Below are 144,179 nucleotides of genomic sequence, written 5' to 3'. Positions count from 1 at the left end.
GTATAAGAAAGAAAATAACTTTTCAAACTAAGAATTGATCAATTCCTGAGGATGACTATCAAGTTCACATTTTTGTGGGTAAGAGCAAGAATGTTAAATGATTGTGTAGCCCCAACACCAACGTTTTAGCCAATGACAATGCATACAAAGGCATTGGCTTGGAAGCAATTTTCGACTTCACTAGAGGCTAGGCCTAAATGGTCTTTTTGCACACAAAAATAAATTGATTTTGTTTAGGCACAGGAACCACGCTAACCCCGCGACCAGTTAGAGTTTTTTCCTTAAAGCAATCATGAATAAAGATAAAAACACCACATATCGCCAATGAATAAAACATTCACATTGTTTTCTAAAGGTCAGCAAGATTAAATGCATAAAAAAAAGAAATACAAGTGTTTAACGTCCAGGCTTAAAAAGCCCATGAAAGCTTAAAAAAACCTGTAAAAGCTTTCGACTACATATAATCTACATGACCTTCCAATAAATACTCTTATTTCTTTAGATCATGAATATAAATAAATATATTATGTTTCATACAAGGGCTCCCTTAATTTGCAGGTGTTCTATCTTCGCAGTCATCCTCAGACGGGTCGCAATCTTGTGGTGGAGGATTGGCTTGAATGGGTGGCTGCTTCTTCGAAGGTCTATCCGCTCCAAGGGCAGGATACCCTATGTATTTATCAAGAGAATATCCATGATACTCAATGTTGGCTTCTTGTGGTGGAGGATTGGCTTCAATGGGTGGCTGCTTCTTCGAAGGTCTATCTGCTCCAAGGGCAGGATAACCTATGTATTTATCAAGAGAATATCCATGATCTTCAGTGTTGAAGGCATTAATGCGTGCACCATCAGAGACTTGCAACATCATTGCAAACACAAACCCAAGAGCGAGCCCAACTGTTAGGATTGAAAGTTTAAAAATTTTTGCCATTTTTTTTATAGAACAAAGTAAAAAATGGTGTGGCAAAAAGGAAGAATGTCTTACGCGGATTCACTGGAAAGAAAAAAAGAAAGAGAGCTTGCTGGGAGACTCGGTCACGCAAGGGATTTCTCGCAGTGAAAAATCCGCTTAAGACAATGAATGAGTAGTAGAATATCAAAACTATTTATATTGACATAAACTGTTCAATAACAAGGGGTTTACCCAAAATTTAGGATTTGCTCGGTTCAGTTATTAGTTGTTTCTGGATATGCCTTATCATTTTGTGAGCGGAGAATCTTCATGTACATGAGCGTACGTAAACAATTCACAGCCGTTCAAATGGAATCCAACCGAAAAGATAAAAAGAAGAGTAGTTTATGCCCGGGCTTTAAGGGGAAGTTTTAAAACGAATGTACATAAATAACCTTTTGGGTTGATTCTAATCGATTACTCACCAATTTGACCAATTCCCATCTAAATCCAGGACCGAACCAGGCTGACAACTTTATCTAAAGGTTAAAAGGTTGTTGAATCACACTTTTTGGTACCAGTGTTGGATTGACCGTATCAGGTGATTTGTATCGATATAGGTCAATAATGACCGATAGGGTGTCGATACATGGAAGGGTAAAATGGTTCTAAAATCGAAGATTATGAGGGGCAAAATGCACCTCCAACCCGGTATGATCGATCTATATCAGTATCGATGTTGTATTGACAGAGACCAATATGAATACCAATACCAATAGCTAAGACCAGTCTTACATGGAGTGGAACTAGCTCATTGAACCATGTCATTCACAAGGCAAGATAAGCAACCTATGTCATACACATAGGACAACATGCTTGAGAAGGGATGGGCATGAACACCTCTGCACCTTGGGCTGATCTAGGACTTGAGATTGGAGCCTTGTCTGTAAATTGTTTCAAAATCAATTCTTTTTGAGAAATTTGGATCAATGGTAGACGTATACATTGTGAGTCATGTGATTGCAACGGGAGCCAAATTTGATGTGCGGCCGGTGCAGGGCATATTCCAACTTGTTCAATAGTCAGCATGATCATCATATCATATTTCTGGCCCCCCCAGAATGTCAGTCTGCCCGTTCTCATTGGCTGCTGCATATGCGTGATCCCTACGTTCCCTCACAGAAAACGCTCTCCCTTCATGAATATGAGCTCCCGTAATTTGTGGAGGATTGACTTGCTTGGGTGGCCAACTCACAGATCTATCTCCTCCTAGGGCAGGATTCCCTATGGTTTTTATGTTGTAACAATGTGTATTATGCAGGCTATGAAATTATAAGACTGATCTGATCAAGAACTTGAATCTGACTTGACGCTTGAACCTGAGCCGATGCTTGTATCAATGACTGAACAGTAAAGGAGAGTCTCTTGATGATGTTCGAATAGAATCTGGTTGCACTTAGTATAGGTTGAGTTGTGCTAATAAATACTCTACTGAAGGCGTCTTGGCGTTTTACCTCCAAGATAAAACAGCCTCCGAAATCAAATTGTTATAGTACTCAACCTTTGATCACTAGAGTATGAAAACTATGCCCAATAATTAAAAACAAAATACAGAATACAAAAGTACAGTTCTTATATGGTGAGAATACAAGGCAAGAGTTGTGAGGAAAAAATTCATCATCTAGTAGAATCTCAAGTGAAGTATTCATAGTTTTATATGGGGTGTATCCGTACAGGTATGATTTTATGTGAAGGGGTATGTGTAGTATACGTGTAGGTATGACTATATGTGAACGTCTTTTCCTATACGTGTAGATGTATCAATATGGATGGACATGTCCCTAGCAAATCGGACATGTATTTGTACATATGGATGCATGTACAAAGCCTACTCTCTTAATTAAAAAATAAAAAATATAAAAAATATACGCAGCCACACACCACACACCTAGACCCAGGCCCGAACCGACCTTGCTTGGCGTGCGAGTGCGCATATGTGATCCAGACCCAACCCCAACATCCTAGAAGAGAGATTCCTCTTTCTAAGGAACCCTATACGGCCATACCCCAATGTACCCACTACCATATATGAGCAAGTCATTCCTGTTTTCCCAAGCAATGTAGGACTAAACAAAAGCCCCTCTGCTCATGATTTTGAATTTTCGTTGAATAATTTATCTCCAAAAGGATTTAGCTCAAACCTCAACAAATAAAGAAAATACAAACCAAAAGTGAAGGGAATCTAAATTTAAACTTAAAATAATATTTTAGTATACATATAATACAACATTGTATCAAAATGATATCTACAATACTCAGTGTCGAAGCCATTAATGCGTGCAGCATGAGAGACTTGCAAAATCATTGGAAATACCAAGCCAAGTTGAAAACTTAAAAAGTTTTTGTCATTTTTTATAGAACAAACAAAAAAATGGTGTGGCAAAGAGGAAGAATGAATGAGTAGTACTTTAAGTACTCTTTCATGGGTTAAAAAGAAAGATATCAAAACTATTTATATTGGTACAAACTGTTCCATAAGAAGGGTTTGCCCCAAATTTAGGATTTTCTTGGTTCAATGTGTTTCGTTTTTTTTTTTGGAAAATTAGTTATTAGTAGTAGCTGGATGTGCCTTATGATGATGAGTAGTATATGATCCAACTTTAAGGGGAAGTTTTAAAACGAATGACTAAAAATAGGAGTGTATAGTTACTAAGTATTGGCTAGTCGGAAGTGATGAAAGTAAACTAACAAAAAACATAACTACAGATTCTTTTAATTCGAAATGGAATTCTTACACCACTCCTCTATTATTTGTGCTCAAGGGGGTGAATATAATGTTTTCATCACTTATAGGCTAGCATCTAGTTATTGTATGGGTATAAATTAGTGGATGGGTGTTGATTGATGAGCTTGATTGGATGGAGCCCAATATAGGCAGTGGTCTTCTTATTGGGGAACGGGTTTTCTGGTTAACTTGCTCTAATGTGTAAAGTTTGTTTCTTACATGTGGGCCTATTAACAACTGAGGCTTCAGTCTAATAGGGTTGGTCCTTGCTCCCCATCTATATAATGTTAACAATGTCCATTAGTTGCTAACCCTAGCAATTGTGTGGACAAAAGAACAGACAAGATCAACAGAGATGGTCTAAATTGAAGAGAATCGTCTCCTTCAAACAATATGTTAAAAGCAAACATTGGAAAATGTTTCAACATGAAAAATTTACACCGAAGCAAACAGAGCCTTTATTATAATTAATATTATCTACGATAATATTATAAGAGAATCCAAATTTATGTTCTTGTACCATCATTGTCGCACTCCTCAAAGGCTGGAATCCATCTTTTGCATCAACCCAATAAAGACAAAAAGAAAAAATCAATTAGGGGTTCATTTGCTTCAATATAAAACTGGTGAAAGTTTCAGGAAAAGGTAATGCAAAATTTCAACCCCATCTAATTTGCCATGCAGTAGCGTAGGTGCTCATTTGACAAAAACCTCTTTAGATTAGGGCTGTCAAGCCAGTCATGAACCGATGAACCAAATTAGATTTAATTAGTGGTTTGGTTTTGATCCTACCAATTGAAAAACATTGGATAGGCTAGGTCTGAGTTAGTAAATATGCGTATAATATATGTTTTATACACGTATCCGAGCATATGAATTAAAAAAAAAACGTATTTTTACCTATTAAACCTTAGATATGGAAAAAAAATGCGGAGTTTTAAGGTATGAGTATTAAACATGTATTATATGTATTATACATCCTAATCCAAAATTGCAAAAATAAATAAAGGGAGAAAAAATGCTACCTAGTCGTGGGCCTTGTATGGCTCCCATGCCTAGACACACAAGGTGCCTTGACCGCCTAGGAAATGATCGCCTGTCCCATCCAAATTCTTAAATCCCAGGCTGTCAAGGCGTCTTGTATGTCTAGGCATGGGAGCCACACAAGGCGCACGATCGGATAGCGTTCTACTTCCCAAAAATAAAATAAGAAACAAAAGAAGTAAGAATGGAGAAAGTTTCTTTGAGAAACCCCTAACGTTCCCAATACTGAAAACTGCTCATCGAAGAGTTGCAGCGTCATCTTCCCCAAGCTCGATTATAGGCTCACAACCTATCAATGGCTTATTTTCTTTTCAAGCAAGGGTTCCCCTAAATCGCATGTTCTTCATCTTCTTCCCCAAGCTCGATTCACAGCCTTCATCTTCTTCCTCTCACTTCTGAATTTGGAGTGCTAAATCGTTAATTCTTCAAGCAAATAGCTTGAGTTGCAGCATCTTCGATCGATCAAGCTTTTGGCAAAGATTTGCAGAATCTTCCTCTTCTTGTCTGAACTCGAGTTGCAGCGGCCAACCCCCCTCCACACACCCCCCCTTTTTTTTTTTTTTTTGGTAGATTAAATTAGCAAATTGTTAATTTGGGATCCAAGAGAAACTTAGAAAAAGGGAAATTATGTCTCCGGAATTATGGAATTTGGATCTGTTCTTATTGAAAAAGGCAATTATGTCTCTTGAATGGATGCTATGTGATGAAGACATTGGATAGCAAAGAGAGTGTCAAACTACAATACCATTGTTGACCAAGGTTTGAGATAATCCATCTCTGAACACCATCTCAACCAAGATAACTCCAAACTGACTATGAATAATGATATATAAACGAAATAATATAGTTTTGGTAACATATACTACTTCTAGGTATTGAATTTGATTCTTCTGCTGAAAAGGATTTGCTATTTGTGGGATTTTCAAGGTTTATAACATGATATTGATGGGAAAATATCATTGATATTTTGATTTGTTGAATGATAATATTATGAATTGTAATTGGGAACAAGGAGAAAGAAGAAAGAATGGCACCCGATCGTGCTAGATACGCCCCTGTGCCTTGACACAGGGGTACATGAAATGACCATCATATCCTCTGGATCCCCAGAAATGACAAGGGGTGCTGCGGTCATTTCACATGCCCCTGGGAACATGTGCGGAAACTTCAAAACAACGGGCATTTCAATCTGCCTTTCATGGGGGGGGGGGGGTGGAGCAGCCATTTTACTACTCTGTATATGGGCGTAGGGGCTAGGCTTTTCCACATAATCCGTTTTCCCTGTAAAAAAGTACAAAATTTCTTTTCAGTGATAAACTTTCCACTTGACAAAAATAACCTCCATAAGAGAATTTATCTTCAATTCTCCACTTTCATCGTCAGTCCTAAACTCTCTCGTTCTCTTTACTTCCACTTTTATCCCTGCCCTGTCTCTCTATCTCACCCAAATTCTCTCTCTCTCAAAACCCTCTTCCTGCTCTATCTCCACTTCCCTTTATCTCTCCCACCTCATCCCTCTATGTTTCGAGTGTGGCCCAGGTCTTCATACGAGGACGGTCCACCCAGTGGATTCCATCTGGGTGGTGCTCAGGTCCAAAGGGCCGTCCTCATACAAAGTCCTGAGCAGTACTCCAGCTCTCTCTCTCTCTCCTATCACAGGTTACCTCCATAACCGAATTTATGTTCTTTATAAGTCTCCATTTCAGTTCTCTCAAACTTCCAAGCATTCTCTTTCTCTTTCCAGTCTCTTTCCTAAACTCTCTCCCTCTTTCCATGGTCTTCTCTGTCCTTCTTTCCACTATCTCTCCTCCTGCCGTACCCAATCTCTCTCTCTTTTGTGATAAGCTTTTCACTTGACAAAAATACATTTTATAATAGAATTTGGGGTAAAGTCTGGGCAAACTACGGGGCTGCCCTAGACTTGTGCAATTCTGTCTCTCTCCCACCCCATGGAAAAGACACCTATACCCATGTGTGTCTTACACGATCATTGGTTGGAGCTGATAGTTCCAAGAAAGTTGGTTATGGTAAAAAATCTAAGCAACTAAGGGCATCTTCGGTATAATTTTTATTTTTGATTTTTTCCTTAAAAAACGTTTTTGATTGCATTTGGTATTGTTTATGGAGCCTGTTTCTATTTAAAAAAGATTGAAAAAAATCAAAAACCAAAAAGAGATTGAAAGTCATTTATGATTTTTGGCTGAAAACTATTTTTAGCTATTTGTGCGGCACTTTTGGCACCGCTTGATAACCTTACCTGGTGTTTCTGTTCTGGAAGTGTGCTGCGCAACAAGAAAACATTTTTTTGTTGTGCAACACATTTTTTTTCATTTTCTTTGCTGAGAAACTGTTTTTTACCCACTTGGTAAACCTGTTCTGGAAACATTTCCAGAACACAAATGAACACCATCAGTGAGATACCTTGGGGTTTGTGGGATTAGTGAAATATCCTCTCCTTCGGGTTTAGGGTTTCTGCAAAATGTAAAATACAACATTAGATCAGAGGAAGGGGTAGAACTGAAGGTAGATCAGAGGAAGAAAACGAAGAAAACGATGAGCAGAGGAAGAAGAAGAAGACGAGCAGAGGAAGATGAGATGAGGAAGAAGAAGAAGAAAATGAGCAGAGGAAGAAGAAGAAGACGAGCAGAGGAAGAAAAAGAAGAAGAAGACGAGCAAACCTATGGGTTGCAGAGTACTTCTGTCGCAGGAAGAAGACCAGCCTCTTCAGATCCATCGTAGGAGAGCCCCCTCTGAGCGAAATACCAAGAGAAATTGACAGATCTGTAGGAGAACCCACACAGAACGAGACATCGACAGATCCAGAGAGCGAGAGATCGAGAGCGAGAGAAGAGTTCTTTCTTCGTTATGTTTTAGGTTTTGGGGTGGGATTGGGGTTAAAATTATCAAGCACAGTTTGTGCTTAATTTGTGCTGAGCAAGCAGAACATGTCTTACATGTTCTGTAAAATGTCTTCTAGAGAGTAGAAATTTTGATTTATGCTCCAGAAAACAATTTATAAAGAACAGTGGTGTTATCAAGCAGTTTTTGTGCTCTGGTGTGTTTCTCAGCATAAAAGAACACCAGAAACTGTTTCTGGGAATGTTATCAAGTGGGGCCAATGAACACGTGCTAATTAGTCCCAAAATGGAAGGGTAAAATAGTCATTTTCTTTGGGTTTTAGAAAATCAAGCCTCCACCCCTCCTTAATTTTACCTGCAACTCCAACCGCCCCCTCATCTTCTTCCTCTAGCCTCATCCACGAGCTCCTGATCGTGTTCCTGTGATTTTAAATAGTTCTCTCATGTGACTGCGCCAACTTCGAGCAACTCCAAATCTGCTAGTCTTCTACAACAATCAAAACCTCCTACCGCGCATCAGTTAACAAATGGCAGCCGCACCCTCAGCTTCTTCACTGGGATCCTCACCCTGTTTTCTTGGTCAAATGCTCCCTTCAACCAACACTACCTTTTCTACTCCTGCTCCGTCTAGTGTCAAATTTCGATCATCTCGCGTCGCAGCCACCTACACCTCGGTGGAGAAGACCAGGTCATCTCATCTTTATTCTTTTAACATGGCTTTACCGTCATCGCTTTATGAGGTGCTAGGTATACCCAAAGGCCCTGCTTGTCAAGAGATCAAGGCGGTGTATCAGTGGTTGGCACGTGTTTGTCATCCCGATGCGGTGGCGACAGACGGGAAAGATACATCCGCTAATGAATTCATTAAGATCCACTCCGCCTCTTCTACGCTCGCCGATCCTCAGAAGCGCGTCGATTAAGACCGAGACCTCTTCAGTAGGCAACGACTCTACAGATCCCCGTCTTCCGCCTCTGCCTACGCGGCATCTTCCATGTCTGGATTTTCTGGTTATACTCGCTGGAATTAGGAGACCGAACAGTCTTGGTTACTAAGGTTCTGAGTTTATGTTTTGGGAAGAAGATGGGTAAAGGTGGCATCTCTCCACCCACCTATTTTAAAAAACTATTATGCATATAGATATGCCAAACATATTTCTTTGTCTACAATCTATTCTGTGTAGTGGTTACCAAACGATTTTTATATTTTGATCAAAAATTATTTTCACAAATGATTTTTGTTAAATAGACAAAAATATAATATAAAAACTATACCAAAAAGAGCCTAAGTGGCCAGTCCATTCTATCCGAACATTCCACGTGAGATAACATTCCTTGAGAACCATAATCTGAGGAAAGAGAAAAGAACATAATTTTTTTCAAACTAAGAATTGAACAATTCATGAGGGTGAGTATCAAGTTCCCATTTTTGTTATAAAATAAAAAAAATTTTAATTTATAATATTCTTTATTTACTACATGCTCACGGAAACAATCATAAATAGTGATTAAAAAAACCACCACATATCACCAATCAATAAAACCATTCACATTATTTTAATTTTACAATAGAAAACCTTCATAATGTAGGAGGTGGGTCCTGCAACCCCATGGAGGGTTGATATCTGTTGCAAACTTTCAAATACATATAATCTCCTTGACCTTCATTAAGACAAAATTAAGCTTGGACAGTACAGGTAGAGGTGGGGCATTTCTGCAGCGAGTAGCCTTGTTGCAACCTCTTTGTGGAGGATTGGCTTGCTAGGGTGGCCCATTTACAGGACCACCCCCTCGGATGGCATGATACCCTATGCTTGTGTCATATCCACGATACTCAGGGTCAAAGCCATTAAAGCGTGCACCATCAGAAACTTGCAACATCACTCCAAATACCAACCCAAGAAAGAGCCCAATTGTTAGAATAGAAGGATTGCAAGTTTTTGCCATTTTTTCATAGGGCAAAGCAAAAGATAAATGGTGTGAAGAGGAAGAATAAGAATGAGTGAAAAATAAAGATATCAAAACTATATATATTGGTACAAACTGTTCAAAAACTAAGGTTTTGCCCCAAATTTAGGATTTTCTCGGTTCAATGTGTTTCTTTTTATCTTTTTTAGGAAAGTCAGTTATTAGTAGTAGTTGGATAGGCCGTATCCTTTCTTTATTTTTAACTGTTTAAGTTGATGATGAGTAGTATATGATTCAGCTTTAAGGGAAAGTTTTAAAACAAATGTTTAAAAATAGGAGTGTATACAGTGATGAAAGCAAACTAATTAACAAAAAAATGGATCGTGATCTTCTACGGTGCCCTGCTTGTAGCGGCCTGTGCGGCCCAGACAAAATGCATCGCACAATGTCCGCCTTATCCCTGCCCGAGCGTCTTGCCTGAGCAGGGGTAAGGTGGACATTGCGCTCGACGCTCTGTTTGGGCCACACAAGCCGCTATGGGTAGAGCGCCATAGAAGATCTGTATACAAAAAATATACAACTACAGTTTCTTTTAATTCAAAAAATGTCTTACACATCTGACTTATGACACCATGTTTGAGGAGGGATGGGCATAAACACCTATGCATATGGTTCGTGATCTTGGTATCTGTTGGATCGGATCATCGGATCAGGATCACCCAAACTCGGGCAAATATGATACTTTTGTCCCTGTTTTCTTATAATAAAAAAAAACTAATTTTTTTTATATTTTTACCCCTATCCGTATAGCTGGATTGGATCAATCTCGGCCGATCCAATCCGATACCTCAAACCATGCCTACGCACCTTGTTTGTCATGTAAAATAAATGACAAACAAATCGAAAATATTTACGATGATTATCATGTTTTACTTTTTAAAAGCAAACATTGAAAAATGTTTCAACATGAAAAATTTTACACCGAAGCAAACAGAACCTTTATTACAATTAATATTATCTACGATAAATATTATAAGAGAATCCAAATTTATGTTCTGGTACCATCATTGTGGCACTCCTCAAAAGCAGAAAGCCTTCTTTTGCATCAATCCAAAAAAGGGGGGAAAAAAAAAATCAATTAGGGGTTCATTTGCTTCAATGTAAAATTGGTGAAAGTTTCAGAAAAAGGAAATACAAAATTTTAAACCCATCTAACTTACCATGTAGTAGAGTAGGTGCTCATTTGAAAAAACCTCTCTAGATTAGGGTTGTCAACCCAGTCATGAACCAATGAACCAGATTAGATTTAATTAGTGGTTCGGTTTTGATCCTACCAATTGTAAAACATTGGATAGGCTAGGTCTGAATTAGTAAATATGCATATAATACATGTTTTATACACATATCCGAGCGTGTGAATGCAAAAAAAAAAAACGTATTTTTACGCATTAAACCTCAGATGTGGAAAACAAATGCAGAGTTACAAGGTATGAGTATTAAACACGTATTATATGTATACATCGTAACCAAAATTGCAAAAATAAATAAAGGGACACAAAATGCTACCTGGTCGTGGGCCTTGTATGGCTCCCATGCGTAGACACACAAGGTACCTTGACCGCCTGTCCCATGCAAATTCTTAAATCCCAGGCTGTCAAGGCGCTTTGTATGTCGAGGCATAGGAGCCACACAAGACACACGACCGTGTAGTGTTCTATTTCTCAAAAATAAAATAAGAAATGAAAGAAGTAAAACGGGAATTATGAATTTGGAGTGCTAAATCGTTAATTCTTCAAGCAAATAGCTTGAGTTCCGATCAAGCTTTTGGCAAAGAGTTGCAGAATCTTCCTCTTATTGTCTGAACTTGAGTTGCAGCGGCGAGCCCCCCTCCAACCCCCTTCCCCTTTTTTTTTGGTAGATTAAATTAGCAAATTGTTAGTTTGGGATCAAAGAGAAACTTAGAAAAAGGGAATTATGTCTCCGGAATTATGAAATTTGGATCTGTTTTTATAGAAAAAGGCAATTATGTCTCTTGAATGGATGATATGTGATGAAGACATTGGACAGCACAGAGAGTGTCAAACTACAATACCGTTGTTGAACAAGGTTTGAGATAATCCATCTCTGAACACCATCTCAACCAAGATAACTCCAAACTGACTATGAATAATGATATATAAACGAAATAGTATAGTTTTGGTAACATATACAACTTCTAGGTATTGAATTTGATTCTATTGCTGACAAGGATTTGCTATTTGTGGGATTTTCATGGTTTATAACATGATATTGATGAGAAAATATCATTGATGTCTTGATTTGTTAAATGAAAATATTATGAATTGTAATTGGGAACAAGGAGAAAGAATGCCACCCGATCGCGCTAGATACGCCACCCCTACGCCTTGACACAGGGGTACGTGAAATGACCGTCATTCCCTCTGGATCCCCGGAAATGACCAGGGGTGCTGCGGTCATTTCACGCTCCCCTGTGTCAGGGCGTGTCTGGTGCGACCAGGTGGTGTTATTCGGTAGTGTACATATCAGTGACATATTGAATATATTCCCATATTTTTGCTTACAAAATGACTGTATAAAATACGTACGAGTTTTATTACACAGAATTTTTAAAATATATTATTATCGTCTGATCCACTTCTGGCATTAATAGACCTAGGGGTGTCAACCCGTCAGGCTCGACCTATCTAGTTTGGGGTTAACCGGGCTTAACCAAGCTTGAAGCCTGCACCGTGACTGCCCGTTTACTTTAACTAATTGGGATTTAGGTCCGACCTAGACAGACTCGAGCTATGATTGAGTACTAGAATTGGGCCTTAACCATGATTTAATCGGGCTATGGGCCTGTTTCAATCCAAACGGGCTTTAAATAATGCATGCAGCCCTACAAAAATTATTGGAAAATCATAAAGAAAAAAAAATTTAACTAGGATTTGCATTTCCCTGTAAATCTTTGTAAGGATTATGATAATGTATAGCAAGTTTGCAACTCATAGCATTCATGAATTCGAGCTGTTATCTAAACACTGGAAAGCTCTGTTTCTTCCAAATCTAACTTGTACTTGGCGCTATGTGGAATACAGTAAGTGAAATGAAATTAGACTTGTCCACAGGATAGCTCTATTGGAGGCTTTAGCAGAAGAGTTACCCCCTGGGACCATCCGTTTCTCCTCAAAGCTCATCTCCATCCATACCCATAAAACACAAGGGAGAGAGAAGGGGGAGGGGAAGTTTACAAGTTAAAGGGTTGGGTCAAGTGGGACTGTAACTGGGTAGGTTGGGTTGGACCTAGAATCGAACGGTCCGGTCAAATGCCCGACAAGCTAGGACCCCACACTGGAACCACCCGATTATTAAACGTATCAGACATTTAATAATTGGGCTGGATCGAACAGGGCCGAGCTTTAACCAAGCGGGCTCGGTCAGACCTGCCGGGCCGTGCCTGGAATTAACATCCCTAAGCCATTCCTTTAAATGTCCACCACTGACACATGGACACATGAAAATCATGCAATATGTGAAAGGGTTAACCGTTGATGCCCATATCCCAAATTTTTCTAGTGTCGTCATTGACTGTCCACATAGACTCCCTACACAAGAGCAACTCCATACAGCCTGAAATTTTAATGGGATCCCTTGTTTTACACATTGTTTTCTCTTATTTCAGTGGTCTCTGCAGGGTTTGGGGATGGATATAATGTACGCAGTCTTATCCTTGCTTCGCAAAGAAGCTGTTTCTACAGACTCAAACCTGTAACCACCATGATTTGAGAAATTGGTATCGGATCAGTCAATCCAACCAATTTGTATCAGTATCGAGGCAAACAGAGTATAGATCCAAACCGATACGATTGATCCAGACCGATGCAACCAATCCGGATCAGTATAGATCTGTCAATCCGATTTTGGTGGTCACAATGGTGCAACTAACCGTTGATTTACAAAACAAAGCTGTTGCTATAGAATGTAAACAAATTACTTTACTTTTTCTATTAATATAAAGCTCCCTTTTATCCCAAAAAAAAAAAAAAAAACAAAACAAAGCTGTTGCTACAGAATTTGGAATTCATGGGCTTTGGCCCAATTACAATGATGGTTCATATCCATCCAATTGCGACCTGGATAGCTCCTTCGATCCATCTACGGTATCGTGGATTTAACTGTTATGATCAAGATGCCCTCATGATGCTTTTTGTTGGCCGATGAATGGGTCGATCAACCAAGTTCCCGGAACTGGTTCGTCCGTCTATGGGCTTTTTCCGATTATGGGCCCAATCTATACATATAAATACAATTCGGTAAACTTGAGAAAATCTTTTCTAGAGGATTTCATGGAAGAGCCCATAGTGGATTGCCAAAACTACACGGAATCTTTCTTAAGGATTTCCAAGTGCAAAATTTCTTTTCTGCGATAAATTTTCACTTGACAAAAATTTTCTTCATAATAGAATTTATCTTCTTCAAAGAATTTCAGGCAAGTGGTAAATAATATAAGTGGTCCATCCAAACATTCTACATGAGATGGCCTTCTTCCTAAAGAACCATAATCAAAGGTAGAAGAAAGAAAATAAATTTTCTTTTCAAACTAAGAATTGATCAATTCCTGAGGATGACTATCAAGTTCTCATTTTTGTGGGTAAGAGTGAGAATGTTAAACGATTGTGTAGCCCTAGCACCAACGTCTTAGCCAATGACAGTAAATACAGAGGCATTGGTTTGGAAGCAATTTTTGACTTCACTGGGGACTAAGCCTAAATGGTCTTTTTGCGCACATAAAAAAAAATAAAAATTGATGTCTAGGCACAGGAACCACACTAACCCAGCGACCAGTTAGAGTTTTTCCTTTTTTTTTTTTTTTTTTTGGTCCTTTAAGCAATCATGAATAAAGATAAAAACACCACATCTCGCCAATGAATAAAACGTTCACATTGTTTTCTAAAGGTCAGCAAGATTAAATATATAAAAAGAAGAAATACAAGTGTTTGACGTCCAGGCTTAAAAAGCCCATGAAAGCTTAAAAAAACCGGTAAAAGCTTTCGACTACATATAACCTACATGACCTTCCAATAAATACTCTTATTTCTTTAGATCATGAATATAAATAAATATTTAATGTTTCATACAAGGGCTCCCTTAATTTGCAGGTGTGCTATCTTCGCAATTATCAGACTGGTCGCAATCTTGCGGTGGAGGATTGGCTTGAATGGGTGGCTGCTTCTTCGAAGGTCTATCCGCTCCAAGGGCAGGATACCCTATGTATTTATCAAGAGAATATCCATGATACTCAGTGTTGGCTTCTTGTGGTGGAGGATTGGCTTGAATGGGTGGCTGTTTCTTCGAAGGTCTATCCGCTCCAAGGGCAGGATACCCTATGTATTTATCAAGAGAATATCCATGATACTCAGTGTTGGCGTCTTGAGGTGGAGGATTGGCTTGAATGGGTGGCTGCTTCTTCGAAGGTCTATCCGCTCCAAGGGCAGGATACCCTATGTATGTATCAAGAGAATATCCATGATACTCAGTGTTGAAGGCATTAATGCGTGCACCATGAGAGACTTGCAACATCATTGCAAACACAAACCCAAGTAAGAGCCCAACTGTTAGGATTGAAAGTTTACAAATTTTTGCCATTTTTTATAGAATAAAATAAAAAATGGTGTGACAAAAAGGAAGAATGTCTTACGCAGATTCACTGGGAAAGAGAAAAAAGAAAGAGAACTTGCTGGGAGACTCGGTCACGTGAGGGATTTCTCCCACTGATCGAAGAATCCGCGTAAGAGAATGAATGAGTAGTAATAGGTTTAGCACTGTTTCTTGGGTGGAAAAGAAGGATATCAAAACTATTTATATTGATATAAACTGTTCAATAACAAATGGTTTACCCGAAATTTAGGATTTACTCGGTTCAGTTATTAGTTGTTACTAGATATGCCTTATCATTTCTTTATTTTTCCAGTTTAAGTTGATAATGAGTAGTTTCTGCCCCTTCAACCAAAAAAAACATAGTTATGCCCCAGCTTTAAGGGGAAGTTTTAAAACGAATGTACATAAATAACCTTTTGTGCTGATTCTAACCGATTACTCACCAATTTTGACCAATTCCCATCTAAATCCAGGACCGAACCAAGCTGACAATTTTATCTAAAGATTAAAAAGTTGTTGCCTCACATTTTTTGGTATCGATGTCGGATTGATCATATTCGGGTGATTCGTATCGATATGGGTCGATCATGACCAATACTATAGTTGGAGTGTAGGTACATGGAAGGGTAAAATAGTCCAAAAACCAAAGTATCAATATTATGAGGGGATAAACGGTCCTCCGACCCAGTATGACCGAACACTTGTGCACCTTGGTCTGGTCTAGGACTTGAGATTGGAGCCTTGTCTGGAAATTGTTTCAAAAATCAGTTCTTTTTGAGAAATTTGGATCAATGAAAGAAAAAATTTGAAGACCTATACATTGTAGGCCATGTGATTGCAATGGGAGAAGAATTTGATGTGCAGCGGGTGTAGAGCATATTCCAACTTGTTCAATAGTCAGAATGATCATCATATCATATTTCTACCTCTCAAGAGTCAATCCGCACGCTCTCATTGCCTGCCACATACATGTGGCCCCTGCGCTCCCTCGCAGAGAACGTTCTCCCTTCATGAATATAGGCTTCCTTAATTTGCAGTTGGGCTACCTCTACAGCGTTTAGACTCGTTGAAACCTCTTTGTGGAGGATTGACTTGCTTGGGTAGCCAATTCACAGGTCTATCTCCTACCAAGGCAGGATTCGATCCCTATGATTTTTATGTTGTAACAATGTGTAATATGCAGGCTATGAAATTATAAAACTCTAATCTGACCAAGAACTTGAATCTGGCTTGACGCTTGAACCTGAGTCGATGCTTGTATCAATGACTGAACAGTAAAGGAGAGTCTCTTGATGATGTTCGAATAGAATTTGGTTGCAGTAAGTATAGGTTGAGTTGTACTAATAATAGATACTCTACTGAAGGGGTATGTGTAGTATACGTGTAGGTATGACTATATGTAAACGTGTTTTCCTATACGTGTAGATGTATCAATATGGATGGACATGTCCCTAGCAAATCAGACATGTATTTGTACATATGGATGCATGTACAAAGCCTACTCTCTTAATTAAAAAATAAAAAATATACAAAGCCACACACCTAGACCCGGGCCCAGCCCAACCCTGCTTGGCGTGTGAGTGCGTGTATGTGAACCAGACCCAACCCCAACATCCTAGAAGAGAGATACCTCTTTCTAAGGACCCCATACGGCCATACCCCAATGTACCCACTCCCATATATGAGTAAGTCATTCTTGTTTTCCTAAGCAATGTAGGACTAAAAAAACCCCTCTCCTCATGAATTTGAATTTTCTTCGAATAATTTGTCTCCAAAAGGATTTTAGCTCAAACCTCAACAAATAAAGAAAATACAAAACAAAAGTGAAGGGAATCCAAATTTAAACTTAAAATAATATTTTAGTATACATATCATACAACATTGTATCAAAATGATATGTACAATACTCAGTGTCGAAGCCACTAATGTGTGCAGCATGAGAGACTTGCAACATCATTAGAAATATCAAGCCAAGTTGAAAACTTAAAAGTTTTTGTCATTTTTTATAGAACAAAGCAAAAAATGGTGTTGCAAAGAGGAAGAATGAATGAATAGTACTTTTAGTACTCTTTCATAGGTTGAAAAGAAAAATATCAAAACTATTTATATTGGTACAAACTGTTCTATAACAAGGGTTTGCCCCAAATTTAGGATTTTCTCCGTTCAATGTGTTTCTTTTTTTCTTTTTTTCTTTTTTTGGAAAATCAGTTATTAGTAGTAGCTGGATGTGCCTTATGATGATGAGTAGTATATGATCCAACTTTAAGGGGAAGTTTTAAAACGAATGACTAAAAATAGGAGTGTATAGTTACTAAGTATTGGCCAGTCGGAAGTGATGAAAGCAAACTAACAAAAAACATAACTACATTTCTTTTAATTCGAAATGGAATTCTTACACCACTTCTCTATTATTTGTGCCCAAGGGGGAGAGTATAATGTTTTCATCATGTATAGGTTAGCATCTAGTCATTGTATGGGTATAAATTAGTGGATGGGTGTTGATTGATGAGCTTGATTGGATGGAGCCCAATATAGGAGGTGGTCTTCTTGTTGGGTAACGGGTTTTCTAGTTAACTTGCTCTAATGTGTAAAGTTTGTTTCTTATATGTGGGCCTATAAACAACCGAGGCTTCAGTCTGATAAGGTTGGTCCTTGCTCCCAATCTGTAGAATGTTAACAATGCCCATTAGTTGCTAACCCTAGCAATTGTGTGGACAAGAGAACACACAAGATCAACAGAGAAAGTCTAAATTGAAGAAGATCGTCTCCTTCAAACGATATGGATCCATGTATGAGTAGGGCTGTAAACGGATCGGATTCGGCTCGGATAGTGCTATATCCGCATCCGCATCCGATTAGCTATCGGACGGATTCGGATAGTGCTAAACGAATACGGACACGGATATGGATCGGATATTTTATCCGTTTACATGTAAATATAGCTTTTCGGATAGCTATAGCCTATCCATATCTGCATTCGTTTAGCTTTCGGACGGATTTGGATAGTACTAAACGGATACGGAAACAGATTTCAGCTATTCATTTACACCCCTAGATATGAGTTTCCTCTTGATCTCTTTATTGTCATTTCATGTATTGTATAAATAAATTCGTTCACTACTAACCCAACCAAGAATATGGGAGCTAACTTCGAATGGATAGTTTTCATCAACTTCCTTTTCCAAGTCTCATATTGATTAGTACAGACCTGATTGCTCCTAATTCATTTTAAAGAACTTAATACCTTCAGGGTACCAGTCTCTTCCTTAGTAGGTCAATCTTAAAAATGTCAACACTTGTGAGATGCTAGATGCTATAAGGGAGGAGGAATATTTAAGAAGCCTGTACTCATTATTATTGTTGGTGAACTGGAATCATTAACTTGGTGTATTCAAATTTACATATCCCATCCTATGGTGTTGGCAATCCTTAATTTTTGCAGAGTTGGTACCCCTTGGTTCTTTTCGCAAAGGGCAAACCGCTTGTGTAGGAATACAATAGGGGGAGTTTGGATCATCATGTGTAAATTCCCCAAACTTACAAGCATCTTTAAACAGATTAGTCAGCATCACTCATTCAGCAATTTGCATGTCTTATCCATTGGTAGATTCTTTTTCGCTTTCTTTGCATATTTAAGTCTCAATAAAGTAGTTTAATTATCAATTAAATACAAATTGTTGTTGTGGATTAAATCTCGAATTTAGTTATCAGGAGAGACAAATATAGTTCAAAAGATAAATTGGGGAAATTTAATGAAGGGCAAGAAATTGTTGTTGGATCATGTTGCCTCTGCACCAGTACAGTGGCATCAACATGGATAAAATTTTTATTTTAAAGAGGATGGGATGTTAATTTCACATGCTTTTATGTTTGGACACATGACCCTCGTGAACCGATAATGTTCTTTTTCCCTTTAATTAAATACCTTGAAGAAGCATATACTAGCTCATAGTATTAGATAAGAAGTGGAAATCACATACTAAAATTAGAGATAGAAATTACCAAAAAAATGGAGATTTTAATTAGGTATAATAAATAATCACAGCTATTTATTCAAAAAAAAATTTATAATATTGCTATACCAAATAGGCTAGATTAGCCCCCCAAAAAAAATTTATCAAACATTAAAATATAGAATTTAAAAAAAATAAAAAAAAATAAAAAAAAAACCCTGACTATCTTAGAATCCAAAATAATCCTATAACCTAAACTATAATCATCTAATTCATTCTTCGACAGCAGCCACAGTAAAATCAACTTGAAGAGGAAGTGAAGTTCCTTCATTGCCTATTAAGATGGTATGTGCACCAGAAGGCAACAATTTGTAACTATTTTTCTCCACCAAGAACAAGCTTTTGCATGCATTGAATGTGAATTTCAAATTCTTGCTCTCTCCTGCTGGCACAAACACCCTCTGGAACCCAATCACCTGCTTAGAATGAGTACCTACAATCCCAGCCGGAGGTACTGAGTACACAATGAGGACATCATCCCCATCCATGGTTCCAACATTTTGGACTTCAACCTCTAACTCAAAATCTTCAATTGTGGAACAATCCAAATCATCAACTAGAACAGATTCACACCAGGGTCTTCCTGCATCATCCAAATAATCGAGGCGACGGCAATGCTGGTATTTGTTCAATTTGACATTAACTGATCTATGAGCCCTCACAATCTTGTAGTTAAACTGGGTGTAGCTCAGCCCATAACCAAAAGGGTAAACAGTAGAGCCATTGAAGAACTTGTAAGTCCTTCCTGGATACCCCAACTCATCAACTGGTCTCAATGGCATAGATGTCATGGGAAGCTTGTTAATATAATCATTTGTGTACCATGTAATTGGTAACTTCCCTCCTGATAACACAAACAAACAAAGATAAAAATGTCATTTAATAAGAAACTTAAGGAGCAAGAGATAAGGAATGACTGTATATAGCTAGTGAGTTTAAGATGCCAACAGAGTTACTATTAAGGAATTATACTTACCAGGATTGTATTTTCCAAAGACAACATCAGCGATGGCGCGCCCACCTTCCTCTCCAGGATAGCCAGCCCAAATGATGGCTGGGATTTTGGAATCTCCCTTGGCAAAAGAAATATCAACACCACCGGCAGACATGACCATAAGAATGACTGGACCTTTGGCAACATCTCTAACTTGTTTGATCAACTGTTCTTGATAACCAGGAAGATTCAGATCAAGTCGATCCAAACCCTCTTGCTCGATCGATGTATCCAACCCGACAATAATAATAGTAGCATCTGCATTCTTTGCAGCTTCCATGGCAGGGAATATCAAGCTATCATTTTTGCATCCTACACCATCACATCCCTTTGCATATGTCAAAGTTGCAAATTTAGAGAGACCATCCAAGGGACTAGTAATCTTGCATGGAATACCTACATATGTTCCAATCATAGTGGTGGTAGCATTTGCATGTGGGCCAACTACTGCAATGTTCTTGAATTTGTTATGATCTAAAGGCAATGTATTATTGTCATTCTTAAGCAAAACAATTCCTTCCCTTGCAGCTTCAGCTGATAACTCAATGTGTTCATCTGAACAAACACTTTCTGCACCAATAGATCTCAAGGAAGGACTGCTACCATCAAAAAGGCCAAGCCTCATAAGCACAACATAAAGATTGTTCAAAGCTTTGTCTATGTCTGCTTCTTTCACTTTGCCACTTAATGTTGCATTCTCCATGTAATTGGTATAAGAATCTCCACAATTCAAATCCATTCCTGCTCTCATCGCTTGTGCAGAAGCATCTTCATAACCATAACCCAGAAATTTGTGATTTTCAACCATTGTTTGAATGGAATCACAATCGGAGACAATATACCTATGCATATAAGAAACCATCAATTAATACTATTAAGTAAATTAGGGCTGCATCAGGGTCGGGTTGGGCCTGGCTTTCTAAAACCCCAACCCAACCCTAAAGTCTCCCTGACTTAGGGCTAGAAAAATCCAACCATGACCCACCCTGAAGAAGAAGAAGAAGAAGAAGATCATGGAAGGAAGAAGAAAGAAAGAATTAAATTTGTTAGTTACCCATGAAGACCCCACTCATCTCTTATGGTCTCTTTGAGAAGCTTTGTATCAGCACATGTAGGGATGCCATTAACACTGTTATAAGAACACATAATACTACTAACATCTCCATCTCGAATACACATCTCAAAGGGACCATTGAATGTCTCCACTATATCTTGCTGTGAAACCTGTAATATAATTAAGCCAATTAATTAAAGACATAAATTACAATTACAAAAAAAATAATAATAATATAACAAATTAAATCAAGATTTTTTTTATATAAAATATAAAACAAAGTAAGTAATTAAGAAAGAAGTCGATTTAATTAATTACCTTAGCATCATAAGAATAACGTTCAACTCCATTCCAATTATCAACATCATAGGCAGTATAGTGCTTACAACAAGCAGAAACCTTGAGAGGCCTAGAGTTCAAGTCCTTATAATTATAATTAGGAGGTTTGTTGCTTTCCTCCTCTTCTTCTTCTATATCTTGCAAACCTCTAACATAGTTAACAGCATAAGTACCAACCAAGAATGGATCTTCACCGGGTGTCTCTGTGATTCTTCCCCATCTTGGATCCCTTACTACATTCATTGTTGGACTCCAATATGTTAATCCACCATGCCCTTGATTGTGTATTGCTCTTGCTTCTGTTGAAACAGCCTGCGATAATAATTTAATAATATATTATATCATATTAATAAAAAAAAGAGCATACTCAGTGCAACAAAGTGGTCACGGGTTCGAGTCTGAAAACAGACTCTTTGCGAAAGCAGGGTAAAGCTGTGTGCATTATGACCCTCCTTCATTTAATAATTTAAACAAAAAATAATAATTAAAAAAAAAAAAAACTGATTATATATAGGTAAATTAATGTATTTATTACCTGGCCTATAGTCTTCCAGAGTGATTGATTGAAGGAAGCTGCCGTTAGAATAACAGTTGGGAAATTAGTTGCAGAAGGAATCTCTTTGGTAAACTGAACTCCAGGACCTTGATTAGAGACACCATGGAGAGCTTCTGACCACCATTCATAGGAGGGTAACCCAACTCTGCTAACTCCATTAGCATGATTTCCAAGTTGCTTCACCTTCTCTCCTAATGTCATTCTATCAATCAAATCCTTAGCCCTAATATTATAAGGAAGAGACTTATCACAGAACCCATATTCTGAAATATCCAATCCTTGGGCCTCAAATCTAGAAGGATCACAGACATGATTATTATAAGCAAATTGAGAACTACTATTTTGAGGTTGAGGTGCAGAAGAAGAAGAACGGAGAGTTCTTGCTGCAGAACCCAATAGAGAAACAGATGAGAGAGCCAAGCAGCAAACAAAAGGAAAAACAAAAACAAAATTCCTCGCCATGACTGTGACCGGCCAGTGAATTCGATCAGTTGCAGATGCAGAGTGAATTGAAGAAGAAGCGTATATGGTATGGTGGATATTTATAATATGTAGGCTAGGCATGCAAAGTAGATTAATTAAAATTCTAATCAATATCAATCTCTATCTGTTTAATCTTTTATTATTATCCATAATAAGACTACTTCTCTATCTGTTTAATCCTTTAATATTTATCTACTGACGGGTCTTTACTACGTGCAGTAGAGATGGAATAGGAACAGGATTCCAATAACTGGAGGGATCACTCACGTTACCTTATTATCCTAACATTAGTTAAGGGACTAAGAAGGCTAAGTTGGTTACCCAGTCGTGTGGTTGTAGAATGATTCCTACGCCTAGATATAAACTAATGTCTTTGTATGTGAAAAGACCGTTCAGCCCCTAGTAAAATTGAAAATCCGATCCAAACTAACAATGCCTCTGTGCACTCTTCCATTGCCTAACGTGCTGGTGCAGGGGTTACATGACCGGTCTACGTTCTCTTCTCAATTAATAAACATCAAGATGTTAGAAATACCCATCAGGCACCCAAATCGTATTCATTCTTATATGTTACATAGGGATGTAAACGGATAAGATTTGGTTTGGATTACTGCTATCCGAATTTTAAAATCAAACATCATATCTGAATCCAGGAGTTTATCGGATATTAACAAATTTGGCTTATATCGATTTCCGAATCCAATTACCAATTATCCTTATAAAAGTGATTATAATAAGGGCAATATAGTAGTATATCATATGTTTTTATAAAATATTAAACTAATCGCATTTTACAATTAGAAAGTAAATTATCCAAATATTATCCTATCCGAAATGGAATTATTCGAATCCGAATCCGATTATCCTTTGGACGGATCCGGATATTTTTCGGAAACCCAAATTCCAGATTCCAAAACCCCTAAACGGATTCGAGCACAGACCCGACACGGATTCTCGACTATCCATTTACATCCCTACATATAGATATAAAAATAAATAATAAGAAAACTTAATCAATTTACTATATCATTTTGTAACCTTACTTTTATGCCCCTTGTTTTATTCTCAAAAATTATATAATGTAGTATTCAATCTAGGTATGAATTTGGATAAGGATGTCTTTTATTTTGTATAGTTTTTCTCTCTTCCTATCCAATAAATTTGATTTACCAATAAAAAAAAATTTGATGAGGATGAAGATTTCTATGTAAGCAAGAAGTTTAGGAATCTTAAATCATAAGAGTTGTGTTATCATGGCAAGCGTGAGAGGATGAAGATCGTTTAAAAGCTCCATGTGGCAAATACAAGATATGAAAGACAATTATGTTTTGGGAATCAGTTTTTTGTCCGGGAGTGTAGCCTGCACCAGCACTCTCATGAGTCTGTCTCTCTCCTCCTCAATTAAGGGGGTAGACGTGTCTTTTCATATGGAGAGGAGAGAGCTAGACTCCAAGAGTAGGCCACACTCCTGGATAGAGTTCTTTCCCCTTATATTTTTTTCTTTTTTAAATGTTTTTTAACCCTAAACTCATAAATTATAAATGTCACAATTTCATAGATGGGAGGGTTGGATTTTTATCCTTTATATTTTTGTTGGGTAAAAAAGCTCTACCTGATTGCATAGCCCGCGTGGCTCCTATGCTTAGACATAGAAGTGCACAAAAGTACAATGCCGCCCCCACTTCTTGAACCAATAAGTTTTGGGGCTGCAAATAAAATTCCACACTGGCGAGAAGCAATGGCAAAGAATTCAATGCGTTAATGCACAATGGAACTTGGATGCTTGTGCCACAATACACTGATATGAATGTGGTAGGGTGCAAATGGGTCTTTTGCACAAAGCGAAAAGCAGATGGAACACTTGACCGGTACAAGGCATGTCTAGTTGCCAATGGTTACAGTCAACAAGAAGAGATCGATTACAACGAAACCTTCAGCCCAGTTATCAAACCAACCACATGTTCGGTTGGTACTCGCCATTGCCATGACTAAGGGCTGACCAGTCCGCCAACTGGATGTGCAAAATGCATTCTTACATGGCGATCTAAAAGAGGATGTTTACATGAAGCAGCCACCGGGCTTTATTGATCCATTATTACCAACTCATGTTTGCAAGCTACGCAAGTCTTTGTATGGATTACAACAGGCACCACGAGCTTGGTTTGACAAGTTAAGTTCATTTCTCTAAGGTAGGGGTGCAAGTTTGGACCTGTCGACCCGAACCCGCCCTGAGCCCGAACAAGACTTGGGCTGCAATATTTGGCCCAGAGGGTGGGTAAGGGCTGGAAATTTCTGGCCCTGAGTCAGGGTCGGGTCGGGCCAAGGTTGAGGCCTCGGGTTAAGTCTGGCCCGGCCCAGCCCAACCCTGTTTTAAGTTATACTATAAATATATATTGATATAATATATATATTAAACGTCACCCACATTTTCTTATAAAATATATTATATATGAAGACAATAAGTGATGTAATACATTTTATTACGGTGTTAATTTACGTTAAATTGATAATTTTCTCCCCGACCCATTCTAGCCCATGCATTTCCTTCCCCTCCCAATGATCAGGGCCAATCAAGATCGGCCCGTCCAGACCTTGAGGGCGGGTCAGGGTTGGATTTTTCTGGTCCTGAGTCAGGGTCGGATCAAACCTGGGCCAAGCTAAGGGGACATAGGGTTGGGTTAGGATTCTATAAAGCCCGGCCCAACCCTACCCTGTTGCAGCCGTAATTTGAGGATAATCAATTCCAATGTGCACCTAAATCTGTATTTTAAAAATGGGGATCGGAATGGTTGAGATCAATCTCAATTCTGGCTGATCTTACTCGTTCAATTCTTGAATTCTTACACCACTCTACAATTTTTGGGCTGATTCTAATGATTACTCACCGATCTAGATCCAAGACCGATTCAAATCCCGATTCCAGGATTTTAAACCTTGACCTAAATACTAAAATGCTAGAGCACGTATCAGATATCACCCATGTCCAAGCCATCTGGGGACAAAATAAATAACAACTTGCACCATATATATACTAGTACATATGCACGTGTAAACATTTATTAAGAAGTGGAAAACAAATTATTTTGGTTTGGTTAAATTACACCTCATATGCCAAATTTTTATGAAAAGGTTGTTTTATATTTGGGTTGCTTGTTTCTCTAAAATGGTTTAAATTTTCAAACTTATCCCTCTCAAACCCGCCCCTTCAACTTCACCTCCTAATCACTGCTGCCATTATCATTCCCTCAACCCCTGCAACCTCGACCCCTCTGCGCCGTCCTGCCCTACCCCACCATACCATGCTCCCTGCCCCATCTCTTCCCGAAGTGAACTCTCCACCCCACCCCATCTTTCTCCCTCTCTCCATGATCTCTTCTCTCCCTCTTTTCACAATCTCTCCTCCGGTTGTCATGGTTTGAGGTATTGGTATCATATTGCCCAATAGAGGCAATACATATCGATTTTGCTAGTCTTCGATCCCAATATCATGCCAATACTGTATCGAAAAAAATGGTACGGACAAGGGGTAAAACAATTCAAAAACCTATTTTTTTAATAAAAACCAAGGGCAAATTTGTTTGCTAGCCGACCTATGTCGATACCGTATCAATATCATATCGGTTTTGCAAGTGACTGATACACAGTCCGATACTATGCATTAAACCATGCCGATCGTACCCTCTCGTTCTTTCTCTCTCTCTCTCGTAATCTTTTCACTTGACAAAATATTATCCATAATAGAATTTATCTTCTTCAAAGAATTTCAGGCAAGTGGTAAATAATCTATAGTACTAAGTGATCGGTCCATTCCATCTGAACATTCAACATGAGATGGCCTTCCTCAAGAACCATAATCTAAGGTAGAAGAAAGAAAGTATATATTTTTTTAACTAAGAATTGAATAATTCTTGATGATAACTATCAAGTTCGCATTTTTGTTACATAAATAAATCTTTCTTGCAAGGCAAGAGAATACTAATCGGTCGTGTAGGTCCAGAGTCTTTTCATGCACAAAAACATTGATTTGTATCTAGAAGTAGGAACCACGCAACCGATTAACGTTTTTTTTCTCCCTTGAACCAATCATGAATAAAGATAAAACCACCACATCTCACCAATCAATAAAACCATTCACATTGTTTTAACAACAAAAAATCTTCATAATGAGGTTTCTTATTCTTGAAAAAAAAAAAAAAAAAAAAAAAAAAAAAAAACACACGCATGAAATCTTTCAATTACATATAATCTCCATGACCTCCATAAAACTGGTGCAGAACTTCTTCACCCATTAATAGTTGATCCAATAAATACTCTTATTTCTTTAGTTCATGAATTTATATATCTAATGCTTCATACATATGGGCTCCCCTAATTTTCATGATACCATCTCAGTCAGTTCTGCAGCGATGAGCCCGGTTGCAACCTCTTCGTGGAGGATTGGAATGCCTGGCTGACCCATTCATAGGTCGACCCCCTCCAATGAGTGGAGACCCTATGACTGGAATATACTTAATAGTCACAGTGTCGAAGCCATTAATGCGTGCACCATCAGAGACTTGCAACATAATTGCAAATACCAAACCAAGTAAGACCCCAATTTTTAGGATTGAAAGCTTACAAGTTTTTGCCCAATTTTTATAGAGCAAATTCAGCAAAATATAAAATGGTGTGAAGAAGTAGTACGTTTAGTACTGTTTCATTGATGAAATAGAAGGATATCAAAACTATTTATATGGGTACAAACTCTTAAATAACAAGGGCTTGCCCTAAATTTAGGGGATTCGCTTGGTTCAATGTATTTCCTTATTTTTTGGGGTGGGGTGGGGTGGGGGGGGGGGGTGTGGTGGGGGGGGGGGGAGCACATCAGTTATTAGTAGTAGCTGGAATTCTTACACCAGTATTAATTCTAGCTAATTAAGGTTAGGACATTTTTGGGCTGATTCTAATCGATTACTCACCAATCTTGACTAATTCCGATCTAGATTCGAGACCAAACCAAGCTGACAATCTAACACATCTATTATTTTTTACAATAAAATGTCATACTGATCTGAAAGCTAAAAGTTGTTGTCTCATTTTTTGGTATCAGTATTGGATTGACCGTATCGATATGGTTCATGATCGATACCATAGTTGTGGTGTCAATACATGGAAAAGTAAGATAGTTAAAAAAACCAAAATATCAATATTCCTTAATTTTAAGGGGCAAAATGATCCATCGACTTGGTATGGCCAATCCATATCAGTATCAATATTGTATCGACGAAAACTGATACGATTACCAATACCAATTCCTAAGACAACAGTTTTACATGGAGAGGCACTCATTGAACCACGACTTTCAAAAGGCTAGATAAGTAATTAACCTATGTCATACACATAGGACACCATGCTTGAGAAGGGATTGCTTGAGAAGGGATGGGCATGAACACCTGTCACTTTGGGCTGGTCTAGGACTTGAGATTGGAGTCATGTAAATAGGATGGGCTAGATTTGAATTATTATTATTATTATTTTGAGAAGCAAAAGAAACAGATTTAAAACAAAAACATATCTACATTGTCTTCAACATATTGATATAACTTACTTACCCTAAAGCTAGCTATATTAATTAGCTGCCCTAATAGCTACATTGTCTTCAACATATTGATATAACTTACTTACCCTAAAGCTAGCTATATTAGCTGCCCTAATAGCTATAGAAATCTTATACTACTTACAAGTTATAAGTACATCCAATTTTGATAAGAGTAATTGAAATTTTCAAGAGAATATTAAATATGTCCTAATGCCACCCCTTTTGATTCCCTTGCATTAACTAAGAATATAGATACACCATCCACTAGATGCTATTAAATGCGGAAGCCTTGTGCACTGGGTACAGCCTTTATAGATACACCATCCACTCACACCTCTATTTTATTGAATCCTTTTGCCATTGCTTGATGACTTTGGCTTGGGTTGATTAAAAGAAGGTCCTTAAAGATTTGTGGCCCTATCTTATTATGAGGAATCGGGCTTATTAGCTGGGCCTTACATAAAATTTCTTATACTTAATTTAGTAAATTTAGAGAAGCAACCATCAGCTGGTATGGGTAACTCCACAGGCTGCTAGTATAGACTGTTTGATTTAAATGTCAATGGGAGGAAAAGTAGACTTTTTTTAGAATGCATCTTGTTATTATCAAAGTGGTGAATTGAGAAGCTACATTTTTTTTAGTTCCCTTCGTTTATTCCTATAAGTTACTTATGTGAAATGATACGAACAAATGTGTTAAACTTTTTTTTTTTGGGGGTAGGAGATTTATTGATGTGAGTTGCACAAGACTTCATTTACACAGTGCCTCCGCTCCACTTTTGCTTTAGCTACTGGAGATACGAAGCCAAGGAATGGAATATGGCCATTCTGTCAACGCACTACAGGGCAGGGCCTCCGATGTTAGGGAATGGGCAGTTACATTTCCATTCCTAGGAATAAAAGCAAAAGAACACACTTCAAAGTGTTATACCAAGCTGATAACATCCTAAATAACCGCATCAACGTCACTAGGGGCTGATTCAGCTTGATTTTCAATCCACTCAATAACGGATCCGGATCCTCTACGGCTTGGCTATAGCAGCCATCTGTCCTGCCCAGTAACAGGAGCGTGACATGTGTAAAGTGCAAAATCCAACGGTAGATTTTAAATTTTTTTGAAATCCAAGAGTTAAGTAGTTTAATTGTATAAAACCAAACCCATCTAGACCAAAACCATTTTTACCAAACCGGACCTATCTAAACTAAACAAAACTAAAACGAAACACTATTCATTCATCTTCCCATTTTCAAAATCAAAACCCTAACATCGTCTCTTCCCGCTCCTTTGACAGCCACTCCATCGTCTTCCTCCTCTTGCACCGTTTGGCGAAGTCGAAGATCTAAGTTGTCCCTCTGCAACTTCTGCAGTCTGCCGCGAACTGACTCCATCGTGTTCCTCCTCTTGCACCATCTGGCGCTAACCCACTCCATCATCTTCCTCCTCTTGCAACTTGCGCGAAGGTTGAAGTTCGTTGGTTGGTTCGTGCAGTGAGTCAGTGACCCCTTTGCCCTTCGACCTTCGAAGTTTTGATCAAACCCCAATCCCTTTTCTCCCAAAGACCAAAGGCGAAGCCATCCATCCATGGCCTCAACCCCGACCCCTCCACAGCCACAACCCCAACTCCTCTCCATTAAGGCCGCAACTCGCAAGGAGGTGAGAATGACACTCGTTCGCCAGGAGCTTCTTTATCCGGACCAGATGTCTACGTCTTCGTCTAATCCAGTGGAATCGTCGAAACAGGAAGGGCAATAGATTTTGAGAAGAGGTGGCGAGAGCAAAGAGCGACGGAACTAGATGTAATGGCTCGCCGCTTGAGGCTGGTTCTTGAGAATGCTATCAATCAACAATGAGAGCACTCGATCGATGTATAAATCGAATGTATTAACATTTTTTTTTCTCCTATTTATTTATTATCTTCTTTTATATAACCTTCAATCCTTTGGCTTTCTTTTTGTTTGGTTTTTTCTTGTGTGTTTGATCTTCTAGGTGATTTTGTATATTCGATCATAAAAGGATTCATTCGATCTAGGTGTTAGGGTTTTGATTTTGAAAATGGGAAGATGAATGAATAGTGTTTCGTTTTAGTTTTGTTTACTTTAGATCGGTCCGGTTTGGTAAAAACGGTTTTGGTCTAGATGGATTTGGTTTTATACAATTAAACCACTTAACTCTTGGATTTCAAAAAAAATTAAAATCTACCGTTGGATTTTGCACTTTACACATGTCACGCTCCTGTTACTGGGCAGGACAGATGGCTGCTATAGCCAAGCCGCAGAGGATCCGGATCCCTCAATAACCTCTTTGCAGTCAGAGTGGACCTGAATATGGGTGAGACCAGCTTCTCGCGCTTGCATGAGACCCAGACAAATAGTCACGGCTTCTCCAACATATGCTGCACAAATAAAAGTTGGGGCCGACAAAGCAAAGATTTGCACCCCTGTTGAAGATCTGGCAATAACTCCTATGCCCCCTTGAGTTGATTCTGGAATGAAAGCTGCATCACAATTGAGTCTTACAAAGCCTATAGGAGGTGGAGTCCAAGGGGGGGAGGGGTTGGGACTTCTTGTGGTACTTCTGGATTCTGAGCTGAGAGTTTGAGGCCATTGGCTTGCCAATATTCTGAAAAGGCACGAACCCCTGCTTGGGCTACTTCAACTGGAGTCCATAACTTCTTTTTAAAAATTAGATCATTCTGCGCCATCCATAAATACAAGCAAGTGAAGAAGCAGAGACTTAGCGTTTCCTATGCTATAGTCTTATCTGGGAAGCTCATCTTCTCCCTGTTTTCCAACCAAGTTGAGATCGTAACGACTTCAAGCTTCAGAGTAATGTAAGAGAGAGAGCTTGCGAACCATATCGCACAAGCAAAGTTACATCATAGAAATATATGATCTACAGTTTCCAAAATATCTCCACACCGATGGCACATCGGATCAATGGGAATTTGGCACAAGAGGAGGTTTTGTCCTGAAGGAAGACCTTGAGCACAAATTCTCCAGATCAAAGATTTTACTTTTGGCATTGCTTTACAGTTCCAAATACGCTTCCATACTACCGAAGGCACCCAAGGGATTGTACTTGGTCTGGAGCTGGACGCTTTTTGGCTTTGCTCAAACTTTCTCCGATTTATCAACATGTGATAGACCGATTTAATTGATAAAACTCCAGTTTTAGAAGCACCCCGAATCTGTTGGTCACCTCTGTTTGTGATACTGAGCTGAATTCTCATGATTGCTTTCCTATCTAAGGGTTGGAAAATATTGTTAATGAGATCAACTTTCCTAGTTTTGTTCTCATGATCAATTAGCTCAGCCACTAATGTAAGCTCACAATCTGGGGATCTTGGAGTCTGTATCCGAAACTCTGGATTGGTGGGAATCCATTTGTCGTCCCAAATGTTAATATTTACCCCATCACCCACTTGCCACAAGAGGCCTTGCTTTAAGACATTCCGGCCTTCAATGATGCTTCTCCATGCCCATGAGGGTTGGTTTCCTACGCCCACGAAACTCCTTGTTTGGAAAGTAAAGAGCTTTGAGAAAACGAGCCCAAAGAGTGTCAAGATTTGACCATAACCGCCAGGCCATCTTGACAAGAAGAGCTCGGTTATGTAAGAGGGGGTCACGCATACTCAAACCACCATTTTCTTTGGATTTACACATACGAGACCATGATACCAATTGATACATCTTTCTTCATCCTTTTGGCCCCAGTAGAAATTTGACATTGCACTATGAACTTTATCATGATGGGACGAAAGGAGCCTGAAGTGGGAGGCCATGTAGCTCCAGTTGGTGCTAGCAGTGGATTTGATCAAAATTAATTTCCTTTCTAGAGTGAGATAAGAACTGCTATTTCCATCCTTTTAGCCAGTTACACACTTTATCCATGAGAACTTGAAAGACTAACCCTTTGGAAACACCAATCTCAGTGTAGATGCCGAGATACTTTGATGGATCATTGTCGTAAGGGATCTTCAAGATACGGGAGAACCACTGTTTCAAATGTTATGGTGTATTTGGGCTAAAAGTAAGAGTTTATTTAAGCAGGTTTATCGACTAACCACTGGCTTTGCAATATGTATCAAAATAGTCTTTTAGGGCACAGACCTCATCCAAGTTCACTTCAGAAAAAAGAAGGCAATCGTCGGCGAACAAAAGATGGTTTATCGTTGGGCCTCTATTTCTCACTTTGATACCGTGAAGAGCTCGGGCAGCTGAAGCCTGATCCAAGATCGAACTGAATCCCTGTGTGCAAAGGATGAAGAGGAAAGGGGAGAGGGGGTTCCCTTGACGGATTCCTCTAGTTGGAGTGATAGATCCCCGAGCTGCTCCATTTATCAGGAATTGATAGGAAACCGTGGAGATGCTATTTTTGACTAGTTGCACCCATTTGTGGCCACTCCAATCTTGACCATCAACCTAGTGCAATTGGTGAACTGTGGTGTAGTTCATCTCATTCTCACTAGGAGGTCTCCTGTTTGGGTATGGAAAACCCATACCTAGTTCGATCTTCTCACTCGACTAACGCTCTTTCACTATTTCCTTCCCATTTCATACACAGATCAAGAATGACCTCTTTTTCTTCTGGAGTTTTTTGAGTTTGGTGGCTTTCATCTAGATTAGTTGAAGGTTCGATTTAATAGTCTAAATGGGCTAGTGAAGAAGTTGGAGTCTTCAATAATGATGAGTCTTCTAAGAGAGTAATCTAAACTATGCTTCATGTTATTGTTTAATACAATAAATTTCACTATTTCAATATTCCATCATATTTTTCTAAAGCACAATTGATTTAAAAACAATAAGCACCATTATGAAAACTGCGTGTAAACCGGTTGTGAATCGGATAACAAAAAATCGAATAGAAACTAGTAAAACGGGAACCAGATGCAAAACGATTCTGATTTTGGGTGATTCTTATCCAGTGCAATTTTGATTTCACATTTTCAAAATATAAGCCGAATTGAAACCAAACCGAATGAAACCCTTAGTTATGGTTGATGGGTTTACCTTGACAGAAGGTTAATCTAAGAATTTAAAATATAAGGGAAGAAGGATAAGTGGGACTTTGCTATTACGAGGGAATCAAAAAAGAAGTTTAAGGGAGGGGACTTTGAGTAAATATAGGGCCCCAATATATATTCTTCTAAATTTCCACTTCCCTTCTTTCTTCTACACTCTCTCATTCTTTTTCCCTCCACTTTCCATCTCTTTCCTAAATTCTCTCCCTCTCTCTCTTTCCACAATCTCTCCTCCCCTATTGTCATGGTTTGAGGTATCGGTAGTGTATCACACATTTTATTCTCTCTCTCTCTCTCTCTCTCTCTCTCTCTCTCTCTCCATAGAAACCAATAGTTGGCGCTCTCCGGTTCTCACTCTATGGAGACATTGAGAATTGGGAAGAGTTGCAAACCGACAGGGGAAATTGGGAGAAGAGAGACGAGAGGGGAAGGAAATGAGAACGGAAGATTTTGTAACCAAACATTTTTACCCATCATATAATGATGTGGCATTTATATAAAATGCCTAATTGTAATTTCATAACCATCTTATCTCTTCCTCAGCTCAGCTCGGTTCTCTACCCCAACCCATATTTTTTTGGGGGGCAAATTTCACGGACACCCCCTATAACTATTCGAAATGGCAAGTACACCCTAAATTTTGTAAAAATATCACAGATACCCCTTACTTTATGACTTTATTTCAACTTAATCCATTTCTAACGGTCTGCACAGTTAAGTCACTGTTAACTCTTTTATAATGCCAAATTACCCTTACCACATGATAAACTTCCCATACTACCCTTAAGGTTAAAACCTCAAATACAAATCATTCTCTTCATCGTCTTGCCGTTGCCGCTGACTGCTGGCACTGTCGTCACTGCTAACTGCTGTCGTTGCCGCTGACAGCTGCCGTTGCCGCTGACCACTGCCATTGTCATTTCTGCTGTCGCTACATCTTCTTCATCTTCTCTTACCCCTTTTATTTCTTCTCCACACCACTGAACCCGCTGACCCAGTTTCTCTTCCATTTTGTCTATTTGTTTTTCTATTTCCTGAAATCCAAAATACCATCACCGGTCCCATTTTCTTCTCTAACACCCCATTTAAACCTCTTTTATTTCTTTATCTCTCCCGATCAACCAAACCCAAATCCAAAATCTGAAACCCTTTTCATTTTCTCTTTGATTGACGGCGGAAGAAGCAAGAACAGGGAAGAGGGCCATGGGGCTTCTTCTTCTTCTTCTTTCTCCTCTTGCAACCCCTTTCCTGCAACTCCACCCCAACTTGCTCTTTTAACCTTGTATGAAACGCAAGCTCTGAGTCTAAGATGAATAGTGAGACACAAAGAGAGAGAATAATGTTTGCTTGCTTGATGATGCAAAGTTGCAGAGGCTTGAGAAGCGAGGCAAAGAAAAGAAAGAGAGGAGAGGGGGATTAGGGAACTACATGCAAAAGGAGAAAGAAGAAGAAGTTGGTAGCACTTCACGTCCTGCAAAAGCGTCTTATGTTCCTCCACACCTCCGTTACCAGCCACCATATTCAATGGCTCTTCTGTCAATAATGATCGACCAAGTTTGATGCTGCTTTAGGTGGAAATCGTTGGGGCGGTCCAAGGTCTGATCTGGGACGGCCTGGCTACGGTGGCATTAACTTTGATGCCTATGAAGATATTCCGATGGAGACCAGTGGGGATAATATGCCACCATGGAGTTCTCTGTTCTTCTTTTTTATCCGATATTTATTTCCTCTGTTCTCACTTTCCCTTACTTCTACCTGCTAGATTTTTGGATCCAAAACGAAGTAAGATCCGCTGCAACAACAAAATGGAAACTGATTTGGTAGCTCATAAGTTATTTTGTGGAGCTCTTATTAGACTTCTTGCTTTGAATTGCTTCGTAACATTCGTGTCCTCTGAATCAGCCAAGCTCGTGAGTTATGAAGGTATATACTATGTAGAGAAATTTTGATTTCTTTCCTTCTTTAACTGAACTTATATTGAATACTTATGTATATTTAACACTAAACATCAAAATGATTAGGTTATTATGCAATAGAAATGGACATCCAATAATCCAGAACACAAAAACCTTGATTGAACAGTTTAATGGAACCCTAGGTCAATAGGTCACTTACAATTTCTTGTTTCATTTTTTGCAGATGGGTGATGATGAGTTGTTGCAAGTAATCGTCGCCGGAGAAGAAATCACCGGAGATGATTGTCGACAACTGGAGCTGGAGCAGCTGATGGCTGCCGACGGTGGTTGTGCTCTCCTACGGTGCCTCAACACGCTCCAATGGGAAGAGAAATGTGGAAGATGATAGATTTCTTAGTAATTTTTAGGAAAATTTACTAAAAGGGTAAAATCGACATTGTCACTTTGGATGGTACCTCTTACTAAGAGGGTAAAATTGTCATTTTATCTTTGGGGGTAACCTTGCTTAACGTCAGGGGGAAGGTTGCCATTTTGACAAAATTTAGGGTGTACTTGCCATTTCGAATAGTTATAGGGGGTGTCTGTGAAATTTGCCCTTTTATTTTTTTTCAGGCTTTGCTTTGCGGGTTTGTAAATTAAAGAGGGTAGGGGTAATTTTGTTCCGAATTAGGTGGTGGGGGAGGGGAGACGTAGAGGTGGAGGGGGGTCGGAGATGGAGAAAAAGGGGATTTAGGATGAGAAAGAGAGAAGGGGGGAATTACGGAGAAAGCTCTTGTCTCAGGTCATTGGTAAATAGTGTGAAGTGGGAAAATAAGTCCGATTACAACTCATTATTGTAACCGGTATAACCGGGTTGGTTACAAACAGCTTTACCCTTAAAACAAGGGTAAGATAACATCAATCGATCGTGTAATCCCCGCACCAATGCAGTAGTTACTGACAGAACGGTCTTTTCACCCATAAAATCATTGTTTTGTGTCTAATGGTTAGCATTTTTTCCCCTTAAAACAATCATGAATATAGATAAAACCATCACATCTCACCAATCAATAAAACCGTTCACATTGTTTTAACAACAAAAAATCTTCAAAATGAGATGTCTTATTCATAGAAAAAACAAAAAATCCATGAAAGCTTTCAACTACATATAATCTCCATAACCTCCATCAAGACATAAAACTGGTGCAGAACTTCTTCACCCATTAATAGTTGATCCAATAAATACTCTTATTTCTTTAGTTCATGAATTTATATGTATAATGCTTCATACATAGGGGCTCCCTTAATTTTCATGATATCATCTCAGTCAGTTCTGCAGCGATGAGCCTGGTTGCAACCTCTTCGTGGAGCATTGGAATGCCTGGGTGACCCATTCACAGGTCCACCCCTTCCATTGGGTGGAGACCCTATGACTGGAATATACTTAGTAGTCTCAGTGTCGAAGCCATTAATGCGTGCACCATGAGAGACTTGCAACATCATTGCAAATACCAAACCAAGTAAAACCCCAATTGTTAGGATTGAAATCTTACAAGTTTTTGCCATTTTTTATAGAGCAAAGCAAAATAAAAAATGGTGTGAAGAAGAAGAATGAATGAGCGTTTAGTACTTTTTCATTGATGAAATAGAAGGATATCAAAACTATTTATAATGGTACAAACTCTTCAATGACAAGGGCTTGCCCTAAATTTAGGATTTGCTTGGTTCAATGTGTTTCCTTTTTTGGGGGGGGAAGAAAATCAGTTATTAGTAGTAGCTGGAATTCTTACACCAGTAATTCCAGCTAATTAAGGTTAGGACATTTTTGGGCTGATTCTAATCGATTACTCACCAATCTTGAACAATTCCAATCACACCACAAGTGTCTTGGGACCGAAGTTGATCCAAGATACTTGTGAGAAGCTAGATAGGCAGCTCAATCGAGGCAAAAGAGCTATGCCAAGGTTAGGCGGCCCGACCCTGTTTTAAGTTATACTATAAAATATATATATTGATATAATATATATATTATAAACTTTAAATGCCACCTACATTTTGTTATATAATATATTATATATGAAGACAATAAGTGATATAATATATTTTATTATAATGTTATTTTACTTAAATTGAAAATTTTCTCCCCGGTCCATTCCAGCCCATGCATTTCCTTCCCCTCCTCATGATCAGGGCAAATCAGGGTCAGCCCGACCCAACCCTGAGGGAGGGTCAGCGCAGCCCGACCGTGAAGGCTGGTCAGGGTTTGAGCTACACAAGTGATATCATATAATAAGTGACATCTTATTCCAACATTCCAAAGTTTGTAACATTCACTAACAATATATTTAAAAACAAGTAAATAAATTCCAAAAGTTGTATTCAATTATATCAAACTTCAATAATCAATCTAAAACTCATATGGGCCTCAAGCTCGCACTAAGCCACACCATGAGTACAGGTCTCACAAGCGTACTCAGGTCCACGCTCCTCCACAGCTCGAACGGATTTATGGAAGTACGCCACCCAAGAGTGGATCTATTCGAGAATTCGTTCTCAGGTATAACAAAATTGAGACGAATGGATTTACGGAAGTAGTATGGACCTTTGTAATTTGCATAATTTTCTTTTTTCATTCAAGGAAGAGAACCCCACTGGCTGCTCCCTGTAAATTTCTTTTTAAAGAAATCCATTTGGAAATGCAGTTTGCAAATCCATCTATCAGATCTCATAATCATAGTATGTCTCAATTGCCAATAAAATCTTGATGAACTTCATCATCACCACTGGTGAAAAGGTTTCATCATAATCTATACGCTCTTTATGGGTATAGTCCTTTGCCACCAGTCTCGCTTTGAATCTTTCAACCTTTCCATCAGCTTCTTTCTTCCTCTTGAAAATCCACTTACATCCAATGGGCTTAACGCTAAGTGGTAGATCGACTAGAGTCCAGACCTTGTTGGAATGATGAGGCAACTGTCAACTGTCGACATCTCCACCTAGCACTACCGCACTGTCACACTTTAGGAATTGGATAGGATAATAATCCATAAAGGGGGAACCAGGCATGTTTTTTCAAAAATAGAGACAGGAACTAGGATCCTGACAGAGCCAAAGTCATGCACAGATCATCTTATAGACTGAGCTGGGATTGGGTGGGTTTTTTAGAGGATTCAAAAATGACCGTGAGTTAGATTGAGGTCAGGACCCAGAACCCATCTTCATGTGATTACACAATAAGCTAAAGAAGAAAAAAGAAGGCAAAAGAGGGGTTCAGTACTTTAGGGAAATTCCAGTTGGTCAAAAGAGGGGTAGAGGGTGCAAAAGTTTTTTCTGAGATTGATCTTAGGTCTAGATATCATAGCTAAAGATCAAGGGTAGCGACATTCATAAAACGGCGTTCAGAACCCGGTACGGGCATTATTAATTCCTAGTATTGTCGTTCTGATTATCCAACACTCCAGTTGCATTTATGGACATGATGAACAGAGCATTCTACAATGTACTGGCACATTTTTAAAAAGGTTTCTCCTCCAATTAGCTTTTATCTTGGAGTATTTATAGGGTTTCTCATCACCACAGCCGCTCTCTGCGATTTGGTTTTCTCTGTTGCATAGAGCTCAATCCACTCAAGGATTTCGTGGGGAGGAAGGACTATTTCCAAGCTCAAAGTCATCTCTCTTGCTGTGCTAGGCCACCTCCCATTGTAAGCTATCCTTTTCCCATCAAATTTCATTAAAATCGTTAGGTTTTGAATGGTAGAATCCTAATTAGTAGTTCAGACCTTAGGCCTTCTTGCCCTACTGTATTTAGCAAGAAAACTAGAAAATGGGCCAAAAAATGGGCTTTGGGTGCTCCTCATCTCTCAGAAATTTGGAATGTGCAAATAAGGGGATAAGGGGGCAATTTATAGGCAAAACGGAGCTCGGCGGCGCCAAGTTGGAGTGTGTGGCGCCGCATGGCGGGGCCATAGGAGATGGAAAAAGGGAAAAATGGAATCTGGGCACCCGCGACACCGGACCCTGGCTGCAGGGCCACCCCTTGTCTTGCACACCTATTATTTTTTACAATAAAATGCCGTACCAATCTAAAAGCTAAAAGTAGTTGTCTCACTTTTTGGTATCAGTATCGGATTGACCGTATCGATATGGTTCATGATCGATACCATAGTTGTGGTGACAATACATGGAAGAGTAAAATAGTTCAAAAAACCCAAAGTATCAATATTTTGAGGGGCAAAATGATCCTCCGACTTGGTATGGCTGATCCATATCAATATCATTATTGTATCGACGAAGACTGATATGAGTACCAATACCCATATCTAAGACCACAGTCTTACGTGGAGAGGCACTCATTGAACCACGACATTCACAAGGCTAGATAAGTAATTAACCTATGTCATACACATAGGACACCATGCTTGAAAAGGGATGGGCATGAACCCCTGTCACTTTGGGCTGGTCTAGGACTTAAGATTGGAGTCATGTAAATAGGATGGGCTAGGGTTGAATTATTATTATTTTTTTTTTTTTAAAAGCAAAAGAAACGGATTAAAACAAAAACATATCTACATTGTCTTCAACATATTGATATTCTTACTTACCCTAAAGCTAGCTATATTAGCTGCCCTAATAGCTATAGAAATCTTATACTTCTCCCTACAAGTTATAAGTACATTCAATTTTGATAGAGTAATTGAAATAAAGTTCAAGAGAATATTAAATAAATTCTAAGGCCACCCCTTTTGATTCCCTTGCATTAACTAAGAATATAGATTTACCAACACATAAAAAAAAAACCCCTAAGAATATAGGTCAACACCATCCACCCACACCTCTATTTTATTGAATCCTTTTGCCGTTGCTTGGTGCAACCCTGCATGATGCCTTTGGCTTGAGTTGATTAAAAGAAGGTTCTTAAACTTATTAGCTGGGCCTTAAATAAAATTTCTTATCCTTTATATAGTAAATTTAGAGAAGCAACCACATCAGCTGGTATGGATAGCTCCACAGGCTGCTAGTATAGACTGTTTGTGTTAAATGTCAATGGCCAGAAAAGTTAGACTTTTTTTAGAGTGCATATTGTTGTTATCAAAGTGGTGAATTGAGAAGTTACATTTTTTTTTTATTGCCCTTGATTTATTCCTATAAGTTACTTAACATGTGAAATGATACGATTTTACCCTCATCAAAAGAACAAATGTGGTATACAAAAAGAGCAAAAAAGTATAGTTATGTTTCACCAATTTTGCTTACAACAAGATTATTTTTCCCAAACTCCAAAAGCTTGTTTATTGAAAGAAAAAAGATGAAAAATTATAGTGAGTTCTATAATTTTAACCGAAAGTTTCTCACCAGTCAGCTCTTCACCCACCATGGTTTGATGATTGGACTCTGAAACGGTTAATATGATCATTAACTCCCACCTGTAAAAGGTCAAAACTACCCTTTTCTCCAGTTCAATCAGAATACCAAATGTGATGACTTAAGAGATTTACTTTTCACTATGGGTGAAGGAAAACTCGATCCATTATTTTATTTCCGAAGACCATGAAGTGATATCAAGGAAAGTATAAAAAATTATGTATTCATAGGAAAAAAACCAATGGTGTTGCCATTGCAGATATGTGTAATTAGAACCCATTTGTCATCATAATGGCTCATGTTGTCTTTAGGTGAAATCTTAGTTTCTTACTGTTAGACTAGAAAATGAAATAACTGAATATACAGAGATGGAGAATTGGTATGGTTTCATAAAGGAGTAAAAGGTCTCCTGTGGACACTTTTGTTGGCTACTATTGAGTGCCCAATACTGCCAAGTAGCCAAAGCATACTGGGAACAGCTTCAGTGATTATGTGTACTGTATAATAACTCGTCCTTCACCTGCCTTGTGAGATTTTTTTTTTTTTTTTTGGGTTAATTAAATTTTGGATATGCCATAGCCTGAACAGATCCACAAACAAGTCCAAATTATAAATTTCTCCAGTTGATTGACATGAGAGATCCATGTTTGTACCACATTGTCTTGAGCATACAATCAAAATTAATTAGAATAAACTAACAAACAAATGCAAGAAGGATTAAAGATTTCAGGAACATAGTTTAACAGTTAGAAGATAGACGGTGAAGATGGAGATTGGTGCAATATTGAATAATGAACCCTTCTATTGTCATTGTAAATGCAAGTTTCAGCTCAATGAAAAGACAAAGAATCCATAAAGGAGTTGGGTCTTCTTCTCTAACTCTCTAAGTAGTTTAATGGCAATAGAGAAGCCAATTGGTAGTTTGCATTAGAATACTCAGGAGAAACCATATCAGCCAAGCAACAAAGGATTATGGACTCCAAGAAGATATCATATAGAGCTTAACATCACAATAATGTAGAATTCAAATATACACCAAGTTACTCTTTTTGCAATGTCTGGTATATCACCAAGTTACTCTACACTTCAGATAAATGTATTGGTAAATACATAAGGATTTGCTGCTTAGGATGCATTTCTCTCAGATCAACAGGCCAAGCCAATATAATTTTTATGAAAATGAAAAGGTCAACATAAAAGAGATAATAGACTTCAATAACTAAGAAGTCCTCTCCATCTTGTAATGATCTTGATATTACTTAGTTGAAAATTTATATTTATCTATTCACATGGGTTTTCTAAAATCACAGACAATAACTGCTGGCTATAACTGCCATGTGGCAATTTGGTTAGCACTCAAAACTTCATGGTTGTGTTCCCATGTGTTGTTAACAAGTAAGAGGTTATAGCTGCTAGAAAATAAATAGACAACCTAGATAATATATAACTACTTTGAACCCAACTAAATTGTGGGGTTTTTGTGTTTAGTCAACCTCAACTGCTTACTATTGAGCCAGTCTGCAAATTGGCATTTCCATAGAACTCAAATGCTCTAGATTTGTCCTTCAAATGAGTGAATCAAAGGGTAGGTTGTCAACCTGCCCTAAATTTCAAGCTAACTGATTTCTACCCTATTTACTAGACCTAAAGAATACCCAATTAGACTTTGAAAAGTAAAAGCAAGTGATTAACTTACTAAATGGATGATACAAGCATCAACCAAAATCCACCTGAAGCAACTTACAGAAATTGTTTCCTTTTTAAAAAGAAAATTTAGAAATCCCTCACAAGGACATACATGACATTTAGTAGAGCTCGTCAAACAAAAGATGAGTCATCTTAGGTGGCCTGATCCAAACAGACTTTTGAAAGAATTGCCCTTCGCACCACTGCCTAGTTGGATGGTACCTACAATCATCAAGACAATATAAGTAGCTAGACTTTCCATAGCAGACAGGCTTCGAAAAGTATACACTGTTACTTGATATTCTTGGGACATTAGTCACTACAAGAGAAGAATGAGTGCTGACAAACACTGTTGCACCATTTAAGCTCTTCATTTCAACCCATTTCATCTTGGACAACTCGAGTTTGAATATAATGGGCTTATCAGGATAAGATACACACACCAATAAAAGATCCCCTTTGAATTCAGCCATGTACTTAGGTCTCCACCGATCACAGCTCAGACGAGGAAGATTAAGGGAAGGCAATGAAAGGACACTCAAAGTATGTTTCTGTGGATCAAATACCCCTACCGAAATATCAGAAGTTTCATTCAAACAATAGAATAATCCATTACAGAAAACTGGACAATCCCCACAACAAAAAGGTTCGCCATCAGTAATTTGGTACTGAAAAGTTGTCCACTGTGCATCCCCCGGATGACAAATGCGAATAGAAACCCCTTGACTGGAATCCCCTTCATCATTTACGTAATACCCTGAAACTTCAATTGCGAAAACTACACAGTCAGGGGATGTGGGCACACAAGATAAAGCGACTTTCACTGCCTTACATTCAAAAAATCTGTAATCGGGAAGATCCATTTTTGACTTGGTGAAGGGATTGAATAAGAACATGTCAAAACTGCAAAACAGCACCCATCCATCCTTGCTGCAGTAGAAATCTGCGAGCCTTAGCTTTGGGATCTCATCAAAATAGAACTTTCCCAGTGCAGGGTCAAAGAACTTAATTAGGCAAGGTGGAGCTGGGGGGAACAAGAGCCATGGAGATTGGTTTACCACACGGAGTTTAAGGGCAACATATTGCCATTTCTTACAAACACAGGACATGTTGACATTATCTTTGTGGCTTAGACGGGTCACAATGAGCTCCAGGAGTTCCACAGGAAGGTCAGACCAAGGCCGCAGCTCAATCACTCTGACCCTACACAGCATTCCATGAACAAAAAACAATTGAACTTTGTTCACAATATCCTTAAAATTAACCCTTTAAGCCTTCAGAGTGGTTTCTCTAAGGACAAAACAGATTCTTCAATCCTAATAAAAAGCCTTCAAACTCAAAACAAATTAAAATCTAAAGTGTGACATTCAAAATCAAATTCTTCACCAAACCCTAAATGCACAAAGCCTAGAAATTATACACCATGAAGCAAATCACCTAAACTATGAAAAATAAAAAGTGCAGCCCAGTAGAAGAACTTACGGTTTCTCTGTCTTTCTTGTCCTTTTTCTTCTCGTCATGAAGAAAAACCTGATAGAGTATGTGAAAATGAAGTTGTAGAGTGTAACTACTCTCTATTGGAGAAGAAATGTGTAGCGCTCTATGTGGAAGAAGTGAAGACTGCTCAAACCCTTAAACATTTAAACGCTTTTGGGCTTCTCAGATACCTATTTCAGGCGTCATTCTCAGATCGGTTGAGACCATTGGGTAAACCCAATAAAATCCCTCACCCCGTGGCACAAACCGGACTGGTTTTAACTTTTTTGTTTTTGTACTAGTTTTAACTTTTATGGACATGGGAAAGGTAGAGGTCAAGGATGTCAACTCACATGTAGGGCCGTACATGGATAGTCGAAATTTCACATTCGATCTGTATCCGCATTCCGTTTAGGGGCATTGATAATCGTTTAAAGATATTCAAAAAAAATTCGAATTATTAATAATAAAAATTTAAATAAATAATGATCTTAAGGATTTTTTAAAATTCAACAAGTTTTAGAATATGAAGAAAAGAGAATCATGATCTAAGAGATATGGATTCAGAGTGAATTGTATCCGCTAGGGGGAGGAAGGTCCGGATTACATAAGGCAAAGATGTAAACAAATGATCAAAAATCCGAATTCGATCCGCATCTGAATCCATCTAAATTCGTTTAGAGGTATCCGTATTCGGCCAAGAAATGTATGGATCTGATCACATCTGATCCGTATCCGAGCTGAATCTGATCCGTTTACAGGCCTACTCACCTGTTACGTTTCAGCTCAATTGGAGTTCTCAAGACCAAAAAAAAAAAAAGGGATTTTAATCCTCTTCAGCGCCCTCATCTGCCAGTGAGGTGCAGTGAGGGGCTGGCTACATGACAAGGGGATTATTTCAAATCCAACGGCTGGATCAAAAGAAGAAAAAAAAAAAAAAAAAAAGAAAGAAAGAAACTGTCCTTGTGAGCTTGTGAGGAGCAGGAGAAATAGTTGGAATTCCATGAAAGAGTCTTGGGAGTCAGGATGCATACCAATTTCATCCTATTAGGTGGAATGTTGTAATAGGCCAAGGCAATTTCCCTATCCCCAATTACAACATCATCACCAAGAATAACATAATTGTGCAATCGAATGCTAGGTTTCACCTTTTCTACCTAGAGACACTATTGTCGACGTAATAAGTTCTATACGAAATGCTGACATTTTGAATTTAGAATAATCCACGTGTCATGCAACCAGCCCCTCACTATACCTCACTAGCAGTTGAAGGCGTTGGAGTCTTGAAGAGGATTAAAATCTAACAAAACATTATAAAAGGGCAGATGTTCTCTCTAGGGATGCGTGATGCCAATGAGAGTACATGCATTGGCATTATTAGGGTGGGGATTTCTGGCCTTCATGCTGTGTTTGGGCATGAGTGGTACACTCCCCCACATAGAACTTTTCTCATTAAAAATTAAGATTACCAAAGGAGTGGAATGCAGTCAACTATTGAGGGATTGAATGGACCTAATTGATTAAATTTGAAGGCGAAAATTATTATGTGGCTAATTTAGATCATTCCCCAAGGCTCCATCGCTCAAATTTACTACATCACTCTTTCTTATGGGAAAACAAGGGAGACAAGATCATGTCCTTGTACAAGTACCGTCCAAGACCCTCCAGGGCCATTCATATGGAATCAACTCCTCATGTGGGTCCCACAATAGATTCCATGTGACTGGCCTTGGAGGGCCTTGAATGGTACTTGTACAAGGACATGATCCACTCTCAAACAAAGTGCTCTTGTCCGATTCTCTTGATGGATTCCCATTTGCTGAATTCTCAAATTAGTGAGAGATCGATCAGTCACTCATTTAACCAAATAAGAGTTATCAAAAATAATTTTGTTGCCTAAAACTTTTTTGCTTTTTTGTGCCTAGAACTGCACCTATATATGTATACCCATGTATAACTTAAATGATAACTTTCTCTGATTATATTGAAAGTATTAATCTCCCAGCAAATTTGATCTATTATGAGAACCATAATTAACCTCTAATTTAAAACGGCACAGATTATTAATCTGTTCCAATTTCCCAAACCAAAGCCAATTAGTAATCGGTTCCCCTAAACCGGTCCCTAATTGGTCTCCTCCTCCAACCCTACACACACATGGAGGAATCAGTACTGAAAAATCAGCAAATTACAAATTAAGAGAGTGAAAGATTATCAAATTTGACAAGAACAAAACTGCTACAAGAATGAGAGAATGAGAGGGTCAAAACTCTCCATTTCTCTTAATCTCAGTCACTTCCTGTCACTCTCAATGTCTTGAAGTTTCTTTCTTGATCATGAATATTATAATATTTAGTTGATTTACCGGTTTAATCGGTTTGCAACCAACAATTTCTCAGTTAAACTGAAACCAAACAGATTATTAGACTTCAAAACCAAAATTGAACCAATTATTACTGGTTAGGAACGGTTTGGCTTCAAATGGTTGATTTCAATTTTGTTTATATGTTTTGGTTCAGAATTGACACCCTTTACAGAATCACAGGTAATGCATGCAAGAGTATAAGATCAGGGAGGGTGGGGCTTATGGGTTTTTTTTATTTTTTTATTTTTATGGTGCAATGATAATGAGATTATGTTTTTATTTTATGTTCTCACATGATGTCATTATCATTTTAAAAACATTTTTGTAAGATTGAAATGGAGACCACATCGGGTGTGTGTTGTGTATATCCGCCATTCCACGGTCCTAAAAATCGGTTAACCTTTTGGGATTGGTGTGTGGTTTGTGTGATTACACTTTGTTTCATCAAAAAAAAAAATGGAGAGATAAATTGATGGATTCATCGGGTACTAGGTCGGGACTGACGAGACTCGAACCCGTAAGCATGATGCCCTTTTCTATCATTTTGTTCCAAGTTCTATTCAGGAAAGACAAAAAGAAAAGAACAGAGAACTCTAAATTAGAAAGAACTAAGAATGGTCAATGCAACTTGCCATAGAGCTAACTATGTTTCATCAGCTAAGGAAAAGAAGTTTTTCCACCCTCATAATGAGAGTTATTTATATATAGGGCTTTTTATATCATCTTGGAAGCAATAGTTTACCCTAACTTGGAATTTTCTAAAAACCATGAAGAACCATAGGGAGATATTTCAAAAAAAAACAAGAGGAATCCCAATTTGTTGGTCTTTCTAGACAATTGCTTTACACAAAATGGCATTGCCCTTCCATAGGAACCTAATTCGTACTCACCAGAGAAGTTTCATCTCAGCAAAAAAAATACATATAGAGGAGTTTGGCCTTGTTGCGTCAAGAAATCGTTGAGCGGTCCTGCGAGTGCCGTCACCTGCAAGTGGACCAAGAGGTCAACAGAGAGAACCGGTGTGGTCCCGGCCTAGGGCTCTCCGATGCCAAAGTTAGATCTCCTGGCGCAAATAGATGAATAGTGATTATTCAGTATGAGTTTAGATGTCCCTTTAAGGGTGGTGTACCTTTCCTTTTATAGTAGTGTATGGCGGTGTGGAGAGTCCCAGTTTTATGGCGAGTGTGCCGTTGAGTGGATAGAGGCCCTGGGTAGTAGGGCTCTATCCCGATTGGTCATCTCCCCGCCGGAGGGAGTGTCCTGGTGGTATCAAGATCCTTGGCGGGTAGATACTCGTGTGTGGTGATAACGTCATTGGTGCTTGAATCCGTTTGGGTGACGTGACCTCTAAGCGGTGGCCCAGAGTCCTGGTGGTGGCATAAGTCTATAGTGACATGATTGGGTCATAGATGAGCGGCCTCGGTGTCCGTGTACATTATGTCTGCGTCCACGATGCCGCACCTGGGTGTGAGGCCATGCCTGGGTGAGGCCGCCGCCGCCGCCTTGGTGAAGCCGCGCCTGGGTGAGGCCACGCCTAGGTGAGAGGCCGCGCCTGGGTGAGGCCACGCCTGGGTGAGGCCACGCCTGGGTGAGGCCGGTGCCTGGGTACAAGCCGCGCCTGGGTGAGGTCACGCCTAGGTGAGGCCACGCCTGGGTGAGGTCGGCGCCTGGGTGAGGCCGGCGCCTGGGTGAGGCCGCGCCTGGTTGAGGCCGCCGCCTTGGTGAGGCCGTGACTAGGTGAGGCCGGCGCCTGGGTGAGGCCGCAGCCTGGGTGAGGCCACCGCCTGGGTGAGGCCGCCGCCTTGGTGAGGCCGTGCCTAGGTGAGGCCGGTGCCTGGATGAGGCCGGCGCCTGGGTGAGGCCGCCCTTGGGTGAGGTCGGCGCCTAGGTGAGGCCGCGCCTAGGTGAGGCCGCCGCCTTGGTGAGGCCGCGTCTGGGTGAGGCCACCGCCTGGGTGAGGCCACCGCCTTGGTGAGGCCGCGCCTGGGTGAGGCCGACGCCTGTGTGGGACCCCCGGTTGGTTCTCCTTGGTTTTGGAGCGGGTCGCTTTGTGACACGTGGCAGCCGCTGACTGGTTCGGTGAATCTTGGATGCATCATTTGCCCCCCACTCTCTTGAGATAGGATGTCCAAGAGAGTAGATGCCTTTATATAGTGAGGGGTCCACTGCGAATGAACTTTCTTTGTGGGGCTTGCCTGTAAATCTGTTAGTGAGGTAGGAGAAGTTGGAGGTTCAAACCTTTCCTCCCACACTTTTCCTTCTTCTTTTTTGCTTTGTTTTTTGTAGATATATGTCCCTCTCCTTCACTTTCTTTTCTTTCACTTCTCATTTCTCTTTCTTACTTTTTGTCTCCCATTTTGCTCTTCTTTAATTTCTCCTTTGCATTCCACTTTTTATCTTTTGTCCTCTTTTTGGTGCCCACCCTGTGCTTGTCTTTGGGTCACCTAGACTAGTATCCATTTTGCTTGATTTTGGGTCCTTGTGTTTGCTTTGTGCTCACTTGGTGTCTTGTTTGCTGGGAGGGCTTGAGTGGTGCTTGGCTTGAGTGCTTTGCCTCTGGTGGTCTCTCTCACTTGATCGTGCTAGTAGTGTGGCCTTGTCGTTGTGTGCCTGCCTCCCCGTGCGATCGCCTTCCCCCTGAGGTAAGTTCGATCCCTTTTCTTTCTTTTCCTTCTTTTTTTTTTTTTTTTTTTTTTTTTTTTGTAGGGCGCCGCCTCGGTGAGGCCGCCCCTGCGGGTGTGGCGGCGCCTGGGTGGCGGCGCCTGGGTGGCGGCGCCTGGTCAGACTTGAGGAAACCCATTTTGAGTTGCCCTTCGGTCTGTGTTTTTTCAATGTCATAGTGCTATCCATCTGAAGTGTACAGCAGTGAACCAGTTTCATGTCCAAGCCATGTTGCTACAACTGGTCAGACCTGAGCCATTTTGAGTTGCCCTTCTGTCTGTGTTTTTCTATGTCATAGTGCCATCCATCTGAAGGGTACAGAAGTGAACAAGCCCCATTAATTTTAGCTCATCTAGATTTCATGTTTTACCTAACCCATGTGTGAAGAGATCTTCACTGTGAGTGAAGGAAAAGTTGGTCTGTTTCTTTCTATCTTCTTGTCTTGCTGCCTATGAGATTTGGCCTAAACTCAGACTAGTAAATCCTTTGGAAAAAGAACTTGAAGAAAAAAAGTGATTGCATGATTGCTTAGTATAATTTTTATCCTTTTTATTATATGCAAGGAACTTATTCTCTGCTGTCAGGTTGGGATTCGAATGGACAGGAGCCTCTCCATGCTGCTTCAAATACTCTACCTGTTTTATGTAATTTTTTTTTTTCTTCTTCCTCTTTTTTTTTTTTATTAATAACATTGACCAGAACAGGTATGAATGGAATGATTCCCCATCAACATCAGTTAATTCTCTGACATGGAAAGACGATATGTTCATTCTGATGATTAGATATATTGGAATATGCTTTGCAATGACCAAATTTCAAATCTAGTGGTACATTGTAACCACATGACCAACAATGTATAGTTCTCTTCCTTTTGTCTCACATTGATCAAAAAAAATTTTGGAAAGAAAATGGACTTCTGAAACAATATTCAAAGCATTTCTCTGATAATATATGGTAAAGTTTGGAGGGATTTTTAGAATTAACATTGAGTAGAGGTACTGAAGGATGATGGGAACACATCTATGAAGTTTTGAGTGCTAACCAAATTGTCACATGGCAGCAGTTATAACCAACAGCTATTGTTTATCATTTTTAAAATCTGCTCCCTTGGATGAAAATGAATTTTGGGTTGAGCATTACAAGGTGGACAGGACTACTTAGTTATTGAAGTCTACTATCTCTCTTTGTGGTGGCGGTGTTTTTGGAAACTTAAGTTACATTCTAAATTTAAAATTTTCTTTTGGTATGTTTTACATATAGGAATTCTAGTCAAAGCGACTATTTTGAATGGATCCCAATCAAGTCTTTTTTTTTTTTTTTTGTGTCTCTTTTCTGAATCCATCTGACAACTTTTCCTTTCGTATGATTGGTCTAAGCGTCTATGAGTTGCATGTCCTTTGGGGCTGAGAACCGAATTTCTCTCCCATCCCTCGCTAGAATAGCTTTGTTTATCTACTCTCTCTAATAGGACTTTTGATAAACCCTCGATTAAGTGGTTTTTCTTTGTTTTAATTATTACTTGTTACCTTATTTGGAGTCTTAGGAACAAAGTGTTAAAAGGGATTTTCAAACCCAACCCCAATTTGGCCCTTCAGAATATTTGCTTCTTGTTTATGATCTTAACATTTACCCACCAACCTTTTTATGCCCTTATGATGTTTCTAACCAGGACTGTTCTGGGCACCCCCTCCCCCAATTCCTGTTGCTGAATCTATTCCTTCGTTAAATTGCCCCATTTTGGTTTCCGCAGATTTTTCTAACCCAGGCCTAAACACCTTTGGTTGGGCTTATTGAATTTTGTTAGAAGGACATTGTATTTTGTAGCTGCATGATTTATGGCTATGGGTCATTTTTTGGAGTCTGAAGTTCATAGTATTGCTTTGAGTCTCGAGCATGCAAAATCATTTAAGTACAGGACCAAAGAAGTATTGTGCAACAACAAAGACCTTATAGACTTGCTTCCAACCCCATCTTCCACAACATGGACTTGGCCCTTCATTCCACAACTTTTGAAGTTTTTAGATAATCTTAAATGGCTATCTCTTTACCTAAAAGAAGATTCCTATTATGTTTATCTGGTTAAAGAGGTCGCCTTTTTATGCCTTGAACTATATGCGTCATGTTGTATTTAAAGGAAACAATGTAGATCTCACTTTTATTTTCTCTTCTATTATCAAAACAAAAAAGATAAAGGAAGGAAGCTACAACTTAGGGAGATAAGAAGTCATCATCAATGTCATTCTTGCTTACTTCAAACATCTTGTGGATTTTTCTCTATTTCTTTGCTTAGAATTGAAAGATGATTCCTTGATGTTGATTGGGTGCTTGACTCCTAAAAAAAAAATCGCTTTTTGAGAATAATTTGGCTTGGAAAATCCAAAATCTTTATAAATTTCAATTTAAAAAAATCTATAAAAAAAATTTGATCAAAATTTAAAATCTTCTCAAATGTTCAATAAATATTTTAAAATGGGCAAGAGATATCTACTTGGTCGCATAGTCTCTACAGAAACATCTAGGTCAATGGGTGAGCACGCTTGGGTTTCTATCCAGGGGGCAGAGGTGTCATCTCACGTGTTCTATGAGAGGGCGTAGGAAACACCACCAAATAGAGATCTTTTTCCCTTTAAAAATATACCCAATTTCTGATACAGTGTTTTTCAAACATTAATGATTAGTTCTTAAATTATTAAAACATGATTTTTTTTCCATAGTTAACCTCTTGACCAACATTTAAAAAAATGAGTTAAACCTGAATTATTCTTTTTCTGAAATGTTCTTCAATCCAAATTTATCAACTATGTTGAGTATAATGGTCGGTGGTGGTTAAGTTGGAACTGAATCTCACCTTCACAATTCTTCTTCTAATCCTTCAGTAATACACTTTTTTCAAAATAAAAAAATCCATTTCTTAGAGAACTACTCGCAACACACTTGATCTTAGCCAAAAGGCCGAGAAAGGTATACTACTGGCAACACACATTTGCTTTTGTACAAGGAAAGGAGCCTCGCAATGTTGAATACTTTACAGATTCTCTCGGTGCCCAGTATAATGGCTATCTTGGTTATGACCTAGATATATCTGTGTTCATATTCGGCTTTATCACCCTTATTTCCTATAGTTTGTCATCCAAGTGTCACATAATTGTCTCACTGCTTGTTCTAGCACATCATGTATGTATCATACACCCACAGTGATGAAGTGGTTATCAAGGTTAGAGGTGATAGATCATCATAGAGTGTGCCCTTCAACGTTACTGTGACCTATTGAACTCAAAGGGTGTGATGGTATTTCTAGTTGAGACATTAAGGTGCACAAATTACTTTAGCCTTTAAGTTGCTTTGGTGTGTATGCCTAGGTATCTAGTTCAATATCTGGAGTTACTTCCTGCACAGAAGGCAGCATTGGCCATAACAAGAGTTGGTTACATAATCATTTTCTGGAAGGTAGTAATTGCTTAGATTAAAATTCAGGCATTGACAATGTTTCTGTCAGTGATTTTATGTGAAGTTCTTGTATTAACTAGAGATGTAAAATTGCATTGGCTTCTCTATTGCTGTTAGAATCCTCAAGGAGAATGAGGGTCCTGACCAACTCATTATAGAGTAACTTGGTGATACTAACAGACATTGTATTAGGGACTGAAAGTTTAAATATTTCTTTCTTGAAGAGTGTTAAATTAGAACTCTTATATTGTTCTTGTGCTACCCTTGAACCAGATCATTACTAGTCTCTTCACTCATTGAATCAATATTTAAATCAAATATTAAAAAACCACTACTACCGTCATTACTCCTTGCATCATGGGCGTATGCTAGAACAACACCTAAGTGCTGGCCCAACATATAATCCACCAAAGCTGAGAACTCTCTCTCTCTCTCTCTCTCTCTCTTTTGGAGATATTTGTTGGTGGGAATATTTAAACAAACCAAACCAATCTCTTTCCATTATCACATAGAAAAAAGAAACTATTCCATACCCAAATGCGCACCGGAAAAGATCAATTTGGGGTATCTTGCATTCCAAGAATACCATACAAAATTAACTACAATAGAGTTAGTTATATTTGTTAACCTAAAAAGCCTCAAGTTTTGCTGGTTTTTTAGACGTGATGATCCACACAGTTGGATATTTATAGTTTCATTTGGATCAAGACATTTTACTTAAGGTATACACTTCATGCAATACTTTTGTTTGTGGTCATATTCGGTCTTTCTAATCTTGAAAATTGTGTTAAATAAAATGTTTTAAATCAAAAAATTGTGACTTATGCTGCCCAAATGAGAGATTGTAAGGTTTCTTTTTGGGTGGGGTAGTATAGTGACATTTTTGGCTTTCTAAAACCAAATTGGTAGGTGTTGACTGTTACATAGTTGGCTAGCTCAGTCCAGTAGTGGAAAGTGATCATATATGAAATACTGGACTAAGATTTAGAATACCTTAATTGGTATGAATTATTGCGCAAGTGTAGATCTAACTAAAGTATCTTTAAATGAAAAAAAAAAAACTTTGCATTCCTTTTGCAGGATTAGTCCATACCCTCACTTTATATATAGTCGATATTGGCCTATCAAGTGTACATTAGCTAAAGGCATAAAGTAAGTAGATAAAAGGGTAGACAAATCTGTTGTCCATTACAGTCGAAAATTGAAGTTCGTGAAATTATTGCTCTTCTCTTACCAAAAAAATAAAAGAAATTATTGCTCTAAACCTATCTTCGTCATTAGATTTTGTATGCCTATTGATTTCCATGTCCTATATGTGTGTATAATTTATTTCATATCCAACCGTTAAAAAACGACCAACATTGTTATGCATAGTCTACCGATGGTGCATCCTGCCTATATATCCAATAGTTTAAATCTACCCATTGTACAATATTTTTATCCAAAAGGTTTGAAACTTTCAATCAGCCTAAATTTTATAGATTTTAATTTTATAAAACATACAAAATTCAAACCTTTAATAAATTACAATTAACAAAAGATTCAATGGGTGGTAACCCATCAAGAGCCATCAAAAGAATCCGTGGATAAGTCCTACTAAAATGTATCCAATATATATATATATTTTAATATTCAACTCAAATAAAATGATTACTTTGAACCCAACTATTTGCATTTGTATTCAACTTGACCTTCATAGTTCAGCCGCTCTGCAAATTTCCATTTCAATCAAAAAAACAAAACGAGTATTTGTCCTTCAAACGAATGAATAAACAGACAGGTTGTTAGTCACAGGTCATTCAAAGTCTAACCTGCCTTAAATTTCCCCTAAGATTGCTACACCCAGCTGATAGACCTAAAGAACAGATAATTAAGCTTTGAAAAACTAAACCAGGTGTTCGATTCATACTCAATTTACCATACAAGCATCAACCAAAATCCAACTGAAGCAACTTACAGTAATTTTTTCATTTTAAAAAAAGACAAAATAGATACATAGAACTAGAAGTTTCAGAAATCCCTTACAAAGACATGCATAACATTTAATAGGGCTCTCCCAAAAAAAGATAACTCGTGTTAGGTGGTTTGATCCAAACCGTCCTTGGAAAGATCGCTTCATGCCACAGCCGAGCAGGATGTTGGTGCCTACAGTCATCTAGAGAATAAAGGTAGCTAGACCTTCCACAGCCAATATGCTTCGAGAAGTAGACACTGTTCTTTGATATTCTTGGGTATTCAACTTCTGAAAAAGAATAGTGAGAGCTGACAAACACTGTTAGACCATTCAAGCTGTCCCTTTCAACCCATTTCTTCCCAGACCAGTTCAATTTGAATATAATGGGTTTATCAGGATAAGATGCTCTCCGGAATCCGCAGTGGCGGGAGCGTTGTGCACTTCGTACTCCAAATATGTTTCTTGGGTGACATGGATAAGATGCGCACACCAATACAATCTCCCCATTGAATTCGATTATGTGCTTTGTTCTCTCTTGACCATAACTCAAATGAGGAAGAGTGAGTTCATTCAACAAATGGATACGCCAAGTATGCTTCTGTGGATCAAATATCCCTACCCACTCACACGATTCATAAAAGCAATAGAATAATCCGTTACAGAAAACTGGATCATGCCCCCAAGAGAAGCATAAAACATTCACATCAACCCTCTGATTATTTAATAAAAAAAACCCATCCATCCCGTCTTTATTTTGGTACTTAACAGTCGTCCACTGTGCATCTCCTGGATGAAATGTGCTAATATTAACACTTCCAAGTTCATTTTCAATATGAGTTTCAATTGAGAGAACTATACAGTCAGGGGATGTGGGCGCACAAGATAAAGCAAATCTCACGGACATATATGGAAAAATTTTGCAAGCAGGAAGATCAATTCTCGACTTGGTGAAGGGATTGAATAAGAAAAGGTGATTAGTTTGAGAAAACAGAACCCATCCATCCTTACAGCAGTGGATAACTGTGTCCTTCAGATCTGGGATCACATCAAAATAGAACTTTCCCTGCGAAGGATCAAAGAACTTGATTATGCCATCATTAACTGGGGAGAACAAAAGCCATGGGAACTGGTTTACTACACTTAGTGAACGGGAAAGATTTCGCCAATCCTTACAAACACAGGACCAGCGAACATAATCTTCGAGGCACAGACAGGACACAATGAGCTCCAGGAATTCCGTAGGAAGTTCAGACCAAGGCCGTAGCTCATCCACTCTGACCCTATACAGGGTTGCATGAACAACAAAAAATTGAACTTAGATCATCATAATATCCTCGATATAAACCCTTGAATACTTAAATCTAAAACCAGGCATTGACATATTGAATTATATTTTGGCATAAAACAGATTCTTCAATCCCAATACACAGCCTCCGAACTCGAAACAAGTTAAACCCAAACTATGACATTCAAAATCAAACTCTTCTCTAAACCCTAAATGCTTTGCTTTTGAATCCCTTTACAAAATCAAGAAATTCTACACAACCAAGCAAATACAGGAACAACCTAAAATCATGACATACAAATATGAGATTGCATTTCAAACACTAAATATTCTAATAAGAATACTCTTGACTACAAATACCCATTAAGATCTAACCACTGTGAGTGGGAAAGCAATATCTGGATGAGTGATGTTAAGGGAGATTGATGAGCTTTCCAAACAATTACCGATCTAGGTCATCTAACACTACTATTCCATCCGCTAAGCAGACAATGTTATAGCTTTACTTGGATTCAATTCAAGTATTTTGGGAGATACCTAATTTTCGAATTAGAGAACTGACTAGAAAAATAAGGAGATGGTTCCCCACGCTACCAGTGTGAGAAGGAATCTGCATGTAACACTAATAGTTATTCTAAAAAAATATCATCCACATGGGAACCACATATTTAGGGTACAAGAAAAAATAATAATAAAAAAACCCATGTGAGAGGGAAATTGAATCCTGGTATTATGCGTGAGTTTTCCCAAAAAATTTATACAACTGTTGAAAACATTCATTGATTTTTATCTACCTTTTTTTTAAGGTTTCTTTTAGGTTTATAATATTCTTTTTTATGTCCCATTGTTGTCCTCCTCACAAAAAAAAAAAAGAAAAGAGAGAGAGATGAGATTGTTAAGCATAAGAAATATTCTGAAACTGTAACACCATTATCATTTTCGATTTTTGACCCCTCTAAACAAGTATGAAGGACTCTCAAGCTTTGAAATTTTAAATATCTCACTATTCCCAAGTCCATACAATCTTTAAACTAGCAAATACATTTTTTGGGGGAAATTATTCAATTGCTGCATATTCTGATCAGTAATAAAAGAAAATTACTATAGAATATGCAAAAGCTGCATTGAGAGGATCCCTTCCTTTCTAATCTCAACCAAACAACAATAATATGTACCTACAGTGGACTAGGTTGCACCTTCTTTAATACTAAACACACTATGTGGTCTTCTATATTATATAGAGAACAATATTCACCTAGCATACATCCTGGAAGAGTATATATAGGGATGTAAATGGATATTCGTAAATTCGTATTCAATCCGTGTTCATATCCATTTAGGAGAATTGGAATCCGTCCAAAACTAATCAGATACGAATATGATAATCCCCCTATCCGATCGATTATTATCTGATTCGTTTAGTAATCCGACGGTAATAAAATATCTGAAATATAACTCTGTGTTTGTCTGTCCTTTTAAGTTACCTAATTGGATTTTGTTTTCTTATTTTTAGAAATTTATAAATTAAGATAATGTGATTCTTTTTCTAGATTTACTATTGGTTTATATATATAGTTTTATGCAATGTGATACATGGAATTACATATCTATTAAAAAATTCAAAAGTAAAAAACGTAAGAGAATAAAAGACTAAGATAAGTAGAAGAATGGGTAATTACTGAATTCTCAAGTCTCAACCCTAACCCTCATCATAAAAACGATAAATATGTCAATGGATAGTCGAAAAATCGTATTCGATCCGTATTCATATCCATTTAGGAGAACCTGTATTCAAAAAATCACTATCCGAAAATTATCCGAATCCGTCGCAAAATCGATAGGATATTAACCGAATCCGTCCGAATATAATCGGATACGAATATGATAATGCTACTATCCGACCGAATTTGATCCATTTACATCCCTAAGTATATGATCTACTTAGAATTGATGAAGGTATAACACTGAACAATGGTTAATGAACCCAACCCCAAAGAAAAAAAATGAGAGAATAAACCACACTCAATTCTTTGTTAACTCTGTGGATAGTTTTGCAGCAGATGATTTACAGTTTCACATCACTATATCTCTTAAAAACTTGTATTGCACAATCTAGGAAAAGAAAAACTATGCTGCACAATCACTTGGTTTTTTTTTTCCTGTTCTTTTTGAAGGATCTATCTATCCAAGTCTCAGACAAATCTCATAGGGAACAAAACAAGATAGGGAGAAAAAATATGGTACTTGCATAATTATTGAAGATAACTCTATTTTGAGTTTTCAAAAGGATCCAACAGCTCAACTTGAAAAACACATTAACCCTACCTAATTTTTAAACACCTGGCTCCATTCTAGCTGGTCTTGCTTTTAGAAAGTACAAAGGTGAAACATGATATCTAGATGAGTTACCCATTATGGGGCTGGTTCACTGGAGTATAGTTCAAATGGGAGATCGACAAAGTTGGGACCATGACATCAAAATATACAGATATAACAGAAACTTGGAAGGACCAGTCTCTGAATTATCATTTCAATAAAAGTCAAATACCGAAGATTTGTCCTTCAAATGAGTGAATAAAAGGGTAGGTTTGTCAACTCTGCCCTAAAGAATACACAATTAGACTTTGAAAAGCAAAACCAAGTGATTAACTCACCCAATGGATGATATAAGCCTCAACTGAAATCCACTTGAAGCAACTTACATCAATTATTTTCCTTTTTGAAAATAAAATTTAACTCTCACAATGACATGCACGGCATTTTAGTAGAGTTCATCAAACAAAAGATGACAAATTTTATGTGGATGAACCCAAATAGCTTATGTAAAGAATGACTCTTTGTGCTGCTACATAGGAATGCTGCATAGCAGGATGGTACTTACAGTCATCAAGAGAATATAAGTATCTAGAGTTTTCATAGTTGCAAGACGACACAATATTACGTGATATTCTTGAGACATCAATCACTCGAACACTGTAACACCATTTAAGCTCTTCATTACATCTCATTTCATCTTGGACAAATCCAGTTTGAATGTGTGGGCATATGGATTGGATGGATTGTCACCATTAGAAATCATTATGGATCAGCCAATACCTGAAGTAAGAACTAAGAAGACCAATACCACTAGTGACAGACTATATTTTATAGATCTATCTCATGTAACGAGAGTTATTTATATATGGGGCGATTTATATCATCTTGGAAGCAATAGTTTATCCTAACTAAGAATTTTCTGAAAACCCCAAAGAATCATGGCAAGATTTTTTTTAAAAATAACAAGAGGAATCCTAATTGAGTTATGTATTGGTTTGGATTGATGACTTTCTCTTGAAGCCATCCATTCTCATGCGGCAAATTTGCAAGCGTAATAATGAAGAAATTATGTAAATTCTTCCTTGTAAAGGATTGTTTTTATGATCCACTATCAATACTCTACTCTATAACTACCACATTTAGGAACTGTAGCTATAAGAGTCTCTTGTTGGAAATTCTTTGCAGGACTATGTGGTTCAAGTTGCATGGATATGGCTTCCATAATGATAAGCAATTTTGGTTTGGCTTCCATAAAGATAAGTAATTTTGCTTCGAGTTCATAAATATAGACAATAAAAATGTATTTTTGTGTTTTATGCAAACTAAATCTGGAATATTATTAGTTGGGATAGGAGTTGTATCACATTGTACAATGTGTTCTCTTCCTCCCTCCAGATTACCCCTCTGAGTCTCGCATTTATATTGAATATTACAACAGTTTAGGAGTGCATCACGATATAAAAATAATCATGATAATGTTGTTCATCACTATCATTGTACCTCTTCAGAAAATATCCATGAACAGATTAGTTACAACACAATGAATGAGTTTGGCCCCTTAAATAATGGTAATATTGTGAATACGGAAGTAATCCACATTTTAGTTACCACAATATCTTTCCCACTTACAAATTGATGTGGAGATGGGATAATAGAAGACCATGGATGAGGACTAATGCTAGACGGGACTAGGTCAACTGAAACTCATAACCCATAAATTGGTTTTCAAGGAAGAATGCAAAACTTGTGAAAGGACATTGAAGCTCCAAAATTAGAATTCATCCGACAGGACTTAAGTTACTACCTTCTGGTTAAACTGGTTGGTTTTCTATAGTTATGGTCCTTTCATTGGACCTACCACAAGTGTGTCAGCTCTTAATTCTGCAGATCAGATCAACACACTAGGCTAGTCTGGTTTCTGATGATGCTCAAGCATAATGGATCAATCTGAGGGTAAGGGAAAGGGACAACCTGAGAGAGAGAGAGAGTAGACTTCAATGACTAAGTAGTCCTGTCCACCAATGCTCAACCCAAAATTCATTTTCATCTAAGGAAGCAGATTTTCAAAAAATGCAAAACCTGGTTATAACTGCCATGTGACAATTTGGTTAGCACTCAAAACTTCATGGATGTGTTCCCATCATCCTTCAGTACCTCTACTCAATGTTAATTCTAAAAACCCCCTCCAAACTTTACCACATATTATCAAAGAAATGCTTTGAATATTGTTTCAGAAGTCTATCCTTTTACCAAAAAAAATTTGGATCAATGTGAAACAAAAGGAAGAGAACTATATATTGTTGGTCATGTGGTTGCAATGGACAACTAGATTTGACATGTGGTCATTGCAAAGCATATTCCAATCTATCCAATCATCAGAATGACGATATCGTCTTTCCATATCAGAGAATTAACTGATGTTGATGTTGTTGGTGAAGCCTGATTTGGTCCAGAAAGTGCGCTTGAGACCTTCGGAAGGCCGTTTTGGCCTCGAAACGTCATTAGAATGCCAAAAAATGGTGGGGCTCCCTGCTATAGGCTGGTGTTGTGTTGGGCTCGTCGAGATCTTTGAATTGAGTACTTTTGAGTAATGTGTTATGTTTTGGTCCGGCTCAAGTTTTTTGGCATTTTTGGGCTAGAGGCATTTGTGTACTTTCTGGGGTTAGGATTTTCTTATATATTGTTCTTATCTCTTTGAGATAGGGTCATGAGAATTTGTAACATCTTCAGAGAAAATAGTGAAACCTGTTCTACTACTCGACCGTGGACGTAGCTTCCATCTTGGAGGCCGTGAACCACGTAAATCTCTGTGTTGTGCATTGTGTGCTCTTTCTATTTTTGTTTTTCTTCTGTAAATCGCCATTCTGGGCGTTGTTTTCTTAACAGTTGAGGGGGAATCATTCCATTCATACCTGTTCTGGTCAATGTTTAAAAAAAAAAACAGGTAAAAGAAAAAACAATACATAGAATATGCAGAGTATTTGAGGCAGCATGTAGAGGCTCCTTTCCTTTCTAATCCCAACCTGACAGCAAATAATATGTACTTACTGTGTATTGGGTTGCACCTTTTTTCAATACTAAATGGAGTATATGGTCTTCCATATCATATATTGCTAGAGAACAATATGCACCTCACATACATCCTGGAATATCATAAGGTCCACCTTGGAACAGATCGAGCAGATGATCTACAGTTTAACCTCATTGTATCCCTCAGAATTTGTACCACACAATCCCTTATGATAAAAAAAAATTATACTACGCAATCATGCAATCACTTCCTTTTTTCAAGGTTCTTTTTCTTCCAAAAGATCTACTAGTCTGAGTTTAACCCAAATCTTAATTATAAGCAGCAAGACAAGTAGATAGAAAGAAACAGACCAAGTTTTCCTTTCCTCACAGTAAAGAATATGGCAGTTGCATAATGCTTAAAAGTAATTTTTGATTTTTTCAAAAGGATCCATCAGCTAACTTTAGAAACAACATTCACCCTACCTGGAACCATTCTAGCTGGATTTTGGCATTAGAAAAGTGTCAGGTAAAACATGAAATCTAGATGAGCTAACCATAATGGGGCTGGTTCACTGTGACATTGAAAAACAGACATAAGGGCAACTCAAAATGCATTTCCTCAGGTCTGATCAGTTGTAGCAACACTCAAAATGTGTGTGTGTGTCATACATAAAGGCAACTCAAAATGCCATTCCTCAGGTTTGATCAGTTGTAGCCACACTTAAAATGTGTGTATTGGTACTCAAATTTTCTTAAGAGGCAAAGGATCCATAAACTAAAATGTATTAAAAAAAAAACACATACATGCCTCAACAAGGTTCTAACTGTTAGAAAATAAATAGTCAACTCAGATAAGAAATGACTACTTTGAATCAGGGGCCATATTGCAATTCATCGAAAGCTTTGTTGGCAATTGTGGAGTCCAAGCTGCGGATGAAGATAAGTTCCATTGTAGATCTCCTTATTGTGATTGATGTTACGTTTATGATTACAACTTGATCAAACACATCAGGGAACAATATATGCTTCAAACTTATAAACTTTGGGAATTTACATATAAATCTTTGTTTTTGTGACTAGGAAAGAGTGTCTAATACCGCCTTACCCCTTTTCTAAATCAGTACTCATGTCTCTTGTTTTTTGATTTTGTAAACTAAGAGATTGTTTTAGATACAGTGGGTGACTGACATTCTTGGGTTTTTTTTTGTGTGTGAGATTTTGTAAACAGAGATTGTTCTAAATACAGTGAGTGAACCCAACCCAACAGTCACAAAAAGAAAAGAAAGTGTCACTCACTGTATCTAGAACAATCTCACAGTTTAAAAAATAAAAAAACAAGAGGCATAGTACTGACTCAGAAAAGGGGAAGAGGAATTAGACCCTCTTTCCTAATCAGAAAAACAATATTTTGTCCAAACAGATATGTAAGTTCCTTTATAGAATTGAAGCATATATCGTTTCCTGATGTGTTTGATCAAGTTGTAATCATAGACGTACCACCAATCACAATAAGGAGATCTATAATGGAACTTCCCTTGGGCTGCAACATGTACTCCACAATTGCCAACAAATCTTTTCAATGGATTACAGCATGACCTCTGGTACTTATGCGGCATTGGGTGCTACCTTGGTTGCTTCAGCTACCGCTTTTGCGGCCTTGGCTTCGGTGTTTGTTGTACGGCCTCCGTCAGTGCTTCTGCAGCCTCGGGTGCAGCGGCCTCTGCCATTGGTGCAAAAGACTCCTTCTTGAAGTGCTTTCTGAATTGAATTTCAGGCTTGTGTTGAGCAACTTTTGAGAGGGAGGGTTTAACAACTTATAATAGCGTGGTAGGTTAATAAACTGACATGGTTATCTAGATCCTCTACTATCAAGCCGCCCAGCAGGACCATGCTGCCCAGACACGGTGCTGCTCGTAAAGACCGTCTTAATCTCACTCAGGCAAGGCATTTGGGCAGGGGTAAGGCAGACATTGCACGCAACACCGTGGCTGGCAACACAGTCCTACCGGCAGCTCGACAGTAAAGGATCCAAATTGGTCTTAAACATCACGGAGGCAGTAACTCCCGTTATCTCCTTTGCACTTTCAAACACCGTACCCAAGAAACATCTGAATTTATTTCCTTTTTATTCAACTTCAAACTTGTCCCTCAGGCCTCAACCATGGGTTCCCTCCAGCATTCTTGAATGGTTTTTGTTCTTTTTTTTCTTCTTAGAAACTATACAAAGTACAGACGCATCTGGAGAAGGATTACTAGACAAGCACTTATCTTTTTGGGTTGACTTGAATTGGCCTGTTGTGATTGACACCTAGAAAGGTATCAAATGGAAATTTGAAACCTGACTTTATTTTATCCCTCAATTAAATATCTTGATTAACATTGTATCTTCCCCCCCCCCCCCCCAAAAAAAAAAAAACAAGGAAAATTTTTTCTTGGTTTGCTAATAGAGTAAAAGATGTAATTTTATATTTAGTGCCTAGATTCTTACAATAAGTTCAAATGGAGGCTAAGGGTAAATTTCTTAAGATGATGAATTAAGTGATCATTGAATTTGTATATTGATATATGTTATAATCATGGTATTTTTTCCTGCTTAATTATAAATTCCAATTCATTGAATCTGTATATGAATTATATGTTATATGCATGATATTTTTTGCTACTTATAAATCTTCATTTCCAACAATCTTTTACAGTGGTATTTGATAATGATGGATACAACTATGGAGACTAGTAGTGAAACTAGCTCAGATGAAGAATGCAATATTGTTGATCCTATGTATTTAAATGAAGAACAACTATTACTTTTTGAGTTGAGTCTTGAAAAAGAAACAAACATCCAAGAAAGTATTGAACAAACTACAAAAGGGAAAGGGGAACATGAGGATGCAAAGAGAAGTGAGGTTTCTTTAATCAGAAATGAATTTAATTCTACTGATCAAGCATATGATTTTTAGAACCTGCACAAGGTATTAAAATGGCAATGTACACTAGATAATTCAAGAATATCACCCACAGAAGGATATGATACTTTATGTGAAGAATTTGGATGTTAAGTTTCAGTTTAAACAAAGTTTGCCAAGCAACAAAGCAAAAATTTGAAAACTCTAAGATTACCAAAAGAATGCATGACCACGCGAAAGTATATCCATACATAGGAGGGTAAATGAAAGATAAAAGGCCCATCTAAATCATTCTCAAGATATCCAATGACCGAAATTGACACATCATCTTCTATATAGCAAAATTATGTGAACCACCAACCTTTTACTTTTAATTAGAACTGGCTGGGACATGGAGAGACAAGAGTTGTTAAAGACTCCTAATTTTCCTCTTGTGGACCCAACAACGACTTCTAACAAATGGGAGGGTTGGAACTCTCCATATCATTCAATTGATAATTGGTGGAATAACCAAGTTACCACATCGTTTTGAAGCCAATATGTAGGAAACATATGCCAAACAAGATTTGTAGCAACCTTACCAATTAAATATTTCCTTTTGATTTATAGTCATAGCAGGTTTTGGTCTCCCCAAACTATGTAACATTACCTGATTTGATTACCTAACTCTCGCCATTGGATATTTGGAAAATGATTTGGACTAGCCCTATGTCAAATTTCAATCATTTACCATGCCATATATGACTATGCATCCTTAAGGATCCATTTGGTTGCAAGGAAAATATTAGGGAAAGGAAGTGAAAATTTTCAAACGTAAAAAATGAAATTTTAATAATCAGAATCTAACATGATTATATAAACTATTTAAATTTCTTTTCACATTTAGTAATAACCTAATAATACTTTTTAGATGTAAGTTTTATTTTACTTCTAAAATCCAAGGAATTCTTTTTTGGTAAACAAATCCAAGGGAATTGTATACAAAGTGAAATTTAATATCCAAATATGGAATGATTTGGAATTAATGACATGACCATGTGAGAAAAAGAATCCTATGCTTTGAATCGATCTAGTCTGAGACGAGATCGAATGTGGACGCAACGACATCCAATGGTGCCAAGCTCAAGAAGAAGAAGAAAAAAAAAAAAAAAAAAAAGTACAATCGAGCTTGCACCGTTGGATGTCGCAGCGTCCACGTGTCTAGGTTGCAAGGCCACACCGCAGTGCACTGCCAGATCGGTGCACTGCAAAGGATTTTATCCAACCACGTGGGGAAATGATTACACGAGTATCTTTATTAGGTTTGAAGATTTCACTTCCCTACCCTTCAATTTCCCTTGCAATCCACCGGAACCTAAGGAAATTGTGTTAACTTCTTGGGATTGGATAATTCTTTTGTAATACTTTATTGGGAAGCAGTTTTCTGTACGGGAGTATGGCCTATGCCATCACTCCCATGTGTCTATCTCTCTCCTCCTTAAAACAAGGGGGCAGAGGTGTCTTTTCACATGGGGAGAAAACTTTTTCTCTACTTTATGTTACCATGTTGCTTCATGCTGAAACTTGATGTGCGAACACTACGGCTTCAAAATAGATAGCACTAACTAATCAATATGTCTTGGCCTACTGATTAGTCCACCACACTTAATTAGGCCCTGGCCATTTTATGCTATTTGTTGATAGTAAGCCATCCAATTTATCTAGAACAGGAATTTATGCTTGAAATCCTGTGCCTTGGGGTTTACTTGTCTATCAAATTTAGTCTCATTTGACTTGTTATATGGCAGAATCCAAGGATGTGTGGTATCCGCAGTTCTTGAAATGCTTACCCTATTAGGTCCTTCCAAGAAAGTTCATTCTCTAATCTATCAAGTGCATCAAGAGTGCTATTCTATCTAAATCAATTTGGATTGAAGAAAGGACTGTCTTAATAACAAGGGTAAATTAGGTTTTTTGACCTTGAGGTATTTACCTATCCATCAAATTTCGGGCTCCATATCCAACCTGCCATATTGCATAATAGATACCACTCCAGTAACCTTTGTTGGGTAACCAAACCCTAAAACCCGCTCCTATTATAATATTTAGTCTTTTATTTCAATCGTTGATCCATTAAAATGCTTGGCTTATATATTTTTTTATTTTAATTATTTTTTTCTCTTTTTCCTTATCATGTTTGTTTTATGTGAATAATACCATTTTCTGTGCCATCATTGATATGGCACAAAAGATTCCTTCACATTGATGGTCTAGGGGTCCTTTTTCCTATTTATTTTTGGCATTATACATGATTAAATTTATTCAGGGGAGAGGGTTTCCTACACGGGCACTATAAGAAGAAATCAAAACACAACCACAAACGAGGAATTGGAAAATGAAATCATTCATATAGAGCACACATGATCAAAATAGGAGAGAGAAATATCATTGTTGATTCTATTGTTTATTATGCGAGGAAGAAACAATAAACAGAACACCCCCCTTGGTTTTTGAAGGGGCTTGCGATACATTTAACAACTATCCAAAATTCCATACCTATTGAGGTAGCTAACTTTCAAATAATCCATTGTAAATACATTGAAATGGTTCATTATGAGTTCCTTACGACCCTCTTCTCCTTGAGGATTCTAACAATGGGTTAGGACGCTTGGATGGGACTCTAGAATAGTGGAAAGGGCACTTCAAGTAAAACATGAAATCTAGATGAGCTAACCATAATGGGGCTTGTTCACTACTGTACAGTTCAAATGGATGGCACTATGACATTGAAAAACACAGACAGAAAGGGCAACTCAAAATGGGTTTGCTCAGGTCTGACCAGTTTAGCAACATGGCTTTGACATGAAACTGGTTCACTCCTGTACGCTTCAGATGGATGGCACTATAACATTGAAAAAACACAGACCGAAGGGCAACTCAAAATGGGTTTCCTTAAGTCTGACCAGTTGTAGCAACATGGCTTTGACAGGAAACAATCTCTAACTCAAAATGGGTTTCCTCAAGTCTGACCAGTTGTAGCAACATGGCTTTGATATGCAACAATCTCTCTCTCTCTCTCTATCTCCTGCAAGCCTACTAAAATGTATTAAAAATAAAAAGCAAATAGTTTAATATTCAACTCGGATAAATGATTTGAACCCAACTATTTGCGTGTTTATTCAACTTGACCTTCGTAGTTGGGCCACTCTGCAAATTTCCATTTCAATAAAAACAAAAAAAAAAACACAAGCATTTGTCCATCAAACGAATGAATAAACGGACAGGTTGTTAGTCACAGGTCATCCAAAGTCCAACCTGCCTTAAATTTCCCGTAAGATTGCTACACCCAGCTGATAGACCTAAAGAACAGATCATTAAGCTTTGAAAAACTAAACAAGGTGTTCGATTCATACTCAATTTACGATACAAGCATCAATCAAAATCCACCTGAAGCAACTTACAGTATTTTTTTTCCTTTTAAAAAAAGACAAAATAAATACATAGAACTAGAAGTTTCAGAAATCCCTTACAAAGACAAGCATAACATTTAGAAGGGCTCCTCCAGCAAAAGATGACTCGTGTTAGGTGGTTTGATCCAAACCATCCTTGGAAATTTCGCTTGATGCCACTCCTGAGAAGGCTGGTGATGCCTACAGTCATCCAAAGAATATAGGTAGCTAGACTTTCCATAGCCACGATGCTTCGAGAAGTAGACACTGTTCCTTGATAATCTTGTGGAATAAGGTCCTGAAGAATAATAGTGAGAGCTGACAAACACTGTTACTGTCACACCCCTATCCCGACAAGGGATAAAATACAATATCAGGGTATGATTGGGGTGACACGCATCATCCCACCTCACCGCCAGGATCTCGATGCAGTGGCCAACTCACAGTCATAAACCAATATTACAATACAATAATATCAGAGTGCGAAAGACAAAGGTATATTACATTTCCAACGATCATAAAATAAGCGAAAGCGTTTAGAGTAGTTACCTCATGTTCATACGGCTAAGTGATACGTAAATAGTTTGGATGGACATCCCGAATGACCATAGCATAACTATCCCAAAACAAGTATAACAATAAATATTTATATAAGGCACGTGGCCCCAAAAAAAACAAAAGAAGGGAACAAGTCCCAAGTATCAATACAGCCCGTAGGCACAATCATCATGGGCAACCATCGCCATGATCCTCAGTCACGGTCTCTGGCTCCACAGTAATCATCTGCATCAAAATCTAAAAAGAATGTGTACACGGGGGTTAGCTCCACCGAGCTAGTGAGAGAGAAAAGGGGATGCACAATCACACAATCACAAATAGTCCATGGTGCATGCTATTATTAATTCATTTACCACCTAACACACAATGCTAAGTCAATGGGTATATGCTACTGCAATAACTCGGGAAGACATTGTGGATCCTTCCATTCTCACCACAATGCAACCTCAATTATTACTACGGAGCCGCGCCGGTCGTAGTCATCACCACCCGAGAGCGGGACCCGATAACCATTACTACCCCGGCTGGCCTCTCTAACTCTCCACAGCGGCGGGTGCTCGGCTACCCAACACCTAAACCCCTATTGGTAAGGGTCGTAGCATAGGAGCTGAGCCTAACCACGGATATACTACATGAATCCTATCGTGTTGAGAGGTACATCCGGGTGTGTCAACGTCCCATTCCATCTAACACCGGTACCAAGCACAACACGGCGCATACAGCAAGAATGAGATGCAATATACAATTCCACGTATCTGAGGGGTTCCGGTGCGATGCTTCCGACACGTAACCCAACACAAATCCATATCATCCAAATCATCATCATTGAATAAGAATAAATGCAAATATGCAATCATGCTTGAATGATAATGTCACAATATAATTCATAAATGCATGAATAAGCAATAGTAAACAAGCTCAAACAGTCACCCAAACCCACTCACCAATTACTTCAAATGGAATTTGTATAAGCGCAACGATTTCCGCTCAAAATCACCCCATTGCACATATGTTGGCACCTATGGAAGTGAATAAGAGTGTGAGAGAGTGTAGGGGAGGCCTCATAGAGAAACCCCACCGTTTACATAAGTTATAAGCCTTAAAACTGCATCGGAGGCAACATCGGACTCAGCAGAGCTTGCCTCGACCTTGCCTCCGACCTTCCCGCGAGCTCGGGACACATCGGAGGCAAACATCGGACTCACAGTCTTGCCTCCGATGCAACCCAAGTGTGATTTCAAGGTCTTTAAAAGCCCAGGGTTGTCCCATTTGGTTCTCTAAGCCTCAAGGGACAAGGGAGGGGTGTCTTGGAGTCTATTTGGGTCTTAGAAACACCCAACATTCAAAGATTTAAGGGGGTTTAAAGGATCAAAAGCTCAAAAATCCAGATTTGGGGTTTTCTTTGGTGGTTGAAGCTTTAGAATCAAATAGATTCAGCAAGAGGTCAAAATAGAGGTCTTTATAGGATTGTAATGAAAATAGGAAAGCATCCTACAAGGGGAAACTACACATGACTCGAGCTAACCCTTTGGGTTTCAAAAGAAATCCCCATCTTGGGGCTGCAACCAACGAACCACCCAAGCTCAAACGAGCAAGGGGGAAGAGAGGGGGAAAAGGGCACTTGGCTTACCTGGTTTGAGGTACACACGATGTACCCTCTTTAAAGCTCCAAACCCAGGGCTTTCCTTCTTCTTCTTCCCTTCCTTCTCCTTCTTCTCCTCCTTGCCGCCTCCTCTCTTCAAAGCTCTCCTCCTTTTCACGATTAGGTTAGGAAAGAAAAGAAAAAGAAAGACTAAGGAATAGTCTTACCCCTCTCTCTCATATAGAAAATCACTTTTAATGGCCTGTTTGGATAAGGTCTCATAAGTGTAGGCTAGAGTCTATTTGGATAGGGTCAAACAACCATCCACCCCTACACAAGCTCTAAAAATCCTACCTTGGGCCCCAAGGCCCACATAAGGTCAAGTTAATAAAAAGGGGTAAGGGTAGGGTCAAACATGGCAGGACACCAATAGTACCTTAGCCACGGGTCTCACCCACAAGGGTCCTTGTCGCGACATTGGATGCGGGTCGGAGGCAACCGATAACCTTGCCTCCGATGCGAGTAGGAAGGTGGTTCCCACCATAAGAGGTCGGGGCCTTTGGACCACACTTCGAGGGCTTTGAGAGGGCGTAAGCACACAACAAATTTGGTCAACTACTTACCCCGACATGTCAAGGTGCAACCTCCGTGGTCCCGACTAGTTTCCACAGGCAAACTCGTACTATGGTCAATAATTTTATAGCTGGGTTTGACCACCGGTGAGAACAACTCACCAGCATAAGTGGCAGTGATAACTACACGTCACGGGGAAGAATTAATAATTAATTATACTCCCGGGGTGCGGGTATAACATTCTCCCCACCTTACAAGAAATTTCGTCCCCGAAATTTGAGGCGACTAGGGTCTCAAGTGATAAGGGCTGTTGGATAACAACTTCCCAAGTCACCCACATCTTAAACTAAGTCAAAGGTCGGGTCAAGATGAGGCGGTGCCTACATGTCACAACAAGTCGGGTTCCACAATTCTCTTTTCCTTACGGGGTCAAATTACCACGGGGTGTGGTTCACAATAACCCTAGGAAAACGGGGTTCCAACTACTAAGTTAAGTCTCAAGGACCAAAGGTTCCCTAGATCTTCCAGATCAGGTGATACCACTCTAGCTTTCACTACTCTGGTCATTCTTGGGTTACAGGATTTAACCTGTCCATGACCCAACATAGGGTTTACATTCTGAAGGCTTTCACATCTGGTTGTCTCATTACCTAACCCAACTTTAGAATGATTTAGAATATTGATGGAATCTCCTATTGTTCACTCCCAGTACGGAGGGAACGCATTTGGTGATCCATTACCCCATTCATATCTGTCGTTGGAGAAGGTCTTGTTACATCCTTCAGTTTCAACTTTCACAACCTTTAAACCTACTACGGTTATCCCACAAGGAAGAGTCCACATCGAGTCCTCTTTCGAGAACCAATAACCCTTTAATAGTTTTGGTCCAAGTCAACTCTTCAAGCGGTCTCAATAAATTAACCTACTCGGTCATTAAATTCATTATTCATTACCCTAAGGTTTGGTCAACCAAGGTCAGGGCTCCAACTAGTTTCACAGCAAGGTCGAGGTAAGTCATACTTATAGTACCAGAGAATCACTCTAGTCACACAAGTCCAAGGTTCTAAGGGATAACTATATATATATATCACACCAATATGTAGGCATAGATTCAATAATTACATTCAAATTCCTATGGACATATCGTCATCTAGGTCAATCCACGAACAAGAAGTTCTCAGTGCGGTTCGCTAAGTCCTTTCTTTGGAAAGTCGAATCACGGTGTAGGACTTTCTCTATGAGTCTAAACAAGGTTTGGATGGACCAAGTAAAGTCCAAATAGAGTCATCACTAGCTTGAGGTGTTATGAGTGACTTCCAAATACACGTGACCTTCATGGCTTACTCAAATAAACAGCCCAAACTAGCCTATTACTTTCCTTTCCTAGTACCTACCCACAGGTTTAGATTCTCGCACCCCATTAAGGGTCTCTACCCATAGATTTAGGTTTTCCTATCCATAAGGTTTGAGTCCTTACATTTATAGGGTCTATGGATCTTCATCCTCAAGGTAACTTTTCTCCTTTCATGTAAGAGAGGAGTCACAGCGATTACCAATGCCTGCTAGTTCTTATTAGCGGGCCCATCGGAGTACAAGTCGTAACCTCTTTCAATTTAAAGGTATTAACTAGACTTAAGTGGTCCCCACAAATGGGTCACACAACAGGGGTGGTCGATCTAGGGTATAGGCACATGATCATCACATATAGGTGTGGTCAAAAGGTCTCCAAAATAGGCTCAAAATCTTAAAAGAAATCGGGTGGACTCACAAGCGACGTCGCATTCCGGTGCGTTCGTGACTCCTCCGTGAAAATAGGTAGAGCGGATTAACGGGCGGATGTGGAATGCAAATCCGTTCATTCGTCCGGTCTCGAAGTCTCAAAGCGAGAGAGTTGAAGTCAAACGGATCTACGAATGGATGCATGAGTGTGGATGCTTCGTTGATCCGCACGATTTTAAAATGATAATTTCGAGTTTTGTGCGGAGCGGATTCACGACAAGTGGATCCGTTCGTTCGTTTGTTCGTAGAATTTTAACAAAACAGAGCCACAAGTTTTAAAACGCATTTTTGGCTCCAAAGAAAAGGACATAACCGCGGGGAGAAAAAGCTCTACAGGGACTTTCGTTCAAGCTCCCCTTAGGTGGTTTTCTTGTAATCCTAAGCCTCAAGGTTCAACTCTCAGTTGTTCAAGATATGGCTTTCTTCCCATTCCTACTTTCTCTTTCTTGGATTTGGGATGAATCATCTCAAGTTGTGATCATGTCTTGATTTTGCTTGTAATCCCATGGCCATGTACACCAAATTCATATCAAACCGATTGGTCGGAACTAGGGTTTTTAGGTGTAAATCAAGCCCTATTTGATCGATGACACTAAGTTGTTGGATCCTTGTTTGATTATTGCATCTTTTATAAATTTTCAAGTCTTTGCAAGCATTTTAGAGATTGTTGCTATGTTTGTCAAGTCTAGTTGAATTTTACTAGGATTATGTTCAGGTTTTGATTGTGGTAAAGTCCTCAATTCACAATATTTTGGGAAAACTCTCCAAGTTCAAATCTAATTTTTTTTTTTTACATGCCATAAAATCTCATAGAAAACTATCACATTGTCTTATTTTCAAACATATTTTCTTGTATACATGATTGTCGATAAAATACTTAGAATCTTTCCTCTTCTCTTTTGCCATATTTGATTCAGTCTTACTAGATAGGGCTTAGCTTACATTCTCTGAGTTGTCACAAATCATATTTACTTGTTTCCCAAGATTCAAACTTTCAACCACAAAATCTGAAAATTTTCTTTGAAGTTCAAGGCATGCTCCATGATTGAATAAACCAATTTCTTGCTTGAACCCACTATTTTGTATAAAATATTACTTTTTAGGCATATTATGACCATGAATCTTCATTATTTATCATGTCATTCACATAATGGCCATGCCTTTCCTTTTTCTCCAACTTCTTAGATCACAATTTGATAAAAAAATCAGAATTTTCTAGCCTAAGAATCCTGCTGTAACTTAATTGCCTTGAAAAAAAAGAATCAAAGGCTAGGTTTTAAACCCCATAACCTTACATTGATCATCTACTTAGGCCTTAGCATTCAAGGTATTAATTTGCTATCTACTTGGCTTTTAGCTGCAGGTTAAAACAATCAATGGCTCCAAGAACACAACGTGCATGCGTTGAACAAATTGCACCAACTGTCCTAGATCCACTATGGTTCCAAAAGATAGAGGACCAAGAGCTTTATCGAGACTACTTCCGCTTCAGAAATATAATGGAAGGGCAGGATGTAGTGTTGGATGATCTCAAGCTTATAAGGTGGGGCAGAGATTTGAGGCATTGGGGTGGACCAACATTCTCAACCTTCCGAACCATACTACTTGAAACTCATTCGCCATTTCTATACAAATCTGACACCAGAACCCGGGCATACAAAATTATCAGGTTGTCTCATATGTCAAGGGGTTCCTATAGCCTTCACTGCAGCCAGAGTTGGTCGGCGTTATCAACATGTCCATTGGAGGAGCAAAGACCTATTGTTCACCTAGAAGGAATCCCTATACCTTCATCGGTGGGAGGTATTGACATTCGAGACGACCATAAAGCGGTTGAACCTACGAGTGGTGGATGGCTTCAATGAGGTCACGAAGCAACTCTTCGACCGACTCGACGCCTAGAGGGTATCGAGAGAGGGTAGATGACATCAACACCTTTCTTGGTCGCGATGGTGGCGGTGGTGCAAATGACTATCCCAACTTTCTCTCAACAAATTGAAGTTATCCCGGATCAGTTCTTCTAGTTCTTGTCTTAGGATGAACAACTGGGAACTTTTAGAAATGGTAGACTTGTATATTTAATCTAAGATGAACATAATCAAATGTTTGAGTTGGAACAAATGGGGTCTTGCATTCTGAGTTGGGAAAGGCACAGTTATGCCCAAACAGAGAATCTGGAACAATTATGGTGTTTAGATTGGTATCTCTTGATTGAGCAGGATGGAGTCATATGTTTTTATTGAAAAAGATGAAATCATGAATGTTAAAACGGGAAGGATATGATTGCCTCCCAAGAAGATTTGGAACAATTAGATATTTGTAATTAATCTTATATGTATCTCTATGTAGTTAATTAATTCTTTCTTGTTTAATTCATTGTTGATAATTGTGGGTGATTATAATTGATTCATTATTGTTTATGAATTTTAACATATAGTTGCCCATCTATGACCTACTTAAGACTCAACCAAGCAATTACATAGTTGTAGCTTAACAGCCTATGGTTCAAGTCCTAAGTTCCATGTTATCTATTATCTTCTAAGTCCTTGTTTCACTACAATCAGTCTTCTCCTATGTCTGCACACAATCATTTATGTTCTTGAAGATTTTTAATTTAGAACCTAATTGTGGAGAGTAAATCAAGAGTCCGCAAGACTGTGGTTGGTGCAGAGCATCATGGCTCACGATACCATATTGTCACACCCTATCCCGACAAGGGATAAAATACAATATCGGGGTATGATTGGGGTGACACGCATCATCCCACCTCACCGCCAGGATCTCGATCGATGGCCAACTCACGATCATAAACCAATATTACAATACAATAATATCGAGTCGAAAGACAAAGGTATATTACATTTCCAACGATCATAAAATAAGCGAAAGCGTTCAGTGAATTACCTCATGTTCATACGGCTAAGTGATACGTAAATAGTTTGGATGGACATCCCGAATGACCATAGCATAACTATCCCAAAACAAGTATAACAATAAATATTTATATAAGGCACGTGGCCCCAAAAAAAAAAAAGAAGGAACAAGTCCCAAGTATCAATACAGCCCGTAGGCACAATCATCATGGGCAACCATCGCCATGATCCTCGATCCACGGTCTCTGGCTCCACGGTAATCATCTGCATCAAAATCTAAAAAGAATGTGTACACGGGGTTAGCTCCACCGAGCTAGTGAGAGAGAAAAGGGGATGCACAATCACACAATCACAAATAGTCCATGGTGCATGCTATTATTAATTCATTTACCACCTAACACACAATGCTAAGTCAATGGGTATATGCTCACGCAATAACTCGGGAAGACATTGTGGATCCTTCCATTCTCACCACAATGCAACCTCAATTATTACTATGGAGCCGCGCCGATCGTAGTCATCACCACCCGGGGAGCGACCCGATAACCATTACTACCCGGCCTGGCCTCTCTAACTCTCCACAGGGCGGGTGCTGCGCTACCCAACACCTAAACCCCTATTGGTAAGGGTCGTAGCATAGGGACGAGCCTAACCACGGATATACTACATGAATCCTATCGTGTTGAGAGGTACATCCGGGTGTGTCAACGTCCCATTCCATCTAACACCGGGTACAGACAACACGGCGCATACAGACAAGAATGAGATGCAATATACAATTCCACGTAATGCTGAGGGGTTCGGTGCAGATCTTCCAAGACCGTAACCCAACACAAATCCATATCATCCAAATCATCATCATCGAATAAGAATAAATGCAAATATGCAATCATGCTAGAATGATAATGTCACAATATAATTCATAAATGCATGAATAAGCAATAGTAAACAAGCTCAACAGTCACCCAAACCCACTCACCAATTACTTCAAATGGAATTTGTATAAGCGCAACGATTTCCGCTCAAAATCACCCCATTGCACATATGTTGGCACCTATGGAAGTGAATAAGAGTGTGAGAGAGTGTAGGGGAGGCCTCATAGAGAAACCCCACCGTTTACATAAGTTATAAGCCTTAAAACGCATCGGAGGCAACATCGGACTCGAGAGGGCTTGCCTCCGACCTTGCCTCCGACCTTCCCGCAGCTCGGGACACATCGGAGGCAAACATCGGACTCACAGCTTGCCTCCGATGCAACCCAAGTGTGATTTCAAGGTCTTTAAAAGCCCAGGGTTGTCCCATTTGGTTCTCTAAGCCTCAAGGGACAAGGGAGGGGTGTCTTGGAGTCTATTTGGGTCTTAGAAACACCCAACATTCAAAGATTTAAGGGGGTTTAAAGGATCAAAAGCTCAAAAATCCAGATTTGGGGTTTTCTTTGGTGGTTGAAGCTTTAGAATCAAATAGATTCAGCAAGAGGTCAAAATAGAGGTCTTTATAGGATTGTAATGAAAATAGGAAAGCATCCTACAAGGGGAAACTACACATGACTCGAGCTAACCCTTTGGGTTTCAAAAAGAAATCCCCATCTTGGGGCTGCAACCAACGAACCACCCAAGCTCAAACGAGCAAGGGGGAAGAGAGAAAATGGGGAAAAGGGCACTTGGCTTACCTGGTTTGAGGTACACACGATGTACCCTCTTTAAAGCTCCAAACCCAAGGCCGTTTCCTTCTTCTTCTTCCCTTCCTTCTCCTTCTTCTCCTCCTTGCCGCCTCCTCTCTTCAAAGCTCTCCTCCTTTTCACGATTAGGTTAGGAAAGAAAAGAAAAAGAAAGACTAAGGAATAGTCTTACCCTCTCTCTCATATAGAAAATCACTTTTAATGGCCTGTTTGGATAAGGCCTCATAAGTGTAGGCTAGGGTCTGTTTGGATAGGGTCAAACAACCATCCACCCCTACACAAGCTCTAAAAATCCTACCTTGGGCCCCAAGGCCCACATAAGGTCAAGTTAATAAAAAGGGGTAAGGGTAGGGTCAAACATGGCGGGACACCAATAGTACCTTAGCCACGGGGTCTCACCCACAAGGGTCCTTGTCGCAGACATTGGATGCAGGGTCGGAGGCAACCAGTAACCTTGCCTCCGATGCGAGTAGGAAGGTGGTTCCCACCATAAGAGGTCAGGGCCTTTGGACCACACTTCGAGGGCTTTGAGAGGGCAGTAAGCACACAACAAATTTGGTCAACTACTTACCCCTGACATGTCAAGGTGCAACCTCCGTGGTCCCGACTAGTTTCCACAGGCAAACTCGTACTATGGTCAATAATTTTATAGCTGGGTTTGACCACCAGTGAGAACAACTCACCAGCATAAGTGGCAGTGATAACTACACGTCACGGGGAAGAATTAATAATTAATTATACTCCCGGGGTGCGGGTATAACAGTTACACCATTCAAGCTGTCCAATTCAACCCATTTCTTCTCGGACCAGTTCAGTTTGAATATAATGGGGTTATCAGGATAAGATGTTCCCCGGAACCCGCAGTGGCGGGTGTGTCGTGCACTAGGTACTCTAAATATGTGCTTACATGGATAAGATGCGCACACCAATACAATCTCCCCATTGAATTCGATTATGTGTTTTGTTCTCTCTTGATCATAGCTCAAATGAGGAAGATTAAGTGAACGCAAAAAATGGACCCTCCAAATATGTTTCTGTGGATCAAATATCCCTACCATATTAGCCGACTCCGATCCATCAAAGCAATAGAATAACCCGTTACAGAAAAGTGGATCATGCCCCCAAGAGAAGCTTAAAACAAACTCAACAACCCTCTCATTATTAAAAAAAACATCCACCCCGTCACTATTTTGGTACTCAACAGTCGTCCACAGTGCATCTCCTGGATGAAATGTGCTAATATCAACACTTCCACTATGAGTTTCAATTTTGAGAACCATACAGTCAGGGGATGTGGGCGCACAAGATAAAGCAAATCTCACGAAATTATATGGAAAAGTTTTTGGAAGCGGGAAGATCGATTCTCGACCTGGTGAAGGGATTGAATAAGAAAATGTGATTAGTTTGAGAAAGCAGAACCCATCCATCCTTGCAGCAATGGATAAATGCGTCTTTTAGATCTGGGATCTCATCAAAATAGAACTTCCCCTGTGAAGGATCAAAGAACTTGATTTTGCCATCATTAACTGGGGAGAACAAAAGCAATGGGAATTGGTTTACTCCACGGAGTAAACGGGAAACATTTTGCCAATCCTTACAAACACAAGACCAACGGAGATAATCTTCGAGGCATAGACAAGACACAATGAGCTCCAGGAATTCCGTAGGAAGCTCAGACCAAGGACGTAGCTCATCCACTCTGACCCTATACAGGGTTGCATGAACAACAAAAAATTGAACTTAGTTCACAATATCCTCAACATAAACCCTTAAATACTTCCATCTATAACTAGGCATTGACATATTGAATCGTATTTTAGCATAAAACAGATTCTCTAAACCCTAAATGCTGCTTTGCTTTTGAATCCCTTTACAAAACCAAGAAATTCTACACCACCAAGCAAATACAGGAACAACCTAAATCATGACATACAAATATGAGATTGCATTTCAAACTCTAAATGTTCTAAGAAGAGGCATGACTACAAATAAATACCCATTAAGACCTTAAACTGAGATTCTTTGTTTTCAACGAGAAACCCTAAAACGCATTGTGTCAAAAGTAGAAAAAGATAGGAACTAATTAAAAACCCAACAAGCATTCACATAAAAAGAATAGCAGCACAGAAGAAGAACTTACGGTTTCTCTATCATTCTGGTCGTTTCTCTCCCCGCCATGAACAAAAACCTTATCGTATGCGCATTTGAGAAGGGTTTGGAGAAGAAGTAGAGACTTGCTCTTCGGACTCTAATGCTAAACCCTTGAAACACTTCTATGGGTTTAGTGCATCGTCTTCAAAGCGGGCCGGACCAATGGATTGACCCAATCAACCCCTCACCCCGTCATAAACCAGACCGGTTCCTACTTCTAACTCCATGTTTTGAGACCAATTGGAATTCCGAAGTGGCAAAGTAAAGTAATGAAAAATCAAAGACCACCCAAGAGTGAATGCAACTATTGAGGGGGTGAATGGATACATGGGAGGGTAACTAAATTTGAGGATGAAATATGAACATGGCCTAACTTAGATTATTCCCTAAGACTCCGTTTGTTTCATCGTAAAATCTTACCTGAAAAATTCTAATCATAATATTTTACTTTGTAAATGTAAAATTTTACTTGTTGAAAATTTTTTTAATGTTTATTTCTATAAAAAAGAATAAGCATTGAAACATTTTTCAACAATTAAAATTTTATGTCTAAAATTTTTTGAAGTGATCGAAACAAACGGAGATTACTCTTTCATGTGGCAAAACAAGGTGCCTCCGTCCACATGTTCTCTTGAAGGGATCCCACCCACTGAATCTTTTATCAATTATAATTGATTGAAACTTTTGAACTTTGGGCTGATAGAAAATTTCGAACTTTTCAGATAAAAATATTGTATAATAGGTAAATTTAAACTATTAGTTTTATGCACCATAGGTAAAGCTTCCATGATAATATTTGTTGGTCTTTTTCTAACTATTGGATATAGATAAAATTCTCAAGGTTTGTCATAACTCATAAGTAAAGTTTAGTGGTCCATTTCAACCCATCGATCCCTTCTCTTTGACCATATATGAAATTTTCAATCTTCTAATCTTTTTGGCACTTGGCGAGATCGGGTTGGGTAGAAAATCAACTCATGATAGATTACAGGGGATAACATATTGCAAACTTTATGAACAAACCAACAATTAAGGTTGTAAACGGATCGGATTCGGCTCAGATAGTGCTATATGTGCATCCGCATCCAATTAGCTATCAGACGGATTCGGATAGTGCTAAACGGATATAGACACAGATACAAATTGGATATTTTATCCGTTTACATGTAAATATAGCTTTTCGGATAGCTATAGTCTATCCGTATCTACATCCGTTTAGCTTTTGGACGGATTCGGATAGTGCTAAACGGATATGGACACGGATACGAAAACGGATTTCGCCTATTCATTTACATCCCTACCAACAATATGGTGCATCAAAATAGTTTTGGTGCCTAGAACCGCACCTATATACGTGCGGCTATGTGCTACTTTAGATGATAACTTTCTCTTAATATAGGTAAGGTATTAATCTCATTAGTGGATTTGATTTAGTCTGAGGCCCATAATTTATCAACTATAATCTCTAAGAAGAAATCGTGGTAAAGATATCATCTCTAATTTCAGTGTTTCCACAAACATTTGAATTGGGTGTATGTTAAGCCATGATTGAAATATTTTGGAAGCTTGAATAGTCTAGATCAATGCCATATTGATAGGATTGAAACAAATGAGCTATCGAGCACTCAGCCCAATCAGCATCGGTGAATTCTTCAATTATGAGATGATTATGCACCATTTATGAAAGGCCCTGTCCTGATGTCTTCTTCAAATATCACAGCAATATTTACATAACAGCGTCCCAATGTTCAACTTGAGGTTGAGCCATAAACTAGTTAACCACAGTGACTAGGAAAGCAATATCTAGATGAGTGATGTTTAGGGAGATCGACGAGCTTTCCAAACAATCGTCGATTCCGACCTGGGTCATCTAACAATACTATTTCATCAGCTAAGCGGACAATGCCATAGCTTTACTTGGATTCAATTGAAGTAACTTTGGAGATCTCTAATTTTCGAATTAGAGGCTTGACTAGAAAATTAAGGAGATGGTTCCCCACACTACCCGTGTGAAGAGGAATCTGCATGTCACACCAATAGTTATTCTGAAAAAATATCATCCACATGGGAACCACATATTTAGAGTGGGAGAAAAAATAATAATAAAAAATATCCATATGAGAGGGAAATTGAACTTTGGTATTATGGGGAAGTTTTTCCCATAAAAAATACAACTGTTGAAAACATTCATTTGATTTTTGTTGTCCCCCTCAAAAAATAATAATATTATTATTATTTTTCGATTTTTTCTCCCTCTAAACAAATATGAAGGACTCTCAAGCCCTGAAATTTTATATATTCCACTATTCTCAAGCCCACACAATCTTTAAACTAAAAAATACATTTTTTGGGGGTGAGTAAAAGACTCATGATCATGTTTTGTGTTGCTTATTAGAATCTTAAAAGTGAAAAAGCAATATTAATTAGGTTTGACATTTTGTATATGAAATAATTAAATCAGATTAGTTGCATCTGAGATCTATGCATTTGTACCAAAGGAAGAGAACTATGAATTTGGTTACCACTGAAAACTTCATGGATGTGTTCCCACCATCCTTCAGTGCCTCTACTCAATGTTAATTCTAATCCTTGCCACATGTCAGAGAAATGCTTCGAGCATTGTTTCAAAAGTCATTTTTTTCCCCAAAAACTTGGATCAATGTTAAACAAAAGGAAGAGAAAGAACTATACATTGTTGGTCATGTAGTTGCAATGGACCACTAGATTTGACATGTGGCCATTGCAAAGCATATTCCAATCTATCCAATGACCATATCGTCTTTCCATATCAGAGAATTAGCTGATGTTGATGAGGAATCATTCCATTCATACCTGTTCTGGTCAATGTTTAAAAAAAAAAAGAGGTTTAATTCCAATGCCCCCTTGAAAATGGCCAAACGTACGGTTGTCCCCCTGAACTTTCACTAATGCAACGTGCCCCCTGTTTTCCAAACTAAGTACCAATATAGTCCCTCCAGTTAGACAGAGACGTTATAACCTAACGGATCCTAGTTTTTGAACATTGATGGACCATTTTACCCCTTGATTGGACAAATGACCAAAATGCCCTTGCCTGAAATGAAAAAAAAAAAAAAAAAAAAAACCCTCAACCATCTTCCCCAAATCGTTTACGGTTTGAGGAAGATGAGTTCTTGAGCAATTGACCTTAGACTCTTCAATTGGATATGAAAATTTGAAAATTTTACCAACATCGATCTGATCAAGAAAAAAATTTGAAAGAAAAGCCAATGATGGAAAATTACCTCATGAGAGAAGAAAATTCTATTTCCTGGATTGAACCCAGGAGTTGCAGATGAAATGAACAGGACCACAAGCAAACCCTTCGATGGTGATGGTCTCCAAGAAAAACTCGTTCTGGTGCTTGTTGCTCACTGTTATGGCACCCGGATCCCCAAACAGAGTCCACCGTGATGGTGCTTGTTGCTCACTGCCATGGTGACTGGTCGGTTCTGCAGAGGACCTTCAAGGGTATTAGCTCCTGCCTCAAAGCTACTACGGGCTGGAGCTCACGCCTCCGAAGCTGAAGCCCAGCAGGTCAAAGCCAAGGCACAAGACACCTCTTTGCTCAAGACCTTCTCCATCTACTGATGGAATCCTGACAACCCTTCCAAACCCCAACTCCAAGATTTCCAGATTGATCTCGAGGACTGCGGTCCCATGGTCCTCGACGCTCTCATCAAAACCCCAATCGATTCACATTTCGCTCACCCTTTCATGATTCTCGTTCCCTTCTCGAACCAGAGAACCCTAAAGGCCCAAACCCCATCTCTTTCCCTTGCCGTTTGCTGCAAATCTTCCCAAATAGATGCAGTTGATTAAATCTCCATTGGTTTGATCAGAATAATACAGAATCGCCTTTTTTCGTTGAATATGAAATTAGCGCAAAGAGGACTCCAAAATCTATCCATTTTTTATCCGGTTTCGCTTTATTTTGCAGTTCCGACATGGAGTGGGTCCTCCTGTCGATAGTCCAAACTACCTCCCCAGATTGACGACGATCTTTATCCCGACGTTCTTTACTTGCGACTCTCAAACGAATTCAATTTCCAGAACTCATCACTGATTTTTTATTTACAGGTTTGTATCTGTTCGTCCTTTAAATTTTGGATTAAAATTTTTTTTTTTGGTTACTTGTTGTCGGTAGATCGTCGGATAAGCTTATGCAATTCTGTTGTAGCTAGGGTTAGCGCTTTGATTGAAAGTTCTTTTCTTTTATTTGTTTGCTGCAATTCAGATGTAGTTGTTCCATTTCAGATTAAAAAATTCATCTTCCCCAAACCCTAAATGATTTGGGGAAGATGAATTGCAAGGATTTTTTTCTTTCAAACAAGGGTATTTTTGTCATTCTACCCCATCAAGGGACAGAATGGTCCACAAGTTTTCAAAAACTAGGTTCTGTTATCACTTAACGTCTCAGACTATCAGGAGGGACTATATTGATACTTAGTTTGGAAAGCAGGGGGCACGTTGCATTAGTGAAAGTTCAGGGGGGCAACCATACGTTTGGCCATTTTTAAGGGGGCATTTGGAATTAACCCAAAAGAAAAAAAGAATACGTAGAATATGCAGAGTATTTGAAGCAGCATGGAAAGGCTCCTTTCCTTTCTAATCCCAACCTGACAGCAAATAATATGTACTTACAGTGTACTGAGTTGCACCATTTTCAATTCTAAATACAGTATACGGTCTTCCATATCATGTATTGCTAGAGAACAATATGCACCTCACATACATCCTGCAATAGCAAAAGGTCCACCTTCGAACAGATGGGAGGTACAACATTGAACAATATGCACCTGACTTTATGTAATGAAGAGCATAATTAAGGTCCACCCACCCACCCACCCCAAATAAAAAGTACACTCAGGGAAAACTAACAGCCTATGGCTTTATGTCGTTAAGTCTTTGTTAACTCTATGAGGATAGTTCTCGAGCAGATGATCTACAGTTTCACCTCATTGTATCCATCAGAATTTGTACCATGCAATCGCTTATGATAAAAAAATTATACTATGCAATCATGCAATCGCTTCTTTTCTTCAAGGTTTTTTTTCAAATGATCTACTTGTCTGAGTTTAAGCCAAATCTTATAAGCAGCTAAACAAGAAGATAGAAAGAAACAGACCAAGTTTTCCTTCACTCACAGTAAAGAATATGGTAGTTGCATAACGCTTAAAAGTAACTTTTGATTTTTTCAAAAGGATCCAGCAGCTAACTTTAGAAACAACATTGACCCTAGTCTTCTTCTTCTTCTTAAATGCCCTACTTTTGTCCTTCAAACGAGTGAAAAAATGGGTAAGTATTAGTCAAAGGTCCTCCGAGTCCAACCTCCCCTAAATTTCAAACCTAACTGATTTCTACCCCTAGGTACTAGAGCCAAACATTAGACAAGTAGACTTTGAAAAACAAAACCAAGTGATCGACTCACTCAATTTATGATACAAGCAGAAATGAAAAATGCACCTGAAGAAACTTGCAGTAATTTTTTCTTTTTTAAAATAGAGAAAATAAATACATAGAACTAGAAGTTTCAAAAATCCCTAACAAAGACATTCATAACATTTAGTAGAGCTCTTCAAACAAAAGATGAGTATCATAACATTTAGTAGAAGCTCTTCAAACAAAAGATGACTCATCTTAGGTGGTTTGATCCAGGCAGTGTTTGGAAAGCTTTGCACTTCGTGACACTGCTTAGCAGGATGGTACTTAAAGTCATCGAGAGAATATAAGTAGCTAGACTTTCCATCGCAGCGAGGCTTCGAAAAGTAGACACTGTTCAAGATTGGTCGGTGACAAACACTGTGACACCATTCAAGCTCTCCATTTCAACCCATTTCATCTTGGACAAATGCAGTTTGAATATAATGGACTTATCAGGATAAGATACGCACACCAATAAAAGCTCCCCCTTGAATTCGACAATGTGTTTAGCTCTCTGTTGATCACATCTCAGACAAGGAAGATTAGGTGGAAGCACAGGAAGGATACTCCAAGTATGATTCTGTGGATCAAATATCCCTATCAAATTATCAGAAAATTTACTCAAACAATAGAATAACCCATTACAGAAAACTGGACCATCGCCACAGCGAAATAATGCACCGCCATTATTTGGGTACTGAACAGTCGTCCCCTGGATGACAAATGCTAATAGAAACCCCTTTACTGTGCAACTCTTCATTAGCTCCAATTGCGAAAACTACACAGTCAGGGGATGTGGGTGCACAAGATAAAGCAACTCTCACAGTAGAAAATTGATAAATAATATAACAGGGAAGATCGATTATTGACTGGGTGAAGGGATTGTATAAGAAAATGCCATAGCCAAATGCAGAAAACAGAACCCATCCATCCTTGCTGCAGAGGATAAACGTGGCCTTTAGCTCAGGGATCTCATCAAAATAGAACTTGCCTTGTGAAGGGTCAAAGAACTTGATTAGACCATCTTCAGCTGGGGAGAACAAAAGCCATGGAGATTGGTTTACTACACAGAGTGAATGGGAAACATATTGCCATTTCTTACAAACACAGGAGAAGCGGACATTATCTTCGATGCATAGACAGGACACAATGAGCTCTAGGAGTTCTGTAGGAAGCTCAGACCAAGGCCGCAGCTCATCCACTCTTACCCTATATAGCATTGCATGAACAACAAACAATTGAACTTAGTTCACAATATCCTCAACATAAACCCCTTGATACATTGAATTCTATTGTAAACCCTCAGACTGCTTTCGCTTCGCACAAAACAGATTCTTCAATCCCAATATAAGGCCTCAGAACTCAAAACATATTAAACTCAAACTATGAGATTCAAAATCAAATTCTTTTTTGGGTAATTTACACGTACCACCCCTGAGGTTTGACGAAAGGATAATTTTAACCCCCCAGTTTTGAAAAATTCTGCGTACCCTCCTGAGGTTTGCAAACGGTAACAGGTAAGCCCATTCCGTCAGTTTATGACTAACACCATTAAAAATGCGATGTGAATTGTCGAAATTGCCCTAGCAAGAAACAAAAAAAAAAAAAAAAAAACCTGCAACTCATCTTCCCCAAATCGATTGAGGAAGATGAGTTGCAAGTATCCAAATACTCACAATTAAATAATAAGAAAGTCTATATCCATAACCATCACCATGGCTATACATACATTCAGGGAAAACCCCATTAAAATTGGGAGCTTCCAGCATTCCAGCGATGTCAAATCCATCTTACCCAAATCTTTTAGGGTTTGAAAAAGGGGAAGATGAGTTGGGCTTTCTTCTTGGGAATCATGAAGAAAGAGATGGATCCGAGTGAGAATCGTTTCTCTTATTTTTATTCAAGAACCTTAACCTGCAACTAAATCCCTTCTTCTTCCCTTGCACCTGAACCCATGAACTCCATTCTTCTTCCAGCATACCACATCTTGTTTCCCACTAGCATCAATCGCATAGAAGAAACCATCTTCTCCAAACGTTGCAGAGATCGGACCTTAAAATCGTGAATTCGTCAATTGAAGAAATGAAATCAGAAATCGAAGGGAAGTAAGGTGTGAGATGAACACCTATGGCGCGAGTGTTATGAAGAGGGCTCCGCTGAAAAAAAGCATCTTGTTACGGCTCAGATGCCAACCCGCCATCCCCATGGGAACAAAGAGGACGGACGCACGCAGCCAAGACGCCGAACTGAACGGCCCCAACCATTTCCTTCGAAGTTCAGATCACAGTAAACCTCATCAATAAGGGAACAGAAAAGATAAATGAAAGAATACAGGAAACACAAAGATGAAGAACCTAGCCTAGGGTTAGGGTTCTGACCTTTTCTATTGTTGTAAGTAGTTGATTTCTCGCTTTCATGCCAAGGCAGTATCGAACTGAAAGCAACAGGCGAGCTGAAGCTTTATATATGCAATATATACGAAACTGAACTGAAAGCTAGTGCGGCAACTAGAAAGACGTAAGTGCTGCCATTGAAGGCGAGGCATTGTCCACCAACAGGAGTGAAGGGTTAAAGGGGTGAAGAGGGTTCAGTTGCAGGTTAGAGTTCTTCAAGAATAAAAATAAGAGAAATGATTTGGGGAAGATGAGGGCAGTTTGGTCTCTTAATTTTAACACTGTTAGTCATGAACTGACGGAATGGGCTTATTTGTTACCGTTTGCAAACCTCAGGGGTACGCAGAATTTTCTAAAACTGGGGGTTAAAATTATCCTTTTGTCAAACCTCAGGGATGGTATGTGTAAATTACCTTTCTTTTTTAAACCCTAAATGCTTTGTTTTCGAATCTCTTTACAAAACCAATAAATTCTACAAAATGAAGCAAATACAGGAACAAGAAAAATCATAAAATACAAATATGAGATGGCATTTCAAACTTTAATTGTACCTGACTACAAAACTGGTCATTTTCTATCAGAAACCCTGAAACTTATTGAGTTAAAAGTGGCAAAAGATTGGAACTTACGGTTTCTCTATAGTACTTTCCCTTTTTCTTCCCGTCATGAAGAAAAACCTGATATGGGATGAGAAAATGAAGATGATGCAGAGAAGAAGTGGAGCCTTGCTCCTCAGGCTCTAATGTGTTAATCTGCAAGAGGAACCGCCAACAGGAACTCAAGAACCCGCCCACCTAGTTAAATTATTGGATATGAAAGAATGATCTAACTAGGTTTATTGTAATTCGGATTTTAGGGTAGGGGAATGACCACCCTACCCTGGTTTTTTGAAAAAACTCAAATCACTCCCTAGTTTAGACCTCAACATAACAAATTAGTCCTTACCGTTAGTTTTATGCTATTAAGTGATGATGTCAACCAGTTAAATAAATTTAAATTCCTAAACTACTCTTGACCAATGTTGAAGATGAAGGAAGGGTAGTATTGTAAATTTAATTCTAATGTTTTAGTACAAGGGTAAAATAGTCCTTTCACATCAATAACTAATAGCAGACTAACACTGTTATTGTAGAGGGGGTGATTTGAGTTTTTTCAAAAGCCAGGGGATGATCTGAGTTTCGTTTCAAAACCAGGGGGTGATGTATAATTTATCCAAAGTAAAATATCAATCAGAGAAAGCATTGAGTTTGAGCAAAGCTTCTCAATGTGTAATCCCAATGGACCCATCACCTAGGGTTGGAACGAATTTTTTTCCTCTCAAGTTCGTTGCCCGATATGGTTGTTCGGTTTCTTTAGGCGAAAATGACAACTTAACCTCACTCGGGCAGGGGGTTAGGTCATCATTTCCACTCCCCTTATGAGAGGAACCGAACAAGGAGCCTGAGAGGATAATGATCCGGGTTGGAATAGGGTCAAGTTGGGCCGGGCTTTTTAAAACCCAAGCCCAACTCTGAATCCCCTTAGCTAGGCCCAAGCTTGGCCAAGTCCTAATTTAAGACGAAAAAAAAATCTAATTTTGACCCGCCCTCAAGGTACGCCAGGGGCTGATCGACCACAAAGTCTCAACCATGGCCCATCCACACATTATGAGTCATAGCTGATCCAAACTGTTTTGGTCTACAAATAGATTTCCACAGTAGTAAACACCATTTGGTGGTATTGGTAATAGATCCCTTCCAAAATTTTGCATTAATAGTCAATTTTCTGACGAATGTAAATGGACACAAAAACAAGGTGAGATTAGAGTTTAGGGCAGATTTGATAAGAACCGACCACCCCACTTGTGATAATAAAGGGACTTTGGATAGGCTAAGATTTTGTGGACAGGGGGGTAGAAGCTAAGGTCTTGAGCTCACATGTTAAGTTTCAGTTTAATTTGACTTCCCAATATGGTTCGTGATCTCAGTATCAATTGGATCGAGATTGGATCGGCTGATATGGATTGGAATCATTCAAATTCAGGCAAATATGACACTTTTATTTCTGTTTTTATATTAAAAAAAAACTAATTTTTAACATTTTTACCCCTGTCCGTACAATTAGATCTGATCAGTATCAGAATCGATCTCAACCGATACTGATCCGATCTAACCAAAATCGGCCGATCTGATCCGATACCTCAAATCATGCTTCCCAATGACAGTTTAGGGTTACCAAAGGAGTGAATGTGATTGTCAAAGGGGTGAATGGACTGCATGGGAGGGTAAATGATTAAATATGAGGATAAAATCGACACATGGCCAACTTAGACTATTCCCTAAATATTCATCACTCTTTCATGTGAATAAAAAAAGGCGTCCATGGATTCTCATGATGGGTTCCTACCTACCGAATCTTTTGTCAATTATAATTGTCTTGAGGCTTTGAACTTAGTTCGGATTTTGTAAAACCAAAACCTAAAAAAATTTACGCTGATTGAAAATTTTTAACATTTTTGCTAAAATTATTATATAATAGGAAAATTTAAACTATTACATAGATAGGATGCACCATGGGTAGAGCACTAGAGCCTGCATAACAATTTTTGTTGGCCTTTTTTCAATTGTTGGATAGAGATAGAATTCCCTAGGATGTCATAGGTAAAGTTTAGTATTCCATCTCAACCATTTATCCCTTCCCTTTGAACACATGAAATGTTCAAACAATCTTCAAAGTTTTTTGGAAGTTGTGTCGAATTTTACTGACACTTATTCCTTTCATGTGATTGGACCAAATACATCTAGGCAGTTGGGCCGTTGAGGCTAAGAACTGAACACCTGTCGCATTCATCATTGGAAAATTTCTGCATAGAGACCATGTTTAAGCGCACCTTAGATAAGAGCTCCTTAGATTGGTTCTTCAAGCTTTTTGTTATTCAGTGTTATTTTATTTAGATTGCTAGAAACGAAGTGGTGATTGGGCTAGAAAAGCTTGATCCCACTTGGGTTTTAAAACAAATTGATATTTGGTTGGCCATTCTGGAGATTTACCCTCCCCCTATTGCATCCCACTTTGTAAGTCCAAGTATTGATGATGCGGTAGGTATAGCTAACTTTTCTTCTCTTCCTTATTTCAATTACCCTATTTTAATCTGTACAGGATACCAGAAATCCGAAGTAATCTCGGCAAGATGGTCTGGTATTTTTTTGCTAGATGGTAGATTTCTTTTGCTTACGGGAGGCTATGTTAAGAATTACAATGGTATTGATCCAGATGTGATTAGTATTAGAACATATCTTGATTTTTCAAGGAATTTGGGGTTGAGGATTAAAGAAGTGTGGTGCTCAATTCAACAGATCGCTGATCTTCTTCCATATCCAACTTCAAATCCTTGGCCTTGGTCTTTGCGAAAAGATCTATTGTATATAAACAACCTATGACCTGATATTTACTATACTTCTAAGGGAGACCCTTTTTGTTGTACTGTAATTAGCAACCTAGCTAAGTCAGCTCAGTGAGCTAGCTAAGTCAGCTCACTTAACTAGGTCACTGTACATGGTTTCTATTTAGTCGGTTAATATAATTTTATTTTCTAATAAAAAAATAATAATAATTTTGATGCTTGGAACTGGACCTATATATGTGTGGATATGTGCTACTCTACTTTGCCAACAAAAAAAAAAGGGGATATGTTCTACTCTAGCACTACATTTGGATGTCAAGAAAAGAAAAAAAGAAAAAAAGAAAAATTGAATTTGAAGAGAGAGACAGATACATAAAACAATCAATGCATCATCATGATTTTTATTTCTTTATTTTATTTTTCATTTACTTTTCTTTTCTTGGAATCCAAACGGAGCCTAGATGATAACTTTCTCTGACCATATGTAATGTATTAATCTTCTAGTGAATTTGATCTAGTCTAACAGCTGTAATTCTAGGAAGCTAAAGAGACTGACGCATACACCATATTTATGGGGCTGAAACAAAGTGAGCTATTTAGCTGAACAATGTTGCAGCTACTTGGATTCAATTAGGCTTCGTTTGGTTGCAAGGGGAATTAAAGGGAAGGCAACTGAAATTTTCAAACTTAAAATAGAATTTTTTGTAATCATTACTCTATATGATTATATTATTAACTCCAAATCATTCCATATTTGGTTATTTAATTCCACTTTACTTTGCATCCATTTTCCTTTGGTTTAAAAAGTAAAATAAAAATTACATGTAAAGTGTATCATTACTAAATATGATAAAAAATTTAAGTAGTTTAATACAATCACATGGCGTAATGATTACAAAAATTTCTCTTTTAAGCTTGTAAAATTTCACTTCCCTTCCCATTGATTTCCCTTGCAACCAAACATTGCCTTAAAGTAATTTTGTATATTTTTAATTTCCGAGATAGAAGACTGACTAGAAAAGTTATGCAATTGGCTACTTATTTTCTTATTTTGAGTTTCGATACAAATTCATAGAGGATTTGCAGTCATAATGGAAAACATATACTGATATACCTTTCAATAGTTGGTCTTATTGGTACCAACTCAAATTTTACGCGCACACACACACATACAAAATTACCCAATTATTTATGTCTTGGATTCATTGAAGGAAATCCATGTAAGTGAAAATTTATCATGAAGGGCAATTTGATCAATAAATAAACAATTCAAATGTTTTCAGTCCTAAGTTAACAGAGTGGGTTTACTTACTAATTCTTACTAATTATTTTGGAAAGCAAGGGAAGTACATGTAAATATCCAAAAATCATGGGTGAATTTGTAATTAAGCCTTACCTCAAGGGAGGTACATGTAAATTTTCCTTTTTTTTATTTTAAGTATACCCCTGTTTTCCCCATTTTCTCATTTGAAGTATCTACCTTTGGAAGAGTAATTTTAAGATTTTCTTAGTTTTCTATTTAATTCAATTTTTTTTTTTAGTGAAAACAGGCTATTTTGGGAGAAATAATTTCTAAAATACTTTATGATTTCCGAAAATTTTAAAAAAATGCATGTTATGTCCAACGTCATGCTAGATGTCCACTAATTTTAAAAAACTATTACCTATATTGTTTTCATTTAGAAATTTGTACAAATAATTTTCCAATCACTCTTTAATCTCCTCAACACTTACTAATACATTACATCTTCATTTTTAATACATCTAATATGATTGAAATCTCTACTCTTTCTTCCCCCCATTTTTACTAGTTTATAGATATTTTTCTCTAATCTCTTGTGCCTATTGTTATGGAGATCCTCATATTTCATAATCCATGCTTTCTCTACTGTTTTCTTTGTTTTATTTGGAGTAAAATTATAAATTTTTAAATCATCATTTTTAATCATTTGGCAAGTTTTAAAACTAGAGTTCTAATGGCTGCTTGAACTTCCTCACCCCACCACCAAGTTTCCCTATATAAATGTTGGGAGAATGTTTTCTGTGCCAGGGGCGCAGGCTCCGCCCAAACACATGGACGTGGGCACAATGACCACAGTACCCCCTTGTGTGGCAGGCCCATGTGTCTAGACGCAGCCTGTGCTGCGGCACAGAGAACATGAGCCCATAAATGTTACTTTCCTTTAAATTCGTCTAAAATATTTGTAGCTATACTTTTAATGTAAGTAGACATCACGTTCCACATCATAGTAGTGTCTCCATTGTTCAACTTTCCTATGTTATTTAATTTAGGGAAAAAGTTATCTGTCCGAGAGTGTGGCCTATGCCAGCACTCCCATGAGATAAGAGAGATAGATACATGGGAATGCTGGCATAGGCCACACTCCCGTACAAAAAACTGCTTCCCTTTAATTTATTTGTAAATGCCTTCAAGTTTTCTCTTTTTCAAGTTTCACTATATTATCTTGGGTGAATGAACTCACCATTCCTATGGTTCAGCATTTTAAAACGCACATCTATAACCATTAATCTATGTTGTGTGGTGATGCTCTCCCCTAGTATAACTTTACAATCTTTACATAAGAACCTATCAGTCCTTCTCTAACTAGAAAGAAGTCAATTTGGCTATTGTTTGCCCACTTTTGAAGGTTAGAAAAATGTTCTTCACTCTTTTCAAAACATGTGTTTACTATTGATAAATCATAAGCTGCAACAAGATCTAAAACTTAAGTCCCCTTGTTTCTATCCCCAAAACCATATCTTTTGCTATTTCTTAGCTGGGTATACTAGCGATATACCGTATGCTAACACCCTATGTGCCTATCTCTCTCTGCCACCCATTGAGGGGTAAGAGAGTCATTTCAAAGGGTGGAAGAGAGAGATACGCATAGGATGCTAACATACGTTATATCGCTAGCATACCTATCAATAGTCCTACCCCATTTCTATTATCCCTAGTATACTGAAGTTTATAGTCGTCTAATTCTTAAGTTATGTTAATTCTTCTTCTTATTATTACATCTATCAACTCCTAACTTTTTCTCTGTAAAGCTTCTATGTTCCACGACAGTAGTCTAATCCTATGTTTTTTACTTGACTTGTTTATCTTCACTCATCCATGGTGCAAGAACCCTTGCCCACTTGTTACCACAAGCAGGTGTCAAAGCGGTGTGTCACTTGTAGAGGAGGCCTACCTAACCCTTGCACACTTTCCACTACACTTGGCATATAGTGTGCAACACATCGCTTCCAAGGTATGCCCGAACATAAGGTCGAAAATTTATACTTCTAGAAACCATGCAAAATGGTTTGGTTAAAGTTTATGCAGTGCCGGCTAATGACCTGACACACCAACCCTCCATCATCCAAGCTTGGGACCAACAGCATAAATGTGGGAAACTCACCAATGAGGCAAGAAACAGACATTTTATGAGGAGAGAGAGCATTAGTTTGAGCCCCACGGCTCATTATGCAAGAGAATGTAAGATGAAATCTGCACTCCGTTTCCTGGGATCTCTCTATGCAACCTCTTTTATTTTTATTTTTTATTTTTATATATACATATATTGGGAGAAAGAATGCTACCTAGGCATGTGGAGGGGGGGGGGGGGGGGGGGGGGGGGGGGGGGGGGGGGGGGGGGGGGGGGGGGGGGGGGGGGGGGGGGGGGGGGGGGGGGGGGGGGGGGGGGGGGGGGGGGGGGGGGGGGGGGGGGGGGGGGGGGGGGGAGGGGGGGGGGGGGGGGGGGGGGGGGGGGGGGGGGGGGGGGGGGGGGGGGGGGGGGGGGGGGGGGGGGGGGGGGGGGGGGGGGGGGGGGGGGGGGGGGGGGGGGGGGGGGGGGGGGGGGGGGGGGGGGGGGGGGGGGGGGGGGGGGGGGGGGGGGGGGGGGGGGGGGGGGGGGGGGGGGGGGGGGGGGGGGGGGGGGGGGGGGGGGGGGGGGGGGGGGGGGGGGGGGGGGGGGGGGGGGGGGGGGGGGGGGGGGGGGGGGGGGGGGGGGGGGGGGGGGGGGGGGGGGGGGGGCTAGTAAAGGTACATGACCTAAGTGAGGGGGGGGGGGGGGAAATTTAAGGGGGGGGGGGGGGGGGGGGGGGGGGGGGGGGGGGGGGGGGGGGGGGGGGGGGGGGGGGGGGGGGGGGGGGGGGGGGGGGGAGGGGAGGAGGAGGGCGGGTGGGGTTTGTATTGTGTAAGGACTCCTCTTGTGGCTTAGAGAGGTTATCGTGAAGAGTTACGCTTTCGAAATGACCACCACAACCCCATGGAAAGGCATAAATTCCCAAGGGTACGGCAGTCATTCATGCATCCCTGAGTCTATGCTTAGGGGCAGTGACCCGCATGCGCCCATGTAGCATTCTCTTTCCCATACATTTGATACATACAAATACTATGCAATCATGCATTCACTTCTTTTTCAAAGAATTTACCTGTGTCCGAGTCCCAGCCAAATATCAAAAGCAGCAAGACAAGATGGGGGAGAACAAATATGATACTTGCATAATTCTTGAAAGTAGCATTGACCATACCATGAGGGGGCGAGGTCACTGGTGTCTTCAGTGAATTTTTATCCTCTCAATTACACTGCCCGTACTTGACCGTCAAGTACATCTAATAGAGGGAGGTGGACCCCACCTCGGACAGTGTGTTCGGGCAGGAGATAAGATAAGTCATTTCTGCCTCCTCTGTTAGATGTACTTGACTCAAGTACAGGCAGTGTAATTGAGAGGATAAAGATCCATCTTCAGTGTGTGTGTGTGTAACTGATTGCTACTAATCTCTGTGTGTGTTTGTGTGTGTGCAACTGATTGCAACACCCAGTTATTAAACCTAATGAATATTTGTTTCTTGTGTGTGTGTGTGCGCACGCGTGCACGTGCTTCTACCTATTAGAAAATAAATAGTCAAAGGTTTTCCAAAGTCCAACCTGCCCTAAATTTCAACCTGACAGATTCCTACACCCAGTTATTAAACCAAATAAATAGATAATTAGACTTAGGACAGCAAAACCAAGTGATCCACCCTCTCAATATATGATACAAGCATAAACCAAAATCTACTTAAAGCAACTTACAGTAAATTTTTCCTTCCACAAAAAAAAGAAAGAGAGAAAATAGATACATAGAACCACGAGTTTCAGAAATCCCTTATCAATACATGCATGACATTTAGTAAAGCTTTTCAAACAAAAGATGACATCTCCTAAAGGATTCTCCAACAGCAATAGAGCAACCATTGCCATTTTAAATCTCCTGCTAATACTACAACTTCAGATAAAATAACCTGACAGAAATATTATCAAACTTGGTGAAGTGATTGAATAGAAGTGTTCTTACCAAAAAAAAAAAAAGATTGAATAGAAGTGTTCTTACCCAAAAAAAAAAAGATTGAATAGAAGTGTCAGTCCAAAATAGTATTAGGTCCAAGAGGCCTGAATTTGAAACCTAAGAAATTACAGCCCCAGTTAAACTGGTCGGTTTTCTACAGTTATTGTCCCCTTTCATTGGACCAACCACAACAGTGTCAGCTCTCAATTCTGCAGATCAATAGGCAAGGCCAGTCTGTGCTCAAGCATAATTTACAAAATCAAGATGAATTGTGAGGGAAAGGTCAGCCTAGGAAAGACTAGCCTTCAATAACTAAGTAATCATCTGATCTCCATCTCGTAATGTTCTTGATACTGCTTAAACCAAAATTCATATTCATCTAATGGTGATGGGTTTTCAAAACTGACAAACAATAACTGCTGGTTATAACTGCCATGCGGCAGTTTGGTTAGCACTCAAAACTTCATGGATGTGGTCCCATCATCCTTTATTACCTCAGTGTTAATCTCTAATCCTGCTAACTTTACAACAAATCAGAGAAATTCTTTGAAAATAGTTTAAAAAGTTGGATCAGTTTAAAAATTAGGAGCCATGAAAAACAAAAGGAATATACCAATCTATTTGACAAGTGGCCAGTTCAGAGCATATTCCAATCTATCCAATCATTAGAATAACCATATCCTCTTCCATGTTAGAGAGTTAGCTGAATCATTGCATTGCTGCTTGTTCTGGGCAGTGTTTAAAACAAAATTATATAAAATATGCAAAGCAATTGAAGCAGCATTGAGAGGCTCCTTTCCTTTCTAATCCCAAACAGACAGCAAATAATATGTAATTACAATTGACTCGGTTGCACCTACTTCAATACTAAATGCACCATACGGTCTTTCATATCATGTAGAGAACAATATGCTCCTTACAGACATAATGGAAGAGCATAAGGTCCACCAAGAACAGATGAAGGTACAGCATCGAACAACTGTTACTGAACCCCACCATCCCCAACCTCACTCTACCCCCTCCGCCTCCCCGGGGGTAAAATGGAATAAAGCTCACTAATGGCAACCTAACAGCATATAACTTAAGTCTCCAAATCTTTGTTTACTCTATGAGGATAGTTCTGGAGCAGATGATTTACAGTTTCACCTCACATCCCTTAGAGTTTGTACTACACAATCTAAAAAAAAAAACAAAAATCTATAGTATGGAATAATGCAATCACTTCTTAAAGTTCTCTTTTTGAAGGATCTACCTGTCTGAGTCTCACCCAAATCTCATAGGCAGCAAGACAAGAAAATAGGGAGGAAGAATATGGAACATGCATAGTGCTTAAAAGTAACTCTGCTTTCAACTTTTCAAGGGTCCAGCAGCTAATTCTAAATAAGTGGTGGAGGGCCGATAGGGACGAAAGGAATTCCAGAGTTGCAGGGGAGAGAAGAGCGCACAAGAAGAAGGGAGTGGGGCAAAAAGAATATCGCACAAGCACTTTTGGCCACGCAGGCACTCACAAAAACTTCACTATTCCATTCTTCAAATCTGAAATTTCATCCTAACACAAGCTATTTAAAAGAAGAAAATCCAACTAACAAAGGAAACCTATCAAACTTCAAGGAAACAATCTCCTAAGATTCCTAACAACCTCTAACACTTGCATATCCCACTTTCTAAAATTGACTGAATAAAATATTATCTACCTAAATAAATAAATTCCTAATATCCTACTGGACCCGGTTTATCTTCATCTAGATACCCAACTAGGTTTCGGTTGATCCAAGGTAGTGCACTTGCATCAATTCCCCCAGTGTTGAGAAAATCTCATCCACGAGTTTTGTACAACAAAAGAATTAAAAGCTCACAAGCGGGAGTTATAGGTTCCATTTTTGCAACTTAAAGAAAATCCAAAATATGAAGCTTTGGAGGTGCATCCATGGCGGGAAAATCATGGGGAAGGACGAACTCATGATGAGGAACAACTTTCACAGCACTAGATTCTGTCGTTACCTGATCCACAATCTTCTCGTCTTCCATTGCCACTATTTGTTGCTCTGGTTGAGGCTGTATCACCGGTGCTGCCTCTATTGGCTTGGAACAAAAATCATCAACTAATCCATGAAGAATGAATGTTTGGGGCATGTTAAAAGGATGTAGGGTGCACAAGTTTCTGTCACGATCAATGATGCCTTTTCGTTCTTCCAACCAATCTTGACCTTACGCCGAGGAGAATCCAACACTTCACAATATGCAGCGTCACAATAATAAGAAATGGAGAATTCGACGAATACATAATCCTCAGAGTGAATAATCATCTGGTTGTTCTTCGATAACATCTATACTATAGATCGTGAGACGAAATTGTTGCTTTGCTCTTCACCAATAAACAACATAACAAGTTAATGTAGTCCTAGATAGGTAGGAGACCTACTAGGAGCCAAACAACCGGATCAAATAACAAAAGGGGCTGCTAGTTCGAATGGACAGCACTAGGATTTAGGTCAATTCCTAGGGTTTGGGTTGGATATTGGGAAAGGGGTTTATAGGGTATTAATGGGCAGGCCTAGGGGGTCAATATGGTATAAAAAGGTTAGGGTTTGGATGAGTTTTGAAATTCTGCAATTCTGGACAGAATTGAGTTGCAGGTTTTGGGCTTTAATGGAGTTAGGGTTTATGGGATTCAAACCAAAAATAAAGGGGATCAATTGGGGGAAAGGATTAGAGAATTAGAAGAAGAATTTTGGAGTCAAACTTACTAGAGATTCCACTGGCAGCAAGCTTCGACAGTTGTGAAGGATAAAGCCACCTTCGAATTTGAAGAAGATCCTCCCAGCCGTCACGGCGTAAGGAGTCAACCGGATTCCACCAGTCCATTTCCACCTTGATAGAACCACAAGGATGCACACTCACAAGGAGCACAAGAGCAGCAACAATGGCAACCAACAAGCAAAAGCTTTTTTCATTAATCAAATTCGTGTACAATGCTGGCCTCCCTTACAAACTTATATAGAAGACTCAAAAATAGACTTAGACACTAAAAAGGAATGGCCTAATCATATCCCTAACCTATTATAGGTAATTTAAATTGACTAGGAAACTAAAATACTAAAGGAAATAGACTCAAAACATGGCTGGACTTATAGAGTCCTAATCCAGCCCAAGTTACATCACATGACCACTTAAGTTGTCACATGACCACTTAACCAAGTCACATGAACACTTAAATTGAACCAATTGGATGCAACCAATTTGAACCGGTTCAATTAGAAAACATAAAAATAAACTAAGTATTGGGTTAATCCCTTATGCAACCTATGCACCCCTAATTTAGGCTCATTAAAGTGGCCTAATACATAGAAAACCCTTAGGAACAAAGGCCCAACATGTATATAACCCAACCCTAGGCCTATTTCTAAAGAAATAAGCCAATATCTATGATGAACCTGCATCAACTCTCTCCAACTTGAAAAAATTCGTCATCGAATTTTGCAATGATGAGGGGGAATCAACATGTGATCAGCAACTTTAACCATCCCCAAACAAAATTCCGATGAGGCAGGAACATTGGGGATAAAGTCTTCAATGCGTTAAGCTTTCTCTTCGAAGAACCATGGTGGCATAACAAACTCTATGTGTTCTGCCTGTGAATCAGCAGCAACAATCAATGTCTCGTCTATAGAGCCTTCAGTGTTAGCAACCTTCTCATCTAATGCATGAGACACAAGCTCCACCTCTTCAAGAGCAGCATCTTGAAGGTCATTTTTTTCCTTTGGAATGCTCTCAATCAGCTTTTCATCTTCTACTGGTTCAGCCTTATCTACATTGGTTTCTTCAACATAGATCACTTCAGTAGGATCTTCTGTTGGTGTATCTGCCAATGGTGAAACTTCAAACACAGTCGATGCCACTTGCGTTTGAGTTGACATGTTCGGCAGTCCCTGTGGCTGTACAGTCGATGTGGTCACCTTTGGTTGTAACCCTTTTAGAGTAAATAAATGGTATAGACTGTGTCGATCAGGTAGGACACACGAGTTGTTTTCAGGTTCAATCCAACCTTGTCGCTCGTCCAACCAATCACCACCTACTGCAATAAAACTCTTTGAATGTGGTACCGGCTGACACCAAGCACCATCATGGTATAAAGAACACCCAAATTCAACACAGACCTTACATGTAGACATGATGCAAATCTCTCCTGATTGGGACAACATATCCACCACGGATTATGAAATAATGTTGTTACGTCGCCTCTCATCAACAATTAATATGGTTGTGCTCCCATTGGGTAGACGAATTCGGGTCTTAAAAACGAATGGAGGTGGGTCTTTCGAAGCTTGGTTGGAGCTTCCCTCCGCCATAGCTTTGATACCAATTAATGTAGTCCTAGATAGGTAGGAGACCTACTAGGAGCCAAACAACCAGATCAAATAACAAAAGGGGCTGCTGGTTCAAATGGACAGCACTAGGATTTAGGTCAATTCCTAGGGTTTGGGTTGGATATTGGGAAAGGGGTTTATAGGGTATTAATGGGCAGGTCTAGGGGGTCAATATGGTATAAAAAGGTTAGGGTTTGGATGAGTTTTGAAATTCTGCAATTCTGGACAGAATTGAGTTGCAGGTTTTAGGCTTTAATGGAGTTAGGGTTTATGGGATTCAAACCAAAAATAAAGGGGATCAATTGGGGGAAAGGATTAGAGGATTAGAAGAAGAATTTTGGCGTCAAACTTACTAGAGATTCCACTGGCAGCAAGCTTCAACAATTGTGAAGGATAAAGCCACCTTCGAATTTGAAGAAGATCCTCCCAGCCGTCATGGCGTAAGGAGTCAACCGGATTCCACCAGTCCCTTTCCACCTTGATAGAACCACAAGGATGCACACTCACAAGGAGCACAAGAGCAGCAACAATGGCAGCCAACAAGCAAAAGCTTTTTTCATTAATCAAATTCGTGTACAATGCTGGCCTCCCTTACAAACTTATATAGAAGACTCAAAAATAGACTTAAACACTAAAAAGGAATGGCCTAATCCTATCCCTAACCTATTATAGGTAATTTAAATTGACTAGGAAACTAAAATACTAAAGGAAATAGACTCAAAACATGGCTGGACTTATAGAGTCCTAATCCAGCCCAACTTACATCACATGACCACTTAAGTTGTCACATAACCACTTAACCAAGTCATATGATCACTTAAATTGAACCAATTGGATGCTGCATCCAATTTGAACCGGTTCAATTAGAAAACATAAAAATAAACTAAGTATTGGGCTAATCCCTTATGCAACCTATGTACCCCTAATTTAGGCTCATTAAAATGGCCTAATACATAGAAAATCCTTAGGAACAAAGGCCCAACATGTATATAACCCAACCCTAGGCCTATTTCTAGAGAAATAAGCCAGTATCTATGATGAACCTGAATCACAAGCTTTCCATTGGGTAATCAAACTCTGAACTTGAACACAAAAGAATCCATCGCTATGGGCCCAAACAACCAAGATGAGACTCAAATCAAGGAGTAATGAGAAATCCCGTAATTAGGTCAAGCGTATTTGTGTATGACAATAATAGTAGAATTTGTAATTAAGTTGAAGTTCCTAAGAAGGTGGTAGAACCGTAATATGGAAATTCAACAAGAAACACAAGATGGTTGCGACATATAAGAGGATAGGGGCACACTAGGAATAACAAAAGAATTAATGGCAAAAAGTTAATAAAGAGGAGATGGAGTAGTAAATATGGAGATGGGTAAGGGAATTAATTGAATCAAGTGAGGTACGGGTATATTAGGAAATAAAATAAAAAGGGTAGACAGAAGTCGTAGAAAAAGGGGGTCATAGTGGGACTTATCGTTAAAACCATGGGGAGGAGTAGAAGTCGAGTTGGAGTCCTCTTCTACCAGCGAATAGTCAGCAGAGAAAGGAGTAGTTCGACTTCCATTTGGATGCTGGTCTTCGATTTCAACAAGGAGATTTCGACTAGAGTTGAGCTCGGAGTAGCGATGTAAGCTTCTGAAACCAAAGACCAAGTATGAGTTATTTCTCACGTCTGTCTCTCGCTATTTCTTCTTCCTTTTTTTTCTCTGGTTCAATACCTCTCACCCACTCTGATCTTCTTTTTTGTTTTTTTGGCTTTTAGCAGAACCCTAAAACAAAGGAGTTCAATTGAAGTCAGGGGAAAGGCAGTGGAGGACGGAGAAGGTGGTTTTGGGTTTCTGGTTTGGGTTGGGTCAGATACTAGGGTATGGGGCTTCAAAGGAGTCGAAGAAATGGAGTAGGGTTGGTGGATGCAGTAGGAATCGATGGGATTTTTCTTTTTTAATCGATGAACCTGGAGGAGTCGAAAAGGTGGGTTTGGGAATCGGGGGGAGGTAGGGTTGTGTGGCAATTGTGCGATGGGTACTGCAAAAGTCGACCTCAAACTAGGGAAACTAGCGAGAAATCAATTGTAGACAGGATCAACACAACAAGGAAGACCAAATTGGATAACTGAAACTTTTATTGCTTCTTTTTTTTTTTTTTTGGTTTACATATGAAGGAGAACACAAAAAGAGAGAAAAAAAAAAAAGAGAAAAAGAAGGAAGGGATATCGAAGCGAGGACAGGATCGGCTCTCTCAGCCCATCATCCTCTCATCCACGGTCTCTCACCGTTGTCGCGTCTCACAGCTTCAATCATAACTCTTTTCTCTTCAATCTCTGTCCTTCTCTGCTCAGCCTCATACTCTTATTTATAATAACCCAATTACAAAGCAACCCAGTCCTAATCTAATTAAGAAACTAAATAAATCTAGAAAAGGAATCTACTAATTCATAAAACCCAAAAAATAGAAACTTCTTATAAAATCTAGCTGCCATACATCAAAATAGAAACTTCTATTTTAGAAAACAAAATAAAAATAATAACAAACTAAAATTAGTTCAAAGAAATAGAAACTTAAGCCTACTTTCTAAATATGAAAATAGAAACTAAACTTCGGCAGCATTAGGATAGAAGCTTTCTCCACTTGATGGGCCCACAAGATCTTCCAAAAAGCATCCCCAAACAAGGCAAATATGGGCTGTGACACCGTTCGTGTGAACAGTGTTTGGTCTTTTTTCTTCATATTTTGATCTACATCAATGGGGCTGCGGTTTGCTGTGGGTTTCAGTGGGCTCTTTTTTTTTTTACAGCTCCCGGTAAAAGAACAGAGATGGTGTTAAAGGGAATGAGAGAGATTGATGGGGAAGGAGATGGATCCTTCAGCTCTGATACCAAATTGATAGAGGGCTGGTGGGGATGAAGGGAATTTCAGAGTCCCAGAGGAGAGATGAGTGCACAAGAAGAAAGTTGTGGGGGAAGAAGGAGATCGCACAAGTACTTTTGGCCACACAGGCACTCACAAACACTTCACTATTCCATTCTTCAAATCTGAAATTTCATCCTAATACAAGCTATTTAATAGAAGAAAATCCAAATCACAAAGGAAACCTATCAAACTTGGAAACAAACTCTAACAAGGAAACAATCTTCTAAGATTTCTAACCAACTCTAACACTTGCAAACATATACCCCTTTCTTAAATTGACTGAATAAAATATTATCTACCTAAAAAAAATAAATTCCTAATATCCTACTAGACCCAAGACTCAAACTGGACCCAGTTCCTCTCCATATGGATACCCAACTGGGTTTGGGTTGATCCAAGGTAGTGCACCTGCATCCATAAGGTATTGACTTTACCTGTATTTTATACACCTGGCTACATTCTTGCTGGTTTTTCCATTAGAAAAGTGCCAGGTAAAACAAGATATCTAAATAAACTAACCATGATGAGGCTGGTTCACTGGTGTACAGTTCAAATGGGAGGTTGAATTGAGATGGCATTGTGACATTAAAACACACACACACACACATGTCTTAACCACTTCCCATGTGTTGTGAACAAACAAAAAGGTTTCTAGCCGTAGAAAAATAAATAACAAACTAAGATAAGATATAACTACTTTGAAGCCCACTATTTGCATATTTATTCAACTTGACCTGCAAATTTCCGTTTCAATAAAAAAAAAAAACTCAAAGGCTCTTCACTTGTCCTTCAAATGAATGAATAAACGGGCAGGATGTTAGTCACAGATTCTGCATATTCCAATCTGTCTGAAATTTCACCTAACTGATCGCTACATCGAATTTTTAGACCTAACGACTAAATAATTAGACTTTGAAAACCTTAACCAAGTGTTTGATGTATACTCAATTTCTGACACAAGCATCAACCAAATTCCACCTGAAGACCCTTACAATAACTTTTTACTTTTTACAAAAGAAAAAACACAGAATTAGAAGTTTCAGAAATCCCTTGTAAAGAAATGCATAACATTAAAGGATCTCTTCAAACAAAAGATGACTCATCTTAGGTGGTTCGATCCAAGCAGCCTTTGGAATTTTTCGTGCCTCATGCCACTGCTTAGCAGGATGGTACAAACAGTCCTCCAGAGAATATAAGTAGCTAGACTTCCCGCGGTAACGTTGCTTCGAAAAGTAGACACTGTTCCTTGATACACTTGGGACATCAGTCACTGAAAGAGAAGAGAGAGAGCTGACAAACACTGTTACACCATTCAAGCTGTCCATTTCAACCCATTTCATATTGGTCAAATCCAGTTTGAATATAAAGGGCTTATCAGGATAAGATACAGACACCAATAAAAGCTTCCCCTTGAATTCGACTAGGTGTTTAGCCCTCTGTTGATCAATGCTCAGATTAGGTGAAGGCACAGGAAGGATACTCCAAGTATGTTTCTGTGGATCAAATACCCCTACCAAATTATCAGAAGATTCACTCAAACAATAGAATAACCCATTACAGAAAACTGGACCATCCCCACAACAAAATATGGCACCATCAGTATTTTGGTACTTAACATTCGTCCACTTTGCATCCCCTGGATGATACACGCAGATAAAAACCCCTTGACGGTGAATATCATAATTCCCAATTGCGAATACTACCGAGTCAGGGGATGTGGGCGCACAAGATAAAGCAAATTTAAATTTACTCCCAAAAAACCATATTGGTAAACTACAGTCAAAGGGAAGGTCGATTCTTGACTTGGTGAAGGGATTCAATAAGAACAAGCTAGTGGCCAATTCACAAAATAGCACCCATCCATCCTTGCTGCATTGAATAAATGCATTCCTTAGCTCTGTTTCTTCAAAATAGAACTTGCCCTGTGAAGGGTCAAAGTACTTGATTATCCCACCTTTCCTGCCACCTATCGATGGGGAGAACAAAAGCCAAGGAGATTGGTTTACTACACGGAGTGAACGGTATTTCTTACAAACACAGGACAAGCGGACATTATCTTCGACGCAGAGATGGGACACAATAAGCTCCAGCAGTTCTATTGGAAGGTCAGACCAAGGCCGCAGCTCATCCACTCGAACCCTATGCAGCATTCTATGGACAACAAAACAATTCAAATTTGTTCATAAACCCTGGAATACTTCTATCTATAATTAGACATTGATATAAATTGAAATATATTGTAAGCCCTCAGATCATAAACCCTGGAATACTTCTATCTATAATTAGACATTGATATAAATTGAAATATATTGTAAGCCCTCAGACTAAAACAGAATAAAAATCAAATTCTCCGAACCCTAAATACTTTTCTTTTGAAGTCTGACATACAAACATGAGATTGCATTTCAAACTCTAAACGTTCTAAACCTAAACATAGGAACCCATTAAGACATTAAAATGCTCGTTTTCTACCAGAAATCATGAAACTTGTTAAGAGTTAAAAGTAGCAAAAGATTGGAACTTATTTCAAACCCAACAAGCAGTCACAAAAAAGAATAACTTAGTAGAAGAACTTACGACTTCTCCATCTCACTTGTCCTGTTTCTTCCCGGCATGAAAAAAAAACTGATAGGGAGTGTGTGAAGATGATTATTTTCCTGTAGGGTATAACTACTTTTTTAGAGGAAGAAGCGTGTAGCATTTCATATGGAAGAACTGGGGCGTCGATCTACTGAAATCCTTTCCTCTTCTGGCTTCTGGACCAAGGTCTTAATCGGTTTGGTTTCTAAACTAATATAAACAAGAGGGACTGTTCTCCGCATGGGAGCGCAGGTGCCATGCTCGCACGGCAGGCAATGAAAGTGCACGTTGTGGCACATTGGGGAGCCGAATTTTCGCCATTGATAGGGGTGAGGCATTCATTTCGGCACCCCACCAAACTCGTCTCGGGACGTCGCCTTGCATCTCCTATAAACAATTCTGTTTAAGGTTTCTATTAGATTTTGCGCTTTGTTTTTTTTGGGGGATAGAGTTGTCTTTTTCTCCAATATGGGGTAGGAGAGAGATAGACTCGTGGAGTGCTAACGTAGGCCACACTCCCGGACAGAGTTCTTTTTCTTTTTTTTCTTCTCAAAAAAAAAATCTGTCGGGCATGTGGCTTAAGCCAGCAAATCCATTTTCACTTTTTTTTGGCAAAAAGAACTTAATCTGGGAGTGTGGTCTAAGCCAGCACACCCATGAGTCTCTCTCTCTTTCTCTCTCATCCCCCCATGAAAAGACACATTTGCCCATTGTTTTGAAGAGAAGATAAATAAAATCATGAGAGTACTGGCATAGGCAACACTCTCAAACAAAAACTACTTCCCTTTTTCTTTATGAAAAGAAAATAAAATATTAAAAGAGAGATATTTCATCGTTCAAAGTTCCAGAGGGGCTGACATTGATAGTTTTCACTATTAGCCGAAAGAAGTCCATGATCGTGTGTTTGTGAATGGCTCCAAAATCATATCTTATATAACCTAAGAAGAGTCCCAAAATTGAATATCAGTCCATCCTAAGCTAAAAGTTACTCTTAGTCCTTTAAGAAGGCCTTTAGCTTTAGCCTCGATAAGATTATTTGTCAAAATAGTATCCAACTCTATCCAAAAAAAAAACGCTCTGATACAAAAGAGTGAGCAGAAATACTACATTGATTTGTTAGAAGGGATTTATCCTCATAAGTGAACGGGGATAGTCTCATGTCAAAGATCCAATGTTTAATATTTATCCAAAATCACCTTCGGATTAGGTGTCACATTCGACATAACAACATGATTCTTTCGCTTCTAAATAAAGTAGGAAGTAATAGGAAACACACTAAAAACCCATTTGCAAGTTAGTTTTGACAAAAACAGAGAGTCAAAGAGATCAAGAAAGAGAGACCAAATTGAATTGTGAGTGAGATATTCAGTTCTCAAACCTAATGGGCCACCAGTCCAAATTCTTTTAATGAAATCAAAAGAGAAAAGAACATGCCAAGATGTTTCAAGGTGGTTCTTACAATAGGAAATTATCGCCCCCAGTACTGGGGGCTGTGCTATGCGCATCGTGCAGCCCAGCACCACCCGTGTGTGCACAGTGGCTCCCCAGTACTGGGGACGATAAGGACCCTTCTTACAATAAGAACAGCAGGGATCCAAATCTATCCATCTCCACAGAATTGCTCTGACAGGAATACTGGAGCACTCTCCAAATGTGAAGTTTAAATTTAGGGTGGATATTGAATTTGCAAAAGAAATTCATCCATTTGGACGAGAAGGGGGATGTGATTGATCCCTCTAGAAGGGGTAAAGAGGAGAGACATATGTCCCTGTTGCGTGTGAAAATCTCCGATGCTTGGTTCGCCCACGGATGAGCCTGCAAAGACCAAGTGATGAGCACAAGAGAGCCGGTGTGGCTCCGGCCTAGGACTCTCCGATGCTAAAGTTAGATCACCAATGCAAACAGCATAACTGCGTAGTGAAAAGCAAGATGAGGAATGGTGCTCCATACCTGGGTATTTATAGAGTGAGGATGAGATGAGGCGGTTGGGAGAGTCCTAGTATGGTAGGAGTCCTTCTTTCGAAAGGTTCTCTTGCGTAGAGCGGAGTGGAAAGCTATTTTCGGGGTCGGGCTCTTATTAAGGTAAGAGTCCATGTAGAGTGTGATTCCGTGTTGCGCTGGGATCGTGGCTCGATCCTTATCCCGTGATTCTCGGGATGCGCTGATGTGGCCCGGAGATCCCCGGTGGGGCGCTATGGCAGCTTCAGTGGAGGAGGGCTCGGCCTCGGAGGTCGGCTTAGGAGGGCGGCATGGTAGGTCGGCCTTGGCCGTCACCTCGGCCTGGGAGGTCGGCCCGAGAGGTTGGTTTCGGCAGTAAGCTCGGCCAGGAGTTTATGGCTGACTTGTATGAGCTCGGCTTAGAGCTCGGCCTCAGACACCGGATAGCTTGCTCGAGTCTGGCTCTGTCAGGTGACTTATCGAAGACGGGGTCGGCCCGATTTCCTGCTCGGCTCAATTCGGTTCTCGGACTGAGGTCAGGTCGGCCATGTGACAACCTCTGATAGGTGGGGTGTTTTATGCCTCATCAGTCCCTAAATAAAAACATTGTTGCTTGTTTAGTGGTGAAATGATCATTGTTAGAAGATGACATCACCACCGGTCATGCGCTGGAGATAAAAGGAATTTTAATAATTTCACAGATTAAAGATGAAGAGATGTAGGTAGAGAGGAGATTCACATTCCAAGAATTAGAAGAGAGAAAGTCACTGGCCTATGCATTAGGATTATGATTTGGATTCAAGGATGGGAAAAAACTCATTAGATTATTAGGAAGTCAAGGACCAGAACAAAAGAGAGTGTCCTAACCAAATCCTCTTTTTCAAAAAAACCCATTTGGTGGAAAAGGGGAATAATACTAGCAATACTATTCCAGGTCCACGAACCCTTCTTAGCAAAGTCTTGGCCCATAGGGATTCCTCTTCATTTATTAGTCTCCATTCCATTTCATCAATACTTTGTTTTGAGTAGTTGAATCTCTCAAACTCAATCTACCAAGGTTTTTAGAAGATTAAATAGTATTCCAAGAAATTAAGCGCAATTTCTTCAATAGATCCTTCCTTATTCCAAAATCGTAAGAAAACAGAGTCAATGCTGCGAAACATTTAGCAGGGAATGCAAAACATGACATAAGATACGCAAGGATGGCAGCTAGCACAAATTGGGTTATGATCTTACGTCCAACATAAGAGAGCATATTTGTCTTTCAACAAGAGAGACAGGTGTTGATTCGGTTAACAATATGTTGTAACTCTGGAGCTTTGGACCTGGCAAAACAGATTTGTACCTCATAAGACATTTCTTTAATACCAAGAACCGAGGTAAGGTGGCTTCTGTCATCCACAGGGACAATGCGTCTGAAGAAAGCCCAACTCTTATCAAACTTGATATGGATTCAATTGGGTTAATTCATCAGCAATAACTTAACCATGGTTTGTTGGTTGCATGGTAAAATGGCGTGAAAGCAAAGGGTTAAATAGTAAATTAGGAAGCAAAGAGTAAATAACCTTTAAGCCTGACTAGAAAATTAATGCAGTTGTTGAAGATATTCATTTGATTTTATTTGAATTTTTAAAAGTTTTTTTTTTTTTTTTTTTGTTTTTTGGGGAATGGTTTCATACACGGTCGTGTATGAAACCGTGTATTTGAAAGGGTGGGAGTTTCAAGACATTAATTAATGGGTGAGTATTTATGACTTTTCCAACTTTTTGTGAGAGTCCCTCTCACATACACGGTTTACACGACCGTGTACAAAACCTTCCCCCCCCCCCCTTTTTTTTTTTAATGTTTATATCTTCTTTTTATACCACATTCGTCCAAGGGTGTTAATTTGAAGCCGAAGAAACTGAACCCAATTGTTAAGCCAAAAGCGATATTTTTTCTTGTCTTGTTCCCTGCCCGGTACAGTGGTCCAATTCCTCTCCTAGGGAGGTGGAAATGACATTTTAACCTCCCTTGAGCAGTGTGTTTAGGCAAGGGGTTAGGTCCCTATGAGAGGAACTGGATCACTATATCGGGCAGAGAACAGGAGACGATAATGATCCATATCCATTACTATTCAGTTCAATTTGATTCTACATATTATTAGAAAATAAAATGGGAAAAAAAACTCTGTCCAGGAGTGTGGCCTACGTTAGCACTCCCATGAGTCTATCTCTCTCCTCTCCATATAAAAAGATACTTCTGCCCCCTTTTTTTGAGGAGGAGAGAGATAAACACATGAGAGTGTTGGCATAGGTCACACTCTCGAACAGAAAACTACTTTCCTAAAAAAAATTAATAAATTCAATTTTGATTTTGAATCTATAAATCGATGGTTCTAAATGGTTCCATACTTGAGTCATTGAATGTCAAAAATTGACATCTAGCCATCTAGGTAATAAGAACTATATCAAGGGTACATCTCTATGGGTTCTAAACTCGCTGTGATTGGATGCTTATTTTCTTTATTTCACCCGCCCCTGTGTCTGAACGCAGAGGTAGCACACCGCATGCACCCAGGTAGCGTTTTTTCTTCATTATTTTTTTAACAATAGCTGGCCTTACTTGTACGTGAACAGTCCAACTGTTCTAAAATGTAACATGAAATTAAATCATATGATCATTTCGGTGCACCAATTGCAACAGGTTCAATTCTTATTTTGCATATTGAAAGGCTAGACCAGTTTGGTTCCGATAATGCTTGTCTGGTGGGTCAATCTGAAGGTGACAAGGTTACAAGGTTACAAAATTTTATAAGGCACAACAAACTGGAGAAAAAAGAAAGACATATCCAGTGCACAAGGCTTCTCTTCCATAGTGGGGTTAGGGAAGGGTCATTATATACGCAACCTCACCCCCGCTTCACAGAGAGGCTGTTTCATGACTCAAACCTAAGTAATTCTCTCCCTTTTGTATCCGAAATTCATTCCTCTATTCTTTATGGGTTGTCGTCAATAACAACAATAACTCTCACACATGATAGCTTGGTTAGCACTCAAAAGTTAAAGGACATATCAGAGCAATTTTTTAATTTCTAGTTCAATATATAATCTATCATTTTATGTAAAATAGGTTGAGAAAATTACATGTACCCCCCAAATGTTTGTAACAATATCAAATCACCCCCTTAGTTTCAATATTTCAAAAAACACCCTAATGACTAACGGTGTTAGTAAACTGTTAGTTTTGTAAGTAAAAAGATTGTTGTACCCTTTTAGTTAAGTTAGTATTTTAAATTCCCATTTTACCCTTATTCTACTTCTTCTCCTCAAAACCCCCAAAAAAGAGTTAGGGTTTTGAGGAGAGTTGCAGGTCCGGCGATTTGAAGAGGACAACCCAAGCGCAGTGGAGTTCCTCTGGCCCTAGCACCCTCCGGTGAAGGTAAGTTCAGAACTTACCCAAATCCTCTCTCTCTCTCTCTTCTTATTACTTATGAGCATCCCAATCGGCCATGTCCGAATGCATTAGATGCAATAAACATACTGCTATGTTTTCTATAATCCCAATCGGCCATGTTCGAATGCATTTTAGGGCTTAACCATATTATTGTGTTTTCCATAATCCTAATCGGCCATGCCCAAATGCATTAGATGCGTTATGCTGTGTTTTTCCAAATCCCAAATGGTCATGTCCGAATGGTCTTTATGTCAATTTTTTATGTGAGCTTTTTGAAAACTAGCTTATTGAAGACAGAACTAATGTGGGAGCAGAGCATATATTCATGCTAAGTAGAACTTTTTGAACATGGTTTCAAAGAGTAGTCTGGCTGATCAAACTGAGTTATCCAGAAGCAATCATTTGCTAGTTTTGCTGATCAAACATGTTTGTTCTTGCATGTAAAAATGATGTCAACATCGAGTGTGAATGAGAGCAACTAAAGTTCAACATTGTATTTGAACATACAATATAGATGTCAATGAAGGGCATTAGTGAAGATATCAGAATCTGCACAAAACAAGAACAAGTTGTACTACTGCTGCAAAGATGCACCTAATGGATGTGAATTCTTCAAATGGTGTGACCCAATAAATGGACTACCACCACCACCACCAATATTGGCCACATCTGGAGACCATCCACATGAGGTTGTAGGTGAAAGAACTCTAGAAGATAGACAGAGTGGGGAAGAGATACGTGGTGTGAAGGAAAGATTGAAGAAATTGGAGAACTCTGTTGGAATACTGAAGCTTGTTGTAACAACTTTGGTTGTGTTGATCTTTGTGCTATTTGTTAACAAATAGAGTTAGAAAAGCAAGTTTGTGATGTCTTTGTATCGTTGTTTGTTGTTTAAACTGACAAAATTAAGTTGTAAGGTTTGTCCTTTTAATTTGAATGTGACCAAAATGTTGTACTACTGAAATGGTTTTAATTCTTTTAGATTGCGTATATGAACATTTATTTTCAAATGGACAGCATTTCGGCATATATATGACTATAGTACAAACCTGTATGGAGTACCTAATTCCACATGAATATTCTAACTAAGTGTTCAAATGGACAACATTTACTCATGTGTAAGACAATATTACAGACCTATATTATACTACCATCATCAACCACATTAATTACCATCAACACAATACAAATTACTTGTTCAAATTCAAACCCATCATGCCGTCAACATCCACACAAATAATAGAGTCATAATTCAAACCATTGGTTCCATAAACATCCACACAAATATTACTTGTCATAATTCAAACTCATCAAATACATTCACTGTTTCAAGTCCTAAACACCCTCTCAACACCCTCTGAATTTCTAACCAGCTACATCTCTGCACCCATCTCCTTAGCTGCCCATCTTTCTAGCTGCTGCCCTTTGTTCATTCTTACGTGCATGCTTCTTGGTCAATTTGGCCACAGTCCTTTCCTGTATACTCTCTTGTGGCATAGCTTTAGATGCTTGTGACCTGGTAATTCTTTGAAAGTTGCAGGTACTATCTTGGCTTTCATTCACCTTCTTTCTCTACATATGCAAGACATACAACATAAGAAAGAGAGAGTTAGTAATGCATTTCCATGAAACAATTAAGAAATTACTGAATTAGGCATATAGGTTATATACCTTCATACCACCTCCCTGACTGGTAGAAGTTCCAGTGCCCTTGACTAGGGCTAACTGGCATTTCCTCTTGTTATGACTTGATTGCTTGTAGTTACTACATATCATAGGTTTTGATCTCGGATTGATCACCTCATCACCATCCTTCTTCTTACTTGAATGAGGTCTTCCTGGTCTCCTCTTAAGAATTGGAGGTTCTACTAGCTTGGTAGGATCAGTTGGTTTCAATTCAGATAGATCAGAAAGTGGCTGGATCATCCCACTATATACATCCATATATGTCTTCACACTGTAGAATGCATCACAATATTGTTCTATTTTTCCATTCAAGAAAGTGATAGCTACTGCTGCATGTTTACATGGCAGTCCAGTAGAATTCCATATTCTACAGGTACAAGTGTGAGCTATCAAATTAACCACGAACCGACCTTGAAACATATCTTGCACCTCAAAGGTATGTGGACTAGATTGATGAACAATGCATTCTCTTGCCGTTTGTTGTACCACATCCAACTTTCTTTTCACATTTATCGTGACTATACCATGAATGTCATAACCACAGTCTTTCTCATACATTCTATACAATCTCTTCATCATCTTCACTCTTAGCTGGTCAACTAAGGTAAGAATAGACATGTGCCTTAAGTCTGCTATCCATTAGTTGAAAGATTCAGACAAGTTATTAGTGACATGGTCACTCTTTGCTCTATCATCAAATGCATGTCTTACCCACATGCTTAAGGGATTCTTAATCAACCACTAATAGGCTTCATTGTTAAGCTCTCTAATAAAATTCATCTCTCTCTCAAACTGGATGGTAGTATAGGTTCTTGATGCTGACAAAAAATACTGCTTCAAAACTAGATCAGGAAAAAGTTTTTTAAAAATTTGATATAGATTTCTGCTGCAACATCTCTATTGAGCATATGGGAAGATCATACCAATTGCATCAAATAGTCCCTACACAACATAATCAAATTGTTAGTATTACCAAAAAATAAATGCTTGTTAACAAATAAACAACATATGCAAATAATAGAGTACCTTCTGTTTGTCTGACATGAAAGTCAGAGATTGATCATGACTGACATCTCTAAGTCCCTCATGTAAACATTCAAGGAAAAAGAGCCAACTGTCTTGACATTCTACTTCTACTATTCCAAATGCAATGGGGAACAAGGCATTATTCTCATCAACAGATATGGCTGACAGTAACACACCACCATACTTTCCCTTGAGATGACATCCATCAATACCAATGAATGGTCTGCATCCCTTCTTGAAACCTTCAGTGCATGCATGAAATGATACAAACAACCTTTTAAACATTGGAGGTTGTGACATGTCTTGCCTATCATTATATCGTAGCCTGACTATACTACCAAGCATGTTCTTCAAGACCAAATCAGCATACTCAGGTAACAGTGTATATGACTGTACAAAGCTACCTTGATTAATTTCTACAGCAATGTTGCGTGCCCTGTACATCTTCATATAAGAGACTTGAATTCCTGTTGAACCCAAAACTGCCTTCATTATCTTCACATTTATGTTTGGATCAGTCTTAACCTGATTTGTAAATTTTTCTGCTATCCATTTTAATGTAACACTTTTGTGTTCTGTTCTCCTGATGCATGTATGTGTTAGAATATAAGACTTTATCATAAAAGTCTTGTTAGCAGTGTTGGTCATTGAAACATGGGAAGCATACACTCTCTAAGTACATCCAATTGTTTTACATACAGCACTAACTTTGTAGCTTTCATTTTTCACAAACAACCTCTTAAATCCCTTTTGAATCATAAAGTCCTGTAGGACAGACCTAAAGTGATACACATCTTTAAAAATTTGTCCTTTTTCCAAAGTTACTCTCCTAGAGTCATTAGAAACAGCATCTTCAAATTCACTGGGAAATATATCATCAAAACTCTTCTCACTATTTCTATCACTCTTGTTTTCAAAATCAGCTGCATCACCTTCACTGTTATCTATTTCAGTTTCATCATCACTTGGCTTATCATCATCACCACTTTGGTTTCTCCAATCTTCATCACTACTGGCTAACTGCTCTCAAATCATTAGGACTTGATCTCAATCTACTACTACTTGCCCGTTGCACATCAGAAGTCTTCTTCAAGCCCTTAGTGGTGGTTAAACCTGTACTTGTAGCTTTTCCACTGAAGACTATAGAATTAGAATTAACACTAGCTTTACCTCTACTAGATGCAGTAGTATTACCATTAGCACTTCCAGTAGATCCACTATCACTGCTATTAGCACTAGTGGATACCCGACAAACAGCACCACCCCTTCTAGCACTCTGCTTTTTCCTTCTTGGTACAGCTCTAGTCTGACTCCTCTCAAGCTGTGTACCATCAACTGTGGAATCAAATACAGCCGTGTCCTCAACTAAATTTTCTCTATAAACAATCCCATTAGGGAAGTTGTTGACTGTATACTTGTCCATTTGACCAGGGCTAGTTTCAAGATCATATACATGCAAATTGATACCATCCCTCCCAGTCAACTCAAACAACTCATACATAGCGCAGTCATCTATCACCACTTTGACCACTCCATCAGGTATTTCACATCTGACTTTGAAGGTTACATTATGGCCTACAGGTACATGGTTAATGACTGAATTGTAAATGTCAAAAACAATGTCCAAGTACCCATACATGTCTGGGTCAATATATTTTCTGAACACTTTATTCTCCCAATGAAATACAATAGCACACCTTACATTCATGATTTGAGAACAGCTGAAAAAGGTCATAATGATACAGGAAATTAATATACATAAGCTCTTATTCCTTATCATAAGCTTAGACATAATCAAACTCATGAGATAATTAGAGATGGAAAACAACTATAAGGTTTCAATTACCATGGGCTGTGAAAATAAAACTATCCTTTTAATAAAGACTGTCACTCGGTGCAATGGTACAAGTTCTTTCATAGGACAATTGTTCTTTGTTAATGTTAAATACAAGGAGAGCATAATAAGAAAATGACTTGCAATTCACTTGGGTTGGTTTTTTTTTTCCTTATGAAGTGCTCCTGCTGTTCTAACTTTAATGATCTTTTTCTCAGGCTTTCTCAGATGTATGGAATAAATCATGTTCTACAGCAAAATCTATTTTCTTGGTACCTTAAGGTTGGATTTATCTAATTAATGCAAGTAGGTTTACCATCTACAGTTCTACACCTTCATTTCATGTTTCCCATGAGTGGGAAAATTATATCACAGAGTGACTGCTTATATAGAGCAAGCAGAACCAAAATAGAACAGAGATGGGAAGTGATGTGCAAAATCTTTGGGAAAGTAACAATCAAAATGGAACATACAACACGGTTTGGGGATGGATTTATACTATAATTATGTATAAATCAAAACGAATTACAAGATCAAATCTATTGTCAAGAATTAATCTAAACTAAATCTAATTAGACAAACCGTAACAACAAATTTAGATTTTGATTACATTATACAGAGCATGACAAATTAGTAATGGATTGAAGGAGGAAAAGTTACTTTAAAGGGCCAAATGTCCTCGAAGATTGCCGGAGAGAAGATGGATCTGCCGGAGAGAGCAGTGCATGGTTTGGGGATTTATACAGCTTCGATTTTCTCTCTACAATAGCATCAGCAGTAGCAACCGCAAGCTACCGACGGTGATTTCACGCAGCAATAGCAGCTTCGACGATGAATGGACGCAGCAACAACAGCTCCGACGATGATCAGCTCCGACGATGAATTGCCCTCTTCGTAGTTCTAGAGAAGAAGAAGAAAGGGATAAGTTTAGAAGATGGGAGACGGGTTAGAGGGCTTACCCTTATGTCTCATAAGGGTAAAATGGTCTATGGAAGAATTTTAAGGGTAAAATAGGGTTTTAAAAAAGCTTAACTACAACTAACGTTTTAGAGTTGATGGTAGGGGCTTAATTGTAAGTTGTCCAAAATCCAGGTGGGTGCACGTAACAAGTTTTACTATTTGGGGTGGTTTGATATTGTTACAAACATCTGAGGGGTGCATGTAATTTTCTCAAATAGGTTTTATAAAACCATTTCCAAAACGACATTCGATCCAAATTTCGATCCAACCATTCATAGACAACCTCAATCTTGGTGTTCCTCAATCAGGTAGTAGTGACCATGTTAAGTAATTCCTTCACTCACAAAATGTTCGCATATTCCCAGAACACCGGCTTTGACTCACTTGATTGAGTCTCAGTCATTGATGAACCAAAGAATGCACGAACATTTTGCAGTGACAGGGTCCCCTCAGGTATAGGGTCTCGGTGACTCATGTCTATCCTATCCTACATCTGGCAGTAACACATGAGGGAATCGACAAAGTAGATTCTTCGTCAACACACATATCGAACATGTAAGTACTCACATTCGTACCCTGACATCACATGTCTAGGCATACCCAATGCGAGGACCATATGATAAGGATGCCCATCCCAAACCCTAGTTATGACTACCATTTTAAGTAATACTTACGGGCACATAATGCTCAAAATGTTTATATCGCATGTGATAATATTAAACCAAAATGTATAAAGGTTCAATACAAAGTAAATCGGATTGAACCGAACCGAGTTTGATGGACACATAAATCAAACAAACCCAATAATAGAATATCTATGGACTGGGAGTATCGACCAAAAAGCGGTTCATTTTTGAATATATGGCTCCAATACAAATGCAATAGGTGCTGATACGGCCCAAACCATATTCTACCGACATTGGTATCGGTGGTGACCGATAATTGTAACCCTGATTAGGGTGCTAATTCTCAGCCCAAACCACCTAGCTATCCAAACCAAGACTGATCAAAACTAATAAATGGGATGACATCAGCTTGATTAATAAAATGGTGTGATCTCTCTAACTTAGCCCTGTACCTCAATAAATTGCTGATGTACACAATTTCAACCAAAATGAATTCTGATTCACTGGTTAATATTGAGAGATATCGACTGATATCCCTTCCTTTTTAAGTTATCCACATGTGGTAATAGATCTCCACATGTGATCATAAGAATCTTACCTTATGAAACACAATCCCTTGTATAAGGTAAGACAATATTTGATTGAAACACAATATTTGATTGTAATCCTATTATAATCCATTCCTAGTTTAGAAGAGCTAGGATCTCATCCCTAGTATTGTGTATATATACTCTCCATTCATAACGAATTTTGTTTTCCATTCAATGTACATTTTATCATAATTAGGCCCATTAACCATTTATTTATTTTTTTTTTTATAACAAAAAGAACACTAACCGGTGCTGTGCCTAAACGTATACCTACGCCTAGACACAGCCCAATATGAAAAGACTGGCGTTGCCCATTTTTATATGGTCAAACGTATTTATGCTTGTAAAGTAGGTGAGACAACCTACTTCAACTTGCTTGTAACCTCCATTGCATGCATGTTAAGAAATACTAGCAACCTCTTTCAATCTTTCTCTACGTCTGTGACTTGAACTGCTCACTCAATTCTACTTCTTTACTAGAAACCAAAGTAAAATTGAGAACAAATTTCGGTTGAATAGGCCATATCGGATAAATTTACCCCTAATTCTCTAAAAGTGGATTTTTTGACCATTTACCTCTTGTCCGTACTGTGTCACTGATACACTATCGGCACAATATCAAGATCGATCACTTGCAAAACTGGTACATATCCCCTGATACAGGTGGTACGATACCGATACCTCAAACTATGATCCAGATGGTCCACAATTAATGTTATTTGTATGCCCAGTACCTGATTTTGTGACCTCATTTATTCCTCTTCTCTTCTGTTTTACTAGTTATGCCTTGGTGTCTTGTTCGCCTATTCGGTTAATCGGATCTTTTTTTGCTCTCTTTTTGCTTCCTTTCCTATTAGCACTACAAATGGAATCCTTCTTATGAATTTCACACTACCACCATACACTTATGGTTCAGAAAATGTGAATTTTTTTTTTTTTTTAAACCCTTCGTAGAAGTGGTTCATAAATTTCATACCACGGTTTTGATCCGTATTGTTAGTGGAGATGTCAATTTCCAGCCCCAATTGGTCAGATCGATCAAAATCGGTTAGTTCAGCCCGAAACGAATTGAAACGCTTGTCATTTTAGTTTCAAGGGTAAATTACACGTCACCTCCTGATTTTCAAAAGAAACTCAGATCACCCCTGGTTTTTGAAAAAACTCAAATCCGCCTTTGGTTTAGACCCCAATATGACAAATTAGTCTCTAACGTTAATTTTATGTTGTTAAGTGATGGTCAACCCGTTAAATAAATTTAAGTCCCTAAACTACCCTTGACCAATGTTGAAGACGAAAGAAGGGTAGTATTGTAAATTTAATTCTAATATTTTAGTATAAGGGTAAAATAGTCTTTTCACACTAATAACTAACAACAGACCAACACTAATAACTAACAACAGACCAACACACTGTAGAGGGAGTGATTTGAGTTTTTTCAAAAACTAGGGGGTGATGTGTAATTTACCCTAGTTTCAATTTGGGGTTTTTATGAAATAAGTAGGAACTGAAACTGAACCAGACCAACCAAAACTGAAAACCGAATCAAATACACAAAACAGTTGAAAAACAAAATAGTCAGTATTTTCATATTTTATAATGTATATATGAGAAAGAAAAAAAAAAACAGCCTATTGGTAGGAGTTTGGTTTCGTTGCACGTACCAATAGGTGAATGTACATGTCAGATCTTGCAGTAGCAAGAGTCTCGTGCACTGGGTTGCCTTATATATAAGAGAAAAACAAAACTGAACATGCGGGTCAGAACGCCAAATAGACAGATCTTTTAAGCAAGACCCAAAGATTTTCTTTCAACTACACTGAGTGTCACCTATTGCTTGAGCAGAACTAAAGATTAATTAAATCTGACTGAATTACATAGCTACCATACCTGAAATTGTTCATTAAACTCAGCAGCAGTTTTCCTACACAGAGTCTCTCTCTAGAGGACACTGCTTTTGACACAAGGGGAATGGTAAGATGGGCACCTCACACCTTGGATCCTCTACTGCCGAGCTGCCCAGCAGGACCCTACTGCCAAGACCTTATCTTGATTCTAAAAGGTGCTTTTACTAAATGGCCGGCTAGGTGGCTGTAGTGTCATTCTTTGATTTTATTCAAATTGGAACCTTCAATTAACTTATACTGTTTATAATCTTGTAAAAATTTATTGTATACAAGTCAGAATTTCTGTTGATCTTTGTAATCTTCTAAAAAATGACTCTGACCATTATATTTATTACTGGATGGTAATTTTCATCTTTTCAATAAATTTTGATATTACTTATCAAAATATATATATATATATATATATATATATCTAAAGACCTTAGGAAGAAAAAAAAATTCTCTAGAAGATAAATTCAAGAGGAAATCTACACCTTATGGGCCGACATAAGATGCCTTGATGGACACATTGACCATTTGATGGATTGTGTACTTTATGGATTAGATACTATATTAACCACATGACTAGCTCGCTTTGTAATGCATTTTTTCCATTGAATTATTAAGAGTAGAACCATGGGTACCAAATGTGCATTCTTAATCATTGACCAAAATAATAAGGACAGAATTTTCCTTAAGCCGCGGTGAAATGGAATCCCTTGACCAACTCTTTTGGATGAACATGCGGGAGAGAGTATCACACAACAGGTGAAGGTATTATCGACTTTGTCTAATAGGGGATGTTTTAGGATCCTTAGATAGTGGTTGAAACTTTCCCACGCGGTGAAAGAAATCTTTCTCAAAATAATAAATACAAAAATTCAAAAACACTTCTTGATGTTCTATATCTCCATGTGAGAAAGTTAGGCTAGGTTAAAACTTGTTATTTATGAGATTGAAGGATGATGATGTGGAAAATCTCCTATGAATTGTATGATATAAGGAGCTTACAAGCTTCTTTTTCCTTATCTACAAACTTACAAAAAATACCTAATAAATCAAAGTAGAAATGTCAAAATTTGTACCTCCTACCACCAATCAAATATGGATGCAATAGAAGATAGGTGGGCTGGAAATCATTGTAGCACAAACGATCCTTGAATTCACAAGTAGCGAAAAACGGAAAACTTCTTCTATTCAGAGTGTAATTGGAAACAATGAAGAATTCATAGCCCTTATATTGAGAGGCTTGCTTAGAGAAGAAGAAAACAAAAGTTCGAAATTCAATTCAAATTCAAAATTAAAATTTTAAAACTTTGGTGGACAATTTCACCTGCGAAACATACAAAAATGGTAAAAAAACACATACAACAGCACCAAAGGCGCTGACCCTAAAGAGCTCGACGAGATATTCGTTTGATATATGATTCGTGTCCGGGTAGACTTCTGCTGATCCAACCGGCTCAAGAACTCATTCGAAATCTCCTCTACATCACATATCCAAAAAGCTTATACTAAAGCAAACACAGCTAAATCAAATTACAAAAACAATACTCAGAAACCAAACCTTGCCCAAGACTTGTTCAAAGAATCAATCCAAGACCTTGTTCAAAATAGGTGGACCTATACCATTATGTACTGGATCTGAACCTGTTGATATCTCAGAGAGGTGGCCAGCGTCAAGCCATCGTGCTCTCAATCTGAATCTGATGGAGATTCTTTTAGATACCCATGAATCCTGATCACGAGATTCATGATCAGTAAAATACATCTTCAAATTAAAGACAAAAGTTTGAAAATTTTGTAACCAAAAAACAAATAAATAGATAAAAAAAAAAATGTGAAGTTTAAATAGAAAATAAGAAAATAAGACACGTGATAGCTTTATTTATTCAAAGTAGCAAATATTTTTTGTCATTACATCAGGGGATTTGGGTCTGTTTGAATAGGGCCAGTCCTTCCATTATGAATTGGGCTTGGATCTAATGATGGAACCAAAGGGTTGACACGGTCCTATGACCCAAATTAATTCATTAATTATTAATTGGACTCGGCCCAGCTGGAACATCATGTTGGATACGAACACCTCCTTGTTGGTCTTGATCACCTAGGGCTTCATTGTCCGTATGAATAGGGCCAGTCCTTCCATTGCTGATTGTTGGGCTTGGAGCCGACGGTGGAACCAAGCGGTTGACAAATTCTTTATGAATTGGGTTGACATGGCCTTCTAACGCAAATTCATTATTAATTGGACTTGGACCAGCTGGAACTTCATGTTGGACATGAACACCTCCTTGTGAGGATTGAGCTGAGGGGTTTTTGCTCCTTAAACCCATGTGTTCTGGTCTTGCTTCAACAACAAGAGCATGGCTTGAATGCAGTAACACAACGATAAAAAACAATAGCATCACTGGTAAAAGGTTATTTGAGGCTTCCATTGCTTCAAGAAGAATTGCAAGACAAGATCTGATCGATGACTCCCCTATGCTTAGGCGATGGTTGGTTTATATAAGAATTTTAAGAATCAATAGATAATACTCACTTTAGGAAAATTCCCACAAATTAATAAGGGATTCTAGCTATCCAATTGGAAGGACAAATCTTCGGATCAATAAAGATATCGTTTTGATTATAGTAATTTAATGAGGATTCGGACGATCATATATTGATCAATCATAAAGAGATTCAACAACAAAGAAAGATCGATTCTTTGGGATCCTTCTCAAGAGGATCTCCACTGATGATAAGGCAATGACACACAATCGAGGCTGGGTTCTAGACTGTCAAGATAACTTTCCTACAATAGAAGATTGCTCCACACAAGAATATTGCAGTAAAGCTACAACAAATGGAATAAATTATTTTGAGAAACTCTCAAGAGAGCCACCACTTATTACTGTAAATAACTAAGGGGAATCGTCCTTAAATAGGATTGTATACCAAGGGATTGAATATTGAGAAATATCCTTTTATAGTAGAGATTCTTTGGATCCTTATATTAATGTCACACCCCAAACCCGGGTAATAGGTATGGGGTTGGCCCTCACAGACCGTCATGTGATACACAGTTGATGTCTTGTCTGTCACGTATATACTATAACAGAACTAAAATAATTAAATAAGATGTTGGTGGCATTTAACAAAAATACAATTTACAGGAACGATATTAAAATTATTACATTCTATTTTCCTATGTACACAAAGGTACATGTTCATTTTTTTTTTTTTTCTTTTCACCACACATCAAAGCAATACTTCAACAATTATTTAAAATTTTTAAATAATAGAGAAATCCAATACATTTTCGTCATTTGGGTGCAAAAGACCCTTAAAGTTACAAGTGGTCAGTCTAAAGATCCCATCTAGGGGTGCAACTGTGCAAGTTTAGTCCATCGAGCCTAAGCTAGAACAGATATTCGAAAATCCGCATTCGAACCGCATTCGTATTCGTTTAGAAGAATCCGATTCTATCCGAAACTAATCAGGTTCGAATATAATAATCCCCCTATCTGATCGACTATTATCCGATTCGTTTAGCAATCTAACGGTAATAAAATATCTAAAATATAACTCTATGTTCATCTATCCTTTTAAGTTACCTTATTGGATTTTGTTATCTTATTTTTACAATTTTATAAGTTAGGATAATGTGATTCTTTTTCTATATCTTGTATTGGTTTATATATATAGATTTATGCTATTTGATACATGGAATCACATATCCATGTGAGAAAATCAAAGACTAAGAAGAGTAGAAGAAAGGGTAGTTGTTGAACTCTCAAGTCTCAACCCTAACCCTCATCATAAAAAGGGTAAAGGTGTCAATAGATAGTTGAAAATTCGTATTTGATCTACGTTCATATCAATTTAGGAGAATCCGTATTCAAAAAATCACTATCTGGAAACTATCCGAATCCATCCGAAAACCAATAGGATATTATCCGAATCCATACGAATATAACCGGATACAAATATGATAATGCCACTCTCTGACCGAATTCGATCCGTTTACAACTCTAGCCTGAGCCTGCCTAAGCTCGCCCTGAGCTGAGCTCAACAAGACCTAGAGGCTTTTCAGTGGGCAAATTGGGCCAGGGCTGAGATTTCTAAGCCTACCGAGATGGGTTTGGGCTAAGACCTCGGTCTGAGCCAAGCCCAACCCAGCCCAACCAGGGTGAATCTTGATTGGTCTGGGCAGGGGTAAGTCTGACTGGATTGGGCTTGGGCTGATATGTCCCAACCCAACCTTGGCCTAGGCTAGGTCTGGACTGAATTGAGGTGATCTAGTGTTGGATTTGGTCAAGAGGTGGGCGTAAGACGGCTCACGCCTTAAAGTGGAGATTTTGTGACACAAGAGGGTAACCCTATCTAGGCAAATGGGTTCTGTTTTGAACCAGGTGACTAAATATCTTGCATGGTTACTTTCTGAGGCAGAGGAGCAACAATGAGATACTCTTGGTTGGGGACAATGTTTATAGCAACTATAAACAGTGATAGAGCTTATAGAAGGGGAATTCTTTTGTCTTCTGATCAATAATGCTCTCACTATTCAGTACACTAATATGTATACACACTGAGAAGCAGTAATCAATATCTAATCTTAAGTATTTTTGCCACCCACTTGAACAATTCTAAATGGTGCTTGCAATAAATCTATTTTCTTTTATCTTATGAAAAGGGAATTCAGGTTGGCCAAGAGGGAAAATGTTTTTGTTTCTTTAATCTCAGGCATGTAGTGTGTAAATGAGGTAAAGGTTGTACTGCTCGATCTATGATGAAAGTAATGGCTTAGGATAAGCAATTCTGGGAGCCATTCCAGCACTATTGGCTCATCTGCAATGTGACAGCTTTTGTTAGTGCCTAAAATTTGTGGACATGTTGTCCTTGAAATGTACTACTTAAATGACAATTTTTGGTTTAGCTTGACTTGTACATGGATCAGAATAACAGTTCAAAATTGACTGATATGTCATGAATCTTCAAATTTGTGTTTTTTTGAGAGGGAGGGGGGGGGTGTTTCGAAGATACCTGTACATAATGGGTTTTGATGGTAGAAAATTAGTTATTAGATCTAAAGAATAGAAAATTAGACTTTAAAAAGCAAAACCAAGTGATGGACTCATTCTCAATTTATGATACAAGCATCAACCAAAATCCACTGAAGCAACTTACAGTAAATTCAAAGCTCCCCACTGAATTCAACCATGTGTTTAGCTCTCCACCGATAAAAAGCTCAGATGAGGAAGATTAGGTTAAACTTGACAGCCAAACCCTCCAATGGTTGTAATTGCATAAAATACAGAGTTCGGGGATGTGGGTTCACTAGATAAAGCAACTTTCACAGAAGAACATGGAAGATGACAGCAATAGGGAAGATCGATTATTGACTTGGTGAAGGGATTAAATAGGAAATGCCCTAGCCAGGTTAGAAAACAGCACCCATCCATTCTATTTGGAATTTCATCCAAATAGAACATTTCCTGTGAAGGGTCAAAGAACTTTCTCCTCCCCACCCCCAAAAAAAAAGAGAGAGACAGAGAGAGAGGGAGAATAAAGCACACTCATGGCAACCTAACAGCCTATGACTCATGTCGCTGAATTTTAGTTTACTCTATGAGGATAGTTCTGGTGCAGATGATTTATAGTTTCACCTCACATCCCTTAGAATTTGTACTATGCATCTTTAAAAAAAAACCCTACTCTGTACAATCTAATGCAATCACTTCTTTCCTTAACAGTTCCTTTTTCGAACGATCCACCTGTATTGAGTCTCACCAAATCTCATAAGCAGCAAGACAAGGAGATGGGGATGAAGAATATGGCATTTGCATAATAGGGGACCAAAAACAAAAGAGAGGAGCATTTGGCAAGAGAATGGGCATCAGGAGAAAATAAGGGACCAAAAGCCAAAAAACAAAGGAATGCTGGAACCAAAAGAGAGGATGAAAGGAAAGAAAACAGATCAACTCAAAACAGGGGAAGAAAGGAAAGAAGAAGAGATGGAAATCATATCTTGCGATAAGATATAACTACTTGGAACCCAACTACTTGCATCATCAGTATTTTGGTACATAAAAGTCATCCATTCTGCATCCCCTGGATGGCATATACCAATACAAACATCTTGAGTGCGATCTTCATCATGAGTTAAATCATTATTTCCAATTGCGAAAACTACAGAGTCAGGGGATGTTGGTGCACAAGATAAAGCAAATTTCTTCACTGAAGAAGATGGTATACAACAGTGATGGGGAAGCTTGATTCTTGACTTGGTGAAGGGATTCAATAGGAACATGCTAGTGTGTCGTACACAAAATAGCACCCATCCATCCTTGCTGCACTGGATAAATGTATTCCTTAGCCCTGGGATTTCATCAGTACTTGCCCTGTGGAGGGTCAAAGAACTTGATTATGTCACCTAAGCTGTGAACTATCGATGGGGAGAACAAAAGCCAGGGAGATTGGTTTTCCACAGGAGTGAAAAGAATTTCTTACAAACACAAGACAACCGGACATTATCTTCGACACAGAGACGGCACACAATAAGCTCCAGCAGTTGTACAGAGCGCTGCCAGCAGTTTACCACCCTGGGCGCACGCCTCCCTGGAGACGCGCTAAATTCCCACCAGTTCAATGGTAATCAGAATCTTTATTCTTACAATGTCTCTGCACAGGGGGTTTTTTTTTCTGTATCCATCTTCCCAATTCTTATGTATATTGTAGAAGCATTTTTTTCCCTCCTTATTTCGTAGGCCAAACGATGAGGTGGGGACCTTTATCTGCTCCATTTCTTACGCAGGTCAATTTCCCCAAGTTCCTCTAATAGAGGGGGCAGAGTGTCCGGGGAAAGGTAGGGTGGTCATTTCCGCCCCCAACTATTACAGGAACTTGAGGAAATAGACCTGCCCATTCGTGGGTTTCACATTTGCCACCAAACCCTGACTCAATAATTCTTAATGTGAACAGGTGGGTTGGGGAATTACATCTTTTAGCCAATACGTCACACCCAGAAGCTATTCCTGAACCAACCCTTGAACCCATTCCTCCTACCATCAGGGATTTACTTACTATTACATCACAAGGCTCATTGACTATTATTTGTGATGGTAGCTTTTTGGCAAATCCAGGCAAAGCAGGCTGGGCAACCATTATCTTTCATAACAATAAATTTTTGTGTGTCTGTTCGAATTTTGGTTTTGGGCGATCATCACAAGAGGCAGAAGCAAAATGACCATTGCTCGGACTATGACAAATAGGATCATGGCCAGATGCTCCTCTCAACATCTGGACAGACTGTCTTGATTTGATCCATTGGTTAACTCAACCTACCAAACAATGGCCTAGGGAAATTTGTACTGTTTTGAGGGACATTAAAATATTTTGGGTTCCTTTCCTAATTTCAGTTTTTGTAAACAAGCTAGAAGTTTCATCCAAACTGTTAATGATGTGGCGATTAAGGCCAGACGTACCAGGTTTCATATGTATATTTCAGACATTTCTTTGCTTTAGTCAATATAATTTTGGAATCTTATCAAAACAAAAACTAAGACAGTGGTTCATAAATTATTAAAATGCTCCTGGTAGAAGGGGAAACATCAAGCAAATTGAAAAATCAATTGAACTCGGTGGACCAAATGTCAAACCCCTTCCAAGGTACATAAGCTAAACAGAACCAACTTTAATTCAAAGCATATAGTCATGGAGTCATGTTTCATGTGTTAAGCCCTGAACAACATATGATTCCATAACCTGGTTCAGGAATCATTTGTTGTTTCAGCTGCAGGGGTTCATCCTTGGTTTAATACTGTCTACATAACTGTATCACAGTTTCAAGCACCAATGGAAAATTATTTGTATGGCATAATTATTGTTTGCAATGATAGAATATAATCATAGTAATATCAATGTAATCATCTCTCTCTCTCTCTTATCTTTGTATTGTGTGCAGCAGCAGCAGTGCCGAACTGAAGTTGGTTAATTGATTATATTTTTTTAGTGCAACCCATAATAGATTATTGGGGAAATATCATCCCCTCCCCTCTAAGTTTCCTTAATATCAAACTAAATTTTGAAAAATGATAATGTCTTCCCTTATTTTTCAAACATTCTATCAACCGTACCCTAAGTGACTAACTCTCTTAAACATCATTTGAAAAGAGGATATTACTCTCATCTCTAACCTCAAATCGGAGGAACAAATTTCAATGCCCAAATTTTCCCACCCAACCCTAAACTAACCTGAGTTATCCGTTTCTCTCTGTTCTCTCCCCTCTCACTCCTCCCTCTCTCGACGCCAAGCACAAACCCGGTGATCACGATAGAAGATTACTCGGCAGAGGCGGCGGTTGGAGATCAGATTTCAGTTGGAGTCACTTAGGCTTCGCTTTACTTGGTCTTCTGGGAATGAAATCGAAATCACATATCGAAGATGAAGCAGAAGGGAAAAAAAATGGAGAAGAGAAGAGATTATCCAGAGAAACAGAAGGGGAGAGAACTGAAAATTCGGGCACTGCAATGGAATTCAAAGGGCATTAAAAATATATGAGGTGCCATTACTGAGCATAAGTGGGTTTTTTACATGAACTGAAGTTTAAAGGAGTGAGTAATCGGGAGAGTTCAAATACAAATCGACCTTTTAAGAGTAATGGGTTACATGTTCTAAAGAATTTATGCGTTCAGTTTTTCCTCAAATCTGATGATCAAAATCAATTTCCGATGAGTGTTTCTTAGAACAAATGGGAAAAATTAATTCCTGGCTTGGTTCTTACATCAAAGATTGTGATTCTTTAAGGGTTAAAATACAGATCGTGCTTTTAAGGTTAATGGGTTACATATTCTAACGAATTTCTGGTTCAGTTTTTATAGAAGGTTCAGAGTTGATTTTGCAAGATCTGAGTTTATATCCCTGAGTTATTTTCATTTGATTTATAGCTTCCATCGCTTTTGGCCGATGACGAACTTCCTTTTGACTTGAGTCTAGCCCGAAAACAGAGTCAGAAGCCAAGATGAAAACGAAAACAAAACCTTTTTTTTAAACCTACAGGAGAGAGTTCATTCAACTGTGTAGATGATAAGTACTATTAAAGAAAAGTAGTAGAAAGAAGATCGGCGGTGATTCTATTTATGATGGTGGTGCTGGCGGTGGAAGAGGATTGACGGCGGTACTGTTTACTATAGTGGTGCTGGCGGAAGAAGAAGAAGAGGAAGAAACGCAGAGATGAAGAAGAGGAAAGAAGAAGATGTTGCATGGCAATGAGGAAGAAAAATAATAAGAAGATGAAACGAAAAAGGGGTTTTTGGATTGAATGGGGCAAAATTGGAATGAAATTTCATTAAGGGGTAGTCTGGGGCTTTTAAAAATCTTGGACATGCCCACATCATCAATTAATGGCATTTTCAAACGTTTAGACTATAGAGTACTGTTGATAGAATCTTTAAAAAGTAAGGGAAGGCATTATCAATTTTTCAAAACTTGAGTTTTAGGTTGATATTAAGGAAACTTAGAGGGGAGGGGGATGATATTTCCCCTATATTATTTGTATTATTTGTTTTTCTTCACTGATTAAGAAACAACTGTTATAACAACTAACGGATCAGTTCCCTGCCCGACCTAGTTCCCACTGTGGCAGTGCCTCTAACAAAGGCACGGGGGGGGGGGGGAGGGGGTTGCAATGACCACCCTACCCCCTGCCTGAGCACTCTACCCGAATGGGGTCCACCCCCTTATTAGAGGCACTGAGGAATTGGGCCGTGTTGGGAACTGGAGGAGATAATTTTCCAACAAGTAACAGGTCTGTGATGCTGGTCACATGATCCCAACATGTCAGCCCAGTGCTGTCCTGAAGATGCTGAAGATATGGACAAAAGACAAGGGCAATTAGAGGACGGCTGCCTAGCGCAGCCAGTTGGGAACTGGTGCAGTTGAGCACAGTCCCTCCAGGAGGTCTCCATTTCGAGATCCCTGCCTTCATCTACTCCCCCCTTCCCTTTGTATCCCCCTTATCCAGTTATCCCCACCCCTCGATCCCCCTTTGTATTATCAAAACACACACACACACACACAAGGGCAACTAGCAGAACTAGGAGGTCAGGTGGCTGACATCTCTTCACAAGTAATATTTTCTTACAAGTATGGTTCCAACTTTCAAGAGATGGTTTACAGAGATATCGCTAAAAGCTAGACACTAGGTTCAGGAGGAACACCCACCAACACCATATAGCTTCTTCAAGGTATTGACTGCTGGGGAAAAGTCCGAGCGCAGAGGAAAGACAGATACAACTCGGAGATGCTGGGCATTGCCGTTCTTTGGTTTGGATAGTTTCATCTGGAACATCTCTCCCTCTAGTACCTTGCCTGCTGCCACAGCTAGACATATCAACAAGCCCACAGTTAGGATAATACATCGAAAATATTATATTCACTATGTCCATGCTCCAACAAGTACATCACCAACCTGAAAGAGGGTTTAGCTTTCTGAACTCGAAGAATTCATCAGCGGAGCAACCGAACAAAACTCGAGCTGCCCTATCAAAGCATATCACAACAAAAACCTTGTTCTCCGTTGCGACGGACAGCTGCTAAATAGGTGCCCAGTTGTTCATTGCCGACGATTGATGAAACAAGAACAGAGGGTTTCTTCATTAGATTTTAATATTTAAAAATGGAACAGAAAGGCCAAAAGAAGTTCTAGAAATTGAGATACTTAACAAGAACGCGATAGAGGCGTTTGAAATCAGAGGAGCCTGCGTTGAAGCCCTTCATATTGCAGAATTGGCACAGAGAAGGGCCCTTGTCGGGGAGTGTCTTGTCACAGACAGAGCATACTCTATAGCAGAAGCTGGTGGAATCTACAGCTACAACTGTGCAAATGACCGTTAAAGGTTCCTCGCTATCCATTCTCTCTTTTTTACAGTGTTCACTACCTGTGCTGCAATCTGCAAAAAAAAATAATGGACTCACAGTTTGATGGAGATTAAAGTCAGGGCTTTGGGTTTATTGCAAGTCCCATTATAAATTCCTGTTCTATCTGTTTCTCCTGTCAAAATCCATCATAGCCACACCTTCTACCATAATGCATCAATACCATGACCCGACCTGCTGGTTGTCATAACCATCCGATGCATCACTCTTTTTCGTAATCATGATCTTCAAATCACCTACTTTGAGTTCTTAATTCATGGCAAAAATATCCAAATCTACCTAAATTCTAATCAATTTCAATATTTCATCAGCAAATAGACTAAAACAAGATGAAAATTAGTAGTGCACCTAGATGAAATTGACAGAAATTTCTACTAGGGATAGTTGCTTGTGTTGAGTACAATTCAGTCCTTCGCTTTCAAAGGTTTCTCAAAACTTTTCAAGAAACTGCACTTTTGTGACTTCGATCTTCAAACCTGAGATGATGTTAGCCCCAATCATATATTGCTTCCATCATAGTTCTATGCACTCAAAAGTACACCTCATCGTCATCGGAGACCAGGAAGCAAACTTTTAGCAATCTCTAGTAAATTAGATTAGTTTTTCATATTACCTTAACTACCTGCAAAAGCAATGCAAGAGACTTCACTTGCTTTAGCCACTTGCAATGTAGAACAACATCATTTCTATCATAACACAAAAAGGGAACTCGTTACTAAAATAAAAGCTAGTTATGGTTAAACTAATAAAACAGGGGGGGGGGGGAGTGAAACCATGACATGAAAAGGGGGAAAATTATATTAATCTCATTGCGGCCAATAGAATGAGAATTTTTATTAAGAGAGATAAACAGACAGCTTAAAAAATAAGGAAGTTACTATCAACAAATTCATATGAATGTATAAAATGATATTACTAATTCCATTTCTCTTTGGCACTTCTGAATAGGCATAGCTAAAATTCAAGTTGTTGAAGTTGAAAAACTATATCTAGACCAATAAGGAGTGCTTAAAGTAATTGTAAAAGGATTTAAATGGATGGTAAAGCTTTTATAAGAAAACATATCAGTTCTTAGTGTATCCCAATTATTCAAAGTCTGAGGATTTTTTTACAAAGCAACAGTAAAACCAATATCCCTATCATGATAAAAAATAAAAAAAAACCCTTTCTTGTAGGGAATGCATGGTCAAGATAATCGAGGAGGACAAAAAAACGAATACTTGAAACAGGGGAAAACCAAAGAACTCATCTCCGCTCCCTTTTGACCTTTATGTTTTAACAGTCCAACCAATGAATATGCTCTTTCAAAAAAATAAATTAATAACTGAGAAATGTGTGAGGGACTGATAAAGAAATGTTTATTGTTTTCTCACCTTTCTTCTAACAATAACCCAAGCACAAAAAGACCATAAAATAAGAAGACATGAATACAAATAAAAATATGAGAGTCCCTGCACCTACCTCATAGTTCGGCCTATGAAACAAGGAGGGAAAAAAACACTTCTACAATTGACAAAGAACTGGGAAGATGGAAACAGAAACTAAAAAAAAAACTCATGTGGAGACATATTGTAAGAATAAAGATTCTGATTTTCCAACAAGTAATGCTCAATGAGTCTCAAGCTGCGACTAGAAAATCACAAACGATTCAATGTGTATGGCCCGTGTGAAACCCGAAAGAAAAGAGGGGATTGAGAAGATGAAACTCATAGCATACAAGTAGCATATTAAACTGAGACAATATAAGATTGTTAATCAATTGTATAATCAAATCAGTAGCATTATGATGGAAAAATCTTGATCTTATTTCAATGGAGTTATTCATCAATACACAGAGACATATCAGCAAAATTATGTCCCTTTCACAATTTATCAAGCAATTGGTATTCAAGGAGCCAATGCAATGGTCACTAGATAACTCCAAATACTTAGATCAGAAAACTTATGTATCTCACCATCAATTCAAAAATCAATCTCTTTCAGAAAACACAGTGAGGTTGGGATTGGATTAAATTTCTCCACCACCCAATAAAAGTGAACACAAAGCCCTGATTCCTACGACTTCAAAATAGAAAAATCCAGAGAGAGAGAGAGAGAGACTGTGAGGTATACAGGTTCAACGTACACACGATAGACGGTAGAGAGAAAGAGAGAGAGAGTGACTGACCTGGGTTGTATCTGGTAGCCGCGTGCGAGTGGAAACTGAAGTCCGTGAAGATGAAAATGATTTTCGGGGAAGAAGAGTGTAGCAGTAAAACTGGTTTGGTTTCCCAATGTATGAAAGGTAGTAATCAGATCCAAATACTTAAAACCAATTAATATTCTCATTAAGTGATTTGAGAAAGAGAACGCCACCTGGCCGTGCAGTGCACGCCACCCGGTTGCGCAGCACATGCCACCTCTGCACCCTGAACACAAAGGCACGCAAAATGATTACCACACCCCTGAAATCCCGAAAATGATTAGGGGTGTCATTTCGTGCACCTTTGTATCAAGGCATAGGGTCGACATGTGGCATGATCGGGCGGCATTCTTTCTCTCAAATGGTTTGCATTGTTTTATGTTTCACTTTTGTTCTCTGCTTTACGTTAACATTTTCTTAGAGAACAAATCTATTTTTTAAGCTCAATAATCAAGGTTTGGATTGTGGCTTAAAAAATAAAAACATTCAATATAATTATGTGGTGTTAATCCACTTCAAAATAGAGATGTAAACGGATATTTGAAAATTCGTATTTGATCCGCGTTCGTATCCATTTAGGAAAATCTGAATCCGTCCAAAATTAATTGAATACAAATATAATAATCCACCTATCCGAACGATTATTATCTGATTCGTGTAGCAATCTGATGATAATAAAATATTTGAAATACAACTCTATGTCCGTCTATCCTTTTAAGTTACTGTATTGGATTTTGTTATCTTATTTTTATAATTTTATAAGTTAAGATAATGTGATTCTTTTTCTATATTTTCAAAGCATTTTGGTACAAATATTGCCCAAAATTGTTTTGTTGGTCTTTTCCAATATCTTGCTTCCCCATCTAGTAGTGACAATTTATAATTTTTAGAGCACGTCAAGGTATTTGTTTGGAATGTGTAATTGGAATTCAGTATTCATGTAAGCTTCATACAAATATTTCATACAAGGGAATAAGGTCAGGGAGGGTGGGGCTTATGATTTCATTTAGGGTCAGCTTATGTTCTAATAAACTTCTATTTTGTTTTATGATCGTGTGTGCTTGTTTGGAATGGATTGGGGTTTGAGGGGGGGGGGGGGGGGAGGATTGGCAAACTGACTGGATTGGGGTTTGAGGAGGGGGGGGGGGATTGGCAAACTGACTGAATCATAGTATCATACACTATATTGATGGTGTTGAGACAAATCTTTACTTGTTTTATTTTTGGAGAAAGAACGCCACTATGTCGTGCAGCTCATGCCGCCCCTATGTCCTACCATAGGGGTGTGCAAAATGACCACCGCACCCCTGGTCATTTTCGGGGTTCAAGAGGGGTGTGTGTTATTGGTGAAGCTTGATCTCAATCCAGAAAGTGCAGTGGGGATCTTCGAAGGATCGTTTTGACTATGAAACGTGTCAGAAAGGTCTAAAAGTGCATACATCAGCGCCAAAAGCACTAATATCTATAGAGCTCGTCGAGATCTTTGAATCGATATGTATTTCGATATATGTTCAGTTATGGTCCGAACCAGACCGAATGAGTTTTTTGGGCTTCTAGGGGTATTTCTATATTTTTCTGGGTTAAGGCTTCTTTATAAAGCGTTCTTATCTCATTGAGAGGGTAAGGTGCGATTTGAGGGTTTGTAATAGTTCTTCGGAGAAGTAGTGAAAACCAGTTTCTATAGCCAGCCGTGGATGTAGCCTAGCTTCTTGGGGGTGAACCACATAAAATCCTTGTGTTGTGTGTTTGTGTGTTTGGTCTTCTCTTCTGTTTCGTTTTCTTCTGCAAAATCCCCATTTCTAAACATTGTTTTTCTAACAGTGTGGTGGTCATTTCACACACCCCTGTGTCAAGACGCATGAGTAGTGTGCACTATGTTGTTTTCCCCTTTTTTTAACTAATTTTGGAGATTTCTAGTTCCAAAACTAGAAGATTGACTAAAAAATTAATGCAATTGTTGAAGATATTGATTTGTTTTATCCGAATTTTTATAGGTTTCATTTATGTTTATAACCTTCTAGCACATTAAATCCCCTTAAGCATGTTAATTTTAAGCTGAAACTACTGACTGAAATCTAACCGAATTGACCGAATTGTTAAACCGAAATCGAAAACACCATTATTATTTATTGCAGTTTTGACTCTTCATATTGTTAAAAAAGAAAGGGAGAAAGAACGCCACCCGGTCATGCAGCGCACGCCGCCCTTGCACCCAGACACAAGGGCACACATAATGACCATAACACCCCTTGAAAAGATGGAAATAAGTAGGGGTGTGGTGGTCATTTCATGTGCCCTTGTGTTTGGGCTCATGGGCGGCATGCACTACGCGACCAGTTGGCATTCTCTTTCCCAATACGAAAATAATCAATTCGATTTTGGTTTTGAATCTATAAACCTTTGGTTCTAAATGGTTCTGTACTTGAGTCATCAAATGTCCAAAATAAGCACCTAGGTAACCATTGCAAGGGTACAGCTCTATGTATTCTAAGCAGCTGGATTGGTTGCTTATTTTCTTGTTCTTATAAACTCATACCCTTGTTTGTCGCAGCTATTAGGAGACTGTTCTTTTCAGTGTGGTGAGAGCTGCAATAATGGTTTGAGGAATCAGTATTGGATCATCTGAATCGGGTGATTCGTATCGGTATTGACTCAGGACGATACCAATCTGATACCGATTTTAGTAATATATTATTATTTTTAATAGTTTTCTAATGTCAACCATGTGTCACTACCCTACTGGTTGTACCATCGGTCTAGATTGATATCGACAGAGTTTGATACCGTGTCCGGTAAGAATACTGATAATTAAATCCATTGCTGCAATGGAAAACTTGTATGTTTTTTGGCTAAGCAGTCTAGTTCTAATAATGCTCAAGCCTAATGCATCAATCTGAAGGTTCAAGGTTACAAAATTTTATAAGGTACAACGGAATCAGGAAAATTAAAAAAAAGAGCATACCTAGTGCATGAAGCTGCAACCATTGAAGGATTTGGGAAGAATCATAATATATACAGCCTTACCCCTGCTTCATAGAGAGGATCATAATACATGCAGGTAAAGTCAATATATGTGCAAACATGTGTTTTGCATAGAGTTTATGTTCATTCTTTGCAATCGGTGAAGGTTCACTCAGCTCACTCAAACAATCATATTTCTCTCGTTTGACATCCGATTGACCCGATTCTTTTTCCACGTGAAATGCTACTCAATTGAATGCAAAATTGAGCTTGAATTTATTCAGTGCACGAAGCTCCCGTCATAGTGGGGTCTAGGGAGGATCATAATGTAAACAACCTTTCCCATGCTTTTACAGAGAGACTATTTCCGTACTCGAAGTCACAATGGAACACCTTTACTGTTGCACCAAAGCCTGCCCTCTTCGTTGTTAGATTGATCTAATACTTAAATGGTTGGAAAGATAAACTCAGGTCATCGTTATCATGTTTTGAGCTCCCACAAATTCAGCGTGTAGAAAATCCATAAAGGCACTGTATGTGTAGAAACAATGTTCTGAACAGCTTGATCTTTGCATGATGTCTTGGTGGTAATTATTCTCTACAACTCCAAATAGTTCGCTTCCAATTGCATTTGCAAGATGCTGCAAAGATCTAAAACTTTCATGTTCTGATGTTCAAGTCAGGATGAAAGCATCATATCCAAAAATCAACCTAGGAGTGCCCATCAGCCCTCGGACAGGCTCACCCCGCATGCACAGGACTCGCGGTGTGGGGCTTGGGCTGCTACACTCTGGCTTGTTGTAGCATGGGTTGGGGCCTGGGCTGCAGCCTTGTTACAACCAGTACTACGCAACAATACGGAAACAATCGTAACTCTATCATCTCAAATCCAATTAACGTAATTCTTGAATTGGTGGAAAGCTAACACGAAAGGTTACAACTCTCATGATATGAGCTTCAACACATGAACTTTGTACTATATCTGAATTTTGCGTCGAATCTGACAAAGCCATTCTACCATGTCAGCACACACACATTTGAGAGTGTTTGCCAAGCAAACTGCCCGACTACTGGTGTAGTTTCCAACAATGACAACTAACATGAGATGATTCTAAACTCCATACAAACATTCCAAACATTCTAGAATTGAGAGTTGAAACTCTTGTGGCTGTCCAAAAACTTTTTTAGTTTGACCTGTTCCCTTACAATTCATCTTGATTTTGTAACTGTTTGATTGAAGGTACAGCATCGAACAGCTGTTACTGAACCCAACCACCACCCAGGAAAAAAATGAATAAAGCACACTCATGGCAACCTAACAGTCTATGACTTATGTCGCCAAATCTTTGTTTCCTCCATGAGGACAGTTCTGGAGTAGATGATTTACAGTTTCACCTCACATCCCTTAGAATTTGTACTACATAATCTGAAAAAAAAAAAATCTATACTATGGAATAATCAATCACTTCTTTTCTTTAAGTTTTTTTTTTCGAAGGATTTACCTATTTGACTCTCACTCAAATCTCATAAGCAGCAAGACAAGAAAATAGGGAAGAAGAATATGGTATTTGCATAATGCTTAAAAGTAACTCTGCTTTCAAGTTTTTCAACAGGATCCAACAACTCAAATGCTCTTCACTTGTCCTTCAAATGAATGAATAAACGGGAAGCTTGCAAGTCACATGTTCTCCGAAGTCTAGTCTGCCTTAAATTTCACCCAACAGGTTGCTACACCCAATGTAAGAAAAAACTCTATTTGAAGAAGGAAACTTCAAACTGCTTTGAACGCGATCTCGCTATCTTAAAGGAGATATTTGTCCCACACGGCAAATTCACATTCAGGAATCAACAAAGCAAAAAATAAAACACAGAACTCCACTTAGAAATACTGAATTGCAAGAGAGAGAGATAATTCGTTTGAACACAGGACTTCTATTTTATAGAAGCGGAGCACCTCTTCTGAATAAACATATCTATTCATTCTATATCTATTAGATCGATTGCCATCCGATCTAACAATCCAGATTAAACCAGAGATGAACCTGTTCACAATAGTCATATCCATAGTTATCAAGGCGGGAAAGTGACCATGGGGTTTTAGAGGGCCAAATTCAAAGCAACACCGCTATGGCGGCAAGGCACTCTCCATGGCGCCCAAGGAGACCAAGGAGCATGGACGCCATGGCGACGCCTTGATAACTATGGTCATATCCTATCAAATGTGACCGTAGGATCTTCTAATATGATGGATCTAATCATTTCAAAAAATCAACGTACTAGATCAGATCGAAAAAATCAACATATCAGATCAGATTGTTTGCATCGCGCTAAGTGCGTGCGTACACCACTAACGCCTCTACAGCCCATTGCCCACTCTGCGGGTGCGCATGCACGTGTGCATGTGTAGACGGCTACGCCGTCCTCTCATATACACCGTAGAATCTCCTTTTTCCAGTTTTATTCAAAAGATAAAAAAGGTAATATAATAAATACCATTTATAACTCTTGTAGTTTTCCGATGTAGGACTAAAGCACTTTTCCCAAAATAACAAATTATTTCTTTAATCTCTCATTTTATTACAATCTATCTAACACACAATAGTTAGACCTAAAGAATAGATAATTAGACTTTGAAAACCTAAACCAAATGCAGTGTTCAACTCATACTCAATTTCTGAAACAAGTATCAACCAAAATCCACCTAAAGTAACTTACAGTAATTTTTTCCTTTTTAAGAATGAGAAAATAATACACAGAACTAGAAGTTTCAGAAATCCCTTACAAAGACATGCATAACATTTAGAGGATTTCTTCAAACAAAATATGACTCATCTTCGGTGGTTCAATCCAAATAGCCTTTGGAATTTTCCGTGCTTCATGCCACTGTCTAGCAGGATGATACCTACAGTCATCTAGAGAATATAAGTAGCTAGACTTCCCATGGTAATGTTGCTTTGAAAAATAGACACAGTTACTTGACATACTTGGGACATCAGTTGCTGAAAGAGAAGAGAGAGAGCTGACAAACACTGTTAAACCATTCAAGCTGTCCATCTCAACCCATTTCATCTTGGTCAAGTCCAGTTTGAATATAAAAGGCTTATCAGGATAAAATACACACACCAATAAAAGCTTCCCCTTGAATTCGACTAAGTGTTTAGCTCTCCGTTGATCAATGCTCAGATGAGGAAGATTAGGTGAAGGTACAGGAAGGATACTCCAAGTGTGTTTCTGTGGATCAAATACCCCTACCAAATTATTAGATAATTCACTCAAACAATAGAATAACCCACTACAGAAAACTGGACCATTCCCACAACGGAATAAGACACCATTGGTAGTTTGGCACTTAAAAGTCATCCACTCGATCAGCATCCCCTGGATGACATATGTTAATACGAACCCCTTGACCACTAACATCATCTTCAATTGCGAAAACTATAGAGTCAGGGGATGTGGGCGCAGAAGATAAAGCAAATTTATGACTGGAAAACCATGTTGGTAAATATTGATCGGGAAGCTTGATTCTTGATTTGGTGAAGGGATTGAATAAGAACAAGCTAGCGCCCAATACACAAAATAGCACCCAACCATCCTTGCTGCACTGGATAAATGTATTCCTTACCTCTGGGATTTTATCAAAATAGAACTTTCCCTGTGAAGGTTTAAAGAACTTGATTGTGTCACCTTTCCTGCCACATGGGGAGAACAAAAGCCAAGGAGATTGGTTTATCACACGGAGTGAACGGAAATTCTTACAGACACAGGACAAGCGGACATTATCTTCGACGCAGACATGGTATACAATTATCTCCAGTAGTTCTATCGGAAGCTCAGACCAAAGCCGCAGCTCATCCACTCGAACCCTATGCAGCATTGCATAGACAACAAACAATTGAAATTTGTTTATAAACCCTTGAATACTTTGATCTATAATTAGACATTGATATATTAAAATTAAAATACATTGTAAGCCCACTGACTGATTTCACTTAGCACAAAACAGATTCCTCAGTCTCAATACAAGGCCTCCAAATTCAAAACAAATTAAACCCAAACTACGAGATTCAAAATCAAATTCTTCTCCAAACCCTAAATGCTTTTCTTTTGAATTCCTTTCAAAACCTAGAAATTCTATATCATGAAGCACATACAGGAACAACCTAAATTATGACATACAAATATGAGATTGTATTCCAAATCCTAAATGTTCTAAGATGATACATAACTTCAGAAACCCATTAAGACATTTAAATACTCGTTTTCTACCAGAAAACCTGAAACTTGTTGAGTTAAAAGTAGCAAAAAAATGGAACTAATTTAAAACCCAACAAGCAGTCACAAAAAGAATAGCCCAATAGAAGAACTTACGATTTATAAGACTCTCTTGCCCACTTTCTTCCCGTCATGAAGAAAACCTGATAGAGTACGTGAAGTCCGTGTGAAGATGAAAATGTTTTTCGGGGAAGAAGAGTGTAGTAGTTTATATGGAAGAACTGGGGCGCCGATCTACGAAATCCTTACGTTTCTGGGTTAGGAAGAAGGAGTGTTAATCGGGTGGGTTTGTGGTGGGTTGGGGGGGGGAGGGGGAGGGAGGTTATCTATACAAATGGTGTGATCAGAAAAAGGAAGAGAGAGAGGTTATCTGTACAAAAAGTGTGATAAGTAAACAGGAAAGGGGGTGGGGTTGGGCGAAGAAGGTGTGATCAGGAAAAGGGAGAGCGAGAGAGCGAGATAAGTAAACAGGAAATGGGGAGAGGTTAGGATTTGGGTTATCTGTAGGAACTTGGCTCTTGTGCAGCCGTGGCAAGAGAGAGAAAATCTGTAGAAAAGGTGTGATCCTTTGTGTTGGTAATAGAAAAGGTGTGATCAGTGAAAAGGAAAGGGTTGTGAGAAGAAGGTGTGCTCACGAATACAATTAATAATACCTTCAAAGTTCAAACCAAACAACTTCAAAATTTGGGTAGAAATCAGAACCAAATCGTTAAATGATTTTGATCGATTTCTGTTTCACTTTTGTTCTCCGTATTAGTTAACATTTTCGGGTCCAATTTAGAACAAACCTACTTTTGAAGCTCAATAAAGATACATTGACCTCTGCGCCAGGAGAAAGCCCACTTTGAGTTCTGGAATGCTAACTACAATTCGCCACCTGTCTGCTCCAAGCCACATCCGGAGAGAGTTAAGAGTATGGCAAGCTCTTCCTACTGGAACAGTGAAGCTGAATTGTGACGTGTATCTCCCCTTGGATGGCACTAGTTGAGGGCTGGGCTTCGTTATTAGAGATCACCATGGTAACTCCCTTCTTGCAGCCTCTGAATCGGCTTCTTTCCCTTCGGCGGTTTTAAGAGAAGCTCTAGCTATGCATTCTGGTTTCCTTTATGCGATTGCGGAAGGCTTTGAGTATCTCATTGTTGAATCAGATTGCAAGAAACTCATTCAATACATAACAGCTCCTATTATGGCCCCTCCTTTGGCCATCTCCCCTCTGGCGTATGATATCCAGCCGCTCGGAAGCTATTTCTTATTGTCCTCATTTGTGTATGTTTCAGGAGATGTGTTAACCTTGTAGTTGACTTTTTTGCCTGGAAGGCATCATCATGTTCATGTATGACTCCTTGGCTCCTTGATCTTTGTCGCAAAGATGTTTCGACTTTTACACGATCTATTGAATGAATCTCCTTTTCACCAAAAATAAATAAATAAATAAACTTGGATATTGCAAGGTTGGGATCGCCTAAATTGTGACTTGAGAAATAAAAACAATTCAAAATAATTACATGTTAATCCACTTCAGAACACTAAAGAGTGTATGCAGAATGTTAGGACAAACCAATTTTTTTAATCAGTTTAATATGCATGATCGATTCAACAACATATTGATTTTTATCGATTCAAAACCGACAGTTTAGATGGTTTCACTTCTTAAATCCAAAACTGAACCGTTAATAAATAATTTCTCTTCTTAAAACTTTGTCAAATCCATTAATTAAATGATTTATCAATTCTAGTTTAAATGGTTCGATTCGATTTTGATAAATAGTTTTGATTTGCAATTCACACCATTACTTTAGGCACATAGTTTTAGGGCATCATCCTCAAAACGAGCCTGATCAATGGGTTGACCCAATCAACCCCTCAACCAACACAAACGATACTGGTTTTGCCTTCTAATTCTTATTGGTGAACGGTTTTTAAGATAACAACTTAACACATGGACCCATGGATGACCTGAAAATTTGTGGCTAGATTGAGGTTAAGGTTTCCAAGACACATGTTAAGTTTCAGCCCAAGCAAAGTTCCCAAGTGACAAAACAAAGTATTGTAAAATCTACAACTACTACAGGAATGCATGTTTGACTGCTCGGAGGTGTACAGACATACATGAGAGGGTAAATGATTAAATAGGAGGTTGAAAATTACAACAAATTAGACCATTCTTTAAGTATCCACAAGGGTAGGGTCAAATAACTAATAAGCTCCAGCACTTCTATCGGAAGGTCAGACCAAGGCCGCAGCTCATCCACTCGAACCCTATGCGTCCTCAGACTGATTTCGCTTAGCATAAAACAGATTCTTCAATCCCAAATATTCCCAATACAAGGACTCCGAACTCAAAACAAATTAAACCCAAACTATGAGATTCAAAATGAAATTCAACTACAAACCCTAAATGCTTTGCTTTTGAATCCCTTACAAAACCAAGAAATTCTACACTACTAAGCAAATATAGGAACAATCTAAATTATTATTATTTTTTTTTGGTAAAAGAACAATCTAAATTATGACATACAAATATGAGATTGCATTTCAAATCCTAAATGTCCAAAGATGTACCAAACTACATAAACCCAGTTCAAACTGTTCAAACTGTTCTTTCAATGATTAGATGCTTAAAAGGAAAAGATATTCAGATTTAGCGAGTCCTCCATGGTTTGGGATCGCCCTAACTCGGGCCAAATATGACATTTTTGCTCATGTTTTTTGTAAAAAAATCCAATTTTTTATTACCTTTTTACCCTTATCCATACAGATTGATCAGATCAGATCAATCTCGACCGATACCGATCCAATCCGGCTAAAATTGACCGATCCGATACGAGATTATGAACCTTAAGAGTCCTCTTTGTCTTTGCCCATGACCTATTTCTGGTTGTAAATCAGCTTTTGTCACTTTAAACCTTAAAAAAATTTCCTTTGCACCAAGGGAAAAGAAAAATGGATCCATTAAATTAACCCCACCATCAATAATAGATATTGATGTTATTACCATCAGTTTTATTTCGGAGAGAGTAATGAGGTGATGATAGTACTGGTGAGGAGTTATTACAAGTGTAAGAAACATAGAAAGGGAGTTATGTTTAGGTGTAATTAAGAACGTTTCTTGAGCTAAGCCTCTCATTTTCTTAACTATTAATGAAGGTACTGGCCGGTTTCAACACTATTTATGAAGTTGCTACATTGCAAGAGTTTTTTGCTCTTTTTTTTTTCTTCCCTTGCTTCTTGTAAGAGATAATCACCTTTTCTCACAAAGGAGACTATCTCTTACTTATTCCTCATTTGCAACCTTCAGGTTTATTTAAACCTCTCTCTCTCTCATATTTCCTTTTGTGGTGCAGGCAATCTTGGAAATTTAGACAAGGTAATCTCTTCTCCTAAATTCTTCTTCTTCCATCTTTCTTTTTTTCTTGTTTTTTTTTCCAAATCCTTAAATACACTTGTAAGAGAGATTTTGAGAAAGATTGTATTAATTTGATCTTTGATACCAATGTAGAAAAACTTCTCTTAATGGCCCACTTAATTCTGCCATGTAGCTTGATGATGTATCAATTCCAATAGTTGGATTCACAAGGTAACATCTTGATGTCCACATGTCAAATTTTAGAACCAAATTCAATCATATACATTGTCATGTTTTGGTATTTTGATATTTTTTATCGGTATACACTCAATCTACGATTCATGTGTCTAGGTATACACTCTCTTGGTAGTCCTAGATTTTCTATGATATTTTTCAAAATCTTCTTTTGCCGCTTGTCATATTCCATTTTAGATGAAACTTAACATAAATAGATTGTAGATACAGGACTTGCCCTGATGGTTCGCTACTCTCTTGGGAGATTTGCATCAGGATCTAGCTTGATCTATAGTTCAAGTCTCCTTAGCGACACCTAGTCCACATTTATTTGCTTTCCAAGAAGTGGAGCCTTTGGGTACCATATTTCACCCCTTGTGGGTCCTCTCCTTGCCTCCTTGTGGGGCTCTTTGAAGGGCAAAACGACCCGATACCAACAAACAAATACACACACACATACTGACATACATGATACATTTAACCATTTGGAGGTGTAAAGTGTAATTGAAAAAGAATATGGTTATTTTACTCCACTTAGTCTATTTAATTCACTCAATTCCAAACAAACGGACCCCTATTTTAGTGCATACCTTCATTTTCATTTTCATTTTCTAAGTGATTAATTTCATAATCCACCCCTCTCCCTTTTCTTTACTTTGTGTGTTAGGTTGTAGCTATGGCAGCCCGTTCAACTGCTGGCATTATTTCATTTATAGTGCCACAGAGCCGTTCACAACAACCATCTTTCAAATTCAGCTATCTAAGAAAACATAAACTAAAATCAAAGAAACTGAAAGATTTGATGGAAGAGTTAAGTATCCGAGCGAACGATATAAAGAGGAGATTTGATCTCGGCGAGGAGGAACAACCACAGCAACACGTAAAGGAACCAAATAAGGAGATAAGATTATGGCTAGAAGATGTTGTAAATATTCAAAGCGAATGTTATAAGTTAACAGATGAAGTTGGCGAGGGAAAAAGATGGTTGAAAGGTCGTCTACCAAATTATCGTTCGAGGTTAAAATTGGGAAAGCATATGGAAATTAAGATTAATGAAGCTATTGTGCTTCTTGGGGAGGCCAGATTTTTAGATAATTCATCATCTGAAATGTATCAAGAGAAGAGAAAGAGAGATTACCCATTACAGCCTAATTAATTTGTATAATAACTATTAAAATTGTAGAGTATGGAAGTGGTTTGTAAGAAACCATGGATGCAACTTGAATTGCACCCTTAGAACACAATTTTTTCTAGTATTATTTGGTCTATGTATAAAAAGGCACCAAACAATAGTTTTTTTTTTTTTTCTTTTAATGTTAATAATTACATTGATGTAATGTGCAAAAATGCAAGTGAACCTGTTTGTGAAGCATGTGAAATAATATGTTGGAGGAAATTATCTTCAAAAGGGGTTCATGTCGTCTCAACCACTTCACCTTGCATTTGTATTTCAACCAATGGCTTCTTACCAAGTGGCAAAACGTTACGCAACTAGTGTTAGCCTACACTTCCCAAGTGTAACAAGGATATGACAGGGAATTCGAGGTTGGTGGTGTATCCAACATTTTACCTTGAAAATTTTGGTTGAAATCTTGTAAACTAAGAGAATTGATCCCTTAACCTCCTGAGGGGGGTATGCACTCCAACCGGCAAATCATCAACCAACCTACTAAGCGGTTGTTTGCACCCAAAATTTCATAGGGAAACATTCTTAGGCCATG

The 144,179-nt window shown here is 38.7% G+C and overlaps 3 protein-coding genes, 3 long non-coding RNA genes and 1 pseudogene across 11 annotated transcripts; 3 read left to right on the top strand and 4 right to left on the bottom strand.

Annotated features, from left to right (window-relative positions):
* The first annotated feature begins 8,106 nt into the window (after positions 1–8,106).
* LOC122639044 lies at positions 8,107–8,640 on the top strand (annotated as a pseudogene).
* Positions 8,641–19,337: 10,697 nt separating this feature from the next.
* On the bottom strand, positions 19,338–22,317 carry LOC122640851 (probable beta-D-xylosidase 2). Its single transcript, XM_043834111.1, has 5 exons — positions 22,081–22,317; positions 21,525–21,857; positions 21,207–21,376; positions 20,135–20,994; positions 19,338–20,002 (listed from the first exon to the last, which is right to left on the bottom strand). Exons 1-5 carry the CDS (start codon positions 22,300–22,302, stop codon positions 19,371–19,373), a joined length of 2,217 nt encoding a protein of 738 aa, XP_043690046.1. The 5' UTR covers positions 22,303–22,317; the 3' UTR covers positions 19,338–19,370.
* A 19,855-nt stretch (positions 22,318–42,172) lies between these two features.
* On the bottom strand, positions 42,173–104,278 carry LOC122639909 (F-box/kelch-repeat protein At1g57790-like). 5 transcript variants are annotated; one of them, XM_043832951.1, is made up of 6 exons: positions 86,633–86,681; positions 84,381–84,819; positions 70,469–70,479; positions 69,177–69,186; positions 64,177–64,181; positions 42,173–42,856 (listed from the first exon to the last, which is right to left on the bottom strand). In XM_043832951.1, exons 1-6 carry the CDS (start codon positions 86,668–86,670, stop codon positions 42,247–42,249), a joined length of 1,113 nt encoding a protein of 370 aa, XP_043688886.1. In that variant the 5' UTR covers positions 86,671–86,681; the 3' UTR covers positions 42,173–42,246. The 5 variants fall into 5 exon arrangements, with proteins under 5 accessions (XP_043688886.1, XP_043688887.1, XP_043688885.1 ...); XM_043832952.1 differs by lacking the exons at positions 64,177–64,181; positions 69,177–69,186; positions 70,469–70,479; positions 86,633–86,681 and adding exons at positions 62,779–62,783; positions 67,083–67,103; positions 104,242–104,278 and having other exon boundaries at positions 84,378–84,883; XM_043832950.1 differs by lacking the exons at positions 64,177–64,181; positions 69,177–69,186; positions 70,469–70,479 and adding exons at positions 62,779–62,783; positions 67,083–67,103 and having other exon boundaries at positions 84,378–84,819.
* On the top strand, positions 84,088–103,591 carry LOC122639912. The gene is made up of 2 exons (XR_006329598.1): positions 84,088–84,156; positions 103,441–103,591. It is a non-coding gene; the product is annotated as an uncharacterized LOC122639912 (long non-coding RNA).
* LOC122639914 lies at positions 94,508–103,099 on the top strand. The gene is made up of 2 exons (XR_006329599.1): positions 94,508–94,545; positions 103,058–103,099. It is a non-coding gene; the product is annotated as an uncharacterized LOC122639914 (long non-coding RNA).
* Positions 102,999–139,032, bottom strand: LOC122639910 (F-box/kelch-repeat protein At1g57790-like). 2 transcript variants are annotated; one of them, XM_043832955.1, is made up of 4 exons: positions 138,999–139,032; positions 119,999–120,001; positions 104,559–104,579; positions 102,999–104,120 (listed from the first exon to the last, which is right to left on the bottom strand). In XM_043832955.1, the coding sequence occupies exons 1-4, from the start codon at positions 139,010–139,012 to the stop codon at positions 103,052–103,054; spliced, it is 1,107 nt and encodes a 368-aa protein (XP_043688890.1). In that variant the 5' UTR covers positions 139,013–139,032; the 3' UTR covers positions 102,999–103,051. The 2 variants fall into 2 exon arrangements, with proteins under 2 accessions (XP_043688890.1, XP_043688889.1); XM_043832954.1 differs by lacking the exons at positions 119,999–120,001; positions 138,999–139,032 and having other exon boundaries at positions 104,559–104,717.
* Positions 128,716–129,509, bottom strand: LOC122639911. The gene is made up of 3 exons (XR_006329597.1): positions 129,248–129,509; positions 128,994–129,114; positions 128,716–128,905 (listed from the first exon to the last, which is right to left on the bottom strand). It is a non-coding gene; the product is annotated as an uncharacterized LOC122639911 (long non-coding RNA).
* Positions 139,033–144,179: the final 5,147 nt, after the last annotated feature.

This window comes from Telopea speciosissima, chromosome 9 (genome assembly GCF_018873765.1).
Source record: "Telopea speciosissima isolate NSW1024214 ecotype Mountain lineage chromosome 9, Tspe_v1, whole genome shotgun sequence".
NCBI lineage: Eukaryota > Viridiplantae > Streptophyta > Magnoliopsida > Proteales > Proteaceae > Telopea > Telopea speciosissima.
This window is presented reverse-complemented; position numbering and strand designations above follow the sequence as displayed.

What these genes read in the sequence shown, in the direction of transcription:
- LOC122640851 (XM_043834111.1), bottom strand. Translation starts at nt 22,302, where the DNA reads ATGACATTAGGAGAGAAGGTGAAGCAACTTGGAAATCATGCTAATGGA. An exon ending in TCTGGAAGACTATAGGCCAG is followed by an intron (nt 21,858 to 22,080) that starts GTAATAAATACA and finishes TTATTATCGCAG; the next exon opens with GCTGTTTCAACAGAAGCAAG. An exon ending in CTTTGGAAAATACAATCCTG is followed by an intron (nt 20,003 to 20,134) that starts GTAAGTATAATT and finishes TTGTGTTATCAG; the next exon opens with GAGGGAAGTTACCAATTACA.
- LOC122639909 (XM_043832949.1), bottom strand. Translation starts at nt 43,647, where the DNA reads ATGACGAGAAGAAAAAGGACAAGAAAGACAGAGAAACC. An exon ending in ACAAGAAAGACAGAGAAACC is followed by an intron (nt 43,331 to 43,609) that starts GTAAGTTCTTCT and finishes AATGCTGTGTAG; the next exon opens with GGTCAGAGTGATTGAGCTGC.
- LOC122639910 (XM_043832955.1), bottom strand. An exon ending in ACAAGTGAGATGGAGAAGTC is followed by an intron (nt 104,121 to 104,558) that starts GTAAGTTCTTCT and finishes AATGCTGCATAG; the next exon opens with GGTTCGAGTGGATGAGCTGC.